At 47.7% G+C, this 144179-nt stretch overlaps 2 protein-coding genes across 2 annotated transcripts; one reads left to right on the top strand and one right to left on the bottom strand.

Annotated features, from left to right (window-relative positions):
• Positions 1-86377: 86377 nt before the first annotated feature.
• On the bottom strand, positions 86378-143282 carry LOC119390941 (myeloid leukemia factor 1). The gene is made up of 6 exons (XM_037658656.1): positions 143066-143282; positions 132718-132844; positions 131096-131224; positions 108359-108518; positions 90956-91070; positions 86378-86647 (listed from the first exon to the last, which is right to left on the bottom strand). Exons 1-6 carry the CDS (start codon positions 143116-143118, stop codon positions 86572-86574), a joined length of 660 nt encoding a protein of 219 aa, XP_037514584.1. The 5' UTR covers positions 143119-143282; the 3' UTR covers positions 86378-86571.
• On the top strand, positions 127023-128541 carry LOC119390940 (tigger transposable element-derived protein 4-like). Its single transcript, XM_037658655.2, has 2 exons — positions 127023-127672; positions 128276-128541. Exons 1-2 carry the CDS (start codon positions 127023-127025, stop codon positions 128490-128492), a joined length of 867 nt encoding a protein of 288 aa, XP_037514583.1. The 3' UTR covers positions 128493-128541.
• Positions 143283-144179: the final 897 nt, after the last annotated feature.

Here is a 144179-nt window from a genome sequence, read left to right as displayed (position 1 = left end):
CACTTCGTTGACAGAGGTTGAGGCTGTCATGAACTTTCGCCCCCTCTCTCATGTTCACACAGAGCCCAATGAGCCCGAACCACTCTGTCCAGCGTCGTTTCTCACGGGAAGGCGATTGACTGCACTGCCCGCATTGCTGCCACGAGAAATCGGAGACTTTTCCTGTATGAACTTCAAACAAATGACTTCGAGAAGAGACAGGTTCCTGGCGGGTTTCTGGCGCCGCTGGGCAAGAGAGTACTTGCACGAGCTACAGGCGATCCGCACGAAGCGGAACCAACTCTTCAAACAAATAAGCATCGGCGACGTGGTGCTACTGAAAGAGACCGCCCAGCCAAGACAGCGGTGGAAAATGGGACAACAGAAAGGGGACTCACTGGCAGAGACGGCAGAGTGAGGGCCTTTGAAGTGCGTATGCCCGGCGGATCGACTCATCGTAGGCCGATTGCGCTGCTTTACCCGTTGGAACTAACGACTTAACGAAGAAAATTACCTTGTCGTTGCGGCGGGGAGTGTGTCGCTGACAGTTCCTTTTGGTGTTCCGAGTGCTGGGAAGAGCCACGCGTCTAGCATACGGCCCCCGGGTCCGTGGCCTTGGAACACTGAAAGCGCGCCTGACTGAATGGGCTACTGTTCTCCCCTCCGAAGTGGGCCGTAAAACGGGGGGACAAGTGCACCAGTGTCAGTGATTGTTTTTGTGTGTGTGTGTTTGGGGCGCAAGGAGGAGAGCCCAGCGGAGTCGGGAGGCAGCAGTCGCCAGCGAATCATTTGAGCTGCGTGGACGTTTCCCATTTTGGTGCATCAATAAAAAAGTTCGTTTTGTTTTAATCACCGGCTCTGTTTCACGTTTGGATGTTTCACGACTAGAGCTAACGAGTCGTAGAGACACTACACCAAGTGTGAAATACATCAATGCATTTTCATTGATTTGATGAATACGTATATGCAGTACTTATTTTGCATAAGGGCAGTGTAAAAGATGCTAGCTTGGCCATTCGAGATTTCGTTCACAATGTGACCCCCGACTCTTAAGCTCAAACGTGCGGTGAACTCATCCCTTATTACGTCCCACCACCACCAACACTATCACGCGTGCCTGAAAATAATTTTATTGCCGAAAAAGCTACCAGCAACTAATCGTTCGTCCATCACTGTAACAAGCCAGCATGCTGACCACGGCTCAAGCTCTTCATCTTCAACAGCTTCCATCATGCTTGAGTTTTGTGCGTGACATGTGCGACATTGTGAGCGCATTGCCCGAAGACAGAGCAAAGCTACTGAGTGTCGTATCTGCTGTGGACGAAACCGTAGTCGGTAAAGACACGATCATAGCGTCCACGCAGTTCTTACGGCCGGCGCGCGGCTTACACCTGGAGTCGAAACGAAACTGCTGAGCGCGGCATCTGCTGCTGAATAAACCTGCGTCGCTAATGCGTAATCATGACGGCGAATACGCAGTTCTAAAGGCACGCGGCGAAAACGAAGCTACTACTGGGCGCAGCTTCGACTGAAGTCGCTATCAAATCGATTACAGATAACCCTTTGCAGTTGGTGTATGTCGAGCGAAATCGGAAACGAAACAAGTTTGCCACAGCAGCTGAAGCCTTTCTCACCAGCAACGCGGTTGTGATAAGATTGGGGATGGCGACCACGACTTTCTCAAGGTCCGTGGTGGTTTCAGTTGGTCGCGAACGGCGTTTTCGCTCTTTTACGTCGCACATTTGCGGCGCTTCTTGCTCCGCGCTACGAGTATCGTCTGGATTAACCGGGTTGCGGCCAAATATGACCGAATTAACGACAGTTTCTTGTAGTTAAAGGGAAGCTGAAGAGGCATTAGAATTCGATAAAACTTCGTAGTTTGCAAGGACCGACATTTTTCTCGACGATGTCGCAATTTTATTGCGATAGCAAATACATGGACACTCATGGCTGGTTTTTTTCCGTCGGCGTCACGTCACGTCCCGTATATATATATATTGTGATGACGAAGAGTGGCAACGGGCTTGGGCGCATGCTCGGGTAGCGCGAGGAAGAGGAGGACGAAGCCAGAGAATAGAACAGCCGGCCCACGAACGGGCGTTGTCTCCTGTTTCTCTCTTTACAATGGCGCAGTCGCGAAACACAGAGCCATCAGAAGACGTTAATCCGCCTGCCTCTATCACCCTTCGAAGCGGGCGAGTGCTTTCGGACTCGCAGCCACTACATTCCGGGGAAGGCGTCCAGGCCTCCACGGCGGCTCAACCACAGGGTGGCGACTCCGAAATGACCCGTTTCTTGGACGCGTTGACGCAACGCCTCACCAACATCGCAAGCAGTTCCACTACCGCCATTGGATGCGCCGCACCTGGGCCGCTACCCGAGACTGCTATTCCAGAATTTCACGGGTTTCAGCACGATCCGACCACCTGGGTCTCGACCGTCGACTCTGTCGCCACGAAATACTCTTGGCCAGAGTCTACGAAGAAATCCGTCGCGGAAGGGCGCCTTCGAGGAGCTGCACAAGCCTGGCATCGTCTTCAGGGAAGCAAGTACGCCTCATGGACTACTTGGTGTGCGGCCCTCACGTCCACATTTGCACCGCTTCCGGGCGCCTATGACACTCGCTTCATGGAGATGCGGTCGCGCCGGCAAGCCCGAACTGAAGACATTGCCGCATACATCTGCGACAAATTATGCCTCCTGCAAGCTTGCGATATTGCCTGGCCCTCTCCGGCCGCCAGACAGTATGTCATCGATGGCATGTACGATTCGACGCATGCGGCCATACTGTCTGTGCAGACAGTCCATCAAAGCATCGATGCTTTTATCCGACAGGCAGCAGAGTTGCAGGAAACTGCAAGACGCCGCGCTCCTGCAGTCTCCCCACAGGAACCCGCTACCACGCGGCGCGGATGCTTTTCCTGCGGGCGCTTGGGGCATGGATACAAGGACTGCCCACAAACGCCACGCCAAGCCATCCAGTTCCAAGCGCGGCCACTTCCCACTGTTCGGGTCCGCGTCGATGGCATCGGTGAACTCATGGCACTCGTGGATACTGGAGCCCAACGAACGGCGCTGCTTCGCCGACACGCCCCAGTCACCCTCCAGCCTTGGACCGAGCCGCCCCTACGGGGCCTCGGCGGCAGCGTACTCCCTGTAGGTGCGGTGGACGTGCAGCTACACACCGAAGACGGGAGCAAGTAACTTTGCGCCGTTCCCGTCTTCGATGACCTACCCGCTGACATGGTTCTGGGAGCGGACTACATCATGTCAGGTCAAGTGCAGCTCACCATAGATGGCGACGGCGTCCACATCCGTGGATTGACCCCGAGTACTTCTCCGGATAATAGCTCCCAAGGTGAGCCAGCAACGCTGCACTCAATCTCAGCCATGCTCGAAAGGCACACATCACTTTTTGCTGATAGTACTGCGCAGATCCCTGGCACTAGCTTATTAGAACATCGTATACCGACTGACAATCATCCGCCGGTGTCTGTGCCGTTACGGCGATATGCAGAAAGAGAGCGGGCCGTCATTGCCGAACAAATAGAAGAAATGCTAGCCGCTAATGTAATCAGGCCGTCTTCTAGTCCATGGGCTGCGCCTGTCGTTTTAGTCCGCAAAAAGAACGGTAGCCTACGATTCTGCGTGGACTATAGGGAGCTAAATAAGCACACCATACCCGACTCATACCCGCTGCCGCGTATTGACGACGCTATTGACACCATACGAAATTCAAGATTCTTTTCATCTCTGGATTTGAAAGCGGGGTATTGGCAAATCAACGTCGCCGAAGAGGATAAGTGCAAGACGGCTTTCCGTACGCCTTCTGGCTTGTACGAGTTTAACCGTATGCCTTTCGGGTTGCGAACCGCCCCAAGCACGTTCCAGCGGGCCATGAATACAGTACTGGGTTCGCTGAAAGACCAAGCCTGCGTTGTGTACCTCGACGACATCCTTGTTATCGGTGTAACTGAAGAAGAGCACCTACGAAATCTCGACGAAGTTCTGAAGAGGCTGCATGACGCTGGATTCCGCCTTAACCGGGAGAAATGTCAGTTTGGCATGACGACAATATCCTATCTCGGGTATACCATATCTCAGGACGGCGTGCAGCCCCTTCCTGAAAGAATTCAAGCTGTGACCAACTATCCCGTGCCAACCTGTATTAAACAGCTGCAGGTATTCCTGGGAATCGCGTCGTACTTGCGCAAGTTTGTCCCCAACTTTGCGTCAACAGCTGCACCGCTCACGGACCTGTTAAGGAAGGGAACACAATTTCAGTGGGGACCATCGCAGGACGACGCCTTCCGGACCCTTAAACATCAATTGACCCATAGCCCTGTTCTCTGCCACTTCAATGAAGAATGGACTACAGAGGTACACACCGATGCAAGTCAAACTGGTATAGGGGCCGTTCTTATACAGCGTGACCCGCACGGACGTGAGCACGTCGTCGCCTACGCCAGCCGCAAACTGTCTGACGCGGAGCGCCATTACCACTCCAATGAACTCGAGTGCCTGGCTGTCGTCTGGAGCGTTGACGAGAAGTTCCGGCACTACCTGTTTGGCCGACAATTCACTATTGTAACGGATAATTCCGCTGTGGCGTGGATGTTCGCTAAACAGCACCTCAAACACAAGTTTGCGCGGTGGATAGTTCGGCTGCAAGATTGCACTTACAACATCCGTCACCGCGCAGGAGCACAAAACCAGGTTGCGGATGCCTTATCGCGAAACCCAACCGAGGAACGCTCCCTGCAAAACCGCGAAGACTGAATCATGTTCTCCCAGGAAGAAGTTTCGAATGCCCAACGCGCCGACAAAGATTTAGACACCATTATGAATTCCCTATCAGACACGGGCTGCAACGCCAAATTTGCTTTACGCGACGGCACGCTGTATCGTCGTCGTTGGGTCGAGAAGCAAGACGAACGCCACCTTTTGGTCATTCCTACCTCCTTACGTTCGGGTATTCTGCGTGCCATCCACGACACACCCGAAGGAGGCCACATAGGCTACCGAGCAACATTGCGCAAAGCACAAGAGCGCTTTTGGTGGCCGAGAATGGACAGGAGCGTGCGTTCGTACGTTGCAAGCTGTAAAGTGTGCCAACAACACAAACGGCGTCCGGGCTGTCAACCTGGATTACTAACACCGATTACGCCTCCGGAGACAATTTTTCACACTGTGGGAATAGACCACATCGGGCCTTTTCCAACGTCGGCAGCAGGCAACAGATATATTATAGTCGCGGTGGACTACTTGTCAAGGTTTATAGAGGTCGCTGCCGTGCCTTCCCTTGCCGCCAGTTGCGTCATAAACTTTCTGCGGGACCACTTCGAATGGAGACACGGCCTCCCTAAGAAACTCATCTCCGACAGGTCGACCACTTTCCGCAGTCGTGAGCTCCGTACCTACCTCCGGCAAGCGGGGGTTGAGCATCATTTCGCGGCAGCCTACCATCCACAAGCGAACGGCCTGACAGAGAGGTCGAACCAGACGCTACAAGCTCGACTGGCACCGTATTGTACGAGCAACAAGCCCGGTGAGGCCGACTGGGACGAGCATCTCAAAGCAGCTGCATACGCAGTTAACACGGCGTTGCAAAGTTCAGCCGGAACCTCTCCCTACGAAATTGTCTACGGTCAACTACCAAAACTTGGCGCTACACTCTCCTTGGACACGCCTGTACAACCTGGACGTTCGGCTGCACGAGGGACACTTTGCCGCAAAATACGAACCGAGGCGCGCAAGAAGATAATGCATGCCCAACAGGAGCAAAAGCGACATTACGACCGCCGCCACCGTCGGGCACCGCCATACCGTATCGGCGATGAGGTGTGGGTGCAACGAGGTACACCGTCCCCTGCGAAGAAACTATGCGCGAAGTTTGAAGGGCCCTTTATTATTACGCAACAACTGGGCGAGAACACTTGGCGAGTGCGGTCCTCGGATTCTGACTCGCGCGCAGACAAAAGGAGGCGCAACAATTTTGCCGTGCATGTGTCGCGTATTAAGAATTGTGTCCGTAGAGACGTCTGAAGTGCCGAAATCTGCTTTTCTTTCAGAGGTGCACCTTTCGCAGCGTGGCCGAGTGTGATGACGAAGAGTGGCAACGGGCTTGGGCGCATGCTCGGGTAGCGCGAGGAAGAGGAGGACGAAGCCAGAGAATAGAACAGCCGGCCCACGAACGGGCGTTGTCTCCTGTTTCTCTCTTTACAATATATATATAAAGGCCACAAAGAAAAGTATTTCTTAAAAGACTTTCCGACGCGCGGAATCGAACGCGCGATCTCTCGCTCCGCAGCGCGCGGCGTTAGACGGCTCGGCCACGAAGAGTATCGTCTGTCAACATGCTAACGGCGAGCTATATATATACACCATTTGCTTCAACATGCTTGCTTGCTCACCAGCGAGATGGCGCGAAATGCGCGCTTTAATGGTTATGGCCCCGCTCGTAGCGTTGCGCGCGCGCATCCGTGCACTTCGCCCTACAGGGCGTGGTCGCCTGCGTGAGCGCTTATGTTGGGGAAGGAGGCGGGGGTTTGTATTTCTTGTGCTTTCACCGCGATGTCCGCGCTGAAATACAGAGCGCGCGAAGGTGACTTCGCTCGCTGCAGCGGCTGCATTTGCGAAATGAGCACGCTGTTCAAACAGAAAGAAGTGACAACTGTGACACTTGATAGTTCGCGCTCGTCCTGTGTGTGTGGTTTTGGTGCGTCCTTTGCGCTTGAGCGACGCGCTGGAAATTTCCAGCTGCTTTCCGTTCTTCGCGTTACATTCCAATTTGTTGCTATCTCATTCATTGCTTCGCCGTTGCGGCGAAACTGTGACTATTTTTCCGCGGTTGTTGCAGCAGTAGCTTTACAATACACGAACGAAAAGGATTTCTTGCTCCGCCCACGCGAGCGTGCCGATAAATGTGGACGTGGAGACATACGTCATCTGTGGTTACTTTGGCGGAGCCGTGCTGCACTCCGACGGTAGGTTCGACAGATGCCGCTCACTGATCCGTACAGCGAGAGCGGTGTTTATGTGGCGAAGGCTCAAGTTAGTGAAGCCTAAAGTTCGGCAGCTGGATTAATATATCTGGAATAACGACAAACAGCCAATCGCTATACGTGTACAAACATCCCTCGTATCTTCAAATGTGGCCTCCGTGATGAACACGTGACGTGCCGCTGCCGGAGCTAATTGAGGAGGCCACGCTTCAGCAGCCCTACTATTGCAGATAACGCGGTATACCGAGGATGACGTCACCGCGTTCGCTCAGCACCTCAGGCAGCCCTGAGGCCACAGCCTCTGTTTTTTGCCAGAAAGTGCTATTTGCGTCCACTTTTCAGAACTATCACAACACTTTTTCGTATTCAGCAGGTATGAAACTGTCTTACACGCTCCAAACATCATTTTTAAGTGCTTCAGCTTCCCTTTAAACAATACATATACTTGCCGGGACCAGAGGAAACGTCCGAATTATCCGAATTACGAGCTTCTACTGTATTCATTATTTTGTATAGAATCTGAACGAGGCGTGAATCATGTCATTTGTGTCGTGCATGTCATGAGAATTCATGACATGTCATGTTATGCTTGTCATACATGAACGTCAAATAATTATATTAATTGATTGAGTTTTGCGTACCAAACCAATGATAACATTATGACGAACGCCATAGCGAGTGATCCAGATTAATTTTGACCACTTGAGATGCTTTAATGTGCACCTGAATGTAATGCGGCATTTATACCTAAATCTGAGCACTGTTGTGATCGGACTGCGTTCCCCGAAAGGGGGGAAAAAGGCACGACGAGGACAGGAGTGCAGGTGCCATCCGCGGCGGCTGCGCCTGCATGTCAGCCCCGCCGAGCGAACTTTTCCATGGCGTTCCTGTGCGGTCGCCATGTGGCCGCTCCTCGCGACTACAGTGGAATGCAGCGCTCGTTGGGCAAAACAGGGCGAGCAAGGTCGACGAGGCCGGCAGGTGGTCACCCCACCTCGGGGCTACCTTGGAATGCAGCGCTCATTGAGGGAAAAACAGGGCGAGCAAGGTCAACGAAGCCGGCATGTGGTCAGCGGGACGTCCCCCGAGCTGCCCCGACGCCGATTGGGCTAAACCGTACGCGCTCCTTGGCCTCCTACAATCAGGAGGCCAGCTTTGTTGGCTCGGAGTCGTCAGTCACCTTTGGAAGATGTCTCTTTAAACATCCTCACTTGTGCATTTTGTAAATACTGTCGTTCTTCTTGTTAACTCCGTCGTCCTGAATGTCAGGCCCAGACTCCCAATACTTCGTCGTGGCATAAATGTACTCCCACCAGGTCCCCCAGTCGCAACAGTACACATGTATCCTTTCATTTAGCCTCCATGGAAGTACGGCCGCCGTGGCCGAGACTTGAACCTGCGCATCTACATCAACTTCATGTGGTGGACATTTTCTTATATAGCAAATTTATGAAAGGAACGCTATAGCGTAACAACGGCACGTTGTCATGTGTACCGCTACGCACGTGGCATGAGTTCGCATGCAGACAAAATTAGTGTTAAGGTATACAAACAGAGCATTAGCGAGCTCATCTTCATGGTTCGCTACCAGTACCATACTAGCAAAAACTTGCCCAGAGTTAGTAGAAATGCGCATTGCAAAATAGCATGCAGAAATAAAGTCCGACTGAACATGTTTCTGCATGTTCATAGCGCTGTTTCTTTGCCTTGTATTCCACTGAAACAACTGTGCCCCATCAGTTTTCGTCAACGTAGGATCTATGATACCTTGAACTGTGTACGGTAACAATAAGCAGAGTTACGTCCGTCCAAACAGGTTGTAGGTGGAAGGCAGGCTTTACACAGTGCTTAAAGTGGCAGCAAACCTATACTTGTGCTTTGAAGAGAGCGAGAGATGCCTTTGCAGCAATGGGTGGCATTAGACACAGTTTTGGAATTGTTGTTCATTACTGGCGGTAAGTAAACTTATTCGTCGTAACATCAGAATCAGTTTGTGCCGTGTGCTTCAGGTGTTGTCTACAACATCCCAGTGACTTGCGGGCTTTGTTACATTGGACAGACGAGACGCTGCCTAAACACCCGTCTAAGAGAGCATAAAAATAATCTAAGTACCAATTATGGCTCACATTTAGCTGCCCACTGTAAAGGTTGCAAATGCACGCCTCTTTTTCATAAAACTACTGTTATATGTAGGCACAGGGATGATGCGGCGCGTGAGGTTATGGAAGAATTTTTCATTAAGAATGCTGGGGAGAGTTGCATCAGCTCTCCTTCAGTGGCGCTGTCGCGAACCGAAATTAGTTTTTTGGAAGCGTGGTAGATAGATGCTCTTGGCTTTTGTGAATTTTTTTGTTTTTTATTTTGTTTTTGTTGGCTTTTTTGTTGCTGACTATCTGGTATTAAGACGGAAGTCTGTTTACCTATCGTTGTTCCTTGGTTCTTCTGCTTTTTGTTGCCTTTGCGCATGTTAGCATGCTCCGCACGTGGCGGCGATTGCACAGATCATTTGAGTCACCTTCTGTATGTTTTCTTTTTCTTTTCCTTGGTTCTTCTAATAAACCTAGAGTTTATGCACGGTCTCCGAGATGTGCACCCAAAAGCGGATCTCTGGGGGTTCCGTTCGTGGCGTTGAAGCATATTACGTCCCTCAATAATAACAATAATCAATCATTCAATCAGTCAATCATTTGTTTAACGTGCCCAGGAGCAACCGTAAGGTCTCTGTGGAGGCGCACGCAAAAATAAAACAATAAAAATAAACAATACAATACAGTCTTCATAAATAAAAAGAGCAAAAACGCGTAGACAATGAGAAATGAACACAAAAGGGGAGGAGTAAAATAAGACAACAGGATAAATATCGAAAGGGAATGAAAAATTAGATAGCATATATACAACTATGCGGAAACGCGGAGAAGAGAAGACTTTGTACATTGTGCCATACTATGTCAAGACAGTGCAAAGCTCGGATAAACACAATGACTGTGAACTATGAAAAACGTCAAGATCAAGAAAATTAACATTATAGATAATTTGTATTCTAATAATAATAATAATACTATCTTGAGTTTTAAGTTCCAAAATTACGATATGATTATGAGAGACGCCGTAGAGGAGAGCTCCGGAAATTTTGATCATCTGGCGTTCCTTTACCATCTCCTGACATCGCACAGCACCCGGGCCTCTAGCATTTCGCTTGCATCGAAATGCGAACGCCGTGGCCGGAATTGAACCCGCGATCTTCGGGTCAGCAGCCGAGCACTATAACCACTGCTCCACCACGGCGGACATTCCGTCCCTCTCATTTGCGTGAAGAGTTGTGAAAGCTTCGTGACGTCAAAATGACGTTACGATCGAAAGAATAACTGGGTACCGGGTTGCGCTCCTCGCCGAACTCCAGTCAATCAGTGGCAGCCAAAATGGAGAGACCACTAGGGGGCCACACCGAGAATAACTCCTCAGATAGAAGTGTTCACTGGCATGCTGCGAATTGTGAGAAGAGCCTGGAGCACGAGGGGGGAGCGGCGTCGGAGGAGGTTGGCTTGTGGACGCGAGGCGCGCGTGCTCGTCATCTTTTTTCCCATGTACCCACCACAAATAGGAAACTAAACAGGAGCATGATGGAAATTGTGACACGAACCCGAGGCAGTAGCGGCTTCATATAGGACGTAGGCGTGTGGACGCTAGGCGCGCTCCCTCCAATTTTTTTTTCCCAAGGTGTAGGCGCAAGGTTGAAGATCATTCTGTTCCCCTCACTTGTGCCGGGAGTTGTGAAAGTTTCGTGACGTCAAAAATTAGAAGAACTGGAAACAGAGGGCGCGCTGCTCGCCGAGCTCCCGCCAATCAACGGCGGCTCAAATGAACAGTCCATTACATGATCACCACTTCTTGCGCTCCCTCAGGGATGTGTTGTATTTTATGTCGAGATTTCCCGTTCATATTAAAAAAAAAGAAGACAAACGGCGGCGCGCCGCAATTATAGCGCGGCGGCGGCGTGCTCCCTCTCGGGATTTCGGCGGCGGCGCGAGCGGCGTGAGCAAAAACAGGCGGCGGCGGCGGCGCGGCGCGGCGGCGCACACCTCCAAGTGAGAACACCGTTCAGCCTTATACGTTTAGACACAATCCGTGAAAGAAGCTTCGTTTATTTCAAACACCTCAATTCAGTTGACGCAAACACTGTCAGTATCGTAGCTATCTTCCACGTACTAAGGGGAACGAAGAACTAAACAAACTCATGGTGTGCGTGTGGCGCGTGCCACGGTTTCTGTAACGATCCACACAAATTTTAAAACCTTCCCAACCCACTGGAAAAAGCCACTCACTTTTTCGCCACTTAACATACATTGGCCATGAGCCACGGTAGATGAAAAATGAAGAACATCCGTTGCTTCAAGGTATAGTCAGAAACAAATAAAATATAATTGAAAATAAAAATAAAAAATAAATGTAAAATTATATTTCAAAAATGAGTGAATCCGTCGTATCATTATCATAGATTTTTATGGTCAGATTATCAATACAGCTGTCTCGTCTGACCGCGCATTCGCACAATACTTGCTGTATATCCTTTCTATATATTTTTTTCTAATTTGTTCTTTTATCATTATGCATACTTGAATGACGTATATAAATTTTCAGATGCCCAGTTCCTGGCCGATCACTCAAAGTGGGTATGAGCCAAATTGAAGAGACATGACCTTCATCATCATCGTGATCAGAAGAAGAAGATCCATGAGCGGCATCACAAGGCCCAGCAGTTGGCGATGCGGCCTCCACGCTCGCCAGCGCGTGAAAACATGCACGTTCCAGATCTCCCAGTGCCTGACACGCTCCAAGTCAAGAAACCGGACAAGCCCACCACAACCATCAACATGCCCTCAGGCCGACCGGGACAGCTACCGCAAATTCAAGAGCAGTCACTGCCCGAATGCGCGGACGGTCACCGTGTGCTGGTTGAGATCCAGGAATCTAATGCGACCAACGCGACTAAAAACACCGTAGAATTGCCCATGCATTCTACTCCCCTCTCTGAGACAAAACCACAACTAGTGGGGCCCATAAACCTGACCTTATTGCGGAGCCCTACAACAATGGACGCCCCCGATATGGCAGCGCCGTACATTCCGCCTTGCGCGCGTGATGGGAGTGCATCGACGCGAAGCGGACGCACTTCTTCAAGCCTGCGCAGACATGTCCGACTACAGAGCACACGGTACAAAACCGTCACAGAAGAAGGATCGAACGGTTCTCGCTCGCCTGCTCTTGGGGTTTAGGCCAAGGATTAAGTAGCTGTTTTTGGTTTTTTTTCTTGTCCTTTCATTATTTCTCATAGTGCAATAGTTGTTTTATAAGTGTTTTTTGTGCAGATCAGACCAGACAGGATGCCTTTTTCTTCGCCTGGGCCAGGGACTTTCCTCTGGTCTGCTTCTATTCCTCCGCAGGAGTTACCAGTAGAACTTTTCTTGCGCAACGGCATCTCATCCGTTCCAGTGGCTCTAGTCCCTACCAATGACGGCTTCATTCGGATGAAGAACCCGAAAGCCATTCAGACGGAACTGCGGTCGGCAACGGCCCATTTCCAGTGCATAACAGAGGTCCGCCAGTTCGGCAGAGGGGGTATACTCTGCTTTTCCCCAGACCAGTCCTGTGTGCAAGATCTTCTAAAGTGCACGATGTTTGCATCCAACCCGGTGAGCGCGTTCATACCGCCACACTTAGCATGCACCAGAGGTCTAGTCCGTGGCGTTGATGCCAACATGACACCATCTGAAGTACTAGAATTGTTTTCTCCAGCAGGTGTTATTTCAGTGTACCGATGCGGACGTGTGGTTGACAAGAACAAAATACCAACGGAGTCCGTCATAGTGACATTTGCAGGGTCAGTGCGGCCATCAGAAATTAAGGCATGGCCTCTAATTTACAGAGTCGAACCTCTTTCCCCTCGCCCTCTCCAATGCGTAAAGTGCTGGCGTTATGGGCACACCATAAAAGGTTGCAGGTCCGCTGTCAGGTGTAGAGTATGTGGGGAGGATCATAATGCTAGTGAGTGTCAAAGCAAGGAAGAAAGGTGTTGCCTATGTAACGAACGTCATGCTGCAGATTGTTCAAGCTGTTCTGCAAAGGCACGTGAGCTGCAAGTTCTCGAGATAACTGAACGAAGACGCTGTTCTCGTAAGGAAGCAATAGCTGAAATACAGGCACGCACACAAGGTTATGCTGGTGTTACAGCCCGCCATATTCCATCAATGGAAGCGTCTCTCTCCGTTTCAATGGCGGAAGCTATCGAGAAGGCAATGGAAAAGGCAATGGAAAAGGCAATGGAACGTCTCGCTGGGAACCTTTGTGAGTCATTAGCCCAAATACTAACGAACCAGATGGCCCAAATATTAGGCTCAGCGGATAATTTGAGCCTCACACCTCAAAATAGTGAGCGTTCAGGACCTTCAAAGGAGGCAGTCTCTGATGTCTCCTCTCAAGGTGTTCAGTCTGTAGGTGCATCTGCTGAAGCCAGACCGTATCAAAGGGAGATTATCGGAGATGACGGGCAGGACTCAGATGAGATGGAGACGGATCCCCGATCGCTAAAGCGCCCTCGATCCCCTTTAGCTAAAAAAGGTACTACACCAATCAACTCAAAGACTAAAAAGTACCAGAAAGATACCCTGTCTAAAGCCGATTTTCTAAAAGAAAGTATCTTAAGCAAGGCAGTAGCCGAGTCCATCTTAGCGAAACCATAGGGTCACTTAAAATTCTTCACTGGAATTGCCGATCCATTCACTCAGCTGTAACTGATTTGATATATTTGGCATCGAAATTCACTCCAGATATCATTGCTCTACAAGAAACCTGGCTTTCAATGAATCAGTCTTTTCGATTAAATAGATTCAGATCTTTCCGGCTAGATCGCCCTTCGAAAGGCGGAGGTCTGGCATTTTTTATCAATAATAGAATAAGTCTCAAGGCGAAAATTGCATATAAGCATATGTCACCTGAAAGCGAAATTTTTGCTCTGGAAATAACGTTGCCAGGATGCCAGCCCCTCTTGTTAGTCAATGCGTACTTCCCTACAGGTGTGCAAGAAACTCGATGCTTGGACGCCGCAGTAACATCTATTTGTAAGGATAAAATTGTGGTGGGCGATTTTAACTCGCACCATACGTGCTGGGGTTTTCGCACTGATCGGTGTGGTAAACGATTGTGGGAGTGGACAGCAGATAACAATCTGCGTTGCCTGAATTCGCGAACGCCTACATTTATTAGTCATCGATCTCGCTCAGCCTTGGATGTAAGCTTTGTGAGTTCGTCACTCACTAGTGTATCATGGACAGCCTTGGAGTGTGCTACCAACAGCGATCACTTGCCAGTGATGTTTGAGATTGTTTGCACAATAACACCGTCATGTTCTCAGACTCGAGTATTTATTAATTATAGCAAATTTAAAAAAGATCTAGAAACTGCTTTGACCACCCATACTGAAGAACGAGAAGACACAAAAGCTATGAGACTAAGTGCATTGATAAAAAGAGCGTACAAAAAGGCAGAATTTGTTGTCGAAACTGTAAAGAGTACCGCCCATAGTCCTTGGTGGAATTCAGACTGTGCACGTGATTTCCGACGACGACAGGCAGCTTGGAAAAAACTTCTGTATAACCAGTGCCCCCAAAATTGGTCTGATTACAAGTTTTACGCTGCAAATTTTAAACGCACAGTTTCTTTAGCTAAAGAGGAATATGATAGGAAACACTATGATTACCTGTCAAAACCTAAGAATAAAAATGCGCTGTTTAGATTTATGAGATTACGTAAAATTCTGCCATCTCCAACTAACATAGATTATGAAATTATGTCGTCAGAGGAAATGAAGAAATCTTTGGAAGTTATAGGTAGAGGACTGGAGTGTCGATTTACATCAACTAAGCCGTACAGTTTGCAAATACCAGCGTTAATGACAGATTTTGCCAAAGTTACATTGGAAGAATTGGCTCAGGTGATTCAAGATTTGCCCTCGTCAGCTCCAGGTCCGGACGGAATTACAGTTAATATGATAAAAATACTATTCAAATTGTCACCATGTGACCTACTAAACACTGTGAATTATTCGTTAAATTACACCTGGATTCCGTACGATTGGAAACTAGCTAAAATAATTCCGATAGAAAAACGACCAGGATTAGGCTATAACATAGAAAATATACGACCTATTTCTCTTACATCGAATATGGTAAAACTCATAGAAAGGGTGTTACATAAAAGAATTACAGTCTGGCTGGCAGAAAACGTAGTACTAAATCCAAATCAAATTGGTTTTCGAGCAGAGTGCTCAATATGGTGCGCACACGCAGATTTAGAAAGCCGCATTCAACTTGCTCGAAAAAGAAGGCAACACGCTGCTCTAGTGACACTAGATATAGCCAAAGCATATGACAGTGTGGAACATTCAGTATTATTAGACATCTTACAGAGCCACAATCTACCACAATATATGATTGCATGGCTGAGGGAATTTTTGAAGGCTAGAGAATTTTATTGTTTTAAGGATGGAAGCGCATCGTCAAAGTTTAAACAGACTCGCGGAGTCCCCCAAGGAGCAGTCTTGTCTCCTGTATTATTTAACATATTAATGAGCTCAATCCCCACTTGCCAGGACATGCAAACATATATTTATGCAGACGATATTGCATTCTTCGCGGCAGATAGTGACATTCATTCTTTATATCAAAAATTGCAGACATATATAAATATGCTAGAGATATGGCTAGAGGCAATTTGCATGACCTTAAATGTAAATAAAAGCGCACTGTTAATATTTCCATTAACAGACCCCATTTCAATTACAATATGTTATAAACAAGAGCCCATTCCACAGGTTGAGTCGCTTAAATATTTGGGGATAATTTATAATGGCAAGCTAAACTGGACTCCTCACATAGAAAGTATTGCATCTAAGGCACAAAGTGCCTTAGGCATACTGCGCAGACTGAGCAGCAGACGATATGGATTACGTAGGGACACAATGGTGATGATATATAAAATGTACATGCGTCCAATATTAGAATTTGGGTGTGTATTGTTCTCAGGTGGCCCTGCTTACAAAATTAAGCCTTTGATTCTGCTGGAGCGAGAAGCCTTGCGATTATGTCTAGGGCTCCCTAGGTTTGTAGCTAACAATGTTATGTACCAGGAAGCTAGATTGCCAACATTGCCTTGTCGATTCCGCATCCTAACGGTGCAGGCATTTTTAAAATTTTATAGCTATCCATTAAGACGATCTGAATATGCTTTTATAAAAAACCAAGACTCCTTTTTTCTTGCTCATTGGCCACGTTTTCATACACCACAGATTATTTTTGTTCAGAAGCAGCTAGACCGGATAAACGTGAAAATTCGAGATGTGCCTGCAGCAAATGTGTCCAATCAGAATCTAAAGATAGAATATGATGATATTTTCCCCCCTAAACCTAAATTTCAACCATACAGGGTATTAAATAGCCGGCTACAAGATTACCTTGCACACGTGGAAACAAATAATGTAGTAGCCACAGACGCTTCAGTAATAGACGAAAAGGCAGGAGTAGGCATTTACTCCCCTTCGCTTGGTTGGTCATTTTCATTAAGACTACCGGACTTCACCCCCATTTTTGAAGCTGAACTCTTGGCAATTATTCTAGCCCTGCGTAAATTAGATTTGAACGCCCATAGCGCAATAATAATAACAGACTCCATGTCAGTATGCACGTCCCTTACAGCTTCATCAAAATCAACTGCCCTAAAGACGTTCCTGACGCTAATTCCTCCACAGCTGAAGCTCTTAAAATTATTATGGGTGCCTGGCCACTCTGGATTAGAATTAAATGAAATGGCCGACTCACTAGCGCGAGCTGCATTGAATGGCCCAGTTGTTCCTGTCCTTCCTGTAGTGGCCAGTATAACTGCGATTAGATATAGAAAATTTTCACTTCGTGCAGACGCCATAGAATCAATAACAGCTAGGACAGAATTTAGTCATTTAAAATTTCCGTGGAAGATCCAATGGTGTCCTACTAGACAATTGGAAGTATTAGTAACTAGACTACGATGTCGTGTGCCCCCGTTAAATCTATATTCACACAGGGCTGGTCTGGCGGTATCGCCCCTATGTCACTTTTGTTTAGAAATAGAATCAATAGAGCACTACTTTTTATCATGTCGCAGATACAGATTACTCAGAAAAAGACTTCTTGATAGCCCATTCGCTAACCTGGGGCTGCAATTCACAATTGACAATGTTCTTACCTTCGGTGCTTCAACTCTGGGCTTCAGCCACAGAAATGCGTTTGATGCCGTGTGTAGCTACCTTCAAGAAACAAAACGAATACGGCTTTAAATTTCCGCTTGTATAAGTATTATTATAACAAAAAAAAAAGTTTTGATATTATTTTCATTATTATTGTGCTTCTTCTTCTTATTATTTTTATTCTAATTCCTATTCGGAACAATGATTAAAGTGTCTGATCTGTATGTTTAAAAAACTATTATTGCACTCTTTCATTGATGCGTACGTGTTTTTTTTTTTGTATATGCATTGCTATTATTTATTTATTTATTCTTTTTATTGGCATCAGCATTCAATACTCAAAATATTATTTAAAAAAAAAAATTTTTTTGTAAGACAACTTCTTGGCCAATCCCCCTGAGTGGGTATGAGCCATGCAGTAGAGGCTACTACTACTACTACATCAACGGTGGAAAGATCGATGACGAAGTTGATGGAAACTTTATTTGTGAGCCTAACCGAATCATTGGCACAAGTAGTGAATACTCAATTGACACAAATCTTGCAGGGCGGTAATCGATATGCTGACAATCCTTTACTACCTTCTCCAGGTGAGATTACTGAGGTTTCATCTGAACCAGGCCCTTCGAAACCAAAGCCAAGCATCTCGAACACAGGCCGTAAACTAATTGTACCTACTGAACACGAGGTAGATTGGAGCTCTGACTCCGGATCCCATGATTCGATGTCGGAAAAAATGGACCTTGATTCAAGAAAAATGAAAAGACGTGCTTCCCCTGAAGCACAGGGGTCTTCACAGAACTCCAAAGCAAAGAGTAAGAAGTACCAGAAGGAAACCTCATCAAAAAAGGATTTCTTGAAGGATAGCATTTTGGAGAAAGCAGTGAGTGCTGCTGGTATTTTACCAAAATAGGCAGTCTAAAAGTATTACAGTGGAATTGCCATTCTATTTTTCAGCAACTACCGACTTATTCCATCTTTGTGATCATTATTCCCCCGATGTTATTGTTTTACAAGAAACTTGGCTTTCAGAGGAAAAGTGCTTTAAAATTAAAAATTACCGCACATTTAGATTAGACCGGCCCTCTCGCGGTGGCGGTTTGGCAATTTTTATATCCTCCAAAATTGCTCATAGAGCGAAAATTATATATCAGTTAATGACTTCAGATAGCGAGGTTCTAGCATTAGACATTACTATTCCGGGATACCTCCCATTTTCGTTAATTAATTCATATTTTCCAGCGGGTGTTCAAAATTCTGCCGTTCTAGATACCGTAGTTTCAAATTGCCGCAAAGATATTATATTAGTGGGGGACTTCAATTCTCACCATATTTCGTGGGGTTTTAAAACTGACTTGAATGGGAAGCGTCTGTCGGATTGGGCTAATAAGAATAACTTGATGTGTATCAACACCAGAACTCCCACGTTTGTGTATAATCAGTCTTATTCTGTGCTTGACCTGACTTTTTCTAGTGTTAATTTGTCCATCTCAACATGGTCTGCTATTAATTCTGGCACAAGTAGCGACCATATGCCTATATTTTTTGAGATGGTATGCCCAGTAACTTCCATGATTCGACCATCGGTTACACATGTAAATTTCAGTGCATTTGGAAAATTACTACGAGCGGCTATATCTAACCGAGCAGATGATAGGGAACCAGACGCTATCAGATTAAGTGACATCCTAAAAGAATCGTTGAATAAGTCCAAATTCACTATACACAGCTCCAAAAGCGCTTCGACCAACCCTTGGTGGCATGCGGACTGTTCGCGGGCGTATAGATTAAGAAAAGCTGCATGGAAAAAATTACTTTTCAACCAGTGCCCTCGGAACTGGAGTGACTATAAGTATGCCGCCGCGAGTTTTAAAAGAACCGTTGCCATTGCGAAGGACAAATTTGACAGTGAACGTTCTGAGTTTCTCTCAAAGACAGCAAACAGAAAAGCACTATTTCGCTTTCTGAGAACCAAGAAAGTTCTTCCAGTACTGAAAACCGTAGAATCTGTAGTATCAACACCAAGTGAACTGAAGTCCTTTCTCGAAGACATCGCTCAGGGCCTAGAGAGTCGCTTTACGACTGTTCTCTTATACCAACCCCAGACCCCTAAGAGGGGTGAGGATTTTGAGCAGGTCACAGTTGCTGAGCTAGTAAATGTGGTAAGAACGCTGCCTAATTCCGCTCCAGGTCCTGATGGTATCACGACGTCGGTAATAAAAGCAGTACATAAGATATACCCCCTTGGCCTACTCGAAATTGTGAATCACTCAATTAGAAATTCTTGGATCCCAGCTGATTGGAGAGTTGCAAAAGTTATTCCGTTATTAAAAAAGCAAGGCGCGGGGTTTACCTTAGATAATATCAGGCCTATAGCACTCACATCAAATCTAGTAAAACTCGTCGAGAGAATTTTACATAGCCGGGTAGATCGCTGGATGTCGGAAAAAATGACACTAAGCCCATGTCAAATTGGTTTCAGGCGTGGTGGTTCCATTTGGTGTGCACATGTTGATCTAGAAAGTAGAATACAGCTTGCTCGATATCAGAAACAATATTCAGCTTTAGTAACCTTAGATATCACCAAAGCCTATGACAGTGTGGAGCATGTGAAACTGATAAATTCGCTTCAGAACTTAGGACTGCCAGAATACTTTGTGGCATGGGTCTATGCTTTCTTGAGGGATAGAGAATTTTATTGCTCGCAATCTGGTGTCAGTTCTTCAAAATATAAGCAAACGAGAGGCCTCCCGCAGGGTTCAGTGTTATCACCCTTATTATTTAATATTCTACTATGTTCTATTCCCATACAGCAGAACGTGCAGGTGTATGTGTATGCCGATGATATCGCATTTTTCGCTACGTCAGCAGACATTCACACTCTTTACCAAACCCTGCAGAAATATATGAATAGCCTGGAAACGTGGCTAGAGGGTATTAATTTATCGCTAAATATTAATAAAAGTGCAATTGTTGTTTTCGCACAAAATTTACCAGTGCAAATTTCATTACTTTACCGACAAGCCGTGATACCTCAGGTCGAGTCAATTATGTATTTAGGAGTAACCTATACCGACAAACTTGACTGGAGACCCCATATAGAAAACATGGCTACTAAGGGAGCACGCGCAGTAGGGATGCTGCGTAGGCTCAGCAATAAACGTGCCGGTTTGCGCAGAGACGTGCTCGTCATGATTTATTGCATGTACATTCGACCAATTCTAGAATTCGGCTGCGTTTTGTTTTCTGGCTCTCCGGCTTATAAAGTTCGACCATTGGTTTTGTTAGAACGTGAATCATTACGATTATGTCTGGGGCTACCAAAATTTGTTGCAAACAATATTCTATACGAAGAATCACGCCTGCCGTCTCTTATCAAAAGATTTCATATTTTAACAGTACGTACATTCCTAAAAATCTATGCTTCTCCACAGAGGAGGTCACAGTATGTCTTCATTAACCAGCAAGCCTCATTTTTTAACCACCAATGGTCTAGATTACGTTGCCCCCAGGTCATTTTTACACAGAGACTTTTGGACCCATTAAAAGTTCACCTCTGGGAAGTACAGATACTCAGCACTGTAGAAACAATTAGGATTGAATTTGATGATATATATCCCAAGAACGCAAAAAATTTACCATATAAATATCTAAATTGCATTTTGGAAGATCATCTGGCCACTTTAGAAACTAACACTGTGATAGCGACTGATGCGTCCGTTTGTGAAGAGAAGGCAGGTGTGGGAATTGTATCATTCTCTCTAGACTGGTCATTCTCGATTCGGTTACCGGACTTCACCCCTATTTACCAGGCTGAATTGCTGGCAATAGTCCTAGCATTGAGTAAATTGCCCCAGTGTCTATCAGCAGTGGTTGTACTAACAGACTGCCTCTCTGTCTGTTCTGCGTTAAGTGCACCTAATTTATCGAGTACCATACAGACGTTCTATTCGATGATTCCCAGGCATGTACGGCTGGTTCGATTAGTGTGGGTACCAGGCCATAGAGGGCTAGCACTCAATGAATATGCGGATGCACTGGCAATATCATCCCATGATGGCCCTATTTTGTCTGTATTGCCCACGTCAGCGTATGTCACAGCAGCGAGATTTGAAAAGCGTACCACGGCCAATAACTTCGATAAATCTCCTTTGTTTTCATCAGATTTCCCACAGCTAAAGTTTCCTTGGAAGAGCAGATGGTGTTCATCTAGGAAGGAAGAAATACAAATTACAAGGCTACGCTGTCGAGTCCCACCACTGAACTTTTACCTTCACAGGTCGGGTCTCGCTCAGTCACCGTTATGCCTCCACTGTAATGAGAGGGAATCTCTGGAGCACTTCTTTTTGACGTGCCGAAGATTTAAAACACAAAGAAAAAGACTACTAGAAGAACCCCTGCGGAAGTTGGGCTTGAATTTGTCACTTCCGGTGATTCTTTCATTTGGGGCAACCATATTTGGTTTTAGCCACAGGAGCGTTTTCAACGCTGTCTCTAATTTTTTACGAGAATCCAAAAGAATTGAATGTTGAGTGTAGCCTCAGTTGTCTTATATGCAACTGTATATATATATATATTTTTTATTGTTCTTGTTGTTGTTTCTATATAGGCGTTTTTTTTTTCTTCTTTTTTCTCTTCTTTAAATCTTGCGAGTTTATATGTAAAGGCTAAACATTTCATTTCAGCTTTTTCCTTCACGAAGTGAATTAGTTTCCTAAGCAAAGCACCGTCCGCTTCATGGCCTATCCCCCGCAGTGGGTTGAGCCAAAGTACTGAGGAACCAACCAACCAACCAACCAACCCGCGTGATTCTCGTGCAACCGTCCACTGCCCATCACCTTGGACCTGGCTGTTTCAGCTCTCTGAACACCAGAGTGGACCCCTGCTACCACATGGTCGCTTCTCTCCTCAGCAAGCATCTTGCCTATCACTGTAAGCTTCGTGACCTTTAAAGTCGTTTTTTCCCCTCCTTTGACGTCGGTTACCTCGATCCCACTGGGCGTGGCTGTTAGGCCGCTTCAATTACGCCGCGCGGGGAAAGCCACTGTGGGGCTTGCGTTCTCTTGCACCAGCACCGTATGAGCTCGCGACATTCATGCAGTACCTGCGTGTAACGTCCAAGCCTTCCGAGGGCGCGGCGCAAAAGAAAGGCTTCGATCGAAACATTGCATTTAGTTCTGGCAAGACCCCTTGACCGTCTAGGCAATTGTCGAAATTCCGCATCTCGTGCCAACCTCACTCCTCACGGGCGTGCGCTGTTGTGGCAGCTACTAGAATTTAAACTTTTTTAGCACGCACAAAAGCGCGCACATACCAACTTGCCCAGTTATCTGTCTTACTGAGCTACTAGAAAGTTTTAGTGCTGGGGACCCCAAGCCACCTGCGTACGCACGTTCTTGCGTTCCTTTGTACTCCCAGCCGCATCCACGGAGAATACAAGAGCGCAAGGGCTTACGTACGCAGCTGGATTGCGGTCCCCGGCACTAAAACTCTCTATTGAGTCATCTGTAGCCGTACTACGATGTACTAATTTAGTTTGGTCCGCAAGGTGCACATATGTTTATACAAGCTGACACGGCTGAGATTAACGAGTCGTAGCGAATATTGAAGTAAAAAAATATTACACCATCTCCCGATAAACGGGACCATGAGGCGATGCGAAGCCGGAGCACTTGCACGATCGCGTTCCGTTGGCGTTCGTTGGGCATGCTACCGACCTCGGATCGTTGTTAACGCTGTTATTCGGGCTGCGCGTGCTGCTTGGCTCGCGCCGCCGCTTTCGCGGCGCGCTCGCGGTAGCGTGCAGCATCGGGAGCAGCCTCTCGTTGTTGACGTTTACACGCGGCTTCCCGTTCTCGAAGGTCGGGTTCCGCCGCTCGCTTTGTACGTTTATGTTGAACGTCACGGTCCCGAACCTCAGGTTCTGCTGCTCGACGTTCAAGTTCCAACGCTGCTCTACGTGCTCGAAGCTCAGAATCCGCGGCTCGACGTTGACCCTGCCAAGCTGCTTCGCGCTGACGAAGTTCAGGGTCTGCCGCTTGCTTCAAGCGTTTGCGTTCAGCGTCGCATGCCCTTCGCTTCGCACCTTTGTCTTGAGTGGACGTAATTGGGCTGATGGTGACGCGTGCTTGCGTCAGCCCGCTCACTGACGGGACTGTTGCTTCCATCACACTTCATCAGAAGCACCAACGGAGTCAAGCGGAGTCAACCAAAGCAAGCGCTGCACTGAACGCGCGCTACCCGCTCAGAGGAAGAGAGTAGCGCATGCGCCGCGAAAGCAGAAGCGAGAACGCAGGAGAAGCGCAAGAAGGTGCTGGTAGAGAAGTGGAGAGAGTAACGCGCAGCTGTTGGAGAGAGGGAAGGTGGTGAGTTGCGCATGCGTAGTGTGAGTGCGGACCACTACGCCGCGGAAGCGCAGGAGAGTTGCGCATGCACAGTGTGAGTGCGGACTAGCACGCCGCGGGACATACCCCCGAGGAAGAGATGCTTAGCATCTAAAATAATTCCTGCGCGGTTTCCCATCCTGCATCATATTGCCCCAGCAACAGAAATATTGTATATCGATAGTTCACCAGCAAAAAAAAAATTAACTGTTCCACAGCTTGGCTTACAATCCTTGGATACCCTGGCTTTGTTAGTATGTATGTATGTATGTATGTATGTATGTATGTATGTATGTATGTATGTATGTATGTATGTATGTATGTATGTATGTATGTATGTATGTATGTATGTATGTATGTATGCAGGTGGGTACGTATGAGGTACTTTGCATGATAAAAAACTTATTGGCTTTTATGTTGAGTACTGATACTAGGCACGTAATAAGTTACGTCCTGAAGTATATCGCCGAAAGCTCAATGTGTTTGCTCTTTTTCTTTCACTCATGGCGCGCACAGCGTGCACGCCTCCTTGGTCGGTACTCCTTGACTGTTCACAGGCTTCGATCAAGCAGTACTGCCCGGCCATGGGTATGTTCGAGCTGGTCGTGTCATTTCGGAAAATTCGGTGTTTGCGGAAGACGATTTAACGCATCTAACGACCCGTTATGTTATTTATTGCAGGCGACTTTTCTGAGGCGTCAGCCATGGAGTCTGGTAGGTTTGCTCTTAGAACGCACGACGTTTGTCATTTATTCTTGTTAATCTGCACATTTCACTTAGGGTGTCGGCATGTTGTTTGACACAACGCAGTGCCAATGTTTCCTAACAGGGGCGTAGCCAAGGGGGGGTTGAAACCCCCCCCCCCCCCCGAAATTTTTCAGTTTTGCTTGCGTATATATACACGCACACATACAAACACACGCACAAACCTACATAATGTATGGTTGAACCCCCCCCCCCCCGAAAAAAATTTCTGGCTACGCCCCTGTTTCCTAACCACGCTAGTTCGTTTATTTAGCGCGCATACTAATAATCAAAGCTTGCACGGACACTGAAACAGTCGTTGGTTAATTAGCTAGCTTCGGCCGATGACGAGCGCTGATAGACATAAAAACGTGCAAACATTGTTCAAAGTACGTTTCTACGCTGGTAATGGCCGTAGACATTTCGGTGAACATGCGCGTAATCATTAAACACCTACCATGGTGTCATCCACGCGATAAAAATGAAGGGCGTAAAAAACGAAGAAAATCACTTAGAGTGTAAAAAATCCCTAATGTAAAATTCGACAAGGCTATTTGGGCACCTTCATTTTTGTGATAAATATAGGTAAAAACTTGCTTATATTTATTAATCGACGGCCTGGCTTCTCCTTAAAGTAACGCGTTTCGCCCTGGAACCTCAACAAACCTTCTGCTTTCCGCGTGTTTCCCTCCGCCCTACAATGTCTGGGCGCACTAATAGCCTCACTTCATCCCTGAGGTTCGCTCTCCCATACCTCACCTTCACCCTCTGGCGAAAATTGATTAATTAACGAACACAATGCGCTTGGTGCAGAACTTTTTCTCTGAAATCGTTTTTGCGCCTTCCTTTTAGGTTTTACAGACGGTTTGTCTACATTTCAGACGTCAGGTAAGAAATGCTTTAAGAGCAAGCTCTTTTTTTTTTCTCGGCGCGAATTCTGAGCGCAGCAGTACATATGGTTGTACGTGGCCTAAATTTTAGGACTTGTTGAAATTGCTAAGGCAGTGCACAGATCTCGCCGGTGCTGGAGGAATAGAATAGAGCTCGATGCCTTAACATTCGCGCAAGCTGCACACTTTTCTGAAACGCACGCCGGATTGGCAAATCAACGAGATCGGTTGAATTGCCGAGCGTAATACTGTGCAGCCAACTCCTATTCATTCTGCCTAATTGTTTCCTATGCCACTCCAATATCGGAATCACAGATGTCCTTACCTGCTCGGTGCACGCAATTAAAACGTCGCTTTGTTAGGCACCTGCCAGCATTCATGGCCACGATCAGAATATAATAGCAGGATTTTGTGGTCTACGCTACCTAATAAGAAACGTTGTTCCTTTGGTGAGCTATGATGTAGAATCGGCGCGCATGACGCGCTGGAGCTTACTGCAGCGACGTTTTAGACTGGTATGGTAGACTGTTGTAATTTATTGAAATATCGCGCTGTCAAAAAATGCGATTCACGTTAAGATTACGTTTGTTTTATTCTGACGACTGTTGAAATTGTGCCTGAGAAAAGAAAATCTTCGTGAATATTCTTATTTGCGTGTCATTGAGTTGTATATTTCCTGTCATTGGCGTAATTATTTTTTATTGAAATAGATTCGCAGATCTAATAATACGCCCGAGTACCGCTGGCATGTCAACATTCTAGCCTCTCAGGCTATCGCATATACGTCGTTCGGGAGGTTGCCGTTCAACAGGACGCGTATGGTGCTGCTGCCCTATTGTGCTGTTTATCGGGGACATCATGCATTAAGAGCATGGAGGTAACCGACGCCACAATGTTTCAGTATATCTGTCGTTTCGCTGGCCACGATGCCCGTTGACCCAGTGTAGAACAATACGGTCACCGTCCGTCTGCTGATCGAAAGGCAGATAGATGCACGATGCATTCGTGGCACGTTTAGAAACGCAATTCTAAGTTCACTTTCTGCCTGCTTTTTCGCTTTCAGTCGTCAGTGGCACATCCAGTAAGTAGTTGCCGGTGTTTCTATCAAGCGCACTTTGCTCGAAGTTCAGAAGAAAACGGGCAATCATGAACGTCGAAAATGATTTGTTGTGGTCGAACACTAAGGGCCTAAACTTAGGTGCAATATTTAGACATGGCTAATGATTTTAAGTGAGGGTGGCTTTTTTTCCGCGACAATGGTTGACGAGAATCCTACCAACACAAAGGCGTGGTTTCAATGCATAGCATAGGGATGTAATGTTAACATTCAAGACCTTATTGATACCGCTACTTGTGAGAATGCATAAAATGCGTAGTAATTACATTCTCGTGCTTTCCAGCGGATCAAACGTAAGTCAGTATGCATGCTATTCAAGCATTGCTATGCATGCCTGGTATATTCTTAGTTAGCTTTGTGAATGAAATAGCGATATCAAATATACATTATCATCAACGTTGAGAAATACGTCATAGATTCTGACTGCACCAGCACAAATCCCGAAACAGATTCGATGGTGAACCTTAGCAGTGAGTGCTCTCGCTGCAGTTACGTAGAACGAAATTTGTGAAATTGTGAAGTTGATGCAGGAGCCTTCAAATATCATTGAAGTGAAAAAATTCTACATGCAGGGCGCACACGAATCTAGTACAGTGATAACTTCAATAGCTTTTCAAATATGGAGTATCTTTATTTCTTTTTGCGCTTTCTACCGAACGCATGCTAAATCTACTCCGATATCGGTTGAGGTGTTCTTTCAGGGCAAGGGAAGCGACATATAGTAGTAGAGTGTGTATCCATGATATACGTGTGCCATGTGTGTATTTAATTAAGCAGCAAAAAACACGGAGGACGTCTGAGCTTCGCTTTCGAGAGTTGAGTGTGATAGAGTAATCAGACCGTGTTCGTATCGCCTTCCCAATCACTAGCCTCGCTTCGCTTCTCGGTAAATATCTAAACCGCGCCGCAAGGAAAGTCAACGCCTTGTGGGTCCAATATCAATGCATAGACTGAAACGGAACACGCGAACACGGCGCAGCGATGCCGTTTCAACGCGCTCGTGGGCCCTTTGCGCCATCTCGCGGGTGGTGTGCCAAGCCACTGAAGACCCTCCGAGATGTCCTAACAGCCAACGCTAAATGGGGTATATAATTCGCTCGCTGTTAGTATGCTAGGGCGTGTATGCGTGTTGGCGCACTGGTTAAAAGGCATCGCGCCATGGAGCAAGGGGTCGTAGCCGCGGTCGCACTCGAAAGGAAGATTTTTTACTACTGATTTATTTGCATCTACCTCGAATTTTCGCGCACGGTCATTTCGGAATTCGCGCACGGTAGACCATATGTGGTGAAAGATAGAATATCAATTGGTGTGGCCGTTTATGGACACATGGAGGCATCGGATGATGTCGATAGATGAAAAGCGGTCGTACCATGGTGTCGCTGGAAACGGTGTTCTCTTATAGCTCTGGACGTAAGAGGCTCGGTTTTTGGTGATCGGCTAATTGACGACTACACTGTCCGTGTTAGCGTTATCTTGTGTAGTTTGCGGTGTAAACACAAATTTTACTGTTCGTATTTTTCAGGGACGATTCCGACGCGAAAAAGACCATCCTTGCCGTCTGCGCCATCTGCTGCCTGCTTTTGCTCGTCGGGCTTGTCGTGTTCCTGTTGGCGGGATCAGATGACCGTGAGTCGATAAGTGTTAAAACTCATACACACGATCCCTTTTGGTGCACATAGGCATACGAGGCATACGACGGTGGTGTAATGTTTGTATTTTGGTAAGTCGTCTCTGCAGCTCCAAATATATTCTCCCGAACTTCTGGCTCTATAGAGCCAGCACTTCTGGAGAAGATAGAGCTTCGAAGAGACGAAAAGTCCAGCCAAAGGCGGACATTACAGCGGAGGTACGACAGTACGACCGCAATACGCCGCACGTTATCTTGACGTTTCCTTTTCGTGTGCAGTTGAGGAAGTGGATGAAGAGGAGGACGTCCTTAAAGCAGGGAAATATCCAAGCCGTCGTGGCGGTCCCTCAAGCCCACCTGGTGAGTATTTGTCGTTTTGAAAATTGGCAGGCAGTTCGCCATTAAGAGGAGGACGCCACAGCTCTTGTTGTGCCCACTGCTTACGCGTTCATTCCCAACTGCCTACTAGTGGCCTTCGCGTGCAACAACAAAAACAGAGAAAACGAACATAATTAGTTCAGATACATGCCTTAGTAAAGCTGCGTAGGACTTTTATATTTCCTGTGCAATTTTGTATCAAAAGATGGCGCGATGGATTTGCAAGCATTTGGTTTCTGTTGCCATTTAACTGAAAATGCTTGGAAAAATCGGCCGAGTTCCACTTTTCACTCTTTATTTAGACCATGAATGCTACATACGTTACACAAAGGAGGATGTGCTGTAACGAGAATAGCGTGCTTTAAGTTTTCATAGGCGTCTATTTCTAAAAAAAAATTCGGCAGATCCCACGTACCGTGGGAGTCGATGTTATGCGAAGCATGCGGCGGGTAGGTGACTGTGGCGTAACTTTTTTTACTGAGCGACACGTTACAAAATGACGCTAAAGATTTGTATAAATTTTATACGCACACTTATATGTGTTGAGGAGCCGCATATGTGTTATATAACCAGTTGTTTACGGTTGGGTCACGCTGCCAATGGCGATTGGGTATTACCAACACCAGAAGCGGTAAGGTGATGTGTAGTGCTTATACGTGTCCCGAGTACGCACGCACGTTTCACGAACCAGCGTGCATGTGTGCAAGAAGTTCTTGACAGTTCTTGAACAAGGGCGTCATCACCGTGATCAGTGAGCACCAGCAGCTGGTCATGACACGTTATAGGATCCGGTCGTGATTGTGGTGACGAGGAGTAACGTTGTGTGGTATAGTATAGAGCTGCTGGAATTCGTGAATGCCTCGGTCATTTCGTCGACAAATTGTCTGTCGACAGAGCCGGCGACATGTCGGAACCTGAAGCCACCCTTCGCGTTGGTGAGGTATACTCCGTCGAGGCTGGTAGGCCTGGATAGTGCTAGGTAGACCAACATCAGTGGATGGTGTTTATCGTATTTGTAGACTACCTGGGCGTATGTGGCCTACGTAGCCTAGTCTACAAAGCGGCTGTCAATCAATCTGGCATCATCATCGATCAGCACGAGGCCATCGCCCAGCCTCGAAAGAAATGAAGAGGACACTGCGTCATTCTGGCTGACTAAGTGCACTTTACGGTGCAGTGATGTGGATATTATATGTAACTTTCGATAATGTATTCATCCGGGGTCGAGCAACGCTTCAATATAGCTTGCTGAATCATAGGAATACAAACATAATGCTTATTAAACTGCTATAAAAGCGGAGCCAACACTCGAACTACAGACGTTAATCTGATATGATGCCTGTATCGTAGGAGTAGACATCGTAGGAGTATCATGTAGTGTTTAATGCTTTCTTGTAAAATTAGATAGCCAGCAGCACAACCACAAATGACGTTGCACCGATATTACGCCTGCATAGGCTGTTTTTCCAAAGCAATTTATAGACCTGGCGTGGCTCAGTGGTAGAATACCTGATTGCAACGCAGAATGCTTGGGTTCGATTCCTGCTGGAATCCTAATTTTCATTCTTTGCATTCGTTGAGTCAACGCTGCCTGTGTTGGTTTTCCTTAACGCTCTAGCATTTAAGTTAACAATGTCTGTTCTCGCCGCTCCTGGGTAGATATAAACTATCACCTGTGGCACATACCCGTACACCGCGGCCCGTGGTAAACGGGTATGTACCACACGTGTCTAATGGAAAGGGTTTGACGACGTACGCGACAAGATTTTAACGTTATTCATGTCATGACCCGGCAGTCATATTCGTCAAATTCTCTTACCCTCCCATGCAAATTTTGGTCTACACCAAATTAAGGAGGCGATCATGAGAGCACCCAGACGTAGGCGGCTAGATAGATAGATAGATAGATAGATAGATAGATACGTAGATAGAAACGCTCAAAGTGCCAGAGGTTCGCTAAGAAATGCTTCGCATTTAATACGAAGCCTTGCTTAGCCAAACGAAGCCATTTCAGCAGTTTCTATCTAAATAAGTATCTATCTACCTATCGATCTACCTAGCCGCCTACCTCTGGGCGTCCTCCTGGTCGTCTCCGTAACTTTTAATGTCAGCACGGCAGGGGATCAGTGCATGAAGAACATGGTTCGGTTGTCATGACAGAAAGAACGCAAAATTCCTGTCGCCTACGTCATAATACCCTTTGCATCAGTCACGTGTGGCACATATCCGCATACCACAGTCTGTGTTATGCGGGTATGCGCCACAGGTGATTCACAGTCTCAGTCACCACAGTAACAGCAAACACCCATCGAAAATTCCGGCATATCCCATACATTCCTAGAATCCATATCATGATTCCTCACCGCTTTTGTGTGTGTGCATCACGGGATTCCAATATGTCGTCCACAGCAAGCGGCTTCATTGCTGATGTGGTGGCGGGGCCATATACATAAGCACATGGCGATGCGTAGGCCGCATCACACTACCCACACAGAAAAGCCGCCGAATCGGCGACGTCTGTGTTGCACACATCAATACAATAACAAGCACATTGTGCTCGCCATCTACTTGAGCCCAGAAGCGCAAGATCAGATCGTCCAGCGGTTCTTATGAATGTAGCTTATTGATTACACAAGAGCGGGGTCAGTGCTCCCTTGAGTAACTCTGCCAAGAGGGCCATGCCTCTCATCATTGCTGGTGATTTCAACATTCATTTTTCAAAACCCAACAATGCCTGGCTCAATCACTACATCAAATACGTTTTCGATGTGGTGGGGCATCCCAAGACTTCGTTCCTTCGCCCAAGACAGGAGGCATCAATGACCATTTCTTCCTAAGAGGCATTCACCTTTTCAGCAGCTGTACGTTTTCCACGTTTTCAACAGCCTCATACTTCACGAGACATAGACTCCTCGTCACCGTAATCCCAAACGGATCCGATAACAAGTCTTGTCCAGCTGCTGGTGCTCACTGATTACGGTGATGATGACCTTGTTCAAGAACTGCCAAGAACTCCTTCCACTCAAGCACACGGCTTCGTGAAACGTGGGTGCGTTCATAACGGACAACTGTAAACACTACATATCAGTTTACCGCTACTGGTGTTGGTAACAGCCATATTGTTGTTGCTGTTGGCATCGTTACGCAACTGTAAACTGTTTATATAACATATATGCGACTATTCACATGTGTGTGCGCAAAACATTTGTAGATGTCTTTAGCGCCATTTCGTTAAATTACGCCACAGTCACCTTCCCGCGGCATGCTGCGCATAACATCGATAACCACGCCACGTGAGATCTGCCGAATTTTTTGTCCGAATAAGTCTTCTTACTCTTACAGGAACACCGCCAACGACAGTTCAGCCTATCCTTCCCCTACCTCCTGTGCCGCAGCCTCCAACGGGAACAATTACGCCAAGTCCGTCGACGAGGCGGCCTGTGCCTCTTAAAACGCGCCCGACGCCTCCTACAACGCGGCCTACGCCTACTACCACGCCGCCTACGCTTACTACAAGGCGTCCTACGCCTACTACGACGCGGCCTACACCCACTACAAGGAGGCCTACACCTACTACCAGGCGGCCGACAACTACCACAAAGCGGACCACAACTACCACAAAACGGCCGACTACTACTACTACAAGGCGACCGACAACTACCACAAAGCGGCCCACTACTACAAGGCGCAAGACAACTACTACAAAGCGGCCGACAACTACCACGAAGCGGCCCACTACTACAAGGCGCAAGACCACTACTACAAAGCGGCCGACAACTACCACGAAGCGGCCGACTACTACTACTACAAGGCGGCCGACAACTACAACAAAGCGGACCACAACTACTACTACTACGACTACTACGACTACTACTACGACTACAACTACGACTACTACGACTAGTACTACGACTACAACTACGACTACTACAACTACTACTACTACGACTACTACTACGACTACTACTACGACTACTACTACGACTACTACTACTACAAAGCGACCTACGACAACAACTCAATCAATGCCAACGATAGCAACCCCAGATTGTTGTAAGTCAGAGATTACGCTTTGCACTGTTAGCACTATCTACGATGCTCCTATAGGCACTTTAAGCTATGATGATGCTAGCTGCCGCGGTTGCTTGACGGCTAAGATTGACTTGAGCGTTACCAATTAGCGCAAAGAGCACAAATGAGAAGGTGGCGTACACAGACAAGACTAGGCACAGAGACGCGATGTGGCATGCGTAGGTTGAAGGGTTTAAAAGGGCAGCGGTGATTAGAGCTGGCGTTTATTGAGCGAAATCTTTTTCGTGCTGCATTGCTTTTTTCGCATGCTGTGAATTCTATTTCTTTTTGTATGAGCAAATCCTGAAATGAAGTTAGCGCTGCGTCCCATCATACTTCTTCACCTTGACGTGTGTATTTTTTCCGCTAATTGGTCATGCCTGAAATAAAGTCGCACCAAATAGCTGAATTTGCATTTATAATACGTCTCGGATGTCGTGCTACTGCTAGGGCAGAGAATGTGGGTTGGATTTGCGGCAGCAGCAACCGAAAATCGATGACGATGTAATTCGAAAACACCGTTTTCCTGAGATTTATGTGCTCCCTAAAAAGCTTCATGTGGTAAAAAAAATAGTTCGAGGTCCCCAACTGAGGCATGCCGGAATATGTAATAAAAAATCGCGTTCCTATTTCCTTAGTATACATGCGCTATTTTATTCGCTATTATTGCGATAGCAATTATATGGACAGTCTCGGCTGGATTTTGCCGTCGCCGTCGCCGTCGCCGCCGTCATGCACCGTATATGTATAAGTATGTATATATATACAAAAGCCCCAAAGAAAAATAATTCAGAAAAATGCTTCCGAAGTGCGGAATCGAACCAGGGACCTCTTCCTCCGGAGCGAGTGGCGCTAGCCACTACGCCACGAAACGCAGATCCTCCACGTAGGTAACGGCGAGCGTTATATACACACCCTTTACCGCCGGACGGACTCAGAGACGGCTGCGCTTATAAGCGTTTCTTCATTACCAGCGAGATGGCGTTAGGAGCGCGACAGGCGCATTTAAAAGTCGTCGGCGAGCTCGCTCGCTTCTTCTTATACTTGCGCAGGGAGAACCTTGCCCTTCCGCTGTCTGCTCGCGCGGTTTTCTTGTGCTGAGGGGAAGAGGGATGTTCCACGCTTTCACCGTGATGTCCGCGCTCATGTTACGGAGCGTACGAAAGCCACTCGAGCTCAAGGGACGCCGCTAAACGAACAAAGAGAAGATGAGCGCGAACTATCAAGTGTCACAGCTCGACACATGAAGCACGCTAGTTTCCTTCGCTGCTTCGGCCGCCTTTGCAACAGGAGCGCTGTTCAAACTGAGAGTATCCATTGGCGAGCCTCACTTCATATAGCATTAATTTCTTGCTATCGCATTCATTGCTTCGGCCTTGCGGCGAAACTGTGACTTTTTTGCTCTGAACCATTGAGCAGCAGCTATCAGGCCAAAGGTGTTTGTAAAGTTCGGTAGCTAATAAACCAGATCTGTAGCGCCATTATCAGATCGCTTTTGTTGGGCATGCTTCCAACGCAAATGGCTTCCAGGGTGCGTCCGCAGAACCGCTGTGGACACCCAACAAAAAAAGTCACAGTTTCGCCGCAAGGGCGAAGCAATGAATGCGATAGCAAGGAACTAATGCTATACGAAGTGAGGCTCGCCAATGGATACTCTCAGTTTGAACAGCGCTTCTGTTGCAAAGGCGGCCGAAGCAGCGAAGGAAACTAGCGTGCTTCAAGTGTCGAGCTGTGACACTTGATAGTTCGCGCTCATCTTCTGTTTGTTCGTTTAGCGGCGTCCCTGAGCTCGAGTGACATTCGTACGCGCCGTAACATGAGCGCGGACATCATGGTGAAAGCGTGAAACATTCCTCTACCCGCGCCACGAGAAAACCGCGCGAGCAGACAGCGTAAGGGCAAGCTTCTCCCATGCGCAAATATAAGAAGCGAGCGAGCTCGCCGACGACTTTTAAATGTGCCCGTCGGGCTCCTAGCGCCACCTCGCTGGTAATGAAGAAACGCTTATTATCGCCTTCTGTCTCTGAGTCCGTCCAGCGCTAAATGGTGTGTATATAACGCTCGCCGTTAGCTACGTGGAGGATCTGCGTTTCGTGGCGTAGTGGATAGCGCCGCTCGCTGCAGAGCAAGAGGTCCCTGGTTCGATTCCGCGCTTCGGAAGCATTTTTCTGAGTTATTTTTCTTTGGGGCCTTTATATATATATACATACTTATACATATACGGTGCATGACGGCGGCGACGGCGACGGCAAAATCCAGCCGAGACTGTCCATATAATTGCTATCGCAATAATATTATTAGCCAGACGAAGCTAACAACGGTTACGCAGAGCTTCAGTGCTAGATATTAGGAAGGTGATCCGCTTTCAATACGGCATTCACTTGATGAAGCACAGAAAATCTTCGCCGTCGCCATCACATGAAAGCGGGAATTTTATCTATGGTGAAATACGTTCCTCCGGTATGGAATCATCGCGGCGCTGTATGATTATATTAACGCCGATGCGATAAAGTCAAGAGCCGCGCGAATAGCGCCGTAGCACAAGCTGTAGAAACATGTTGGCGAAATATGAACCGACAGGAGATAGTTTTACTTTGAATGAAAATGTCGCCCGGTCCGATATGCATCTGCCTAAGGCGACTCGAAGGCGAAAGCCATCTTCTCAAACGACTGTATACTCTTGATTCCCTCCTGTGTGTATTCATCATGGCGTCGTTGTGACGTCAGGACGACATCATTACGACGGAATGTACTGTGATGACGAATATGACGTCAACACATAACACCGTAGCTTGGTCAAAGGTGGGCCTATCGCGGAGGTGGCGCGAAACCACGTAAGGCGCAGAAAGCTTTCGCAGTGGGGAGGACTAGGACCAATACAATGACTGAGAAGAAAAAGATGGCTTTCGCCTTCGAGTAGTCTTAGGGGAGTGCATGAAGGGCCCCGTTAGTTTTTTTAACGCGCTCCGACCTACTTCCGCGCGAATTTGCAGAGGCGCTTTTTCGTCCCGGTTGTGCGAGGTCAGTAGATCTCCGAGGATACCTCCAGCATAACATACCTCAAGCTCTCGCCTTAAAGAGGACGATCCGTTTGCGTTCGAACCTGCACACTATACTTGAATTTTATCGTATTTTCCAAGGAAGCTGCTCCCGCAATCAGCTGATAAATTGGTGACTAGTGCAACTTTCATAAATTGTTTGCTGAAGTGGTATGCTTAAAGATTTCAAGTACCGTTTTCAATATGGCGCCCGTTCTCTGAAAACACATACACACAGCGTTGTTGAGGCGCGCGCTCTAGTTAGTAGCTGCGTAGTTATCTGCCTTATGTTGCTTTCTGATTTGCTATGCGGCTTTTTCAACTCGTTCAGTCTTACACGGACGTAGTCTGCGAATTTCAGTTTCTCGTGTCAGTCCTAGGGTGCATAACTCCAACCTTCACGTATGTTAGTGGTGTTGGTATTTGCATATATGCTTGTATACATAGACCTATAAATTGAAAGAGAAAGTCGCTGGAGAAGTGGTGCTTGAACCCCTCCCCCCGCCCTCCGATTTTGCTCCGCGAACATTTCGCCGTATATGTGTGAGGAACATTTCCATTTAAATATTACTCCGTAATATTCGGGCGAACACGACTGTAGCAGTCAGCCATTACAATGCGCCAGTACATGTCCAAAGCTGCTTGTTTTTATAGGTACACAGTAAAGCGCGTGCGCACAATAGGCTGTTGACTGTGGTTGGCGCAGCGACGGGGCAGGCTTATTCTCACTGCGCAAGGACGTTTTATTTGCTGGCCTTAAAACGACACTCTGCTTAAAGCACTTTCGTGGCACGCTCTTCGGAAGGCTGTAGGTTCGAACGCTGTTCGCACGCTCGCCCCGACGAATATCTTAACGGCCACAACTAATCCTCTCGCCTGTCGACTGGCGTATCTTCAGCGGACAACTCTTCAGTAAGGAAGCCTCCGCCTCTGCCACTGAAGGTGCTGCAGTACAGGGTGGCTATTCTCGGACTGTCGATCTACCAGACTGTCCACTTCAGCCGCCGTTGATTGGCCGGCCCTTGACGAGCAGCGCGGCCCCTGTTTTCGGTTCTTCTTAAGAAATGTCATTACGATGTCACGGAGCTTTCACAACTGTCGGCACAAATGAAAGGATAGGATTGCGTTTCATTGCGGCGAATGCAGCCTTGTAGAATGCACTCCTGGCAGCGAGAATCTCGGAGGCCGTGTATTACCTCAGATTATGTGCTTTCGTTAGCCCTCGAATTAGGTTTATCGCCCCCCCCCCCTCCGAGAGTCACCACCGCGATTACGTCATGGCTTGCCGCTTGTTGATGTAACTGAATGCGCTCTGATGACGTCACACCCGATTGGACAGGTGGAGTTCCAGATTAGCTGCCCAGGGCCCCGAGACCCGATACATTTCACCGTGTGCTTATTTTCGGTAGACAAATTTTCCTGCAAATGCCACTCGAGATGTAGTTGGAAAAGAAGATATTGATGAGCAAACACACAAAAAACACGGACTCAGGAGACTCGGACGAGCGCAAACTTTCAACTAACTTAATTTTTCGTCGTTTCAAAAAATATATACGCCATCAATCACGTGGTCACAACGCTTATCGCGTTTCCACTGTCAAATCACAACAAGACACGCAAGAATCTCTTTTCACCACGCAATAGAAAACAGAAGACTGGCTAACACACGCGGTTCCTCTAGCTGAGATAAAAAAAAGGCTTCCAAAAGTTTCCGTGCGGCGCTAACTTGGCTTCGGCGTATATTTTTGACACGACGTATGGCCTATATTTTTTGACACGACGAAAAATAAAGTTAGTTGAAAGTTTGCGCTCGTCCGAGTCTCCTGAGTCCGTGTTTTTTGTGTGTTTGCGCATCAATATTTTCTCTTCCAAGTATGTACCAACTCGCCCAACAGCAAGTTTTATCGAGATGTAGTGCTGCATCTGAAAGGCTATTATCGCAGTTTACGCTGTTTAGTTCGGCCCTAACCCACCCGACGCTCTCCTTGTTTGCAGTCCGGGTCACCGAGCTGATCTGCACCGTCGGCGCAACCGTGACCAAGGAAACGATAGCACTGGACAAGATGTGCCACTACGTCTACTACACCAGTGTAGTAGTTAAAAAAGGGAATCTGCATGCCGTCGAGAACAGTCGAAGCTGGGAAGTTTCCAAGAATGCCTTTGCGACGTTCACGATGACTGAGGGTGGCATCGGATTTGATGTCCGGTTAGTGATTAACAGTCATCTGTAAGGCGTTAAGGTATACCCTCGCTGTTTCCCGAGAACATCAAAAGCGTTCTTGCTTACAACCAAAAATGCAGTCATAAAGCTTCCATCTAAGAACTACTTGTAAGCTTTCAATTTAGGTACAAGGATGATTTTTTTTAATTCAAGCACCACGTGTTGTTAATTTTGCCTCATTGCGAATCAAAATGATGTTCTCAAATAAGTTAGTTTTTTGTTTTAAAGTTTTCAAACTTCAGTGTTCGGTAAATATTTTTATCGTCAAATATGCCTTTTTTAATATAAGCACTTTTTATTCAGGTATTTACACATAGCGCATTACACCTAGCGCAGATTATCTAGCTGTTGATGGAGACGTGCGAAGAGGCTGTTATGTCAGAAATCCTCGCGACCTTGTCTATTAATGCTCAGGAACGTGAATGTCGGTGACCTGGACGCAACACTAGCAGATAATTCACTGAAGGACCTGGCTTCGAGAAAGGTGAAGCACTACGGCGTTCTCAACGTGCTCGACACGGTTACGAAGGTCAAGGGAGTCTTCTCAAAAGCGAAAGGCCTTCTCAGAGTAAGTGCAGCATTAATCTCGCCAGCATATCAACTAGAACACATGACGCGGCGTTTCCGTGGATGCATTGCACGAATGGGCAGCGTTCTTTGGGCAGCTGCCCTTGTACATTGCTAAGCACGACAGCTACTGCAATCTAACAGAATAGGTGGTACACAAGAAAGTTCAAAAACGCATCCCATCCAGCAAGATCACAGCTAGCTTCCGTTAAGCCACTTTCATTCGACTAAGTGCGTTTCATAGTTCTGGTTTCCTCTTACTATCTCAAATATTCCTCCAAGTCTCCGATTCAGTTCCTCTTGTATCCTCCATTACGATATCATCTGAGGCTGCGGTGTTCGAGTAGCGGAATACTGGGATCTCACTGCTATGGTCGACGTCCCTGACGTATGGATGGGTGACTTCTTATACGTGCTTAATTGGCATTAAGACATAGCGTTCTTCGGCCTATCCCTCTGGGTTCGATGAACCTGACCATAGCTTTCCGAACCATGCGCGTACATATGTAATGTTTATTATGATAATACAGCGGATAGCTCACACTGCAAGCCCACTGTGCGAAAGGTAATAACGCAACAGAATGCCAAGAAACAAGAGATACAGGAAGGAGCGTCACATTCTCGTTGTTTTCTGTACCTCTTGCTTATTCGCCTTGCGCTGCGTAAACAGCTAGCCCAACAACATCCTTTATTAAGCTTAAAGCGCAATTGACGTGGCCCGACATGACGCGCACGCAGGGCGTTTTTCCAAAGCAGTTTGAAGATCTGACGTCTCTGCGGTAGGGACTTCACGCATAGTACCTGGTTTTAATTCGGGCTAGAGTTGCATCTACCGGGACTGTTCACTCACTGAAAACGCCGCCGTCATTGTCGCTGAATTTTCCAGAACACGGTCTCCTTGGCGCTGTCGCCTTAAAATTTCCAGTGTCTGTTATCGCCGTTCCTAGGTTCGTGACTGTCAATCACCCGTGGCGCATATCCTCATACCAGTGCACGTGGTATACGGATACGCGTCGAACGTGACTCAAGGTAAGGGTTTCATGACATGCGTGGTGGGAACATGACGTTATTTCAGTCATGACCTGAGTGCACTTAGGTCATGCACACATGCCCTCCTATGCCAATTCTCGTATAGGCTAAGTGCTGTGAGGCGTAAAAAAACTGAAACTTGGGCTAGTTGGTTGCAGCAGCTTGCTGGGAAATTTGAAATGCTACTTGAATGCATATTCAGCTCTAGGCGAAGTGGGAAAAAAATCACAGCATATCCACGGAGTGAATGATGATGAGTGGGCGAAGCTGCGGAGGTTCATCGGTAAACCGTGAATCTTCCGTGAATTCTGCCCAGTACATCATCACCGACGTGAGATCGGGCGCGTTTATACTAAAGGTTCGATGAGTTATGACGACTTGCAGCGCACTTTAATTTTACATGTACGCTGTGAATTTTCATTGTTTAGAAAACCATTGCTTAGAAAACATCTGGCGTCTTTCGTTAAGCAGCTGGCGTCTTTTCGTTTTGCTTTAGAAACATCTGGCGTTCTTTCGTTTTGCTTTTACAAAACATCTGGCGTCTTTTGTTGGTTTATTTCATCAATCAACGGCGTTTTGAACAAAATTTTTATTGTTTAATCACGCACAGGAGAAATCTCACCAGGCACTACCTTGGAGGTAAAGAATGGCTGCTAATGGGAATGAGAGACAGAAGAAGTCGGCTTTTAGCTAACGCTGCGAATTTTTTATTCTTCAACAACGCACAGGAAAAATCTCCCACCGGCACCACCTTGCAGGTCAAAGCGTAAGACTGGTTACATACTACGCTACGAGAGACGAACGGGTGCCGCTATAAGGAGCTTCGCCCCTAAAAAAAGACATGCAAACACCGAAAGAAAAAGGGACAGTAACAGGTTGTTCTTACTGCCCATTTTATTACGATAGCAATTGTATGGAAACTCTCGGCTGGACTTTGCCGTCGATGTCGCCGTTGCCTTCAGCGTAACGTCCAGGACATGTATACAAAAATAAATCAGAAGAAAAAAGTTTGCGAAGAGCGCCACCGCAGCGCACTGCTTTAAACAACTCGGCCACAAGCCACCGGCTGTATTGCACAAACCCGGCGAGCTATTTATTACACCATTTAACGCTGACGGCACGCAGAGCTCGGAGGTGTTTCAGTATGTGCAGCATAACCCGCTAGATTGGCCGAAGGGCACGCTTCAAAGCGACACTCGTACATTTTCCTTCAGACGCGCACTAAAGAGTGGCCCATTTCTGTACCCACTGACGATGTGGAACGGCGAGTAAACGATGCGTGGAACGCCACCGCGCGGCAGGAGACTCGGAGGGGTCACTCTACGCGCGAGGAAATGTAGGAGCGTTGGGTTCTAGCGCGCTGCTCAAACACGAAGAAGTAACAACCGTAACAGTTAGTTCGCGCTCGTCCTGTCTGTACCTGAGAGGGCTTTTCTAGTGTTCTTCCTTGTGTTTGGAGCAGTGCGCCACAAATTTTCAGCTGTGACTTTTGTTAGTTCTCGGTTGTACTGTGTGTGTTCTTTTCGCCAGTCCTTTGCGCTCGAGCGGGGAAGTATCGAGCTGCTTGCCGTTCTTCGTGTGACATTCTAATTTGTTGCTATCGCATTCATTGCTTCGCCGTTGCGGCGAAACTGACTTTTTCATTCCCCGTTGACGTGCTTCTTTTTTCCTGTTTCGCCTAAGCGCTCAATATGCATCACTTCATGGTGGATGGTGGTATCAACTTTATTTGACTAAGAGTCAACTGACGCCTCAGGGTGGCTCCACGCGGGAAGCGACTCTTTCGGCCCAGGAAACGATGTTTCTCCCGGTCGGGAGTTCTGATAAGTTCATCCCATGTTAATTTTGAGGGAGCTGGTAGGAGCGATTTTGGAGGGGGGAAACCCCCGCATCCCCACAAGATGTGATCTTGAGTAGCTAGTACATTTTGAGTACAATTTTGACAGTTTGGTTCGAATTCTCCGTTCGTGATAATGGTGGAGTAGCAAAATTTTGGTGTCTCGACGCTAAGTTTGACGGCCCTCAAGTATTGTCTGCCCCTTTCCCCTTATTCAGCGCTGTCTGTTCGTGTCTCTTCTCTGTGTAGGCGACCACGGAAACTCATTAGGCGGACAAGATAGATAGATAGATAGATAGATAGATAGACAGATAGATAGATAGATAGATAGATAGATAGATAGATAGATAGATAGATAGATAGATAGATAGATAGATAGATAGATAGATAGATAGATAGATAGATAGATAGATAGATAGATAGATAGATAGATAGATAGATAGATAGATAGATAGATAGATAGATAGATAGATAGATAGATAGATAGATAGATAGATAGATAGATAGATAGATAGATAGATAGATAGATAGAAATGGTCAACAGCTTGCTTCGCTAAGAAATAGTAAGAATATCTGGTGTTTTACGTCCCAAAACCACGATTAGAAATGATACGCATCTGCAGCGTCGAGTGTATTCAATGTTGGACAGAATTGGAGCATACCAATTCGAGGCAACTTCGATCAGAATCGGAGGCATTGAAAGATTTCTGCATCTGACGTGCTGCTGCAGTGTCTCCGGGATGGGCCCACCTTTGACCAAGCATTAATGTAATGTGCCGTCAGCTTGTGTGACGTCATAGTGACATCATAATTACGCCACGATTACGTCGCAAACTGAACCGTGTTGACGACGTCCCAGGCCGAAGTCGTCGCATGATGATTTCTCGCATCACTCGTGTTGACGCCGACGACGGTCAGTTTTCACGTCTCATAAAGGTGCTAACACTTTCGCCTTAAAAACGGTCGTGGTTGCGCGTGGCTGAAGCAAGTTTCTCGAGCCATATTGCCGCCTTTATTGGCTTAAGAAAGGACGAGACGCTCCAGGTTATCGTATTGTATTGGCTGGGTGACCGAATTCGCTTTACGACCCCGGTGCACCTCTTTCAAAGAAGCGGATGCCAGAAAAACCGCTTTTGTTGTAGAAACTACCGAATCTACGACTGCACCGCAAGACAGCACCAAGACGCTGCTGCGGGTGCAAGTCTTCTCGTCGTATTTCGCCACGTTGTCAAATGGCGCCGTCGGTCTACTGTGACTGGCCCACGGGGCTGCTGCGACCTCTGATTGGCTCAAAATGCCCCCGTTACGAAATTGGACAAGATGGCGGAATTTCACAGTGTACAGAATTGCAGCCCCGCTATGCGCACGCGAGGCCCGTGAAGCGAAGCGCGCATAGAACGCGCCAAAAACGTCGGCGCCAACTCACCTGCGAGAACTTGGCGCCATCGCGCGGGCAATCCGCAAACGTTATTCTGCGGCACCTTCACGCCTAAGAGACGCTGGCATGACCTTCGCTGAGATTTAAGGTCAGATGAAAGGCCTAGACGTGTCTGCCTAATAAGCTAGGTTTAACCGAAAGAAAGGTGTGCATTATTGTGGATGTAATTTTGCCGCTCTAGTTTTTCGTCTTCTAGTGATTTTTAAGAAGCTGATCCCGCCCTTTTAATTTTGTTTTTGTAATGCATTCTTCCAGACATTGAAGACCTTTCAAGACAACGACAACACCAGAAAGACGGTAATAGCCATCGGATTGTACGATTATGCAGGAAGAAACGCATATGCTACCCTCCGAGAAATGTTTGCCGACGCCGTTAAGTGAGTGTGAAAACTCTCTTTAAACTGCCAATTCTTCTTTTCTATTTTTCTAACGTTAGCCGAAAAATTGCAGTCGCAGCATGTGAAACAGCTTTTTCGCGCCCAACGCGAGCGCGCTTACACCAGGTGATCAGGGGAACGAAGTGGAGACGACGCGACGCGGATAAATACATCGTGAATCATTTTCACCTAAGGGGCTCCGTAGCCTCCACAGCGCTTAAACAAGCTTCTGAGACGGAGTATAAGTAGATAATTATGGTCGCGTGCCGATTTTTGCTCAATTAAATGCTCTTATTTCTCAGTTTACCTGAAGCGACAAGACTTTATTTTTATTTTGAAAGGAGCAGTCGTATCTCGAAGAGTGATATTGTAATCATCGGCGAAGAACGGTTTCTTGCAAGGCGTCAGTTTTCTGTCAGCTGTGAATGCGTGAATGTTTTCTTGCACGACACAGTGTGCTCCTGAAACGGGTGCTCAGCCCTAATAAGAGTCACCTCGTTAACGTTTTTGGCTGCGCGTGCGCGTGACAGATCTTGTTCACCAAGCTCTATCTTATCCATGATTCGTGAAAGATTCCTATGATGTGTCACTCAACCGCAGTCAGAGGGTGGCGGACACTGTCGTCGCCTACACCTCGGTGGGATGGATCGAGAGTGAACGGGACTGCTTAGCCCAACCGCCGGTCTACTATGACAGACCCTCATTACACAACGGTGGCCATGCCGCAGATTTCGTGAGTACCATGCATCATTGAAAAATGCGGTCGTGAGCTCAATAAAAAATAGCACCAATGTGTCTTTGAGGAATTAAAAAGAATTACGAAGCAAACTGCAACTGCGATGCAACACACGCAGTTGCACTGTCAAATAAAGGTTTCACAAGCAAAGCTGAGGTCCTTTAGACAGGCTACCGCACGTTTTGACAGCACCTGGTCGTAGGTGGTATAACTGGCAGCAATGTCACGTGATGTGTTCTACTTGCCTGTTCAGACTGTCGTGCCAGAGGTGAGGCGCTTTTGATTAGGATAGATCTACCAAACAGTCTGTGGCGCCTTACGCCTGTTGAGCCGTATGCCTTAAAAAAAAAAGAAACGTTTATCCGCGCAAGGTTATGGTTACATAAGGCCAACGCGATAAGGTCGCATAAACTTTACTCGTTCAGCCGATGGGTCACCCTTTTGACAAACTTTCTTACCTTTTATGGAACGGTAGGCAAGATGGTATCTTTGCATCGTGTCTTGTGGCCCCTTGTTTTCTTCGACACCAGCCAAGGTGGTCTAGCTGTTATGGAGCTTGACTGATGATCCGAAGGTCGCATTTTTGATAGACACGAAAATACTTGAAGGCCGGGTGCTCACATATAGGTGCACGTTGAAGGAACCCAGATGGTCGAAATTTTCGGAGCCCTCCACTACGGCGTCACTCATAGTCAAATCGTGGTTTTTGGACATGAAACCCCAACAATTATTATTATTACTTATCTTCATCCGCGTTGGTCGCGCTGTTAGCCACAACGATACAGCGATGTGCCTGGACTTCATGAGGCTTCCTTGTAGCACAAATAAAAGTTAGGGCACATGCAGGCACACGAATGGACACACAAACCGCTAACTTCCAACAATGGTTTATTTTCCGAAAGGCGGGTGCACTTATGTACACGGCCTCACGCGTCACAGCCACGTAATGATTGTGAACAAAGCGAAAAGATCGCGATGTATCAAGGGAAGCACAGATATTCGAATTATTTGTCCAACAGTGCTAACCACAGTTTGGATGCACATTTCCGAGGGCAGAAATGAGTTCAATTTCTATTATACAAGTCTTGCTGTTTCACATATGCTACTTTCTGTTAATATAGAAAACCAACAGGTAATGATGCCAAGGAAGTTATCGGGGACTGTTTTAGGAGTATTGTGACAATGGTGGCGGTCGTCCTCCCGTCGACCTATGGGGTATTTATGTGCGTGCAAACTCTGAAGCCCGCATCGTATCCCATGTCCTGTGTTCCACTTTGTGCGTGCGCGTTAGTCGCACTATTACACACTTGGACTTTTCGAAGGTCCTTAGCTACCACAAACGTCTAATCATGACCATGGGCGTTAGTCGTCAGGATGGTGTACCACCAGGCAACCATGGTGGTGCATCCACATCAAGCGCTTCTGCAGATGCAAAACGCTTATAGACCCTGTGGAAGCTCTCATATATCATTGTACAATAAATCAACTACTTCTGTGAAGACAATTTTCACATTAGCGTTATATCAATTCCTATGACGGATGGGTAAACCATCTTGTTATTTTATTGCGATAGCACTAATATCGACCCTCTCGGCTGGTTTTTGCCGTTGGCGTCGGCGCCACCGCCATGTCCCGTATATGTATATGTATGTGTGTGTATGTATGTAATAGCCACAAAAAATAATTCAGACAAATACCTTCCGATGCGCGGAATCAAATGGACGACCTGTCGTTCCGCAGCGGGCGGCGTTAGACGGCTAGGCCACGAAGAGTACGTCGTTCAGCATGCTAACGGCGAGCTATTTATATACACCAATCACATCAGCGTGCTTTCTTGGTCACCAGTGAGATGGCGCGAGGGGCGCGCTTTAAAGGTCGTCGCCCCGCTCGTTGCGATACGCGCACGCTTCCTGCCACGGGAAGCGCACTTTGCTCTACAGAACCTGGTTGCCTTTACACGCGTATCTGGTGAGGCGGGAGGTATGTGTTTCTTGTGCTTTCACCGCGACGTCCGCGCTAAAATTACAGAGCCTACGAAGGTCACTTCGATCGCTGCAGCGGCCGCGTTTGTGAAAATAGCGCGCTGTTCAAACAGAAAGAAGTAACAACTGCGACACCTGTTCGTCGCGTTCGTCCTCTGTATACCAGTGCTTTCAGTTCGCGCGTCTTACTTTGCGTTTGAGCAGCGCGCTTTAACTGTTGAGCTGTGAAAATTGATAGTTCGCACTCGTCCTGTGTATGTTCTCTTCGTGCATGCTCTGCGCTTGAGCGACGCGCTGTAAATTTCGAGGAGCTTTCCGTTCTTCGCGTTGCATTCCACTTTGTAGCTAACTCATTGATTGCTTCGCAACTAACGTCGGTATACACGTTCTTTTAGTCTTTGTAAATTCTTTGTGCAGAAAATGGTTGTCAAAATGATGGAGAGGCGCTACAAGTACAAGGACGACGGCATTAAGATGGGCTTCTCCTTCGAGCTGGCCGTACTTAATTACACGTTAAGGAAACACGCCACTGATTTGAAGGGCATCATTAACGCACCTTGCAACCGGTTGTCACTCACCAGCTTCGACCGTCAAGTAAGTGGATGCTTCGCTTTCCTCCCCTATAAGCCGAGTAATTTAAACCGGCTGCTTACCGGTCAGAAAACCAGTTCGCATTGCGCTTATGCCATTTGATTTGATTTGATTAGATAAGGAATGAAAGTGGCTATCTACGTAATCAGTTGTTTTGATGTCTACAGAGGCAGAGAGAACATTTTCTTGACCAGGCTCCTTGTAATTCAGCCCGCTTGATGACCGGTTTGTGTCTCCAGTTTGCAACTCGCCTCCCTCCTCGACTCGTTTCCACTATACTCTCGCTCCTCCTTTACCTTCTCACCCTCACATCGCTCGTTTGTGCCATTAGGATGGCTGATAATCGCTACAGAACAGTCTTCATTCACTTGAAAGCCTACCCAAGTCAACCGAACGTTCATCGAACACTAGGGGTGGGCGCCGTTAAAGGTTTTTAAGTGGAATATAAACGTCGCACATCGTCTTTTTCATTGCTCTTTCTTGTTTCTCGCTCTGTGGTATCTGGTTTACGGAGTACAATTGGAGTTTTCTTGATTTTTTAGCCTTGCCGCACCAAATTGTCCACAGATGTGCTTCGTGTCGCCTATAACCCAAAGAACAACGACGTCCTGCTGGCTGAGGACCGTGAAACCCTCAGATTGAAGGTGAGTGCCACTTTGTGTCAGCGAGTTTAGGATATACGACAGCAGCGCCAGGCACACTTTTTGCGAGAAGCAGCTAAACTGAGCCCGGCAGTGCATTTTTCATGTGGCCATGTATTACAACATCCCGGAGAGCTAAAGTGGCTGCACCCAAGCCGCCTTCACTGAGAAGGCGCATAGAGAGAGAGATGCTTCAGCACGTCCATGTGTTCCTCGAATGTCTAAAGTTCTTAATATAAGAGCTACGTCGGGCCCCCTGGTCCATGACCGGTGCCTATAGTGGCCTGTCCACCTCAGTGGTACAGTTGTTACGGTGCTTGTCTGCTGACCCGAAAGACGCGGGTTCGATCCGTTCCGCGGCACTCGCATTTCGATGCACGACGTATGATAGTTGCCCTTGTACTGTGGAATGTCTGTCCCCGTTGTAGAACCCCACGCGGTCGAAATTAGTGGATCCGTCCACTAAGGCATCTCTCATAGCCCGTGTCATCTTGGGAACTGAATAGCCCGTGTCATCTTGGAAACAAGGCGGAGCATGTTCAGACATCGTTTTTAAGTTGGCCTTAAAAATTGTCCGTTTAAAAGTCTCTGCGTGCATTCTCAAGCCCTCTTGAAAATTACGTCCACAGCCATAACTAGACAAACACCTCGCGTTTACACCTTGCGTTGTTTGACTCGCGATGGGGCCCGGTGCAGTAGATGTGTGGCACAGTAATAAACACATCGACTGCCGTTACTGTATTTCTCTGGAGTTAGTAAGTTACTTCAAGCCAGTATATGCGTATTTACAAATGTTATGCTATACTCTCTGTAGTCGATTGCACTGTTGAATTGCAGGGAGTTGTGTTTTGTGGGATGAGCATTGCCTGTCTGCCCCTGTATTAGCTTGAAATCGTACAGATTAGGGCATCCCACCAATGGGAAGGCGGTCATACCAAGCCTGAGAATTTGTTATCAAATGACTTGAAAGGGAAGCGAGTGGTGTATCTAATCGACTCAGCTGCGTAACGCTCTACATGACTTAAAGGCGAGTGAACTGTGTATCGTTAAAGGTGGGTTGCGTAACAGTCTCTGTGACCTAAGGGGGCCGCGGAGATCAAATAGCGAAAATCCGCAAAAAGAAATCGATTTTCCGGAAACACTCGTTTTGGCATCTGTGGCCTCTTTTTCCTCAGTATCTAAACGATTACACTGAAAACACACTCTACGTTCCGGAAAAAATAATTTTGTGAGTGAGGTCCGTGAAAAAGAAGCCAAAAATCGCGCTAAAACGGTGCAATTCACGGCGTCGTATCTCGTCTTTCCTGCCATCTAGCGCCGCCATCTTGTCAAAGCTCAAGCGTGCGTCTTTCCGTTCCAGCCCTTCTCGCTTACGCTCACCGCAGAGAAAGAGCGCGAAAAAATCTGTGGTCGTTCAAACGAACCTTGAAATGTACGCGGCGCTCCTATTGGCGGAGCGCGCGTCATCGTTGAGGCGCCCTTTTCTATTAGTGTGTTGCCAAGGCGACGGCCGCTGTGTTTACGGGCGGAGAGCCCGCTGCTTGATCACTGCGCGGCCTTAAGCACGTCAATCGCCGCTTCGAAAGGTGACGCGCGTAAGGGAGGCAAGGTTTCGTACGGAGGAAAACGGGGGACGGTATCGCATGGATCGGGCGAGCCAGTATTCGGGCGTACAGACTGGGTGTCGGCACGTCGTGTCATTCCTTGCCGGGAGCGTAATAAAGCGACAGCGATGTAGTACATCAAGCCATAGCGCTTTATCATCAAAACGCTTACTACTTATCAGATGACGCGCGAGCACGTGCCGCTTTACCGGCTTTACTTCGATGACGAACTGCCGGCCCTTCCTCTCGCGCCGCTCCTCTGAGAACCGAGCTTTGCGCGCGCGCGTTCCTGGTCCCGTTTGAGTGAAACGAGAACGCTCTTCCGCTAGTGGGGACAGTCGAGAAGGCGTCGGCTCTGCGGCGCGGGTGCGGTTCGTTGTGCAAGGAAATCGATATTTAGGCGTTAGTATTCGACAGGGGTGATCGTAAAAAAGCTTCATCAAACTAATACACCACTGTTTAGGCTGCCTGAGACACGTTCCGCAGCCGCAAAAGTAGCGATACAGTCCAACATGCCCAACGTTTACATGCAGCCTGGTGCACTTGCGTTCCAGGGGCCTGCACAAAAGCGTCTGCGGTAAATAGTAGAGGGTAATAAAAGGTCCTAAAGATTGCCTCCTTGCAAGGACACCAATTAGTATTGTCCTGGCACACTTTAGCATAGGGTCAACTGCAACGAAAACTTTTTTGTCCATTTTCTCAAAAGTGTTTTGTGCCTGCCACTTCGCTTGTGGAAAGCATAGCACAACCATGGCTAGACCGATATTTATGCTGTTTCTTTTATTGTAATTCATTCCTCCTCTCTATTTCTCGTCTTTCTATTCCCCTTCCCCGACCGCCCAGTGTAGGGTAGCCAACCGGAAGTGTTTCTGGTTAACCTCCCTGCCTTCTCCTTTTTCTGTTTCCATTGACTCTGCGGTCCTTCAGCAAAACCTTGGAGTTTTCGTTCGGGGTTTCAATATTTTCTTATTTCATAATTAATGAATGACATGATTAGCTAAGACACAGGCATCTGCATGTAATGTTCAGCATAAAATTATTAGGGCTGTAAAAAAACCTGACAGTTTTTAAGTGCAAACGATTTGTGAGCAAAGATACAATCTAGTTCCAGCCTCCTAGCATGTTTCATCACTGTGCCAGGCTTTCCGTGAGCAAGGACCTTGTGAACATTCATTAAAAAAAAACAGTAACGATATCTTTATCGAAATTTACATTTGTCTTTTGAAGATGATTTGTAGCGTGTGTGCGAAATTTCATCAACCTAGGCCACGAAACTAAAAAGTTAAAACGCTCTCCGCGTCCCCCCTTAACGGCAAGCGCGTTTTGTGTATTAATCGGGAGGGTAGGAGGTGCTGCGTAACGCTCTAAAGGACTGACAAGGCAACCGAGCTGTGGATCTTACTCGGGTGGGCTGGGTAATCTTTTGGGGTCGGCTGCGTAACGCTCTGAAGGATTTAGAAGGTGACAGTCTAGTGTATCTTAATCAGGACGGCTGCCTGAAGCTCTAAGCGACGTGAAAAGCAAGCGAGTTGTCTGCTTTATCGGGCAGGCTGCGTAATGCTCTAAGGGACTTCAAGAGCAAGCGAGTTGCCAATCTTGTCGGTTGGGTTGCGTAGCGTATTTTAATCGTATTTGTAGCTACGGGTTGCGTAGCGTATTTTAATCGTAACTGTAGCGTATTTTAGTCCGGTGGGCTGCGTAACTTTCTGTCTCTCGTCGCGCGCGCAGATCAGACCTATTCAAGGAGGCAGAAGCCCACTGCGGTACTTCATGTCGGTTCTGGTGCTGAACACTCACCTAGATGTCCCCAGAAAAGACCGCCCGTGCCGGGATGACAGGCAGGACCCATTCCATCGACTGCGCGAGATCAAGAGTATTTTCTACATCCCGTCAATTGTGGAGACGGTTCCTAGAGAGGACTGTTCACTGGAGCCGCCGTGAAGTTGTTGCACGAGCTTTGTTGTTAAATATATAGAAAAATTTCCATCGCTGAGTGGCTGGGAGGTGGCTAACCACTGATCTCCACTAGGTTTAGTGAATGGCGCTTTGCTGCTGCAACGGCCGGGCGCGCGCACAACCACCGGAAGTTTAAAAGCGCGTCCCGGAAGTGGGTCTTCTGCTGCGCTTCTCAGCTGCCAATTAGCGTTCATTTTGGCTTGTGTTCACACCTCATTGCATTTTTGAAGACGTAATTTTCTTCCAGACCACAAATACTATATGCTACAGAAATATGCGACGCGAATATTTATCAGAATTTAGCAGAGAAAAGGAAGGAAAAGGTCTCTTGTGTCTTGGCTTTAGCGGACAAGGCGCAGCTCGAATTGGATTCACGCTGGCGAGCGGACACATGGGTGTCTTACAATAAATTAACAGTCGTAAAATCACTTAGCCGAAAATCAACCAGCGCTCAAGAAAAGAAAAGCGAGTTCGATATCAACGCGAAAGACGCTGACCGGCACAGAAGTTTCCGTTATGGGACCGCTGCATGCTGAAAATAAAAATAACCTGCAGTGAGTGCGCTGCTTGCTCCTGTTATAACTTTTTTAAAAACGAATACATTGGAACCCTTCGCAGTACTGTAAGAAAAAGTATGCAAATATATTCGTTACCAGGGCGTGGTGAAAGTGTTACCTAGGGCAAGTCTTGCTGGATGATTAATAATTTCTGGGGTGCTAGGAGCCTAAATTACGATATAATAATGATTCACGCTTAGAGAAGGGCTCCGAATAATGTCGACCACCTGGCATTCTCTCACATGCACTGATATCGCACTGCACACGGACCTCTAGCATTTCGCCTCCATCGAATGCGACTGCCGAGGCTTTGATCGAACCCACGTATTTCGGATCGGCAGCCCAGCACCGTAGCCACAGAGCCACCACGGGGACAGTTCTGCTAGAGTGTACTAGAATATTTATTCTAGTACACTCTAGTTCTGCTCTAGAGGAAAAACTTATGGCTTGATGAACACATACATTGCTAGTTTTGAGGGACAATAACCCAATATGCACATTGGTGCTTATTGGAAACCGACATTTTCTACTTTGATTCGACAAGTGGTTACAGCTTTTATCGACAATTTTAGCAAATGCTGTACCGTTTACGGCACAACAAGCAGGCATTTTAATGCGAACGATACCGGTCCAAACATTGCAGCAGCTACGCATGCACAGCGGCTTTTTGCCGAACTTCCGGGACAAGTGCTCTAACTTCCGGTTACCGTGCGCTGGAGAGCTCGAAGCGCCATCCAGCAAACCTAGTGGAGATCGGTGCGGCTAAAGATACACCCGCTGAAATTGATCGCAATAAATAAAGGCTGCGGTGGTGGTTTCCCACTCGCGTGCTTCTCCTTGGATACAACGTACGGATAGGACATTCCCTGCGCATGCGCATTATGGCACAATATTGCTCGTGGGTGGTTTGTATGTATTATCACGCTTCTTCGGAGAACAGGAAGCACATTATACAGCGTTCCTGAACGTGATGGAGACTGCACGTTAACTTTCTATTTTTTTTAAGGCCGAGGTAATGATCAACCGGCACCGCAGTGCTTTCAGGTTTAAATGCATCGCAGCTTTCAGCAATAGGCTGTGAAGTCCTGGTCAACTTCATCGTCTTCTAGGCGACTTCCCAAGGCTCAATGTTGAATAAAAAAACGCCAGGCCTGAGCGGAAAGCGCAGCACAGTTACAGCGAAAGCTGGAAGAGCGGCATTTCTAGAGCCCGTTATAAACTCTCTTGTGGCTACTAATACAAGTACATTAACAACGTACCCACTACGCCACAAATCATAATTTTTGGGAAGTTCGGAAGCACCCACCACGATATTATTCGTTATTCTGCGGAGAAGCGAGGTACCATCTGTGAGGCATTATGTGCAATTTGTTATTCCGGTGGTTGATGACGATGAAGAATTATGGCTGAGCCCTTTGTAATGAGTTGGAAGCGTTAAACGACCCACTAGTTACGTAATTCATATTGTGTGACGCCCGGTCGTTATTTAACTGTCCCACCACGCTTTATAACATACGTTAACCGGAGAAACGGAGAGCGAGAGAGAGAAGGAATTAACTTTATTGAGAGCCTGATGAAGTGGATCATGGGAGCCTTATGGGCTTCCTTGGCAACCAATAGAAGTGCGCTTGCCAGGAACCCACTACGCTATAAATCATCAATTTTTGTGAAGTAGGGAAGCAGCCACTATGCAATTTTTCGTCATTCTGCGGAGAACCGTGGTACTCGCTAAACACCTGTAAGGCATTATGTGCACTTTGTTGATGCTGTGGCTGATGACTATGAAGAATTATCGCAGAGGCCTCTGTAATGGGTTGGAAGCACTCAACAACCCACTCGTTGCGCAATTTGCATTGTGTGACGCCCGGTTACAAAATTCGCGTTTGTGTGACGCCTGGTTGTTATTTTACTCTTTTACCACACTACATTACATATGTTAATGTGGTTCCTTCCCGACATGACGCCTGTATAGGGTCTTTTTGCAACGCAGTTTCAAGCACCGGCATGGCCCCGAGGTAGAACACTGGGCTCCCACGCAGAGGGCCCAGGTCCGAACCTCGTTCCATTCTGGAAATTTTTTCTTTTTCCTTTTTTTCTTATTTCGTGCGATAGTGGTTACGGACACCGGCGGCGGCGGACAACTACGGCGCCAAAAACGGCCGTTGAAATGATCTCATAACAGCTTTCGCTGGAAAACGGTCAACAATATTGTGTTGTCTTCGCTATGGCATCGTTTGTTTCCAAAGAACGGCCGACAATCAAAGTAGCTGCGTAAGTAGATGGCTGTTCAGTGTTATTCCAACGTATTGGTGCTCGAGGAAATACTTGACCTGTACATGTGGCTGCAGCCTTTGAACTTATTAACCTAATCAAATGCGCAAAGTGAACGCCGCGGCATCGGCGGCGTCAACACGAGTGATGGGAAAAATTAACATCATGTGAAGGCCTCACCCCACGATGTCATGACGTCACCTGTCGCGTAAATTAGCATCACGTGACATCGCATGATGACGTCACCACGCGACAGCATCGCGTGGTGAAACGTGGGCTGATCACTAAGGCACTGCGAGACAGCGCTATGAGTAGAGAGCTTTCGTCGTCGGGTGGAGGGGGAGGGATTCCATGCTATTGACGCGGAAGAAGATGGCTTTCACCTTCGAGTCATCTTAGGCAAATGGATAATTGCCCATGCGCATTTTGCAATTCATCACTGTATGCTCAGAGCCGACTAAGAGCGGTCTCCCCAGAAGAGGAGGATGTTATATGCGATAGTGTCCGAATGCCTCAGTGCCAGGCACATTCGCCCTGTAATTTAACGTCGAAGCTGTTCAGTAACTCATTCCTTGTCCGATGAACCAACAAACTACCATAAACGGGTATGTGCCACATAAATAGGGTAAATCCCGCTACTCACCATTGGTACAATAAAAATGAAGCCAACAGTTAGCCAAACAACAAGTAGCTACCAAAGGACTGCGGCGAGCCGTAGAACCCGAGTACGTACGACGAGGGAATACTAGGTAACGGGAAAGGCAACGGCGGCTGCGGGAAGACCCCGAAGCGATGAAAGGCCTACGCCAACGACGACGTGCCCGTAGATCCATGACTGGTGCGAAAGCTTGTTTCAGCGCGAGTTTCTTTTTCTGGAGTTTGGACAACCGTGTAGTGTCTGTGACTGTCCAGGGTTTAACTCGAACCTCTCTGCGCTGAGAATCAACACGTAGAAACGACCTAGCAACGACGTAGAAGCGACATAGAAACAACCTTCGTCACCTAGATAAGGCCTACAAACAGGCTTGAAACAACCACATTAGTCTTCAGAATAGTCCAGTTTCGCTTTTTCAAGCCTCACACTGTAGGCTTCGCCGATTATTTAGTTTTTCTTTTTGCTCGTAATTTGTGAAAATGTTGACATGCACTCGTCTAGGTCGAGCGAGAGGGAATCAAGTGTGGTCGAAAAGTGCGGAAGCGGCGCAAGTTTGTCGGAGTGCTGATTCGTACTAGCAGGTAGGACGAGCGTGCAGACACGCTGTCATTTGACATTCAAGCTTAGCCCCGCAATGAGTTCGACCGTTCTAATTTTCCATGGCTGCTTCGACGCCGGAGTAGGCCTGCCCGAATGCCATTAGTGCAGTGGGAGATTTCATCTGTGAATTAAATTTTCTTGCCTAGGAAAAAGCGCACTGCTTTCATGTCGGCATTTCGACAATGTCTGGTCCACCAGACGAAATGAAACGTTAGTGAAAATATACAGGGACAAACGAACGAACGTTGTATATATATATATATATATATATATATATATATATATATATATATATATATATATATATATATATATATATATATATATATATCATCCTTATCATCCTCGTGCATTGGAATTTGCCAGTAACCGGAGCGCAGGTCAAGGCTTGAATAATATTCCGCTCCTTGCAACGAATCTAAGGCATCATCAATGCGAGGCAAGGGATATACGTCTTTTCTGGTTATTTTGTTCAAGGCATGGTAATCAACGCAGAATCGCACCGAGCCGTCTTTCTTGCGCACAAGAACGACAGGTGAGGACCAAGGGCTTGCGGAGGGGCGGATAATATTTTGCTTGAGCATATCGGTAACGTGCTTGTCGATGATCTCGCGTTCGCTAGTAGATACACTGTATGGTCGGTGGCGGACAATTGAAGTTCCATCAGTGTGTATGCGATGAGCTGTCACCGAAGTCTGTCCTAGAATAGGGGAATGTATTGATTGAATAACTTTATTATAAACAGTCCTGAAGCTCGGTTTTTTAGGCCGAGGCGGGCCGCGTCCACGTCGGCACCACCAGTCCGAGACGGGTGGCGGCGTCGCGGGCCTTCTGGACAGCCCTTAATTGATCGTCCAGTTCGTCGCTCTTGATGAGCCGCATCCACTTCTCCCATTCCCGGTCGGGATCGGCGAGAGAGGCGGGGCATCCCGCCATCACGTGTCTGATTGCCATGACGCCATTACATGCATCGCACACTGTCCTTAATTCCAGCTCCGGATAAATTTTATTTACGTTGTACGGTGTCGGGTAGGTACCCGTCTGCAGTAACCGCAGACTGACCGCCTGTGGTCTATTTAATTTTAGGTGTGGCAACGGAAAATGCCTACGCTCCATGTAGTAGTGTTTTGTAATTTCGTTGTACGACAGCAGTGAATCTTTTGTGTCCCCCGAATGGTCATAGACGTCACCTCGAGTTTGACCGGCACAGCATGTCAGTCCTCGTGCCCGGTCGTTGGCGACCTCGTTGAGGTTCACTCGGGTTTCGTCCACTTGTCCCATATGCGCAGGAAACCATCTGATGGCTGTTTCTGGGATTTCTCCTTCTCCTAAGATCTTTCTTACGCATTTGGCTACTAGGCCTTTCTCAAAGCTTTTCCCCGCCGTTTTTGAGTCGCTATATACGTGCGTCCATTTGTTACTCCTGACCGCCAGGGCTATCGCGGCCTGTTCTGCGACAAACGATTCCTTACTGAGTACGGTTATCGCGTCCTGCACCTCTCCTTTAATGTCTACGACTACTGCCGTGTATGCTTTTCTACCTCTGACCCATGCCGCGTCAACAATCGCCGCCTGTGTTCCCACGCTCTCAATTTCTTTAAGAAGGGCTTGCGCCCTCGCCTTTCTCCTGTTTACGTTATGTACTGGATGCATGTTCCTTGGGAGAGGGGTGGTTCTGATCGCATCTCTCTGCTCGCAATTAAGCTCCACCTCGACCTCCTCCGGCTCACGCATTCTATTCGGGTCTAGTCCTATTGCAGCGAGTATTTTTTTACCCGCGCGCGTCTTGTTTAATCTAGCGAGTTGCGTTACCTGTTGTGCCTCCGCAATCTCCTCCATGGTGTTATGGACTCCTAGATCTGCTAGTTGCTTGTTCGGCGTGCTAATGGGCAACCCGAGAGCGAACTTCGTTAGCTTTCTGAGTAAAGCGTTTAACTTGTTGCGGTCCGTGACCGCCCAGTTTACTAGACCTCCCACATATCTAAAGTGGCAAAGGGCGAAGGCATGGACCAGCCGTAGCGCGCTGTCCTCTCCTATGCCACTGTGTCTGTTGGTTATTCGCTTTAAAAGTCTCACGACCTGTGCCGTTTTCTCCGAGATTTTCTGTATGGTAGTAGAGTTACAACCCTTGTCGTCAATGTAATAGCCCAGTATTTTGAGCTCCTCGACTTGCCTTATTGCAGATCCGTCTTGGCATGTTAGTGTTATCTTGGGTTCGTTATCGGGGTCGTACCCTTTGGGTCTTCTACCCCTACCTCGCTTTAAGATTAGTAACTCCGACTTTGCAGCCCAACACCTCAGGCCCATTCCGCTTAGGCTGTCCTCGACCACTCGAACGCATTCCTGCATTCTCGTCTCGGTTTCTCCCATGCTCCCTTGAGCACTCCAGATGGTTACGTCGTCCGCGTATATCGCGAAACCCACCCCCTCAATCCTTTCTAGTTCCTTAGCAACTCTGGTCATGGCCAGATTGAAAAGCACTGGAGACAGCACTGCTCCTTGCGGAGTGCCTCTGTTCCCCAGTTCGTGTTCGTCTTTCGACCTCAGTTCTCCCAGCTTGAGGCTGGCTTTTCTGTCTCCCAGGAAGGATTTGACCACATTAAAGAGCCTTTCTCCGAGTCCCATATCTGACAAGGCTTCGAGTATGGCTTTGTGCGTCACCCTATCAAAGGCTTTCTCGACGTCCAGCCCCAAGATCACTCTCGTGTGCTTTGGGCTGACCTGCAGGACCTGATGCTTGATTAAAAGCATGGCATCCTCGGTTGACAACCCAGGACGGAATCCTATCATATTGTAAGGCAACTTGTCGCTTTGTTCCAAGTGCCTCGTGAGTCTGTTGAGAATCATGTGTTCCATCGTTTTGCCTAGACACGAGGTAAGGGAGATGGGACGGAGGTTGTCGAGCCCCAGCGGTTTACCCAGTTTGGGTATGAGAACCGTGGAGGCCTTCCTCCACTCGTCCGCGTATTTCCCTTCCTTCCACAGTTCGTTGAAATGATCTGTCAGGAAATTAAGGGATTCCTCGTCCAAGTTCTTGAGAAGTTTATTTGTGATGCCGTCTGGCCCTGCTGCTGACTTACTGTAGAGGTCGTGCAAAGCCGACCTCACGTCTCCCTTCGTAAATTCTTTGTCCATTTCCTCGCACAGTTCCCCCTTGTATTTTATTTCGTCATCTCTTTCACCGTCTTGTGCCAGTGGCAAATACTTCTCTGCCAATCGTTTCATGATTTCATCCTGCGGTTTATCTTTGCTTTCTTGGTGTACCAATTTACTGATCATCGTGCGTTTGCCGGATTTGGTATCGCCATCTTTTAACAGATGCCTCAACAGATTCCAGCTACCTCCGCGTTTGATCTTACCTTCTGCAATGTTACATACCTCGTCCCACTGCTGTCTTGCTAGTGCTTTAGAGTGTTCTTCGATTTGTATGTTTAGTTCCGCTATCTTCTTTCTTAGCCTTCTGTTAAGCCTCTGCGTTTTCCATTTTTTGAGGATGGATTGCTTGGCTTCTATCATGTGTGCTAGTTTACTGTCCATGCTTTCTATTTCTTCGTTCGCTGTGATCTCCTTCGTAGCTTTCTTGAGATCTTGTCCGAGTTGGTCAATCCAACTCTTATAAGATCTCGCGTCCATCTCGTCGTGATCCGTCCTTTCCGCTCTGATCTTTCTGAGAAGGTCCCAATCGGTGTACTTGAAGACTCTCGTCTTCTCCCTCGGGGCACCTATTCCTATCCGTACGATGTAATGGTCGCTACCCAGGTCCATGCCCGAGTTTTCCCACGTAGCCTCTGTGGCATTGTGTACGAAGGTCAGGTCGGGCGTGGTGTCTCGGCAAGAGGACGTTCCGCAGCGCGTGGGGTATGCCGGATCTGTAATCAGGCATAACCCCAAGTCTACCGCTAGGTTCCACAGGTCTTCGCCCTTCTTCATATACCACGTATATCCCCACGTGTGGTGTGCCGCGTTAAAGTCCCCACAGATGACGAGTGGGGAAGTGCTCGCTAGTTTTAGCGTTTTATTGAAAATCGCTCTACAGCTCTGTTTTTTGTCTTTTGGACTGCTGTAAACGTTAAGGCAGAAAATGCTATGCGCCTTACCACTCTGTCTCTTGAGTACGATCTCGGTCAAAACGTACTCAATCTTACTTGTTCCCAATTTTAAATCGTGTTCTACGAACGGTAGCTTTTTGTCTACGAGGGTTACGACTCCCCTGCCGCCATTGTCTTCTATTTTACCCACCGTTTTGTACCCGGTAAAGTTTATTTTCTTCGTTAGGGTTTCCTGCAGCATAATGACTTTTGGTTTGTCCCCGATCGTCCTTAACAATTGTTGTAGCGTATCCTTTTTATTGAGGATGCTGCGACAATTCCATTGCCACACTTCGAACCTTTGTGTGTTGGCCATGATTATCCAACGGGTTGGCCTTACTGACTCCGGTTAGCGTTCTCTTTAGCACTGCTCCTCTAGAGGATTCGTGCCCCGTTCTCGACTCTTCCGAGTCCGAAATTAAAATGTCTTTGTCTTCCTCGTATGCTCCTTCTATTTTCTTTAATCTTTTCTCGGCGTTACTGCACCACTTCCACAGTTTTTCTACCTTGAAACTATTTTTCGTTTGCTCTTGGAAGGCTTGCTGGAACTGTTGCATTTGCTCTTGCATTTGTTGCATTTGTAACTGCACTTGTTGTATGGCCTCAAACATCGTTTGATTAATGTCACTAGTCGCCCTCTTTTTTGCCGGGGGGGAATTGTCTAACTCTCCCGGCGCGTCTTCCTGACTGACCGGCTTCGGGACCGGTGCTTCGACGTGATTTTGCTTTTTCTCTATCTGTTCAGACCAGTCATCTTGTTTTTTCTTAATCGATGCGACTTCCACTTGCAAATTCTTAAAGGCTGTAATTAACCATCAGTATTCGTAGCCACCACAGAGAGAGGTTGCGTGTCCACGCCGCAAACGACAACAGAGCCTTCAGGAAGCAGAATCGGCTCATTTGTGACGTTGAGTACAGCGAGACAGGCGGTGCCGTTGGTGAAGCGAAGAAGACTCGACGCTAGTGCAATTCCCTTGGAGAGACAACGGGCTGATGGAGCAACTAGAACATCACCGTGGTCAATTATATCTGATGCAACCGTGAATACTTGTTCGTGGCCAGGTGGCACCAGGGAATCGTGGACGGTTCGTAAACGGTGGCGTGACCAAGATTCCTCGTCGGTATCATCAGTCTCTCGCATGTGTACGAGGCGTTGTCGACAAGAGATGAAGGCGGAAGCACCAGAAAGAAAGTCCCATCCCAAAATTAGCATATAAGCACAGGAAGTCAATACGGCGAATTGAATATGGTGCCGGATCCCATCAATAATAACACGAACGGTGCACTGTGCTGACGGCCGTATCGTAAAGTCATTTGCGCTACGCAAGGAAGTGCCAGTATAAGGTGTAGTAACCTGACGTAGACGACGACACAAATCCGCATGAATAACAGAAATAGCAGCTCCCGTGTCCACCAATGCTTGAATAGGCACCCCTTCAGCATACACTAATAACAAATTGGCCGGGCCCTCTGGAGGTTTTGGTGTTTGTCCGAGCGATGCAGCTTTCCCTCCAAAAACTGCACCACTTAGTTTTCCGAGCGGTATTCAGAGGCATGGGTGACCGGCTGTAGAGGCGATGTTGAGCGGCGCAAAGGAGAAGGGGAACGGCGTCGTCCTGGACGGTGTGTTCGAGGTGCGTCGGGAGGAGAGGACGGGGAGAAGGAACGTGTTGGAGCGCGGCGCTCGTACTGGTTAGGAGAGGACGTCGAATCCCTTTCGTAAACATCGTAGCCGCGGCGTTCGTCCTGCTGGCGCTTGCGACAAAACCGTGAGATGTGGCCTCGAATGCCACAATAATAACATATTGGGCGAGATGAGCGCCAGGGGGTGTAAGATGCAGGAGCAGGTGGGACAGGTGAACGGGGTGCAAATGCTGCTAAGTTGGTCTGAGCAGGCACAGGATGCACGCGCTGAACCAAGGCAGGTTGCATGGCCACGATTTGCGCATACGTCGCGGGCGGAGTTGGTGGCGTCGGAGTGTCAGGCGTGATAGCGCAAGCCATGGAGGACAGCTTCTCTTTGATGATGTCGCGCAGACTAAAAGCCGAGGAGTGAGGCTGAGGGGCGGGCGGACAGGACAGTCCTTGCGCTTGAAGCTCTTCGCGAATCAGAGTGCGAATCAGCGTACGCAAATCCGCATCCGAAGAAGGTCGGCTGTCACAGGCGTCTGGGTGCAAACGGATGGCTTGTAGTTCGTCAAGATGCTGGCAAGTCGTGATGACATCCTCGACGGTGTTGGGGTTTTTGACGGCCAGAGCGTTGAACGCGACGTGGCCTGTCCCTTTGAGGATGTGTCGAACACGATCAGCCTCCGTCATAGCCGAGTCCACGCGGCGGCAAAGGGCAAAGACGTCTTCGATGTACGGAGTGTACGTCTCCCCTGGGTGTTGTACGCGGCCGTCGAGCTTTCTCTTCGAGACTTCAGAATGAATGTTGGGTGTCCCAAAAATTCTCCGGATTTGTTGAGGGAAGGTAGGCCAATCAGCGAAGATGTCCTCGTGGTTAAAAAAACACGTTTTCGCTACGTCGGACAGATAGAATGCGACGTGGCGAAGTTTTTGAGGATTGTCCCAGTTATACACACTTGTCATGACGTACTCCTTCAGCCATACTTCGACATCGTCGCATGGGAGACCGGAGAAGATAGGTGGGTCCCGCTGCCGGGCGGTGACGGTATATGCGGGGGCGGGTGGCTGGGCGGGGATGCCGGATGGACCGGGCAGCGTGTCTTGGGCCATGACAGCGGATAGGCGGAGCAAGCGGCGACCCGAACGAAGCTCCAGGGGAACTCGACGCCGTAGAGGACTTGGGGATCTAAAGCAGCCTCCACCACTCTGAAAGACCGCAGCACAGTCGTGGTCTCGACGCCTTTTATTCAGCAGAGCCGCCTGACCAACGCTCAGAACGAAGATGACGCTCACAGTGATGATGATTACATACAGGTGAAGAGAATGAAGGAAGCATGTTGTGAATATTGTGCTCACAATATATATATATATATATATATATATATATATGTGTGTGTGTGTGTGTGTGTGTGTGTGTGTGTGTGTGTGTGTGTGTGTGTGTGTGTGTGTGTGTGTGTGTGTGTGTGTGTGTGTGTGTGTGTGTGTGTGTGTGTGTGTGTGTGTGTGTGTGTGTGTGTACACACATTCACACACAGCTTTGGACATAGAAAATGTCCAAAGAAACATACTACAGAATTTGGGTTTCGACAGCGCGGAAGCGAACGAGCGCTCTCTCGCTCCGTAGCGCGTGGCGTTAGGTGGCTATGCCACGAGGCGTAAGTCTTCCAGCCTGCTAACGGCGAGCTATTTATATACACCATTTACAATTCAGCGCGCTTTCTTGGTCACCAGCGAGATGGCGCGAAGGGCGCGAGGGGCACCCTTTAAAGATCATCGCCCCGCACGTTGCGATGCGCGCGCTGCTTCTCCACGCCACGTACACTTTTCCCAAACTGCAAGTCAAAACTAGACAAATTGGGCGTTTTAAGGGCCACAATCCTCCTTAATACTACCTGCATCTAGACAGTACTCCCTTAGGGTGTAATGAGGTGGATGTAATAAGGTTCTGCGTCCTCAATTTTACTTCGTTACAAAATTATGTGGGAGAAAATAGGTAAATTCACTATCTGACGCCATTCGTCAAATGGAGTTCACGAACAAAAAACTCCCATCTCACGTCTCTGGCGTGTTTTTTTTTTTCTATTTTCTCCGAAGCTTTTATAATGCCTTCAGTGCTGACGGGCACGTTCGCCGCTGTGCGGGGGGGGGGGGGGGGATAAGTGAAAGGTAGAAAGAAATAAAGAAACTAAATAGATTGCGCTTGTCGTATTCGTAGACTACATGGGCGTATGTGGCCTACGTAGCCTAGTCTACAAAGCGGCTGTCAATCAATCTGGCATCATCCTCGGTCAGCCTGAGGCCATCGCCCAGCCTCGTAAGAAATGAAGAGGACACTGCGTCGTTCTGGCGGACTAAGTGCACCTTACGGTGCGATGATGTGAATATATCATATGTAACTTTCGTTAATGTATTGCTCTGGGGTCGAGCAGTGCTTCAATATAGCTTGCTGAATCATAGGAATACAAATGTAATGTTTATTAGACTGCTATAAAAGCGGAGCCAACACTGGAACCACAGACGTTAATCTGATATGACGCCTGTATCGTAGGAGTACACATCGTAGGAGTATCATGTAGTGTTTATTGCTTTCTTGCAAAATAAAATCGCCAGCACCATAACTACAACTGACGTTGCACCGACAATACACCTGCATAGGCTGTTTTTCCATACCAGTTTATAAACCTGGCGTGGCTCCGTGGTAGAATATCTGATTGCCACGCAGAATGCTTGGGTTCGATTCCTGCTACGATCCTAATTTTCATTCTTTCCATTCGTCGGGTCAAAGCTGCCGATGTCGGTTTTTCTTAACGCCCTCGCAGTTAAGTTACCATCTTCTGTTCTCGCCATTCCTGGATAGATATAAGCTGTCAATCACCTGTGACGCATACCCGTACACCGCGGTCCGTGGTAAACGGGTATGTGCCACACGTGTCTGGCGGAACGGGTTTGACGACGTACGCGACAGGATTTTCACGTTATTCATGTCATGACCCGACAGTCATATTCATCAAATCTCCTTACCCTCTCATGCCAATTTTGGTCTACGCGAAGTTGAGGAGGCGATCATGAGAGGACCCAGACGTAGGCGGCTAGATAGATAGATAGATAGATAGATAGATAGATAGATAGATACGTAGATAGAAACGCTCCAAGTGCCAAAGGTTCGCCAAGAAATGCTTCGCATTTAAAATGATTACTAAGCAATGCCTCACTTTTCGCAATTTGAACTCAAGGTATTTAACACCAACAAAGTTCATATGCTGTACATCGCGATTAGGTTCGATCCGCCGGCAGGATTTTTTTCCTGGGACATTTTTGTGCCTCAATTGAAAATGCATGTGGTGATTTTTTAAAAGTAAACTGTAGCGCAACGATCAATTATTCGCAATTTTCACTCCAGTGGCATATACACTAGGACAACCTTTCTAAGTGTTTGCAATTTGGTGTGATTACGCCGGTGGATTTTTTTCCCAAGAGTTTTTCTCATTCTATACTGTGGGAAAGCAGCCCTACAGGGGTAAAAAATCGCCTGTCGCTAAAATGACGGCAAAGTGCGTGTTGATCGCATTAAAAGTCGGGAAAAGTGAGCAGATGTGATGCAAATTGTCGCTCTGATGTACAGAAAATTAGTAATAGTAATAAATAAGAATTAGGCAGATCCCACGCATTGTGGTAATCGGTTTCATGCGAAGCAGTCAGCGAGTACTTCTATGCTGTACTTTATGGCTTTTAGCCAAGCGTTACGAGGTGGATCGACGTGTTTTTGTAAGTGTAGAAGCTGTGTGCACATCGAGGCCTTACCAGGCACGTCGACAACACTGGCGTTTAAAGTGTAACTTATGGTGCAACGTAACGTTAGCCCTCACGTTAGAGTACATACGTCAGCATTGTCGAAACTATGTGCCCTTTATGGTGCAATCATGTGAATATCATACGTGACTTTCGTAAATGCGTTCCTCCGGGGTCGATCAATGCATCAATACAGCTTTCTGAATCATAGAAATACAAATGTAATGTTTATTCGACTGCTATAAAAGCGGAGCCAACACTGGAACCACAGGCGTTCATCTGATATGACGCCTGTATCGCAGGAGTACATGTGTAGTGTTTATTGCTTTCTTGCAAAATTAGATAGCCAGCACCATAACCACAACTGTCGTTGCACCTGCGTTACGCCTGCATAGGCTGATTTTCCAAACCAGTTTATAGACCTGGCGTGGCTCTGTGGCAGAATACCTGATTGCCACTCAGAATGCTTGCGCGTTCGATTCCTGCTGAGATCCTAATATTCTTTCTTTCCATTCGTCGGTTCAACGCTGCCGATGTCGGTTTTATTGCGATAGCAATTATATGGACAGTCTCGGCTGGTTTTTGTCCGTCCCCGTCGCCGCCGTAATGCGCCGTATATATATATAAGCCCTAAAGAAAAATAATTAAGGAAAGTGCTTCCGAAGCGCGGAATCGAACCAGGGACCTCCCGCTCCGCAGCGCGTGGCGCTAACCACTACGCTACGAAACGCAGATCATCCAGATAGCTAACGGCGAGCGTTATATACACACCCTTTTCCGCTGGACGGACTCAGAGACGGCAGGCGCTTATAAGCGTTTCTTAATTACCAGCGAGATGGCGCGAGGAGCGCAACGGGCACATTCAAAAGTCGTCGGCCAGCTCGCTCGCTTCTTCTAATATTTGCGCACGGAGAACCTTGCCTTTCCGCTGTCTGCTCTTTATATACACCAATTACTTCAGCATGCTTTCTTACTCACCAGCGAGATGGCGCGATGTGCGCGCTGGTCTTTAAAGGTCGTCGCCCCGCTCCTACGAACGCCGATGCTCTTTGCCCTACAGGGCGTGGTCGCATTCCTGCGCTTAGCTCAAGGAAAGAAGGGGGGTGGAGCGGATGGTTGTATGTCTTGTGCTTTCCCCGCGATGTACGCGCTAAGTCACAGAGCGTACGAAGGTCACTTCGCTCGCTGCAGCGGCCACGTTTGCGTAAGGAGTGCGCTGTTCAAACAGAAATAAGTAACAACTGCGTCATTTAGTTCGCGCTCGTCCTGTGTGTACCTGTTCGTTCGTTTCGTGCGTACTGCTTTATGTTTCAGCTGTGTTCTTCAAGTATCGAGCTGTGACGCATGATAGTTCGCGCTCGTCCTGTGTGCGTTCTTTTCGTGCGTCCTTTGGGCTCGAGCGATGCGCTGGCAATTTCGAGCTGCTTTCCGTTCTTCGCGTTACATTCCAATTTGTTGCTGTCGCATTCATTGCTTCGCCGTTGCGGCGAAACTGTGACTTTTTTCTTAACGCTCTCACATTTAAGTTCCCAATGTCTGTTCTCCCCGTTCCTTGGTAGATATAAACTGTCAATTACCTGTGGCGCATACCCGCACACCGCGGCCGGTTGTAAACGGGTATTTGTCACACGTATCTTGAGGAATGGGTTGGACGACGTACGCGACAGGATTTTCACGTTATTCATATCATAAACCGACAGTCATATTCGTCACATCCCCTTACCCTCCCATGCCAATTTAGGTCTACACCAAGTTAAGGAGGCGATCATGAGAGCACCCAGACGTAGGCGGCTAGATAGATAAATAGATACGTAGATAGAAACACTCAAAGTGCCAAAGGTTCGCTAAGAAATGCTTCGCATTTAATAATAACGAATCGAACAATTTCTGTTAAACTTATGGGGCCAGATGTCAGTGTAGAAGCACATGTATAGTATAGATGGTATTTCAATTTATAGGGTTCATATAATAGACTTATACTGTTTATTGTTATGATTAATTAGCAATGCAGGTTAATTATCATTATTTGATTGTATGCAATATAGTGTTCAGTGGTGTCTAACGAAAAGTATGCGAGATGTCAATATAGCTTTTAAGTGCAAGGCAATTCTTAGCGAACCTCAGCGACTTTGAGCGTATCTATCTATCTATCTATCTATCTATCTATCTATCTATCTATCTATCTATCTATCTATCTATCTATCTATCTATCTATCTATCTATCTATCTATCTATCTGTCTGTCTGTCTGTCTGTCTGTCTGTCTGTCTGTCTGTCTGTCTGTCTGTCTGTCTGTCTGTCTATCTATCTATCTATCTATCTATCTATCTATCTATCTATCTATCTATCTATCTGTCTGTCTGTCTGTCTGTCTGTCTGTCTGTCTGTCTGTCTGTCTGTCTGTCTGTCTGTCTGTCTGTCTGTCTGTCTGTCTGTCTGTCTGTCTGTCTGTCTAGCCGCCTACGACTTTCTGCTCTCGTGGCCGTTTGCCTAATGAGACGTATACCAAAATTGCCATGGCATAACATGACTGTATGACAAACATAAATGACAGCCCATGTGATGAAAATCATGACATGCATGTCATAAACGGCATGATTTATTTTGCCACGGTATTGGCGCTCTTGCAGCCGTTTCTTAACTTGATATAAACTAAAATGTGTGTACCATGACAACAGTGTATGTCAAATATAACTGACAAGTCTTAAGGTGCAAATCATGACAGGCATGTCATGTAAGGCATGATATGTAATGTCATGGTCTCGGGACGCTCGCGGCCGTTTAACTTGATGGATATGAAACAAAAGTGGTATTCCGTGAGGTGACTGTATCGCAAACATAAATGACAGGTGGTAACATGAAAATCATGACATGCATGTCACGTGCGCGATGACTTACGTGCCACGCTCATGGTGAGCTCGCGGTCGTTTCGCGCGCTTGATATACACCAAAACTGGTGTCGCACGATGTGACTCTATGACGAACGTATATGCCAGATGGCAACATGAAACAAATGACATGCATATCATGTGCGCCATGACTTACGTGCTACGCTCATGGGGAGCTCGTGGCCATTTCGCTCGCTTGATATACACCAAAAGTGGTGCTGTGTGACGTGACTCTATGACGAATATTTATTGCAGGTGAGAATAAGAAAATAATGACTTGCATGTCATGTGCGCCATGACTTACGTGCTACGCTCATGAGGAGCTTATGGCCATTTCGCTCGCTGGATATACACCAAAATTGTTGTTGCGCGATGGGACTATATAACGAACATTTATGACAGGTGGGAATAAGAATATAATGGCCCGCATGCCATGCATAGCGTGATTTACACGTCATGCTCATGCTGAGCTCGCGGTCGCTTCGCTCGCTTGATATACACCAAAATGGGTGTTGCGCGATGTGACTGTATGACGAACATATATGACAGGTGGTAACATGAAAATAATGGCATGCATGTCATGCTTAGCATAATTTACATGCTGTGCTCGCGGCCTTTTCATTCACTGGCTATATACCAAAATTGATATGGCGTGACAGAAATGTATAACGAACATAGATGACCGGTCCTAACATCCTAATTATGATATGCATGTCATTTACGACATGACGTACATGCAAAATCATGGTGCGTTCTCGGCCATTTTGCCAGTACACACCAAAATTAGTATCGCGCAGCGTGACTGTATGGCGAACATAAATGACAAGTAATAACATAAAAATCATGAGATGTATGTCATGTACAGCATGATTAAGATGCCATGCTCATGGTGCGCTCTAGGCCGTTTCGCTTGCTTAATAGGTGCCAAAAATGGTATGGCGCGACACGACTCTATGACGAACATAATTGGACAAGTGACAACATAAAAATCATGACATGTATGCCACTTACGGCATGACATGCTTCGCTCATGGTGCGCTCGCGGCCGTTTCACAAGATCGATATATAGCAAAGTTGGTATTGCGTGACGTGACTGTATGATGAACATAAATGAGAAATAAAAATTAAGAGATGTCTGTCATGCGTTAAAGACTTTTATGTCAGACTTCTATTACAGGCGAGCTGTAAATGGCATACCTGCTTTATTTTTGAAGTCCGTTCGCGTCCGTCCACTAACAGAAAAAGAAAGACACTTGACCTCCGCCAAGCGATCAATGACGTCAAGTAATGACGTCTTCACTTGATGTCATCACGACGTCACAGATCGCAAAATTTTGCGGCGTCACACGACGACGTCAATACATGATGCCACATGATGTCACTAACTGACATCGTCGATTGGTCAACGGTTGGCCGATCCTGGAGACAGTGGGACCGATGTAACAGGTGGCCACTTCGCGGAAGCTGTACGGAAAGTTTAAGTAGAGCGGTACGCGTATTCGCGCGCGTTTCGCCGCGTCAGTGGTTGGCACGGTCTTGCGTGGTATGAGTCCACCGTTCATTGTGAGCACGCCCGAGTAGCAGCAGTTATGAGGAACGCCGACGGCAGCAGAGGCGGGGATATGCCCGTCAGCTCCGCCGGTCATCCACCTTCAGAGAGTGAAATAGCTGCAACTTTTTTACATTCGCCTAATTATGTGATGAATGGACGGACACGCAGTTCTCTCGTTGATACTTAGTTGATAATTATTCGTGCAGGTAGTAGTACTTAAGCCTCTGTTTTGACAAATACAAAGGGGAAGAATTTTTCAGCGAATAAGGTGCGCTGTTGCCTTATACGGCAACAGCGCACCTTATATTCAATGCCATGTAATATATTACATGGCACTGAATTAGATAGCATTATTATTGCAATTACATTTATCTTTCGGCAATGAGAAATACAAATTTAAATCAACCCTACTGCTAATACTACTGCAACAAAATGTGTTGAATTAAAATTAGAGCCGCGCAATAAATTTCCGAAATATTTGTTTAGTAAGTACTCAACAGAACAACTAGAAAGATTACAGCTGAACAATTTTGTCAGCAACAGCCCGGTCATTTATCGGAGCATTCTTGGTCTACCCCTTCCCTTTATTGCAGCAATATTGTTCGTTGTTTGTCAAATAACGACAACCACCCTATAATGTGAACAAAAAACATTAGCTCGGAACTTTAGAAAGCGCATATTGTGAATAACTGCACTTAGTCTTTAGCTTATATCACTTTATGTTGTTCTAGGCAAGCTGCACGCGAACAAAACTGCTGGATTACATTTCGTACAATTAGACTTCTACATATGAAGATTTGAAATTGTTGAACATTTTGTCGGGATTTGCAGTTGTCCGCAACGCGAGCTGTGTGGTGGATGGTGTGCGGTTTTAGGAAAAACCTTTCGAACACAACATTCTACAGCCGATTAAAAAAATAAACGCAAGAACATCCGAAATATATGTAGATCGCAAAAACGATGTAGCTTAGGAATGAATTTGCATCAGCTTCAGTTGTGGCAGACCTGACGTTTTGAAACCTGTTTGGACCTTTCTTCAAGATTGCTAGATGCTGAACTGAATTCTTTCACCCAGCCAGGCAGATCTTTGTCAAAGGTGTTTACATATATGCTTAGTGTTAAGCTGTTTATTGGACGGCACTCGGCGACAACGCGCTATGGCGACAATCGAGGCAAAAGCACGGGCTCCGAGCGCGAGCGGCGTTTAGAAGAGGACGACCCACTAGGAGCCGCTGGAGAGCGCTACCGTTAAACAGTACCATTTGCTTCGCCACATTAGGAAGAGCGCGTAGCACCATGCACAGACAAAATAGAAACATGTAGTAGCTACTGACATTTGTTATATGCACCACATAGAAAAATAAAATTGGAAAGAAAGTCAATACTTCTGCGGAACACCATTTCGTTTATTTGGTGACATACGAAATACAGACGTGAAAACAAGATATGCGCACTTTCCTGTCAACTCAACAATTAGTATTAAGGTCCCGCTACTTCAGATGTTTCGCTATGCACTGTTATACATCTTTTTGAAACCTAGAAAATCAGTATAGCATGAGATTTCGAAATAAAAATTTGCATGTATGAGATGAAAGAACGCCTCATCAAGCAATAGGAAACTCCCATTTAGTATAGCGACAACAACAACTTTCTTCAAGTGGGATTCATGAGAGTGCAATATTGTCTAAGGTGGTGTAGCGTGAAGTGGGACAAGGCACGCATCGACAATGAAGACTTGTACTGCTTCGCGTTACACCACTTGAACGGAAATTGGAAACCATTTAACTCACACGGCTACTCTTCCAAGTACAGTAACAGCTCGTTAATTCGGTTTTAACGGGAGTGAAGAAACGCCCTAGTTAACCTAACGCTGAATTATCCAAAATATCACGAGAAAAATAATCACATGTCTGTTACATCAACACAGTTTCATGTTCTTGGTGAATACGCAAATCCTGTACTTGTTCTGCGTAGGAAAAGTGTAAAAGCCGCAATTTTTTGGTTTGTGCGACTTCATTCTCAATGCGAACACGACGGCAGGCTTCCGCGTTAAGTTTGCCCGGAACGTGCTCTGTACCCCTCCTTGATCACATACCGCAAACACCACCGCGCGCCCGTGATGATAGTCCATTCACAAGTGAAATGGCCGGCAACCGATTGCTCGTCCGTCACGATGTAACAAACACAATTTCTGCCCACATGCTGATCGCGGCTGAAAGGCCTTCATCTTCAACAGCCTACGCCATGTTTTCTTTCTTCACATTTACCTTACATTTACTACTTACGACATCCCCTATACTTTCCTTGGCATTATTGTCTGTTAGGGCTCATTAATATTGTGCATAACAAAGAAAAACGAGCCCTTAAAATTAACACTTCTTTCCTTCATTCATAGCGAGGGTCTCGTTCTGGCAGACTTGATGCTGTCAGGTAGTATGCGAGGGATTATTGGTCAGCTGCCAGCTCGTAATAAGTTCACGTGCTACGTGACGCCAACAGGCAGAAAAAGAGTGTTCCACACTCGCTGTCATGGCTACTGGGGGCGCTGACTGACGCTCCCACGTTTAAATGTACATATATACCCTATAAAGTGGACGGGGAGATGGCCGCCGCGGTAGCTCAATTGGTAGAGCATCGCACGCGTTATTCGAAGGTCGCAGGATCGGTCCCTGCCCACGGTAAGTTATCTTTCCGTCCACTTTTCTTTCTTCACATTTACCTTACATTTACTACTAACAACATCCCCTATTTTCCTTAGCATTATTGTCTGTTAGGGCTCATTAATATTGTGTATAACAAAGAAAAACGAGCCCTTAAAATTAACACTTCTTTCCTTCTTACGCCATGTTTGTGTTTTGTGACATTGCGCGCGGAATGCATCAAGCTAGAACGAAACTGCTGAGTGCCGGATCCACATGTGGACAAAAGCGTGCTCACTGACTGATATATAAAGTAATTGTTGGGGTTTATCGTCGCAAGACAGCGGTGTGATTATGAGGGACGCCGTAGTGGAGGGCTCGGGAAATTTTGACCACCTCGGGTTCTTTACTGCACCTAAATGTAAGTACACGGGTATCAAGCATTTTCGCCTCCATCGAAGATTCGGCTATCTTGTGGACATAGCGTTCCGGACAGCACCGCCTCGTTTAAGTTGTTTACCCTAGCAAAAATTCCCAATAGAAAAACCAATAGCCTATTGGTTTATGAAACACCTATTGGTCTACTGGTTCTTATTGGTCTATTGGTTCTTATAGGTCTATTGGTTCTGTATAGGTCTATTTGTTTTGTATTTGCATATTTGAACTATATTAGCCTATTGGTAATGTATTAGTTTTGTATCTGTCTATTTGCCATTCATTAGCCCATCACAAATGGTCTTGCATAAATGCGTCGTTGGTGTCAGTTTTCATGCAGAAGGCCCACAATGTGGCAGCGCCCCTGCAATGATAATCACAGTGGATGAATGAGGCATATGTTCAAATATATTCTCATAATCAAAACTACAAGTGCTTCTTCTGGCCCTTGATGATGTTGGCGATCTTGCGGGCGACTATTTTGCCAAGGCAACTATGTCTTGTGTCAATTTCTTCTGGACTGCCTCATCCGCACTCGAGGAAGTGCCTGAAAGATTCTGTAAATAAACAGAGCCATGAAATCAGAAAACAGTAACACATATTTAATTAGAGTTTATACCTTTGAAGCAATGTATAGAAAGTAGGCGGCACAGTGAGAAATTATCTAGACCTTCATTCGCTGCACATGTTCACAATGTTGCAGGAGCTGAACTATAGCAAAAAACTGAGTGAAATATTACACACCCAACTGTGGCTTATTGCGTGAAAGAAAACACTATATCGGCAAAATTTTGCGGCAAAAAAGGAAGGAAAAGAAAGGGGCAAATTTTTTTTTTTTAATTAAGCAGCGCCTTATCCCGTTTACACGCTTGCGTCCTGTGTTTTTGAGCTGTACCCAAGAATGAACTGCAAACTCGTCCTTAAATTACAGCAAACTCAATAATCACTTACTATCTGTGACGTGCTCTTTTTCACGATGGTGGTGCGACTATCATACCTAGAGCATGCCACTAAATCTCAACTTAAAGATGGCATGAAATAAATTAAGCTAGGGTAGATTCACGATGAGGCAACAGTAATATGTAAGACTGTAGTAAAGGCAGCCTAGATTCCATATCATTGCAAGCCCAACACAGCAGTAAGGCTACAATGAGTTGGATATAACACACGTGCTGCATGTTACGTGCTTATGCAATTAAGCCAACAACATTAATAAATCGCACCAGTGTAGTACATATGCTATGGACATTTTGTATAATGAATTATCATGTGGCCTTCATGTGGTTCTTGTGACATTATGTCGAACAAGTATGATAAGCCGATTGGCGCGCACTACAACACACAAACCGCATCGACTAGAGCGTTTTACTATGAGGCGATAAACGCGTTTTCGGCTCAACATGCACGTTGTAAATACTTACAAAGGGCTTGCGAGACTCCAACTACACTCACGAGCGCCTGTCCTTTACCTCTAATCTATGCTACGTTTTTTGTGCATACTGACAAACACAAAAACAAACTGCAATAATATATGCGCTCAATCATTCAACTTCTATTAGAGCGTGTGCACTCGCAATCGAGGCATCGCTGGTCTCGCTGTCATCAAATACCGGACACAAAGGACGAGGGACTTGTTATCCCGACCTTTCGGCTTCGTCCCAAGTTTGGATACAAAAAGAAAGGTGATATCAAATAAATACTAAATAGGAGTAAATACCATGCCCACTCAACTCACCAAACAATCGGAGCACATGGGCCTTGAAGTATAACCCTGCCGCTCGTCTTGCCATTATTCTTGGTGCCACTTTGTAGAGTCGAAATCAGTCGAAATCCAAGACATTTATGGCTCAGAACGTCTCCATCTGGTGCACGCTGAACACAGTCTTCACGTTATCGTCGCGGAAGCACACTAAAGCAAACACCGTGTAAGCAGGCTTACGTAAAGCATCGAGATCACACAAAACGCGCGCTAAGGCAGGCAACAGCCACAGAACGTTTTGGCTTAGCTTGGCCGCAGGCTGGGCTTGTCTTCGTATCGGCCGAGCGCGGATGGCGCGCCAAACGCACGGTCGGTCGCGTTTGCAGATCCACAATTCTTTCTCCTGTATCTTTACAGCACTACTTATATTGCTTAGCATAAATAGTTATAAACTTTACATATTATCCAAAGCTTCTCTTAAAGCTTAGCACATGGCTTAGCCTGCTTAACCAAGGAACGTGTAAAAAAAAATGTTCACACATGCAGCGTCGCCACGCCGCGCACCGTCTCACTTTTTTTTTTTTTTTGTCACCTGGCTGGTTCTATGCCGGTTGTGATCTCATGGCGGTTTCTTTATTATTATTCTGTGGTGTCTGTGTTGTCGATTCCTTCGCAAGTTCTTCTTTAGCGTGTTTTACTCACGACCTCCTCTTATAGAGGAGGTCGTACGCACGGCAGGTACGGAGACACCGTACCGCCGGCCGTGGTCGACACGCAGCCTTGCTAACTGCACACGGTGTCTCACGGTGTACGATTAAGCTCAATCGGGATCAGGCTTATCAAAAGTGAATTGATCCCGTCTGCAGCTTGCGTATAATAGCCAATCATGATCAAGAAATTTGATCGGGATCGGGTCCGACGCGCTCAATCAGTCATAAGATATTATGAACAGCTACCAATAGGCGCTAGCTGTTTGAACAATAAAACTCCTGTTGGCCTTATACATCGTCTGTTAGTACATTAAGAAAGCAATAGAAGTACTTATTTGACCAATACAACTTCTATTGGTCCAATAAGACACCAATAGGCAGCGCCTATTTGACCAATAACTTCTATTGGTCCAATAAGGCACCAAAAGGCAGCCCCTATTTGACCAATACAACATCTATTGGTCCAATAAGACACCAATAGGCAGCACCTATATGACCAATACAACTTCTATTGGTCCAATAAGACACCAAGAGGTGATGGCTGTTGGTATCTATTGGTACCAATAGAAGTCTTATACAACCAATACAGCTCCAATAGATGTCCTATAGAACCAATAGCGATTTTCTATTGGACCAATAGAAAATCCTATTGGTATTTTTGCTAGGGTATGGATGCTGCTTTCGCTTTTTGGCTCGGTACTTTTGCATACTTTTGCGGCGCTCCGCGGATCGTCCAAATGAACCGGGTTGCAGCCAAATCTGGCCGCGTTAACGCGAATTGGATGCCATTAAACAATGCATATGCTTGCCGGGAACAGGAAACGCGTCCGAATTAACAGATTTTTCGCATTAACAAAGATTGAATTAAGGAGCTCATACTGTAATATTATTTTTTAATTGTGACTATGGAGAAGACAACAGTGAAAATGGTAAAACATGAATTTTTACTGGGCGAGCAAAATACAGCAAAAAGGAAACGCTCACAGTACGACAGCGGCGATCACGATTGTCGGTCGACGATATTGTCAGAAGGAGCCCCGCTCCCATATGACGGGTGTGACTTGTAACTCGTTGTTTAGCAGGCCAAATACACTTTGTATGCCGCTACATTAGAAAAAAAAATAAAGTGGTTTTGAAAGATTGTAGAAATAGTTATAATACTATGTTGCACTAACAGTCAGAGCTGTTGCGCAACAGCAGCAAAATTCTCTTAAGTGAAACGCTTTGTGCAGCTGGCATAGCAAAACGAAAAGGATTGCACCTTCTGCGTATGAAAGGAGCGCGCCAAATATAATGAAGCACCGAGCCAGAAGTTCCTACCTATTAGAATAAGGCCGCGGTGTATCTGCGAAACCAGGATTTCAGACAAATACCTCCAGCATACGAGTGAGTAATTTGCGGCAAAGAAAAAAAAGTGAAGCGTTAGCACTGGCAGGTGACCTTTTTAACGGATTCAGAGAACGGGACAGACGAAACGTGAAGAGGTCATTCCTATTAGAGGTGTGCACGGGCTCCGGGTTGCCCGAAAGCCTGAGCCCAACCCGGCCCGCGGGCCGGGCTCGGGCGGGCCGACGTATTTTCACCTCGGGCCAGGGCCGGGCTCGGGCTACTTGGAGTTTTATCGGGCCGGGCTCGGGCCCGGCGCAAAGCCCGACTCAAGCCCGAAACATAGAGAATGAGCGGGAATTGTTTTCCAGCACGCATACAGCGCCTTTTCAGCTTTTCCTTTCCACTGCAGTTGTTCAGCGAGTGGAGCGACAGTGGTGAGAACGTAGCAGTTACAAAAGATGAGCTCTCCGATTATCTCTCTATGGAATCGCCCTCCTGTCCAACTGAAGTTTTAGTCTTCTGGAAAAAACAAGCAGCAGAGATATGCCAAGCTTGCCAGGCTGGCAAAAAAGATATTAGCAATTCCGGCGACGAGTGCAAGCAGCGCACGTAACTTCAGTTCGGCGGGCTACATAATGCAAAAGCGCCGCACATCGTTGAAGCCGGAATCGGTGGACCGCTTGCTGTTTTTGCACGACAATTTGTAATCTGCGCAATAGAGACTGTTCGTCGTGTGTCGTTTGATCATACTTTATATGCTCAATAAAATCCCAGATTACCGGAAAACGATGTTTTGTTTTCACAGCGAACCTTCAAAAAGCCGGGCCCTGGCCGGGCCGGGCCCGGGACTGTGTTTTCGTACGTCGGGCCGGGCGGGCTCGCAGCCCTTTGCCGTCGGGCTCGGACGGGCCTTCGACAAAGTCAGCGGGCCCGGGCCGGGCTCGGGCTCGGAAATACGACCCGTGCACAGCTCTAATTCCTATGTCATGCACTCTTAAGATCGTTACTCACTAACTAGTAAAAAACAAACCACTTTCACGTTTGTCGGTGTTCATGATTACCTTTCAACTACTGTATCATTCTTCCACACCCTGTTGTGCTTGTTTAACGTCGATGGCGCCGTGTTGTTTGTGGCAGCCACACTTCGATAAAACTAAGTAAAAATTTATTTAGTACTACTTCAGTTTTTTTCCAGACATTTATACCTTCCTCTAATGATTTACTTTTACTTTGAGGTAATGAAGAAGCAATCACTTTAGCGATTTATCGAACGAAATTTGGAAACAAATGTATCAGAAATGTCTTCTTCGTACCCGAGTTCGCCTCGGTTTAACAGTGGTTACGGTGCTCGGCCGCTGACCCGAAGGTCGCGGGTTTCATCCCGGCCGCGGCGGTCGCATTTCGATGGAGGCGAAATGGTAGAGGCCCGTGTACTGTGCGATGTCAGTGCACGTTAAAGAACACCAGATGGTCAAAATTTCCGCAGCCCTCCACGAAGGCGGCCCTCATAATCATATCGTGGTTTTGGGTCGTAAAACCCCAGATATTATTACATTACATTGTTCGTACCCAAACATAATGGTTCACACTGACTTTACAAGAAACTCAAGAAGGAACACGTTGACGCAATGAGTCACATCTACCGCAGTGCAGGATCTAAGAAGTAAACACAATAAACAAATGATCCAATGAAAACATTGCGGGCGCAGTTTTCGCGGCCCGGCATCTCACGCGGAAGGGTGTGAGCTGCCTTGCGCAGTATGTTTAGAAAAATTGTCAATTTTTTGCCAGTCAAGCAAGCAGCTCGTCGCCTTCGAGATAACGGTGACACCCCCCCCCCCGAAATTTTGGTGAAGTACGCGTTTTTACCAAAAATAAATAATGAAAATAGGTATTTTTCTCAAATAGTCAAGGTTTTCCGCAAGTGCACCCCCCCCCCCCCCGAAAAAAATTCCTGGCTACGGGCCTGGGTGACACACAGCGCTGTCCTTTCTGCGTATTGAGGTGAAGCGACAGTCTCAGAGTGCGCGTACTGCTTCATTTTAATTATCTTTTATTAACGCGATAGCGCTAAAGAGCTCATTTCAGAGAAATTCCGTCGTCGGTGTCGGTGTAGGCGTCGTTGGTTGTGAGCGAAAAATTATCACCTTGTGCGTGACCGAAAAATCGAGAAAGATGCAAATAAAGTAAATAATAAAAATTCCCGGGTCCGAGTGAGGACCGAACCCAGGCCGTTTGCGTGGCAAGCAGGTATTCCACCGCACAGCCACGCGTCTGCTTGGAAATACAGTTAAAGGGGTCATGAAGCACCCCTTGGGCTTGTTGAAAAAACACAACCTGCGGAAAGCTGACACGGCTATGAACTGCTCTGCAAAACATTACGGTCGTGCGCGCCACGTAAAGGCCACAAGCGGAGCGCGAAGTTGTCGTTTCCTCAGGTGCCCTCGTTTCAAACAGAGGCCGGTTCTAACTCTCGTCGGTGGGCGGGGCGTCTGCACGTTGACGTCGCGGAGACATAGCATGCTTATTGGCCGATAGCCGGATGAGATGCGCTTCTTGCCACGGGGTGCCGCCACTTGTCCTCGCCGCACTCTTCAGTCTGTTAACTTTACACGGTAGCCGCACTCGCGCGTGCGAATCACAGCGGGAGAGCGATCGCGTTTCATGACGCGCGCTGACGTAACTTCTTACCCCCGTGCCATCCCTCCCTGTCAAGCTTCCAGTGCGCTCGTCGGCACGAGAAAAGAGAGAAAGCGCTGAGAGCGTGCGCCAAACCCCCGTAACTCCGCTCATTCTTGACGGATTCGAGAAATTTTTGCGGCAATCGATTCGGGAGGCAATAAACTCCGATACTAAGGTCATTAGATCATTACTGGGAAAAGTGGTTCATGACCCCTTTAAAATAACTTCCTCTGCTTGGAAATGCAGTGAGAATAACCTTTATGCTTTACAAACACAGGCGTCCTGTACACAAGCTTCACATTACAACATGTAATATCGCAGTAATATTGCGTGGTACAAGCCTACATTGCCATCGGGCGTCAGAACATGTGATTATTATAACGACGTCGTGGTTTAAAGCTGGCCACCCATTACAAAAGGCACAAACGTCACTGCGTATTTCCTTAGACCACGTAGTGGGTGCATAGCAATTAAGTTCTAAAAGATTTCACGCGCATAATTCCTCGTTGTTTAAACCATACTACCCATTACACAGAATGCAGCCACATGCGAAAGCTTCACTGACACAAGCCACTTACAGCTTTATCGATTATATTGTAATAATCCACAATTTAAACTTCTTGAGTAACATCACACATTAAAAGAGTATGCACTATAAGTACGCACTAGGGAAAGGATATTGCTATCGCATTCAACTCTTAAAGGCGAAGCTCTAGGGTCGCCCAATTTTTTTAGTGCAGCATTACTGCATACGTCGTGGTGGAACTTTTGAATTCTTTAATGTCGATATCTGACTTGGTGCTGTTCAAGGGAATTAAACCGCTGGTGTCCAGAAACGCCGCATGTGAAAAGTGGCAATTCTTTCAGCTTATACTAAGCAGACCACAGGCGGAAGCCTATGCTCCGGCAGGACATTATTAGGTTGCATGGTTCGTTGCACATTCATGCGTGAAGCATTTTGCACTTCGGCCGGTGTTGCATTCCATCTCCACCTGGTCTTTCCATCTGACTTCTGGCACCATCTGCGTTCTCACCGCAGGACGTTGTATTTTTTAAATCACGCAAGTTACGTAGTGCCGTCTCACTGATGCGAGGCGATTGACAGTATTGTGTGACTTGGATAATAGTAATGAGGGATAACGGCAGTTGGGGACACCGAACAATTCGATGATTTATAATTTACTGTGCCCCTCACTAGAATTGGTAGACGCAAAATTCATGAGAACTAACAGACAATGATGCCAAGGAAAGTATATGGGATGATATTAGTAGTAAATGTACGTAGCTTAGTTAAATGTTATCGTCTGAACCTTTCAGTTGAAACTCGCCTCGTTTTACTTGCATAGAGTATTCGTCAGTGCTTTTGCAGTGCATCAATCCCATAACATTGTATGTGGGAAGTCGCACGGCCTCGCGAGCAATCATAAACTGGCCAGCGCTGCGCCGCTTGCTTTGTACGTTTGTTGATAGTTGGCAGCACACTGCAAGCGATTTGCTTGTTGACCGGTTTGAGAGCAAAATCGCAAAATGTTCTCCGCGCCTAGACCACCCAGACGTCTCTCTAAATGTACACATGGTGACGCGGAGTGGTCGAAGTCCTTCGGCGGAGGAAATTTTTCAGATTGTTTTCATGAGTGATGTTGAAAGAAACCATCTTGACGACGAGGATTTCTCACCGGACACAGAAGGCTGTGAAAGCACCGAGAGTGACAGCGACGAGGAACGATCAGCTGCTAACTCACGAGGAACGAGTTGCCCTTCATGTCCCCTCGTGCGTCAATGTTTTTTCACGCTCGTAAGTCAATTTGATTGATCCTCCAGGGAGATCAAAATAAACGCACAGTTTTTCTTGTGCATTCCATGTAGCGCAATTATTATGGACATCATGAACCGCGGCAAGCCGCGAACACGTTCGAGCTCGAACAGCGAAGCGAAATGGTTAGAGCGATGAAACATGCAGTCACAGCCACAATCCACGCCTCTCGGCTAACTTCTCCTGTACTTCACCGGTAGCTTCCGAACGGCATTGCTGTTCGACGAATTTTCGCAATTCGACGTTGCGAAAAGCATACGTATGTATTCTTTTCGATATTCATGTTTCGACCGTTCTGATCGAACCTGCAACACCCGAGTGCAGTGAATTGCGCACGGCTAGAGTCTGAGCATGGCTGTGACACAAGCGCTACTCAATGGATATAAATGCTTGTGTTCCATTGAAGAAATGGCTCCCTGTTCCTGTCTGCGCAAGTAATGACGACGGCATATCATGTTTGCAAACCACCACCACGTTAAACATTCGGTCCTGCGCAGCAGCGATAACGCTACTCGCTAGCGGCCTCTTATTGCGGCAAATCCGCCAGGCAGGCTCGGTACATGCTACCTTGGAATGCCGTCCAGTTCATTCGTCAATTCTATTTCATGCATTTTTCTGTAGCACGCATAGGATTTCCCAAAGCACCGTTCAGGCACGGTAACGAAGCTGAAATATAACCTTTCACACCGCGGCAAATAATTAGGTGGCGAGCTTCCGTTGTTTGGGAAAGTATTTTGGTCTCATACACATTTCAGTGCAGCTCATGACTTCGTCCGGTGAAAGTTGCACGGGCTGTATGTCCGCACGTCCTATCTGTTCCTAGGATAACAAACGGGTTCACCTACCTTTAAAAGGTAGCATATACAGTAACTCTAGGTTCAACCTCCTCCAAGCGCCATCTTTAATCGTACAGCGCGCCACTTATAGTTCGTGGGCACTGCGTATAGCATACCATGTGCGTAATTAAATTAACTATTTCAGACGTGTTCTACAAGGACATTGAGAAACGAAAAAAAGAGTCGCTTAAACTGATTCGCACGTCTTTCTTACAATCCTTCAGTGAAGATGCTCATTAAACAAGTAAGCGCTTGCACACAATTTCTGCCTTTATTTCTGCTGCCCATTGAGCTGCGAAAAAAAAAAAAAAGCTCATTCGTAAACTGACGCCAACAAAAATCAGAGGCATCGAGTCTGGGTCTGTATACTCTGAAACTCACGACCGTCATTACCACCTCACGAGTTTGTATTATTATATAAAAATTAGTTCTTTTACATTACGAAAACAGCAGCAATGAAAGGACATCTCTGCTTTTTTTTTAAAGAAACTTGTGGCGGCTGACGACAATGCGATCGGGACGAAATATATTGAAGAGGATGAGAGAAAGGGCAGGACGCCCTTTCGACATTTAGCCTTTTTTCAAGTACAGCCAAGCGACCTGTGCACATGCATTCAGCAAAAATTCCCAATAAAAAACCAATAGCCTATTGGGTTATTGACACCTATTGGTCTATTGGTTCTATAGGTCTATTGGAACTGTATTTGGCTATTGGTCTATTGGTTCTATATCAGCCTACTGGACCTATATTGGTGTATTGGTTCTCTATTAGCCAATTGGAATTATATTGGCCTATTGGTTCTGTATTTGCCTGCTGGCATTGTATTAGTTTTGTATTTGCCCACTTCTCAGCCCCATTAGAATTAGTCTTGCGCAAGTGTTTTATGGGTGTCTTGTCGGCAGAAGGCCCACACTGTGGCAGCGCCCCTGCAATGATAATCACAGTGGATGAATGAGGCATATGTTAAAATATATTCTCAAAATCAAAACTACAAGTGCTTCTTCTGGCCCTTGATGATGTTGGCGATCTTGCGGGCGACTATATTGCCAAGGCAACTATGTCTTGTGTTAATTTCTTCTGGACTGCCTCATCCGCACTCGAGGAAGTGCCTGAAAGATTCTGTAAATAAACAGAGCCATGAAATCAGAAAACAGTAACACATGTTTAATTAAAGTTTACCTTCGAAGCAACGTATAGAAAGTAGGCGGCACAGTGAGAAATTATCTAGACCTTAATTCATTGCACATGTTCACAATGTTGCAGGAGCTGAACTATAGCAAAAAACTGAGTGAAATATTACACACCCAACTGTGGCTTATTGCGTGGAAGAAAACAGTATATCGACAAAATTTTGCGGCAAGAAAGGAAGGAAAAGAAAGGGGCAAAATTTTTTTAAAAAATTAAGCAGCACCTTATCCCGTTTACACGCTTGCGTCCTGTGTTTTTTGAGCTGTACCCAAGAATGAACTGTGACGTGCTATCTGTGACGTGCTCTTTTTCACGATGGTGGTGCGACTATCATACCTAGAGCATGCCACTGAATCTCAACTTAAAGATGGCATGAAATAAATTAAGCTAGGGTAGATTCACGATGAGGCAACGGTAATATGTAAGACAGTAGTAAAGGCAGCCTAGATTCCATATCGTTGCAAGCCCAACACAGCAGTCAGGCTGCAATGAGTTGGATATAACACACGTGCTGAATGTTACGTGCTTATGCAATTAAGCCAACAACATTAATAAACCCACTCCTGCGATAGCCCTAATTGAGCTGCAGTATGTAAAAATAAAAAAATATGAATTAAAAAATCGCACCAGTGCAGTACATATGCTATGCACATTTTGTATAATGAATTATCATGTGGCCTGTGGTTCTTGTGACATTATGTCGAACAAGTATGATAAGCCGATTGGCGCGCACTACAACACACAAACCGCATCTAGAGCGTTTTACTATGAGGCGATAAACGCGTTTTCGGCTTAACACGCACGTTGTAAATACTTACAAAGGGCTTGCGAGACTCCAACTACACTCACGAGCAGGGTACCTGTCCTTTACCTCTAATCTATGCTACGTTTTTTGTGCATACTGACAAACACAAAAACAAACTGCAATAATATATGCGCTCAATCATTCAACTTCTGAGAGCGTGTGGACTTGCAATCGAGGCGTCGCTGGTCTCGCTGTCATCAAATACCGGAGACAAAGGACGAGGGACTTGTTTTCCCGACCTTTCAGCTTCGTCCCAAGTTTGAATACAAAAAAAAGGTGATATCAAATAAATACTAAATAGGAGTAACTACCATGCCCACTCAACTCACCAAACAATCGGAGCACATGGGCCTTGTTGCTCGTCTTGCCATTATTCTTGGTGCCACTTTGTAGAGTCGAAATCGGTCGAAATCCAAGACATTTATGGCTCAGAACGTCTCCATCTGGTGCACGCTGAACACAGTCTTCACGTTATCGTCGCGGAAGCACACTAAATCGTGTAAGCAGGCTTACGTGAAGCATCGAGATCACACAAAGCGCGCGCTAGGGCGACAGACACAACGTTTTGGCTTAGCTTGGCCGCAGGCTGGGCTTGGCTTGTCTTCGTATCGGCCGAGCGCGGATGGCGCGCCAAACGCACGGTCGGTCGCGTTACAGTGGCTAGTCGCGTTTGCAGATCCACAATTCTTTCTCCTGTATCTTTACAGCGCTACTTATATTGCTTAGCATAAATAGTTATAAACTTTACATATTATCCAAAGCTTATCTTAAAGCTTAGCACATGGCTTAGCCTGCTTAACCAAGGAACGTGTAAAAAAAAATGTTCACACATGTAGCGTCGCCACGCCGCGCACCGTCTCAATTTTTTTTTTGTTTGTCACCTGGCTGGTTCTATGCCGGTTGTGATCTCATGGCGGTTTCTTTATTATTATTCTGTGGTGTCTGTGTTGTCGATTCCTTCGCAAGTGTACCGCACGGCATGTACGGAAACACCGTACCGCCGTGGTCGACACGCAGCCTTTTTATATAACTCTTTTAGTCGCGTGAGTTGCTAACTGCGCACGGTGTCTCACGGTGTACGATTAAGCTCAATCGGGATCAGACTTATCAAAAGTGAATTGATCCCGTCTGCAGCTTGCGTATAATATAGCCAATCATGATCAAGAAATTTGATCGGGATCGGGTCCGACGCGCTCAATCAGTCATAAGATGTTATAAACAGCTACCAATAGGCGGTAGATGTTTGAACAATAAAACTCCTGTTGGCCTTATACATCTTCTCTTAGTACATTAAGAAACCAATAGGAGTACTTATTTGACCAATACAACTCCTATTGGCCCAATAAGTCACCGATAGGCAGCACCGATTTGACCAATACAACTCCTATTGGTCCAATAAGACACCAAAAGGCAGCCCCTATTTGACCAATACAACCTCTATTGGTCCAATAAGACACCAATAGGTGGTGGCTATTGGTGTCTATTGGTACCCATAAAAGTCTTATACAACCAATACAGCTCCAATAGGTGTCCTATAGAACCAATAGCGATTTCCTATTGGACTAATAGGAAATCCTATTGGCATTTTTGCTAGGGTTGTAAAATAACTACTTACTCACAATCGACCAGCCGACTGACCGCTCGATGTACAAGTTGCGCTTATCACTCGGTGATTGCGGTTCGCGCTCGGACGGGATAGTCGATATCATACTATCATTTTTATTTCTTTGTATTGTTGTTTGTCTGCCGCGCGGCATTCGTCATCGCGCCAATTTTAACGCGATAGCGTTAAAGAGCTTGTTCCGCAGAAATTCCGGTGTCGGTGTCGTTGGTTGTGAGTGAAAAATCAGTCTTTTATAAAACAAATAATAAAAAATCTTAGGTTCGAATGAGACTCGAACCCAGGCCGTCTGCGTGGCAAGCAAGTGTTCTACCACAGAGCCACTCCATTGCTTGGAACTGCACTGAAATCAACTTTAATTCTTCACAAACGTACGCGTCCTGTGTACAGGTGTCACAGTACGAGATTTAATATCTCAGTAAACCGGGGTACAAGCGTGTGTTGCCATCGGGCGTCACACTATGTGAACTGCGTAACGAGTTGGTGGATTAAAGCCGGCCACCCATTACACAAGGCACACACATTACTGCGCGTATTCCCTCACGAACACGTAGTGGGTGCATGGGAACTTCGAAAAGTATCATGCGCGTAATTGCTGCTGGTTTAAATCATGCCACCCATTACAAAGGGCATACACATTAGTGCGCGCATTCTCTTACACACACGTAGTGGGTACACTGTGTGGAGATAGGTTTGCACTAGGCTTACCTACGAGCGCGACCGTGCAGGGACGCGACGTTCTCCACTGCCGCTGCGTGCGACGACGCTGCGGCCGGGTTCGTCGTTTTCTCCGACACGGCGCAGAAACCACGCACGAGGCAGGGTAACAGCAACAACGGGTTTATTAACCCAAGATGCAGCACAGTACGACACTCACAGGCTTGCAGGCCGTAAGGGGAACTCCGCAAGACCGAACGAGTACGCTTGCCAGCGGCGCTAAGACTACCACACAAAGGGCAGCGGTCGAGCACACGAACGAGAAGCCGCCTGCTAGAGCAGCGCGTCAACCTCCCGTGCTAGCCTGAGAGCATCTGACGCGGGCAAGCCCGCGCCAGACAGAAGCGAGCTCAAGGGGGAAGGGGGTTGTCACTGGCGGCCAATGAGGAACGGCGTTGCACAGTGACGTAAGCTAGCTTGGTGGCGTGAGCATGTCGAGGCATGCCCGGACGCGTGCCCGCGCGCCGGGAGGCTGACGCATGGCTTGCACCAGACAGAGGCCTGGCGCTGCCGCCGCGGTCGCCATACCGCCGATTAACGGCGGTTCCCGGCGCTCGAGCCGCGCGGGGCCAACACGCGCGCTAGCTGGGGAACGAGGCGCCAAAGGGAAGGGCGCGCTCGATTCCCACAACTGTTGTCATAAAAGTGCTGTTGAAGAGGGCGGAAACTTTTACCTTTACTATAGGTATGTTGAGTGTGTGTGTGTGTGTGCGTGTGAGACCGGGCGACTGAACATAATGACAAGCGAAACAGAGCACGATGAGGATGGGGCCGGATATTGCTATCGCGTTCAACTCTTGAAGGCGAAGCTTAAGCGTCCCCCAATTTTAAACGTTGAAGGTCGATACACCACGTGGTGTGAAGAAGTATGAACTAAAAGCGATGTCCCGAATTACTGGGTATGCATCGTGCTCTATTTTGCTTGTCATTATGTTCAGTCGCCAGGTCTCACACACACACATGCACTCGACATACCATGTGTGAACATGTGCGATTCCCCAAAATGCACTGCCGAGGCAGTGCATTTGTATTTGTACTCCCCTGTGACAGAGCAGAAAAAAGGTGCTCACTCTCTCCAGTGGAAAGGTCCCTTTCCCCAGACCACCACAACCGTTGCTGCTTGGTACTCCATGTCATGTTGCTATCACGTCACTCGTGTTCGTGTCGTGACTTGGGAGGTTTTCCAACACTTGGTGGAAATTTTTGAAATCGTCAAAATGTTCACTAGAAAGTATGTAAAAATCAATTACTGGGGACGATATTGTGCATATGCCAGCCATTATCAGGGTAAACGGCCTCACACAAAATAACCGACATATCACGACAGATGTTGGTGTCTACACTCCTTATCTGACACTACATCTTCCAGTGGGAACACACAGAGAACACCATGCAAAAAAAAGACCACAACTTTATTAGCTCCTGTGCCAGTTACAACCAGTGTAATCTGCATGCTAACAATCTTTATGGTAGCTCACCAATGGCTGCATGGATTATAATGCAGGGGGAGAATACTAATAATGCTTTCTGGGTTGAGAGGAAGGTCTGCTCTCGTGAATGCCCACAGCACCCCATGGAGGCCGCTTTACATGCTGGTCTCATGGCGCGGTCGCTGCTTGGACTTGGCCCTCCGCTTAGGCCGATGCTGTGGCTGCTGGGAACTGCAACGACAGCAGCGATCAGAATAATCGCCCACACTGGCGAAACAAACAATGTTATACACAGCCCATAATAAGGATCAAGCATTTAGCAGGTTTCTTCATTACACTGCAGTAATCCTACACCAGAATAGCTCAACTACTAATGCTTACTTAGAAAGCAAGCTGACAAATGATCCAGGTTCATCAAGATTCTCATAATTTCAAGTGAAACCTATAGAGCCACATGTTTTTTTGAAATTATATTTTGGACTAGCCACATCACGCTCACAAACAAAAGATACAGGACTGCATCCATACTTCTTTACATTTTCCCAGTGAATATTCTTTAATGGTAAAATCTGTCACAATGTTATCATTCAATGCATAGAGCTTCTCACAATACAGTAGACTCCTGTTAAACGAAAACTGAAGGGACCAGGAAAATATGTTTCATTTAACAGGAGTTTCGTTTACTGAGAGATGAAAAGGGGTGCAGAATTCAAGAAAAATACCAATGATGTTAGAGGCAGTTGTTCCATTTAAGCAGCAATTTCATTTAAGAGAGTTTCGTTTATTGAGAGTCTACTGTAATACCTAGAGGGGAATCTGGCGCTAGTGTCTATGCGGGCTCCTTGAGCGGCGCTTCAACCACCATGGGAATGATGGGAAGTACAGGCTTCAGATTTGCTTCGGATGGATTAGGTTCTTGAGATTCGCGACGCTTGTTTGCAGAGTCTAAAACAAAGCGATATAAAGTTATTTCCAATTAAAACTTGCTTCATTATTTTGTACGTAAAACTTATTGCAAAAAGTTTGCGTGACCGTGAGATGGGACTGAAACCTGGACAAATTCAACCACCAGGGTATGCATTGCTCTGCAATGGTGTTCCAGATTTGGCGTCACAATATAATGAATTATCTTCTTTACAACATTTAAAACAAACACGCCTGTCTTTCCCTGGAAAGTACGCATTATCTATTTATGGAAATAACAGTACCGTATTGAGTGAGAAACATTTAACGTATCATGCCAGATGCGTCTGTCCAAGTGGCCTGCCCCCAACGCATCTCTCGTTTTGTTGTGAAGTGAAATCAGAGGAGCATGATGGTGTGTCTACTTAGTTTCGCCGTCGTTTTGCAGTCAATTTGAAAGAGTTTTGACACGCTTATCACAAAACGTCAACTCCATGCAATTTCCTGCACAGGCATGGGACGCTACATCTATGTGCAGCAATGAGTGCACGACGCTTTGCTAAAACTGCCAAATACAACCTGTAAAGCTGCAACGTGGCAGCAAACCAAGATATCTAGTGGTCTTCAGCCTCTTTGAACAACAAAGGCAGTGCTTGAGTGCTTTGCAATGCACCCCACTGCCCAGGCCTCGCAAAGAACGAAACTGAAACTGTAGAAAAAAATCCGTAGACGGTTCGCTAGCTAACGAAATCCAATCTGAAGCCTGTACTTCCCATCATTCCCATGGTGTTCGCAGCGCCAGTTTCCTCTCTAGGTTATTGTATGAAACTCTGATTCAATGCAACATGTGCCTTAGTTGATTGAAGTTTCTTAAATTCACCACCGATTATAGTGAAATAATCTTGTTTGTGATTGGACTACCTGCATGATAAGAATAGTCCTGTATATTGTGGAACATATATGAGCATCAGCGATTTTGCCAGAATGCACGACTACTTATGTATGATCATCTGACATGTTTGAGCCATACTTTAGATTGTGATGGCTGCTGACTGCGCTCGCAGTCTTTGGGCCTGAAAACGCAAATAACCCTCGAGGCACAAGTGCACCCTAACACGTTGACTGCGGTGTGGTAGCGGCCTGTGTTCCTCCTACGCGACCACGATGGTATGAGCATGCATCTGCTTGCCAATGCGATAACTTGATCACACTTGAATGCAGAGGTAAGACTGTTGTTGCAAGAGGTCACCAGAAGAATACTTTTCTGGTGTTATGCCGTGACCCACAACACACCGAATGAAAACTTTTTTCATGCTGTGTGCAGCGTGACCCACCGGTGACCCACACTCGAGAACTCTCCATCATGTGCTGCCGTCTAAAGGGACTGTCTACCACTTAAAAAATTTTTTTTGATTGTGGTGAAAATGCGAAGATTGTCACATCGGCGATAATGCGCATGCTATTGTCCAATAAAAAACTATATCCTTAATTTGGCTCTGAAAGTCGTGAAAGTATCACTGCTAGCATCATCCGACAGCAATCTGGTTCAATCTATTCGTAGGAGCAAAAAACTATCGCAGGTAGGCTTATTTTGCTTGAAAAGAAATATGTATAACTTCAATATTGTATTTTATGCACTTTTGGCAGCTTTCCTTTGCATCAGAGAGTAATTTTTGCTTTTTTTCTCACGCGTTCAAAGAGGCGCCCAAGGGTGCTGCCTGCGACGCGTTTGCCTGCCTCCTTACAGCAGAGAAATGCGAGCCACGCGAGCACACTGCCTGGCTCCGCTTATAAGAAAACGAAAAAAAAAACTTCTTGCATGAAGAGCAGCGTGACTGACTTGAGGGAATTTTTGAACCATGCCCGTGAGTCCTCTTTTGTGTAAAAGTGCATACCAGTATTCATCGAGGTTCTACACTCAAGAAGACTGTGCCTTCGGGTTCCGCTTCACCAAGGCATCCGCGTTGGCTGTCATGTTGCATATGCAACATAGAACACCTAAACTGAACTGAAAAACAGCAGGGACCTTCTGTGAAGCATGTCTCATGTTCGTTTTAGTTGCATGTTTGGCATGAGTTGAACCACTACAGTTCATTTCACAATGCCGGCGTACCAGGGCTGCTGGAACAGACCAAGCTTTCCCACTCGATTGCTGTGGTTTTTCAGGTTGACTAAACAAGCTGGAGAGACTGTGATATTAATACTTTACTTGACAGCTTGCGTGCTCTAAACAATTTGTTTTATAATTAAACAAAACCTAATGAAGCCTGTAAAAACTGCATGTGGTTCCAGTTTTCGACTTTCACCAGCACTACAATCGTCATTGCGTCCACCAACCAGTGTTGTGCACGTCCCTACAGCAATGGAAGAAGACCGAACACAGATAAAAAAATTCCGTTTTAAAAATTTCTACCAACTTTCCAGAGAAACTGCTGCAAGGTTGCACACATCAGACGGTACGCTTTCTATTAAAAAATTCCGTTTTAAAAATTTCTACCAACTTTCCAGAGAAACTGCTGGAAGGTTGCACACATCAGACGGTACGCTTTCTATTAATTGCGATACAAAACAGAAAAACGATGAAGGACGGTAGACAGTCCCTTAAGGTTTGAAAATGCAACTAATACATATATTTTTATTGCATTTGACGTGGGACTGCGGTGTTGTTTATAAGGAGCTGACTGATGGCCTATTTCTCTATTGTGTTGCTCGCCGCCATTTTGCCGTGGTTTTGAACTACGTTTCACTCAAATAAGTACATGCATTCTTGCTGCTGCTCACCAACATTTCATCGACTGATGGATCATCATGCCTTTTACAGACGCAAGAAAAGCACAATGTAAACGTGTGCTTGTGTTTGCTAGTGCCAGTCACTTTGCATTTCAGCATAGCTTTATGTGAAAAAGCCAAAAAATAGCTCCGTATCTTTCAAATAAACGTGCCAAATGCCAGCCGTGAAGGTAGCAGCGCCATCTCTTTGGAGCGAATGAAACAGGCACAGGCGCGTGGGGTACTGGCGCCTGGACAATATGCTGAATGGGCCACTGGTGGGTCACTCCTCACGTAAAACAAGACCTCAATAAAGCGTGCCACAGCAAATGTGTTAAAGAGTTTAATCTACCAGGCACTCTTATGAACGTATGATGTTTGAAGCGGCCCTCAAACACTTTTGGAATTTGGTCAGAAAATCCTGCCAATTGGTAGATGAGGCTTCTGCAAACATGTGAGCCAAACATAGCGCAGCACGAGGCATAAAATTTACGGTTAAATTACAATGTCAGCTAGAAATTGCTCACCCTTCTCTTGACAAATGATGCCATAAGCGTAACTGGACTGATGACATCAGTTTGGCTTACAGTCATTGGCCGACTTGAGCACTGCGAGCTGCATAATTAGTGCAGCCTCGATTCCAGTCACACTCAACAGTGCTGGGATTACACTATAGAATCACACCAGCACGCTTGTGATGACAATGAAAGTGAGCAGCTTAGAAAACAAGAAAAGAAAGTGGTCATGCACTGCAGTCAGGCTGACATCATCTCTGCTTGATAAAGGGCTGTCATTGAATAAACTGTGCGTAGTTGTTATGTACCTGGCTGAATGTTGTGCCTGCATGGCAGCAGTGCAAGAGCTCACCTGGTGGAAGGAAGGGCTGGCAGGGCTCGACTGGGCAGTGCAGCGTACATGGAGTGCGGCCGACTCATGCACTGTGCCCGCTGCTGCCACTCGCGGCTGAAGCCCTCGGCTTCCTCTGCACAATAGCAAGGTTGATCTCTCAGTAAAACCAAAATACAAATAGAGATTGACAGTCACCTCGAAGAAACACCATCGACTGACTGGGAGACCGGATGGCAACTTAGATAGATCAAGAATATTTCAGTGGAATGGATTTAATGTAACTAAACAGCACTAAGAAACACTTCAGTCCGTAGGTAGATTCCCGAGGCAAGGTGTGGGGCCAGGCTAGGCTGTAACACACAGTCATGTGAGCAAACAGGGTGTGAAAAGAAATTACTCAAGCAAGTGCTGACTCCCAACTAAATGTTATATTCATAAATACACACATGTGCATGTAACTGTATGCGCTGTTCCACACACTATACAGAGCATGTACCCATTTCAGAGGGGGTATTCGAGGACTTTCAACACCCCACCAAAGCAGTGTGCAGAGCAGCATCCAATGTAGACCTTCTTTACTGTATTGCAAAATTTCAGAAACTCTACGGATAGCTTCACTGCCTTAGAGACACAAAGATAGCTGCTGGAAATATCCGACCTTGCTGGGACTTTCCTGTACTGGGTGATGTTTACAAGTTCTCTAGCTTCGCTTTTTGAAGTACTTGACAGACAAACAAACAATGGCACGAATCAAATGAATGTCATGCGCTGCTTGCGCAACAAATCGAGAGAGAGCAAGAAAAGTGCAGCAGGAAGTTTAACGAAAAAGTTCTCGCCAGAAAAAAAAACAAGACATCAGACAGGAAGGTAGTGTCAAGAGAGAAAGACTATCTCCCACTGGAGTTTTACATTCCACACATGCACTTGATTGTGCAGTCAATGTGATTTGCAACAACCGGATCACCCATAGCTTTCAACAGCCCCACAACTACGCACTTCATTTGGAAATAATCCCAATTGAAAAAATATCATACAGGTGTGCACATAAGGGCTAGTGGAAGCTATGGGTGATCTGGGAGCTCGCATGTTGCAGATCAGCAAAAGGACCTGTAATGTGTAGAACCTGAACAGGGGCGTAGCCAAAAATTTTTTTCGGGGGGTGGTTTCAACCGTACTTTATGTGTGCTCGTGCGTGCATGTGTATGTGTGCGTGCATATATACGCAAGCAAAATTGAAAATTTTCTGGGGGGTGTTTGAACCCCCCCGATATGTTCACCAGACCCCCTTGACTGCGCCCCTGAACCTGGACATTTCCAACATGGGTAAATGGGATTATTGTTTGTATGGAACAGCAGTAATACCCGCTGGAAATTCCATGCAAAAGGATAGCACAATGCTATTGGGTAAATCAAAATATGTTCACCACCACTTACGATACCAATGCTGCAAGTGAACTTCTCCAAACTGTACCACTGGAAACATTCACGCTGACAAAACAGCGCTGTTTTTGCACATGCTGCCAAATAAAACACTGAATCAGAGGGGCAATCAGTGCATGCCACCAAGGATAAATGAGCAAGTGTATGAAATTATGAAGCAAGGACCTCGCTTGTGCTCCACAATAACAAGCTTAGTATCCTTCATTGCAACAAAGGCATGTAGTGCAGCAATGCATAAAAACAGCAATAAAAGCAGTCATGCAGTGAAGCACACTACCTGCGCCTTACATCTCTAATACTGAATTACAATGCATCAAGCTATCCTCTCCATATACAATACATACAAGTTTGATTGTACAGTAGAACCCCGCTGATACGTTTTTGAAGGGACCGTAGGAAATAAACATAAGAGACGGGAAACGTAAGAGCCAAAAAACAGGAAAAACGACAAAATATTTAGTGGTACAGAATTTTATTTCAATGCTTTCGAGCAGCACGAAATTTGGAGCGCTCAGCCGCGATCTAGTTGATGGATAGAAACGCGGAGCTGGGGACGGCCTCATCCACAGAAATGTAATCAACGTATGTGATTTTTTTAACACCAACAGCTGTAGGTATGAAAGAACTAAGCACACGCAATCACGACCAGCGCGGCGAGTCCGACCGCGAACCGCGCGCACGACCATGCGAGCTCCAACTAGCTCGAACTCCTCCCGTCCTCCGACAAGCACTCTACCAGGGACTGCAAATTAACTGCTTACAAATCCCTCGTCAGGCCGTTACTAGAGTACGCCTCGGTGGTATGGTCGCCCTACACTGCAGTTGACATTAATAAGCTTGAGGCCATACAAAAGAAAGCAATACGGTTCATTTTTCGCAGATATGACCGCGATTTTTCTCCTTCTGCTCACGCATGCGCTTTGTCGTTAGAACCTTTGGCTCATCGACGCATGCTTGAGCGTATCGCACTGCTTCATCAGATTGTACACGGCCACAGTCGCATCCAAGCGCCGATACATTTCAGTCATTCCACTAGGCGTGCCACGCGCCGATCCCACCCACTTAATATTATTCCTTTTCAGCCATTTGTAAATTGCTTTAAATACTCTTTTTTTCCAAGCGTTGTCGAAATTTGGAACAGCCTAGATGGCTTCTTGCGGGAAAGGCCAAATGAACAGTTTGTGGAAGAATTGCCGAACCACATTTTGTGATGCTTTAATGATGCCTTATTGTACGTCGAGTATCATGCATTGTAACTTGTGTCCCCTCTTCTGCTTTGTATGATTCAATGTTTTGTATGCTTGTAGTTTTATTTACTTATGTACCCACTCCTGCTATGTCTCGTTCTATCGAGATAGCAGTATTTGTAAATAAATAAATAAATAAATAAATAACGATGATGATGATGATATGTGGTGTTTAGTGGCGCAAGGGCCAATTGATGGCCAAAGAGCGCCAGTTCATGAGACAAAGGATGTGAGCAATGGTTGCGGTAAGTAGCTGTAAAGGGGCCTTAAAATTCCTCGCGCTAAAGGCGGGTAAAACATATATGTATATATTAAAATCATGACAGTGACGTGAAGTATGTCTAGTGGAATGAATGGCAAGTGGTCGCAAGAATAAGACTATGAAGATATGACATCAGCACGAATGCCTCGTCAATGCCCTTGAGTCCAAGGGCCGCGAGGCAAGTGCTGTCTTTAACGTATTCACCGCAGCAGCGACCTCTGTTTAGAGGCCGTGCTACGGATCACCTTGATATATGACATGAAAACTCTGTACGTCGTTTAAAAAAGCAGACAGTGACTGATATGTAAAAAGCGGGTCCCTACCGATGAACATTGAAGGATGAAATGGAAATTGCTGCCGGTAGGGTAATAAAAAGTGCTTTTTTCTGATAGCATCGAGTTCCTTGCACTGAATGAGGACGCGAAGGACAGTGAGTGGCTGACCACATCTATCACACAAAGGTGGCTCGCCACTGGACAGAAGGTGTGTGTGTGTACTGTATGTGTGACCGATCCTAAGTCGGCAGAGTGTAACTTCTGTGTGGCGTGATTTTGATACTGGCGGCCAGTTACCGAGATGCGGTTTGACAACGTGTAGCTTATTTCGTGTATGCATATCCCATGTGGTCTGCCAAAAGGCTCTGAGCTTTCTTTTCAGGAAGTGTTTTAGGTCTAGTGGGGGAATAGCTAAGGATGTATTGTGACTGTTTTCGTGGGCGGATGCTGCTAGCTGGTCCGCCAACACGTTGCCTTGAATCTCGCGGTGCCCTGGCACCCAGCACACTACGACATGTTGTTCGAGTGCGTATATCGTGCTCAAAAGAGAATACAGCGAGACAAAGACGGGGTTTTTGTGTCTTTTCAGAGTTTTTAAGGCTTTTACCACGCTTAGAGAATCTGTGTAAATCACTGCCTTTTGTAGTTTTAATTGTTGGATGTGTTTAACGGCCGCAAGTATCGCGTAAGCTTCTGCCGTGAAGATACTTGATTCAGGGTGTAGAATACCGGAATCCGTAAAGGATGGCCCGACGGCTGCGTAAGACACAGAAATATTGGACTTTGAGGCGTCTGTAAAGAATTCTGCACAAGTGTATTTGTGTTGTAGTTCAAGGAAGTATGTACGAATATGTGCAATAGGCGCGTGTTTCGTTACTTCCATGAAAGAAAGATCGCAGTCTATAAGCTGCCACCGCCACGGCGGTAGTTGTGCAGCGGGAACCAATAGACAGTGTTCGGATAGTGGCACACCCGTTTCCTGAGCTAAGCCCCTCACACGAAGTGAGTAGGGCTGTCGCACCGAGGGACGGTGGTCGAAAAGGGCAGAACTAGATAAATCATTTATTGTGGGGTGTGAGGGGTGTTCCTTGTCTGCGTTCACTTTGAGATAGTATAGAAACGACATGTAAGATCGCTGCAGGTGGAGCGACCACTCGTTCGATTCGACGTAGAGGCTTTCCACGGGGCTGGTGCGAAAAGCACCCGTAGAAATACGAATGCCCGAGTGGTGGACAGGGTCAAGCATCTTCAACGCGCTTGCTGTCGCAGACTGATATATTATCGCCCCATAATCTAGGCGCGTGCGTATGAGACTTTTATAAAGATTCATCAGACACTTCTTGTCACAACCCCACGAAGTGCGTGACAGTACCTTTAGAATGTTCATGGTTTTTATGCACTTGTTCTTTATATACTTTATGTGTGATATGAAGCTTAGTTTCGTGTCTAGAATTACGCCGAGAAATTTATGCTCCGTTTTCACAGGTAACCGCTGACCATGCAGATCAACGTCTGGATCGGGATGTAGGCCTCTCATTCTTGAGAATAATACGCAAGTACTTTTTTGCGGGTTAAGGCTGAACCCGTTCTCGTCTGCCCATTTGGTTACCTTGTTTAAACCAAGTTGCACCTGCCGCTCGCACATTGAAAGGTTGCAAGATTTATAACCGATCTGCACGTCGTCAACATATGTGCAATAAAACATATTCCGTGGAATACACAGACGTAGGGAATTCATTTTTATAATAAAAAGTGTGCAACTCAGAACACCACCTTGCGGCACTCCAGTTTCCTGGACAAATATTCGGGACAAGACATTACCCACTCGAACACGGAACGTGCGATTGGACAAATAGCTTTCGATTATGGTCAACATCTTTCCTCGGACACCTAAGTGGGATAGGTCTCTTAATATTCCAAATCGCCATGTGGTGTCGTAGGCCTTTTCCATATCGAGGAACACCAAAAGGAAGAATTGCTTGTGAACAAAAGCATCGCGAATTTGTGCCTCGATACGGATAAGGTGGTCAGAGGTAGATCTACCCTCTCGAAAACCGCACTGGTATGGGTCAAGTGATTTGTTTGCTTCGAGGAAATGTATAAGTCGGCGGTTTATCATCTTTTCAAAAAGTTTACACAGGCAGCTTGTTAGTGCAATGGGCCTGTAGCTCGCAACGGAGGATGGGTCCTTGCCCTGTTTTAAAATAGGAATAATAATGGCTTCTTTCCAGGCCGAGGGGATCTCACCGGAAAACCAAACAGCATTATATAGGGAAAGGAGGGTTTTTTGTGTTTCAAATGGCAGGTGTTTCAACATTTCATACACAACACGGTCGGAGCCTGGGGCGGAATTATTGCAGCAATTAAGCGATGCTTGTAGCTCAGCTATGCAGAAAGGTTCATTGTATGCTTCGTGTTTTGTGGATTTACGCTCTAGTTTCTCTTTTTCGATTCTTGTTTTGTATCGTTGGAAAGCTTCCGTGTAATGTGACGAGCTCGACACCTGTTCGAAGTGTGCACCTAGGAAGTTCGCCTGGTCTTCCAAGCTGTCACCTTGTGTGTTTACTAGGGGAAGTGAATGTGCTTGTCGGCCTGCTACCCTACTAACCATATTCCAGACTTTAGCCTCCTGTGTATATGAGTTAATTCCCGATAAAAATTTCTGCCAACTTTGTCTTCTTGCCTGTCGGCGAGTTCTCCTGCCTTGTGACTTTATGTTTTTAAAACTGTCCAGATTCTCGGCTGTCGGCGAGTCCCGAAGCAGCGTCCATGCTTTATTTTGTTTTTTGCGCGCGTTTCGACACTCGGTGTTCCACCATGGCACACGTCGTTTGCCGGGCAGTCCAGCTGTTTGTGGGATACATTTCGTTGCGGCATCAATCAAAAAAGCTGTAAAGTAGTCGACAGCTTCATCTATGCTTAAAGCACGCATGTTGGTCCAACTTAAGAGAGCCATTTTACGAAACTGTTCCCAATCGGCTTTGTCAATTTGCCATTTGGGAACCTGTGGAGGACATACATTGACTATTGGGGTGCTCAGAACTATAGGAAAATGGTCACTTCCATAGGGATTATTAATGACTTTCCATGTTAGAAGGGGCAGAAGTGATGGAGATGTGATGCTGAGGTCTATGGACGAGTAGGTATTGTTCGCAAGGCTATAGTATGTTGGCTCTTTTTTATTCAAGAGACACGTGCCGGAAGAGAAAAGGAACTGTTCAATTAGACGACCTCGCGCATCGCAGCGGGAGTCACCCCATAGACAGCTATGCGCATTAAAGTCCCCAAGTACAAGGTAAGGTTCAGGGAGCTCATCTATTAAAGACTGAAATTCATGTTTTTGCAGTTGGTAATGTGGAGGTATATAGAGAGAGCAAATGGTGACGAGTTTGTTCAAAAGAACCGCTCGAACAGCCACTGCCTCAAGGGAAGTTCGAAGTGGTAAATGTGTGCATGCTACTCCTTGATTAACTATAACGGCTACACCCCCGGATGGCGCGAGTGCATCATCCCGGTCCTTCCGGAAAATAATGTAGCTGCGTAGAAAGTTCGTGTGTTTGGATTTTAAGTGTGTTTCTTGTACACACAGCACCTTTGGTGTATGTTTGTGTAAGAGTTCTTGGACATCGTCGAGATTTCTAAGCAGTCCTCTCACGTTCCATTGTATAATTTGTGCTTCCATATTGGATGTCAGGTAGTGCTGTGTGTACGAGAAGAAGTGGGTGTTGTTTAGGTCGAGATTTAGAGCTCAAGTAGCAGGGCCGTCGTCGGGCCCCATTATCGGCTTTTTGGTTTTCTTAGCGCGCTCCAGGGAGCTACGCCGCTCTTTCGGTACCAGAGGCACCGGAGTTGTGTCCATTGCCTCGTTTGAGGCACTGGACGCCCGCGTATGCGAGCTGCTGGCTTGTTTGTCCGACCTCGCCTGGCGAGGCGTGGTCGTGAGACCCGACGACCCTGGAGTCGCCGGCATCTCTGGCTTGGCAGGTGGGGACTTCGCCTGGTGTGACGAAGTCTTGGACGCCACCGAGCCGGAGGGCGATGTGCTCTCCTTGGCCTCTACGGTGCCGGAGCTTGTAGTGGCCGCCGGTGTGGTCAGATTCAGAGTAGGCGGGGCAGCCTTCGCTGCTCCCACCATAGGGGCGGGTGGCGTTTGCCTCGGCACGCTGCGAGTGGTCCGGGCAAACGCGATAGGCCGTTGTGGTGCTGCCCCCCGTCGCACCACTTCGGCAAAAGACGTTCTTGCTGGAAATGACGATGAAACTCGCTGTCGTGCTTCGCGGAACGTTATGTTTTCTTTTACTTTGATCGTGAGTATTTCTTTCTCTTTCTTCCAGGCCGGGCAGGCCCTGGAGTACGCAGGGTGATCACCTTCACAGTTCGCGCAGTGAGTCCCATCGCCAGCGCAGTCATCAACAGAATGACCCGTCGTTCCGCATTTTGCACAGGTGAGCTGCCCTCGGCAGCTTTGAGACGCGTGACCAAATCTTTGACATTTAAAGCATCGCCGCGGGTTTGGTATGAAAGGTCGTACAGCAAGCTTGACGTAGCCGGTTTCTATGGCCTCGGGTAGTGTGCTGGAGGCAAAAGTAAGTATCAAATGCTTGGTCAGTATTTCGGTGTTGTCGCGCCTTATCTTGATCCTTTGGACTTGAGTGACATTTGAATCTTTCCATCCATCTAATAGTTCTTCCTCGCTGAGGCCAATCAGGTCCTCATCGGAGACTACACCTTTGACAGTGTTCATGGTCCGGTGCGCGCTCACAGAGACGGGGATGTTTCCAAACGCGACCAGATGTGACAGATTAATGTACTGTTCCTTGTCTTTTAATTCGAGGAGTAGGTCCCCGCTTGCCATCCTTGTGGCCTTATAACCCGTTCCTATGGTGTCTTTCAAGCACTTAGCAACAAGAAAAGGTGAAATGGCTCTAGCTTTTTCGGATGATTGTTCACAGTGAATTACGTGGTATTTCGGAAAAGTGTCGTTGTTTTTGGGCCAAAAGAATTCAGATGCATCGGTGCGTACCCTTTTTGGGGCACGATCGGTGGAAGAGGGGTTCAAGGGTCCCATGGAAAAAGTCGCTTGTTCGGCAACGGCGCCTACCACCCACCACGGAGCCCAACAGGGGGACGTGGCAGAACATGTGAAAAGTCTGCGCAACGCCAGCAGTACGCCGTCACTATAACCTAATATGGTCTACCCAAGGTTGGGAGCCACACACGGTTAACCCTTGCCGCCAGGAAAAATCGGAAGTAACGAGAAGGGAGAAGTAGACAGGAAAGTTTAAAAGTGAGAGAAAAAGACGAAGATGAGGCGAGAGAGAGAGACAGGAAAAGGCGACTGCCGGTTTCCCCTGGGTGGGTCAGCCCAGGGGTGCCGTCTACGTGAAGCCGGGGCCAAAGGGGTGTGTTGCCTCTGCCGGGGGGCCTTAAAGGTCCAATCACCCGGCGTCGGCTCAACCCCCAGGATCCCCTTTTCCCCGGACACGGCAATGCCACGCACGGCTAGGCGTGGGAGGGGGTCGAAACCCCCCCGTTAGCTCGGGTCCGTGGTGTCGCTACACACCAAACGCCTGCTTGCGCAGACGCCCCTGCGGGGATAAATAAATAACGATGATGATGAGTCTACGCCAACGCGATGGCAGAAGTGAATCCCAATCTCGAAGGCCTTGCTTTCGCAAGCAATTACGTCATAGACGCCATGTTTGTGCAATACAAATCTCAAAGGCTATGCTTTTGTCAATAGTAAATGCCAATCTCGAAGGCCTTGCTTTCGCGAGCAATTACGTCATAGACGCCATCTTTGCAGTAAGAATCTCGAAGGCCATGCTTTTGTTTGCATCAATTGAAAGATCCTGTTGCTTGCGCCTCTCATGCGGCTAATATTACGGTCAAACCAGGCCAAGCTGTGTGAAAATGCACCATGGCCGCTCTCTTCGGTAGTCACTCGGTCGGCTCCGAGCGCACTTCGCGACGTATCATACGGGAACGGTCCGACAGTTACGACGTAACAGCGGGGTTCCCAGTACATTGTATCCTATGGGAGCTATGCCGGGACCGGCGGAAAACGACGTAACAGCCGGGAAAACGCAGCAGTGAGGAACGTAACAGCGGGGTTCTACTGTATCAATGTCTCCAAAATGAGGAGTTTGCAAGTTTTAGACTGACCCAACACAGATAGCTGGTCAGGCAATTTGGAAACCTCTTTCATGAGGTATCACTCCGAAAGCTCAAAGGTTTTCACTTTTCAAAAAAAGGAAAAAAAATAATTCCAGTACTTTCAAAGGCCTCAATGAAATACTTTTAAATTTTAAGGTGTTTTCAAGGGTTTCAAGGAAACCCTGTTTGTCAATGAGTGCCACTTTTTAGTGTTTAAGATCAGTGTCCCACTCACCAAACGCAGTCAAGCATGATTTTTAATTGCCTTGCCCTAAACGTAAGGTGATTGCAGTAACACATACATATTTCCAATTGAAGTCTATGCAGGATCTGTGTGCACGAATCATTCAAATCACACAAACCATGCACAAGTGCAGCATATTTTGCAATGCCACGCTTTTTTCCGTGGTGTCACCACACAGGCAGAGACTCTCGCCCCATGGTGAGAGCAAAAAGAAAAGATTTCACAAAACTCCTGGAAACTGGCCAAGAAATGAGAGCATGCAACAGAGCTTCAGATGACCAGCACTGTGAGGAATCTGAACTCAATACCAAAGCTCACCAGAGACCATTCATGTGTAACACTGCCAGACAGCAAGGCCTGCAGTAAACATTTTATTTCGATTACAAAAATTTGATGCTGGTGCAGCTGAATTACAAGTGGGATGCTCTTCTTTGAACGCAGCAAGGGGTTTTTGCCACAATGCACACATAATACACACATTCACATGCCACAAAATACAGTCAACATGTTGAAATGAACAATTGAAATAGTAAACCACCAGTGACTGATTTGAACAGGTGTGGTAATACGGTTAAGGATTGGAGATGCCAAAATAAGTTGTTTCCCATGACAATCTTAGTGATCCGTATACACAAGGCATTCTGTGGATCAGCTTATGCAACACGAGTCAGATGTGCACTTGCACAACCAACCCAATTCTCTTATTATGGTCATGATAGTAGTCATAACAATTATGACCTGAAACTCGTTTGAATTCTCAACACACCAAATTACAGTAGAACCCCACTGATACATTCTTGATGGAATTCTAAGTAAATACAAGAGCCAAAAAACAGGAAAAATAAAAAAAAAGTTGTATTGGTGACCTGCATAGAACTCTGTTCCAATGCATACACATGAAAGAAATCATGCGATGTTGCCTGGTGCCTTCAGTCAAGCCCAATGAGCAGAAAAAGTTTTCGGAACACCTGCAGTGGAATATCCTTTTAATAAATCCAGTGCCATCATGGCTGACACCTAGCAGGTGGTCATTTTTAGTGACACATTTAAGAGCCAGTTGCTGGACGCGTTGACGTCTCCAAGCTACCATGCCTAGCAGTAGACAACTGAACGCGTCGCATACGAGGAAGTACCCCCAAAGCGATCGTCCAAGGATGTGGCCTTTCTTGCCCAGGCTTCCTAAACTTTGTCAATGGTGCACACGGTGGCATACTCTGCCACAATATAGTCAAAGGACAAACCTGCAGAGGTGTGAATGGCATCAATGCACGTGATTCTGTTGGTACTGTGGTGTAAAGTGTTTCTAACTGTGCTCATATATCACTAACAACTTATCTATGTTATCTATCTATGGTGTTCATATGTTGGCCGTGTATAAAAGATGTGTAAATAAAGTGACAAGGGCCTGCCTGGAAGCTCGGCTGTACACTCAGTTGATGGTGTCGGAAGCAGGCGTGTGCTTCTAGCGCAATGGTTGAAGGGATAGCAGTCGCTGGTGCGGTCAAAGCGGTCACCCGGGCACAGCATAAATACTGGTGACAAGAAGATGGATGGTACGTTGCCAAGTGCAACGGCAAATGCTCCAGCTCCTGTGCTTGCATCGGCAAACCTCAGGCCTCCGCCGCCCTCCAATTTGAGCAACCCAGCACACAGGAAACATTAGGCTCATCCAATTCAAGACTACCTCTACACTTCGGGCCTGAACAATGTCGTTGAAGAAGTGCGTGTCTGCACACTGGTGTACACTATGGGTTCACAGCACATATCAGAGGCTCATATGACAGATTTCAAGCGAATCACTGGCAAGTTCAACTTCGTCCATCTGGCGAACGAGCTGTACTAAAGCGCTAGGTTTCACCACCAGGTACAGGCGAGTCGGCGAACACTTTCTACACTGCACTGTGGGTCATGGTGCGACAGTGCAACTACCCTTCCACCACTGCTGACTGCATCAGTGCGTAGTGGCACTTGCCAGAGCTATTGCAGGCGGAAATGGCGGCTAAGCACGCAAGCCCATGATTGTGTAAATTTAACGTTAAAAGCGATCGTGGCATGGCATCAAAACTGAGATTACTAATGTGTTTTGTTTTTCTTTTCCGCGCTTTTTCATTGAACCCCAAATAGACGCCATCGCAACAAGAAAGATCACTACAACTACAAAGCACGACAAGGCGCTGGCTGCCATTTCGTCTCTGAATTTCTTACTTGCACGGGTCGGATGTCCATATGAAAGACTTCTCTCTCTTCCCTCTTCATGATTCAGTATGTTTGCAAGCTGCCTCTTTCCGCACATGCGGTAGGCTCCTTATTGTTGTTGAAGTGGTGAAAGTAATCCCCTGCGTTGAACTGATGTCACTCTGCAGCCTTGTAGTCAGTTGGGCGGCTCACTGAACAACCTACGTAGGGGCAACCGTGCTTCACAGCTCTTGTCTTTCCAGAAATTCCCTTCTCATAATGAAAGGAGGGAGTGACAGTCATTGTAAGGAACAGCAGACAAAGCCTCGTTTAACGCAGTAGCGCCCGCTCAAGTTCTGACAAGTCAGGCGTCAGGCACCACATTGGTTACTATGGCAACAACGTCAACAAACATTGGAAAGGACAAGCAACAATGGTGTGCAAGCTTCCCCTACATAGAAGATTTCAGCTCATTTCATTAGGGTGCTCGAAAGTCACAGGGTGAGTGAAATGTGGTCATGTGACCTCGCGATAACAGAGTTGAGAGGAGGCATTTTTTCCCCCTGTATTTTGTATTTTCTAGACCGAATAACTTTGGACTGCGTGCTGCTATCGCTGGCGTCCCTGCTGCACCAACTGGGTGGTTGAATAGTTTTTTAGGGCCCCTTTAAGCGCACCATGAAGCATACCCATCCCTTTGTGCCCTGTCGAAAAATCTGAGCTCGACATGATGGAAGCACAAGGCATAATTAGGCAGATTACGAAGCCAACGCCATAGAGTTTCCCACAATAATACCTAGAGAGACATCTGGTACCACCGTCTATGCAAATTCCCCAAGGGGCGCGGTGCCGCAATGGGAATGATGATACAGTGGAACTTCGATTATATGTCCCCCGGTCCTGCGACGACCCGCGTTTTACGACGAATTGGCTTGTTCCCGGCAAAACCCCCATAGAAATAATGTATTAAAAACCTCAATTGTACGACACAATTTTACGCTGGCCCCGCCTCGTACGACGCTTCGCTGGACTGTCCGAGAAAAAAAAAAGACCTACGATGACGCGGGCTGGCACGCAAACACACTGCGGCCGGGCGAAAAAAGTCGGGAAACCGAGGAACCGAGTTCGTATCCGCGCTGCCACCACAGGGCCTCTTCAATTTTTCGACACGCGGTCGGCCATAGCTAGCCAGAGCCAACGTTGGCCGGAGCCAGCCGGAGCGCATTCGTTTTGTCGCATTGCACTGCGCACTTCCGTTGTCGCCTTTTTTTTTTTCTCTCTCTTCTTTTGGGTGGTTTTGTAGTGACCGTTGTGAGCAGATAACATGGCAGATAATTTCGAGCTCGCTTTCTAGTATGCGATAACTTTCACTAGATTTCGTGTCGTTATACCGGACGTGTTGAACGGCGACTGTTGAGCCAATGTTTGCGACAGCCGCGGGAACCGGAACTCGCCGCTGTCTAGCTACCAGAGGGCTGGGGCGTTTTAGCCGCTCGCGATTGGTCGAAGCTTGCAAATCGAATAGGCCTACTGCCGTGCTGCCATTCAGCCATTCCTTCACGTGTTTGCCTCATCGGTTGGTTGTGCTGTGCCGCAGCTGCTATGTCCACGTGCAAAATTTTCTGTGTTCGGACAATGGTGTGCAAGGAAGCTTTCGAATTCTTGGTAGCGAGTGCTGCGTCTCGCAATGTCACAGAACCGAAAACCGCTGACGCTCGGAGAAAAGCTTCGCATAATCGAGGAGGCAGAGAAGCGGAACGGAGCAACAAAGGCCAGCATTGCCCGCGACCTGAACATTCCCGAGTCGTCGCTGAAAACGATCCTCGCGAAGAAGGACAGCATCCTACTAAATGCGGCAAAGTTCGGCCTGAACAGGAAGGCCGCGAAAGATGGCAAATATGCTGCCATGGAGAAGGCCCTCGTTGAGTGGTTGCGTCAGGCCCGCAGTTCAGGAATCGCCGTGGATGGCGCAATTTTGAAGGAGAAGTCTGAGACAGTTGCATTGCACTGCGGCATTGACGACTTTAAAGCCTCCAATGGCTGGTTGGATCGCTTTAAAAAACGCAGTGGAGTTGTGTACAGCCGCTGCTGTGGAGAGAGTGCGTCACTCAGCTCCGACACTGTAGAAAAGTGGACTGCATTGCTGCCGGAATTGATACGGGTATACAAGCAGTCCGACGTGTTCAACGCGGACGAAACTGGATTATTTTATAATATGCAGCCAGAACAGACATTGGCATTCAAAGGAGAGAGCTGTCACGGGGGTAAGCGAAGCAAAGAGCGTCTTACCGTATTGCTTTGCGCTAATGAAGACAGCTCTGAAAAGCTTCCTGCCCTCGTGATCGGCAAGTTTGAGAAGCCGCGATGCTTCAAGAATTTGAAAAGGCTGCCGTGCCAGTACACATTCAACCGGAAAGCCTGGATGACGGCTGCTATGTTTTCTACATATCTGCAGCAGCTGGACTCCAAAATGGGGGCTAAGAACAGAAAGATTCTTCTTCTGCTTGACAATGCGCTATGCCATCCATCAGATATGTCGCATTTGAGAAATGTGAAAGTTGTATTTCTGCCCCCCAATTGCACTAGCCAGCTGCAGCCACTTGACGCTGGCGTCATCAAGTGCATGAAACAGAAATATCGGAAGTTTCTGGTGCAGCGTCGGCTGGCGGGCATGGAACGCAAGCAGTTGGATAAGAAGCTTTCTGTGCTTGATGCAATGCACTACATTGCTAGTGCATGGGACGCAGTCACGCCAGAAACTATCGCCAACTCCTTCAGGCACTGCGGCTTTAATAGAAGTGGTGCTTGTTCTACCAGTGAAGCTGCACTGCCTGTTGACGATGAACCAGAGTTCGGCAGCCTGGAGCTGCCTGGATCTTTCGCGGACTATGTTGGTGCCGACGACGACGTTGCAGTGTGCAGTGAAGTGTCGCTGGATGACATTATCGAAACTGTGTGTCCCGACACTGCGGGAACTTCCGACGAGGAAGAGATGGACGATGCTGCAGAGGCTAGCGTGTCCGTTCCGACTTACGCAGACGTGTTGTGCTACGTCGACCACATTCGGCGGTTTGCTTGCGCACGCGATGAGATCGGCGACTTGCTGCCAGATGTTGCAGCTATCGAAAGAAAGCTGATGCGTCGTGGCTGGGCAAACTCTCAGAAGAAAATCACAGATTTTTTTAAAAGGTGAAAAATAAAGGTTCGTTCACACCTCCGATAAAATGCGTGGTTGTCATTTTTTCAATTAATTTAATCTACGTTCCTCGGAGCAGCGTAGGTTTGTGCCGCGGACTTTCTTAGGCATTATGTGCCCGCTGTTGTGGGACAAAAATGACCGTCACTGCCTATATTCTCGGTTTTTCGATTATACGACGCCCGGATTATACGACGATTTTGCGCGGTCCCCTGAAAGTCGTATAATCGAAGTTCCACTGTATATGCATCTGCGAGGCTTGTGTTGGTTGGCATTGAGCGAGGCTTGGCCTAAAATGTGGATACGGCTGCATAAAGATTTTCTAAAATAAAAGTTTCATAAACGGATTCCATAAATCCGTTTTACATTTCAAAAGAAACATTTTACTGACCTGCAGGGTATAAGCAAATGGCGAAAGGAAGAAACAGACAACAAACTGCCGCAGAGTAATTGCTGACCTTGTCTGCCTTGAAACTCTAGCGGCCGTTCGCCCCATTTTACGTTGCATAAAACTGCACATCGAAGTAGAAGTTCTCAAAGTTAAATAAAGCTTGTTTCTGCATAATGCTAAGAAATAACTCATTTCGGGTTCCTCCAGTGCAAAACTAATGCACAGAATGGTTCTAGCCAGACGCAGCTCAGAGGTGTCCGGCCTGTTCGTGAACGATGCCAATTCAAGTCCGACATATACCAGCATTCCCATGCATACAACAGCATCGTAGTGCCAGTATTCCCTCTATGTAATAGTAGGAAACTCTGGCCAACGCGATGGTTTGCCAGTCTGGTGGTGGTGCAAAAGAACTCTGGCAGCTACCGCTTGTGCGTGGACTTGACGAAACTGCACAAGCACGCCCTCTGGGAGCAACAAGTCTTACTGTGGAACGCATACTGAGGCTCCTTGGAGAGGCAAAGGTCTCATCTAAGTTGGATGCGACGTCTAGTTTTCACTGGGTCAAGCTGCCAGAGATCAGCCAGGAACTTACAACGTTCGTAACACCTTTCAGCAGGTACTGTTTCTGCAGCCTACCTTTCGGCATTATGTCTGCCCCAGAGTACATTTTCAGCGCCGGATGTACCGCATTCTGAAGGGGCAGCAAGGCATGATCAACATGATCGATGATGTCCTGGTGTTCGGCCGCAACCGAGAGGAGCACAACAAAAGGCTTTCCGAGGTGTTGGACCGGCTACGCCGGGCAGGGCTGACTGAATAAGGAAAAGTGAAAGTTTGGCAGGTCAAGTGCCGAGTTTTGGGGCACCGTGGTTTTGTCAGACGGTACCTCGCCAGACCCAGCTAAATTTGAAGCCGTTCAGAAGATGGAACTGCCCGTGGATGTCGGAGGTGTTCGAAGGTTCATGTGAATAGTGAATCATGTCACCAGATCCTGCCACATCTGTTGGATACGTTACGTTCGATTTGAGAACTCCTGTGCAACCAGAAAGTCTGGTTGCGGGGGCTTCACCAGCAAGCGGCTTTCGAAAGAGTAAAGGCGATGCTTTCTTCGGAAACTTGCATGGCCTGCTATCAAAATCACCTAACAGTGATATCCGCGGATGCAAGACCAGCCAAAGCATGAAAGACTGACTGTGGCCTTTGCTTCACGCTCCCTCACGAAGACCGAGCAGAGGCACAGCCAGACGGAAAAAGAGGCCTTAGCTGTCAAAAGGGTCATGCAGCACCCGAAGCTCTGGCAAGCACCAGCTTCGGTGCTGGCACTTGCCAGAGCCATCAACCAAAGTTTAGTGTTGGCTGATAAGCTATGCCCCAATTCACTAGTGCCACCGGACTGGCGGCTGGTCCGGTCCGCGTGCCAGCGTTGTGATCACCGTGCTTCATTGTCGCGAGTGCTCCTCGTTCACAGCAGCGTTCAAGAGGGCTGCCAATGCCATTCTCCATGCCAAATGAAAACGAACAACAGTTATTCTGTGTGTGCGATTTTTGGGGTGGTCAACCTATCTTCAAGTTGACAAACTTGTGTAAATACAGTATGTCATAGATGCCATGTGCTTTTGCTTGCTGGAACTGGAAGCACATTATGGGTGTCGCTTGCGCCACTCGTGTGGCTAATCTTGCGGTCAAGCCTGGCCAAGCTGCGTGAAAAGTCTGCTCTCTTCCGCGGATGCTCGGAGGGCACTCCGTGACATATCGTACAGTTGCGACGTAACAGAGGGGTTCCCAATACACTCAATCGTATAGGAGCTATGCCGGGACCGTCAGAAAATGACATGACAGCCGGAAAACTGTAGCAATGAGGGAATGTAGCAGCGGGGTTGTACTGTATTCTCCCAAACATTTTGCCCCAAGCAAATATTGCAGCCTCAAGTCTGCGTCGATCTTTAGGGAAAAAAGTGCCATTATTATGAGATTAAATAGATCTTGTTCACTGCACAGCTTATTGTCTGAAAGTGCAGCCGTGGCTTAAACTCACCCTCATCCAGGTTGACATATTCCACACTTTGGTCCTCCTCTCCCGTCAGGCGATTGCGCTTGCGTCCCACAATGTGTGCACGGTCATCCAGATGGTGGCCAATGGTCAGTTCCTGCAGCCCTGACCGACTGTCCTGCAGTGATCGGCGGGTTTCCTTCACCTGAAAGTTGGGGATGATCAGAAGTGTTGTAGTTCGGGCGAGTTGGTCACCCATGAACTTGGCTTGTATTAGCGCCTACCCGTCTGTCGTGTAGTGTCTACTTCTTATTTGTACCGCGCTAATACAAGCTAAGTTCAGGGATGATGCTTTGCGGTCAGCACATGCGATCTACATTCCAGCCTTTACACTGCTAATGATGTGAGCAACTCAACTACGACAGTTGACCGCTACTGGTCAACTGTTAAACTTGTGATGTTTTCGGCAAGACCTCATTTACTTCAGCCAGAACTCCTTTCCTCGAATATACCTTCGTTAGAATGACGGGGCACGTACATGGCACAGGCTTCTGACAGGGACAAACGTTACCCGCCTAACATGGTAAGTCCAACTTTCTTGATCCCGCAATGTGTTACACTGGCATGCTACTTTGCAATAAAGTAAAAAGTTTGGCGAGGTGGTTTACGCACGTTTGAAAAATGCGAAGGATAATAGAGAAGGACGCATAATTTGCCTATACTACAAAGAAGGTGCAATAAATGCCCTTTTGATGGTTTGCATTCGTGTGCACTGTCTCTCTTTTGTTCTTGGTGTGCAAGAAGAGACCACACACTTGTTAGGCCTCTTGCTCCACACCATCTCCAAAGCTTGGAAACAACACAGCTCACTTGAAACAGCCATCTCGGCTCGCTCACTGAAGCCTACAGCAAGTTAGAGCAAGTTAGGGTACGCTGGCTGTCTATGCGTTCAGCTGTGCAACATGCTACGGCAGGGCTGTCCAGAAGAGGAAACGCATGGCCCCGCTCGACCTCCAGCATGCACAAGGACAATAAGCACCCTCAGAGCACCAACTGCATGCGTGTGGCACAACAGGCTGTTATCGCACTGGACTGGACATCACAGTGACAGGCCATCGGAGAATTTTCGCTCAAAGCCCTCCTACAATTGCAAATGCAATCAATAGCTAGGAGGAAGCATTGTGTGGAACAGGTGGACTCTGCAAACCAACTGCTCCCTCTCTCTGGAGCCTATTTTCAGGGCCAGCCTGGGAGTGCACTCTACCCTGGCACACCAAGCCTCATGGAATTACTAGGCCTTTGTCATTGCTGGGGTGAGAGACCTTTCGGTACAACAAAGCTACGAAAATGAAATTAGAGCAAGGCAACTAGAAGCTACCACTTCAAGCTGAAGAAAGTAGATTGCTTGGGAAGGCGCTAACAAATAACCCCAACTGCAACTGGAAGGCCACCAAATAATGCCAACTGCAACCTTCGCATTAAGTCATGGTCCACAACGATACCTATCTTGTGAGTTTCACAATCCAGTGAAAGAGCTTTATCACACAATCTGTGTGATAAAGCTCCTAGTCCACTGTGTCACTCACAGAGCTGCCGACTTGAGTTCTGCTAGTCGTACCCGGTGCCTTTCATGCCAACTATTTGGACTTCCCAGGTACGTTGTTTAGAGAAAAACCTGTACTACTCCAGCGTCGCAAGGTCATTCATCGCGTCACAATGACCTTGAGCCACCGGAGTGTAAGCACAATGCAAGACGTGTCCTGTTGCCCTGGGCAAAATAAGAGCCGCACGGCTCGAGGCACGAGCCATAAAAATGCTCTTGGCTCTCGGATGCTCCACATCGGACACTAGAGCCGAAGCTGCTGCTCTTTTCTCCACGCGCCTCTGTCCCTAAAAGTTGAGCGACATAATCCACTGCTGAGAGGCGTCGCAGCTGCACTCGCTCGGAGCCTCAACACTGCAGTGACTAGGTGAAGGTTTAATGGCTACTTTGCCAGTGCTTGTTCATACAGTTTCGCATTGATGACGCACCGGTTGGGCAGTTTGTGGGTGGGCTTCAGTGAAAGTGACAGGCTGAATCCAATCATCCAGTAGACATGGCAAGACAGCAGGCTGCGAAGTCTCAAGCAAAGGCAAAGTTGCCTGCTGAAACCCCAGAGCAAAGGGAGGTCAGATTAGCATGTTATGAAGAAGCTTACCAAGTGCAGAAGCCTGCCAAGGTCAAAATAGTGCAGCCACTGCCTGTGTGCAGTCCTTGCAAAAGGAAGCCAAACATACCTTTCGTTTGTGATAACTAGGTTTACAAGAGTTAAACATCAGCCAATTCTTTTAACTCCTTGGAAGTATTCATTTGGGTTTTCTCTCTGTGTGGAGGGAACAACCTGTAGACATCTTCGTAATGCTATTGTGGGATGCGGAGTCGGTGAAGGACGGATCCCAACATAAAACAAAACGATGTTTATTAACGCAGTAGCAGCAGCAGGGCAAGCATGCCGATGCTGCGCTTCGGAAGGTTAGAGAAACAAACATGCAACCAAGCTTGATAGCTTGGGTTATATAGCCAGTAGTGGTGACGTAAGCCTCCGGTGACGCTGTCCCTTATCTGAAGCGTGGTGTAGCATGCAGCCGTGTCACGCCGGCCTAGATAGTGACGAGGCGGAGGCTGCGCCGGTTTGTGCGCACTGTGTCGCCACATCACCCCCCCGCGGAGTGCAGAGCCCTCAGGGTCTGTAGAAATCTGGGAGGCGTACCAGACGTCCAGAGCGTGTCGTGACCGGAGCGGGCTGCGACGTCGGTGGCTGTGGATAGATGCCTGTGGTTGGAGTGGCGCTGTCCGGCTCGTTCGAAGCGATGTATGCGGGCTTGAGCCGGTCAATGGAGACGCGGACGTCGTTTCCGTTCAGGCGCAGAGTGAAGTTCTTGTTGTCGCGATGGACGACCAGGTAGGGTCCGCTGTAGGGTGGCTGGAAAGGCCTGCGGACGGTGTCGTCGCGGAGGAAAGCGTGCGTGCACGAAGCTAACTCCTTGAACACGAAAGGTGTAGGCTTGCAGTGGTGGGCTGCAGGTGACGGGCGTAAGGCGGCGATGGTGCGTCGGAGCCGGGCGACGAAGTCGGTGGGGTCTGACGTCGTAGTGCTCGATGGCAGTGCGGCGAGGAATTCACCTGGGAGACGGAGTGGTTCCCCGTAGACGAGCTCTGCTGGTGTAGCGTGGATGTCCGGCTTGAAGGTGGCGCGAAGACCGAGGATGACGGCTGGGATGGCCTCGAGCCAGGTTGAGTCCGGGTGGCACATAATGGCGGCTTTGAACTGTCGGTGGAAACGCTCAATCATTCCGTTGGCACAGGGGTGGTAACTGGTGGTCCTCAAGCGTTCGAAACCGATGGTCAGCCCGAGGAGCCTGAAAAGGTGCGACTCGAACTGTCGTCCTTGGTCGGTGGTTACGCGGCGGGGGGCGCCGAAACGAGCAATCCAGCCGGTGAAGAAGGCCGAGGCGACGTCTTCCGCGGTGATTCCCTCGAGGGGCCATGCCTCGGGCCATCGAGTGTACCGATCGATGGCGGTGAGGCAGTAGCGGTAGGGGCCAGCCGGGGGAAAGGGTCCTATGATGTCGAGGTGGACGTGCTCAAACCGACCAGAGGGCTGAGGGAATGTTCCGAGTGGTGACGTGACGTGCCTGGTGACTTTAGCGCGTTGACATTGAATGCAGGAGCGCGCCCAGGTGCGACAATCCCGCTGCATGGAGGGCCAGACGTAGCGGTCAGCCACGAGGCGTGTCGAGGCGCGTATGCCGGGATGGCTGAGGTTGTGGAGCTGGTTGAAAAGACCACGGCGATGGGACAGAGGTACATAGGGCCTGGTTCGTCCTGTCGACATGATGATGATATGTGGTGTTTAATGGCGCAAGGGCCAATTGATGGCCAAAGAGCGCCAGTTCATGAGACAAGGATGTGAACAATGGTTGCGGTAAGTAGCTGTACAGGGGCCTTAAAATTCCTCGCGCTAAAGGCGGGTAAAACATATATATATATATTAAAATCATGAGAGTGACGTGAAATATGTGCAGTGGAACTAATGACAAGTGGTCGCAAGAATAAAACTATGAAGATATGACATCAGCACCACTGCCTCGTCAATGCCCTTGAGTCCAAGGGCCGCGAGGCAAGTGCTATCTTTAACGTATTCACCGCAGCAGCGACCTCTGTTTAGAGGCCGTGCTACGGATCACCTTGATATATGACATGAAAACTCTGTACATCGTTTAAAAATGCAGACAATGACTGGTATGTAAAAAGCGGGTCCCTACCGATGAACATTGAAGGATGAAGTGGAAATTGCTGTTGGTAGGGAAATGAAAAGTGCTTTTTTCTGATAGCGTCGAGTTCCTTGCACTGGATAAGGATGTGAAGGACAGTGAGTGGCTGGCCACATCTATCACACAAAGGTGGCTCGCCACCGGACAGAAGGTGTGTGTGTGTGTACTGTATGTGTGACCAATCCTAAGTCTGCAGAGTGTAACTTCTGTGTGGCGTGATTTCGATACTGGCGGCCAATTACCCAGATGCGGTTTGACAACGTGTAGCTTATTTCGTGTATGCGTATCCCATGTGGTCTGCCAAAAGGATCTGAGCTTTCTTTTCAGGAAGTGTTTTAGGTCTAATGGGGGAATAGCTAAGGATGTGTTGTGACTGTTTTCGTGGGCAGATGCTGCTAGCTGGTCCGCTAACACGTTGCCTTGAATCTCGCGGTGCCCTGGCACCCAGCACACTACGACATGTTGTTCAAGTGCGTAGATCGTGCTTAAAAGAGAATACAGCGAGACAAAGATGGGGTTTTTGTGTCTTTTCAGAGTTTTTAAAGCTTTTACCACGCTTAGAGAATCTGTGTAAATAACTGCCTTTTGTAGTTTTAATTGATGAATGTGTTTAACGGCCGCAAGTATCGCGTAAGCTTCTGCCGTGAAGATACTTGATTCAGGGTGTAGAATACCGGAATCCGTAAAGGATGGCCCAACGGCTGCGTAAGACACAGAAGTATCGGACTTTGAGGCGTCTGTAAAGAATTCTGCACAAGTGTATTTGTGTTGTAGTTCTAGGAAGTATGTACGGATATGTGCAATAGGCGCGTGTTTCGTTACTTCCATGAAGGAAAGATCGCAGTCTATAAGCTGCCACCGCGACGGCGGCAGTTGTGCAGCGGGAGCCAATAGATAGTGTTCGAAAAGTGGCACACCCGTTTCCTCAGCTAAGCCCCTCACACGAAGTGAGTAGGGCTGTCGCACCGAGGGACGGTGGTCGAAAAGGGCAGAACTAGATAAATCATTTATTGTGGGGTGTGAGGGGTGTTCCTTGTCTGCGTTCACTTTGAGATAGTATAGAAACGACATGTAGGATCGCTGCAGGTGGAGCGACCACTCGTTCGATTCGACGTAGAGGCTTTCCACGGGGCTGGTGCGAAAAGCACCCGTAGAAAGACGAATACCCGAGTGGTGGACAGGGTCAAGCATCTTCAACGCGCTTGCTGTCGCAGACTGATATATTATCGCCCCATAATCTAGGCGCGTGCGTGTGAGGCTTTTATAAAGATTCATCAGACACTTCTTGTCACTACCCCACGTAGTGCGTGACAATACCTTTAAAATATTCATGGTTTTTAAGCACTTGTTTTTTATATACTTTATGTGTGATATGAAGTTTAGTTTCGTGTCTAGAATTACGCCGAGGAATTTATACTCCGTTTTCACAGGTAGCCGCTGACCATGCAGCTCAATGTCCGGATCGGGATGGAGGCCTCTCTTTCTTGAGAATAATACGCAAGTACTTTTTTGCGGGTTAAGGCTGAACCCGTTCTCGTCTGCCCATTTGGTTACCTTGTTCAAACCAAGTTGCACCTGCCGCTCGCACATTGAAAGGTTGCCAGATTTAAATCCGATCTGCACATCGTCCACATAAGTGCAATAAAACATATTCCATGGAATACACAGACGTAGGGAATTCATTTTTATAATAAACAGTGTGCAACTCAGGACACCACCTTGCGGCACTCCAGTTTCCTGGACAAATATTCGGGACAAGACATTACCCACTCGAACACGGAACGTGCGATTGGACAAATAGCTTTCGATTATGGTCAACATCTTTCCTCGGACACCTAAGTGGGATAGGTCTCTTAATATTCCAAAGCGCCATGTGGTGTCGTAGGCCTTTTCCATATCGAGGAACACCGAAAGGAAGAATTGCTTGTGAACAAAAGCGTCGCGAATTTGTGCCTCGATACGGATAAGGTGGTCAGAGGTAGATCTACCCTCTCGAAAACCGCACTGGTATGGGTCAAGTGATTTGTTTGCTTCGAGGAAATGTATCAGTCGGCGGTTTATCATCTTTTCAAAAAGTTTACACAGGCAGCTTGTCAGTGCAATGGGCCTGTAGCTCGCAACGGAGGATGGGTCCTTGCCCTGTTTTAGAATCGGAATTATGATGGCTTCTTTCCAGGCCGAGGGGATCTCGCCGGAAAACCAAACAGCATTGTACAGGGAAAGGAGGGTTTTTTGGGTTTCAGAAGGCAGGTGTTTCAACATTTCATATACAACACGGTCGGAACCTGGGGCGGATTTATTGCATGAGTTCAGCGATGTCTGTAGCTCAGCTAACCCGAAAGGTTCATTGTATGCTTCCTCGTGTTTTGTGGATTTGCGCTCTAGTTTCTGTTGTTCGATTTTTGCTTTGTGTCGTTGGAAAGGTTCCGTGTAGTGTGACGAGCTGGACACCTGTTCGAAGTGTGCACCTAGGAAGTTCGCCTGTCTTCCAAGCTGTCACCTTGTGTGTTTACTAGGGGAAGTGAATGCGCTTGTCGGCCTGCTACCCTACTAACCATGTTCCAGACTTTAGCCTCCTGTGTATATGAGTTAATTCCCGATAAAAATTCCTGCCAACTTTGTCTTCTTGCCTGTCGGCGAGTTCTCCTGCCTTGTGACTTTATGCTTTTAAAACTGTCCAGATTCTCGGCTGTCGGCGAGTCCCGAAGCAGCCTCCATGCTTTATTTTGTTTTTTGCGCGCGTTTCGACACTCATTGTTCCACCATGGCACACGTCGTTTGCCGGGCAGTCCAGCTGTTTGTGGGATACACTTCATTGCGGCATCAATCAAAAAAGCTGTAAAGTAGTCTACAGCTTCATCTATGCTTAAAGCACGCATGTTGGTCCAACTTAAGAGAGCCATTTTACGAAACTGTTCCCAATCGGCTTTGTCGATTTGCCATTTGGGAACCTGTGGAGGACATTCGTTAACTATTGGGGTGCTCAGAACTATAGGAAAATGGTCACTTCCATAGGGATTATTAATGACTTTCCATGTTAGAAGGGGCAGAAGTGATGGAGATGTGATGCTGAGGTCTATGGACGAGTAGGTATTGTTCGCAAGGCTATAGTATGTTGGCTCTTTTTTATTCAAGAGACACGTGCCAGAAGAGAAAAGGAACTGTTCAATTAGACGACCTCGCGCATCGCAGCGGGAGTCACCCCATAGACAGCTATGCGCATTAAAGTCCCCAAGTACAAGGTAAGGTTCAGGGAGCTCATCTATTAAAGACTGAAATTCATGTTTTTGCAGTTGGTAATGTGGAGGTATATATAGAGAGCAAATGGTGACGAGTTTGTTCAAAAGAACCGCTCGAACAGCCACTGCCTCAAGGGAAGTTCGAAGTGGTAAATGTGTGCATGCTACTCCTTGATTAACTATAACCGCTACACCTCCGGATGGCGCGATGGCATCATCCCGGTCCTTCCGGAAAATAATGTAGCTGCGTAGAAAGTTCGTGTGTTTGGATTTTAAGTGTGTTTCTTGTACACACAGCACCTTTGGTGTATGTTTGTGTAAGAGTTCTTGGATATCGTCGAGATTTCTCAGCAGTCCTCTCACGTTCCATTGTATAATTTGTGCTTCCATATTGGATGTCAGGTAGTGCTGTGTGTACGAGAAGGAAGTGGGTGTTGTTTAGGCCGAAATTTAGAGCTCAAGCAGCAGGGCCGTCGTCGGGCCCCATTATCGGCTTTTTGGTTTTCTTAGCGCGCTCCAGGGAGCTACGCCGCTCTTTCGGTACCAGAGGCACCGGCGTTGTGTCCATTGCCTCGTTTGAGGCACTGGACGCCCGCGTATGCGAGCTGCTGGCTTGTTTGTCCGACCTCGCCTGGCGAGGCGTGGTCGTGAGACCCGACGACCCTGGAGTCGCCGGGATCTCTGGCTTGGCAGGTGGGGACTTCGCCTGGTGTGACGAAGTCTTGGACGCCACCGAGCCGGAGGGCGATGTGCTCTCCTTGGCCTCTACGGTGCCGGAGCTTGTAGTGGCCGCCGGTGTGGTCAGATTCAGAGTAGGCGGGGCAGCCTTCGCTGCTCCCACCATGGGGGCGGGTGGCGTTTGCCTGGGCACGCTGCGAGTGGTCCGGGCAAACGCGATAGGCCGTTGTGGTGCTGCCCCCCGTCGCACCACTTCGGCAAAAGATGTTCTTGCTGGAAATGATGATGAAACTCGCTGTCGTGCTTCGCGGAACGTTACGTTTTCTTTTACTTTTATCGTGAGTATTTCTTTCTCTTTCTTCCAGGCCGGGCAGGCCCTGGAGTACGCAGGGTGATCACCTTCACAGTTCGCGCAGTGAGTCCCATCACCAGCGCAGTCATCAACAGAATGACCCGTCGTTCCGCATTTTGCACAGGTGAGCTGCCCTCGGCAACTTTGAGACGCGTGACCAAATCTTTGACATTTAAAGCATCGCCGCGGGTTTGGTATAAAAGGTCGTACAGCAAGCTTGACGTAGCCGGTTTCAATGTTTTCGGGTAGTGTGCTGGAGGCAAAAGTAAGTATCAAATGCTTGGTCAGTATTTCGGTGTTGTCGCGCCTTATCTTGATCCTTTGGACATGAGTGACATTTGAATCTTTCCATCCATCTAATAGTTCTTCCTCGCTGAGGCCAATCAGGTCCTCATCGGACACTACACCTTTGACAGTGTTCATGGTCCTGTGCGCGCTCACAGAGACGGGGATGTTTCCAAACGCGACTAGATGTGACAAATTAAGGTACTGTTCCTTGTCTTTTAATTCGAGGAGTAGGTCCCCGCTTGCCATCCTTGTGGCCTTATAACCCGTTCCTATGGTGTCTTTCAAGCACTTAGCAACAAGAAAAGGTGAAATGGCTCTAGCTTTTTCAGATGATTGTTCACAGTGAACCACGTGGTATTTCGGAAAATTGTCGTTGTTTTTGGGCCAAAAGAATTGAGATGCATCGGTGCGTACCCTTTTTGGGGCACGATCGGTGGAAGAGGGGTTCGAGGGTCCCATGGAAAAAGTCGCTTGTTCGGCAACGGCGCCTACCACCCACCACGGAGCCCAACAGGGGGACGTGGCAGAACATGCGAAAAGTCTGCGCAACACCAGCAGTACGCCGTCACTATAACCTAATATGGTCTACCCAAGGTTGGGAGCCACACACGGTTAACCCTTGCCGCCAGGAAAAATCGGAAGTAACGAGAAGGGAGAAGTAGACAGGAAAGTTTAAAAGTGAGAGAAAAAGACGAAGATGAGGCGAGAGAGAGAGACAGGAAAAGGCGACTGCCGGTTTCCCCTGGGTGGGTCAGCCCAGGGGTGCCGTCTACGTGAAGCCGGGGCCAAAGGGGTGTGTTGCCTCTGCCGGGGGGCCTTAAAGGTCCAATCACCCGGCGTCGGCTCAACCCCCAGGATCCCCTTTTCCCCGGACACGGCAATGCCACGCACGGCTAGGCGTGGGAGGGGGTCGAAACCCCCCCGTTAGCTCGGGTCCGTGGTGTCGCTACACACCAAACGCCTGCTCTCGCAGACGCCCCTGCGGGGGGTTCGTCCTGTCGACATGTCGCAACAGATTGTGGTTGTCGACCCTGGGATGGGGACTTGTTGCAGCTGAAGTGAGGACGTGCCCTTGAGAAGTTCCTTCAGTTCGGTGTCCGTAGTCTGAGCCTCGGCGAGGACGTCTGCTGTTATCTGCACAGAGCTGATGGCTGCTACACGTGAAAGCGCGTCGGCGACCACGTTGTCTTTCCCGCTGACATGTTGGATGTCGGTGGTGAACTGTGCAATGAACGAGAGTTGGTTCTGCTGTACAGGCGGGAGTTTGTCGCGACGTTGAGAGAAGGCGTAGGTAAGAGGCTTGTGGTCTGTGTAGATGGTGCAGCTCTGTGCTTCGAGAATGTGGCGAAAGTGTTGCACTGCTTCGTATATCGCCAGAAGTTCTCTGTAGTAGGCTGGCAACATTGTCGGGGCGGTGGTCGTGGTTTCCTCAGTGGAACTGGCGGTTGAAGGGGTCGTTTTCCGAGCTTCGAGCTTCTTGGAGAAGAACGCCAAGGGATGCCAGGTGTTTTCCACGCGTTGCATGAGGGCGGCGCCGATGGCGAAGCTAGATGCATCCGTGAACAGTCCCAAGGGAGCGTCTGGCACGGGATGGGTGAGGAGCGTGGCGGTGCAGAGGGCGGCTTTGCAATCTTCGAAAGTTCTCGCTAACGTCGGTGTCCACGTGATGGGTTGGTTTCCTCGTAGGCCGGCCAAAGCATCATGGAGGGGAGCCTGGTAGTCGGCAGCGTGTGGCAAGAAACGCCTGTAGAAGTTCAGCATGCCAAGGAAACGGCGAAGGTCTTTAGCGGTGGTGGGTTGAGGGTAACTTTGCAGGTCTGAGATGCGCTGGGGCAAGGGCCGAGTTCCCTCAGATGAAACTTCGTGGCCGAGGAAGCGGACGACGGAAGCGCCTAGCGTGCTTTTTTTGGATATTGACGAGTAGACCGTGGTCGTCGAGGCGTTGGAACAGCAGACGAAGGTGCCTGTGGTGCTCTTCGGCGTCGCGGGAAAATACCAGTATGTCGTCAAGGTAAACGAAGCAGAAGTCGAGGCCGCGGACGACTTCGTCGATGAAGCGCTGAAAGGTTTGTCCAGCGTTCCTCAGGCCGAAGCTCATGAAGGGAAACTCGAACAAGCCAAAGGGAGTGATGATTGCCGTTTTCGGGACGTCATCCGGATTGACGGGTATCTGTGTGTACGCCTTCACCAAGTCTAGCACGGAGAACACGTGGCAGCCATAGATGCGATGGGCGAAGTCCTGTATGTGGTGGATGGGGTACCTGTCCGGGATGGTGCGCGCGTTGAGGGCACGGTAGTCTCCGCAGGGCCGCCAGCCTTCGGTCTTCTTCAGAACAAGGTGGAGTGGTGAGGCCCATGGACTGTCAGAGCGGCGGGCGATTCCTTCGCGGAGCATGGCCTCGAACTCTGCTTTGGCTATGCGCATGCGGTCCGGGGCAAGGCGACGGGCGCGGCAGAAAACCGGGGGGCCTGAAGTGGTCCGGATGTAGTGCACGGTGGTGTGCTGCACTCTGTGTGGCAGTCCGCTGGGACGCGTCAATCCGGGAAAATCGGCGAGGATGGCGTGGTACGGCGAATGATTGTCAACACTGAGTACCTTGATGCTTGGCTGTTGGGCGGTCGTTCGCTGGCCTGGTGTGGAATGTCCCGTTGTCGCGTCGATGAGGAGGTCGTTGCGGCAGTCCGGAAGGAGGTTGTAGTGGGCCAGAAAGTCTGAGCCGATGATGGGCTCGGCGACGTCGGCGATGACAAAATTCCAGCGAAGGTCACGGCGTATGTTTCTGAGCTGGATGTGCAGGCAGAGCGAGCCGTACGTCTTGATTGTAGAGCGGTTTGCCGCGCTGAGCTCGAAAGACGTAGGCGGACGAGGACCTTGAAGATGGGATCGCGGGTAGCAGCAAATGTCGGAACCGCTGTCGACAAGGAACCGCTGCTTCGTGATTTGGTCGGTGACGAAGATGCGACGGCCTCCGGGTTGGCAGCTTGCGGCCGTCTCTACGAGCTGCCGTTGGCGTTTTCCGCATGCCCAGCGGAACAGGGTGGTCGACATTGCCGGGCTCTGTCCCCGAAGCGTCGGTGGTAGTAGCACGGGCCGTTGTTGTCGGGTTGCCGCGACGAACTGGTGTTAAGGTCGCGGCTTTGCGAGTGGCGGCGCTGGTGCATCGGAAGACGTTCACCCAAGCGTTGTTGAATGGAGTTGAGCTGTCGATCGATGTCGTCGATGCGGCGTGCAAGCTCCGCGGTGTTCAGCGGTGCGGCGACAGCCTGGATGGTGGGCGACAACTGCGGCAAGGAGACCTCGATGACGCGATCAGCCATCTCCGCAAGTTCGTCGAGGGGTAGCCTAACCTGGGCCTGCAGAATTGCCTGGGCGTGCGGCGGGAGTCGTTGGAGCCAAAGCACTCGCAGGAAGGAATCCTGCACTTGCAAGCTTCCCGCGAGCGCACGCATGTGGCGCAGGAGCTGCGAAGGTTTGCGCTCAGCAAGCTCTGTGGACTGAAGGTGGCGCACCTTCTGTTCATCCGAGAGCGACAGGCGGCGGATGAGTTCAGTCTTCAGGTGTTCGTAGTGGTTGGCCGTTGGTGGGTTGGCGAGAATATCCCGGACCTCGTTGGCATAACGTGCGTCGAGGTGGGCGACGACGTAATCGTAGCGGGTGCGGTCTTGCGTGATGCGCGCCAGGGAGAACTGGGCCTCGACCTGGGCGAACCAGACTTCGGGCGAGTCCGCCCAAAACGGCGGAAGCTTGACGGCGACATGCCAGGCGTCGTATGAGGCAGCGTGCGGGATGCCTTCTGCGGGAGCTCTGACGTCCTCAGCGGAGCCGGCAGGCACGGCCTCTGTTGTGGAGGCGCTGCGGGAAGGCTGCTGTTGCTGGGTCTGCAGTGCCTGTTGAAGTTGTTGCACTTGCTGGCGCAGAGCGGTGAGAGCTTCCGGGTTGGCCATGGCGGTGCGGTTTGTTCGGTTTCCGGGTCACCAGATGTGGGATGCGGAGTCGGTGAAGGACGGATCCCAACATAAAACAAAACGATGTTTATTAACGCAGTAGCAGCAGCAGGGCAAGCATGCCGATGCTGCGCTTCGGAAGGTTAGAGAAACAAACATGCAACCAAGCTTGGTAGCTTGGGTTATATAGCCAGTAGTGGTGACGTAAGCCTCCGGTGACGCTGTCCCTTATCTGAAGCGTGGTGTAGCATGCAGCCGTGTCACGCCGGCCTAGATAGTGACGAGGCGGAGGCTGCGCCGGTTTGTGCGCACTGTGTCGCCACACTATCATTGTAATGTGCAGAGCACTTCACATGGCCCAAGTCAGGAGCCATGAGGATCTGTCTCCCGGTTGGACTGCCTGCACACCGCTTGCTGCCTCAGTGAAACCAATAAATGTAAGGACTACGACTCACCATGCCAGCAGCCTTCACGTTGATTGAGACCTTAAAAGTGTGGTAGGGACTTCACTAAGGATTTATAGTCGGATACAAATTAAGAAGTCCGGAGAGGTACCCCCCACACGATCGAAGCATGACAGCTGATCACCTCTGCGACTAAAGATATAGTTCCGCTCATGCACTCGGCAGTGTTCTCAGAAGGTGTGGTCCCCAGCCGTTAGGCTCACGTCAGTCTCGCCCATTGGTGCAGGCTTGTGTGCATCTGCCTTTGAGGAGGAAATACCGCAAACTTCTAAAGTTGTCTCAAAAAACACGTTGGGCAGCTAGTTGGCGATACATTCTTAAAATATAGCAGTGCTGCTTTTGACGAGGACAGAACAAGGAAGCGCACGACATGACGGGCGCTGACTCCAACTATTTCTCTTATTGAAACCACACGCATTGCGTTTTATAGCAAATGAAGGCAACGAGTGCATGTGCGATCATAAGTAGGCTTTATGCAAAACTATGAACTTTTGTTGAGTATTCTATATTAACGGGCAGCACGCAAGGAGACAGATGTGCGACAAAAAATGCTGCCTGTCCTTACTCCTGCTTAGGATTTCCTCAAGCGTGGGTTGACTGTTGATAATTTTATCTCTTTTAAAACCTTATACAGTCGAACCCGGGTATATCGAACTCGCCAAAAAACGTTTATTAGTTCAATATATGGCATAATTCGATATAGGCCCGCTATAGAATTTGATGACACAAAGGCACATACCTATAAGAAAAGTACTCCCTACTCTGGAACAAAATAGTCCTGGATTTTCTTCTGTTTCAACGACTTCGCTGCCTGCGACAGCACGCATGCCTCGACGTTGTCCAACGAGTCGGAGCAGCCTTCCATATTCACGCAATAGCGCCGGACCAACGCAAGTGCACTAATCACTTCGGAGGATGTAGGCAACGGGGCATCGTCAATTTCCTTATTGCTGTCGCTTTGGCTTGTGGTCGGCACGACGTCTGCAACGTAGTCCTCATCTTGTAGCTGGCCTATGATGGCGACGTCATCGTCCGCACTGACGAACTCGTCGAATGTCGATCCGTACGTGGCTGCGACGTCAGACTTCTCACCGCGCTCGACTAGATTTATGACTTCGAGTTTCGCGGCGAACGGCAAAGTCTGCCTATTTGCAGAAGCCATCACGACAGCGCGCCAAGAAAGTTCACAGAGCGCTAACAGGCAACACCACCAGCACGGACCACGCTGAATGAGGACTCGAGGAAAAGAGGCAGCAGCAGGCACGCAAGCATAAAGAAAAAATGGTGCTCACTCGTACCGCCTCCATGCCTCGGAGAAAGCACGACGGCCTCTGATTGGCTGTAAGCGCTGCAAGCAGGCCAGGATCATTTTTTGCAGGGGGGTGTTCGCCTGTGCACAGCCGGGTCTAAACCACTTTTAGATGTGAAGCATCTTATGGCGTGACCACCCTTACTGCGCATGCGCAAGCCCTCTCCACTTCCCTTCTCCCTTTCCCCCCTCCCATTCCCCTGTCCAAATCATAGAGTTTCCTACAATACTTACTAGAGGGAACTCTGGCGCTAGTGTCTATGGGAGCTACAATGCATGGCGCTTCAGCCAGCATGGGAATGATGGGTAGTACACGGATTTGTCTAAACTTCGTTCTTTCGGCTCCGTTTGGCTCCGCGTCGCCTGCATCCGCTTTGTCGCAAAACAAAGTTCAGCAAAAGTCAGCAGTTCCACTTCACCACTTTAACTTTTTTAGGCTCACTAATTCAAATCTTGTCACGGAGTTCAGAACGATCCATTCTTTTATCCGAAAGAAAACCAAAACACAGTAATAAACAAAGCCAGAAGTGCGTTCGAAGCCCGAAAGTACGAAGACTAGGCAAATCCGTGTACTACCCATCATTCCCATGGTGGCTGAACGATCGCAGCGCCAGAGTTCCCTCTAGTTAATTTTAGGAAACTCTATGCTCCAAATCACCTCTCCCCTTCCCTCTCCCCCTCTCCACTTCCCCTCTCCCCTCCCCCTCTCCACATCACCGCTCCCCTTCCCTTTCCCTTTCCACTCCCCGTCTCCTTTCCCCCTCTCCCATTTCCCCCTCACCACTCCACCTCTAAAACGCGGGCTCTACATGCCGAAACACTGCTTCGCATCGCCTCATGGTCCCCTTTAGCGGGAGATGGTGTGATTTTTTTCTAGGGTGGCGCCGGCAGTTTTCCCCGCCACCGCGAGGGAAAGCCAACTTGCTGGGGCACTTCTGAAGCACATGGAGTTTGATATATCCGTTGTCATTGCTATTTTCGTTCGATGGAACAGTAACTTTTGCTATATATTCTCAATGTAAATATACCGTGTTTAGAAATTGTTCGATATACGGGATAATTTGATATAAACGGGTTCGATATAGTCGGGCTCGACTGTATCAACACAACTTTTATCGAATTTGACAACTGACAGTTCATACAGTGCCAGCGCATTTGCATAGGATCATGTGTTGCACTAGTTTTATGCAACATTTTTTAGCATCAATTGACAATACTCTAGCATGAAAAACTGTTATAACGATCTTTAGATAAGTCAACAATTTTTTAGTAAAAACAAAGGCATTTCTGTCCACTACAAAGAAATCGTGATGGACATTTTACAGAAGCTTGAACACGGCAAAGGGCACACATTCACGTATGAGCTTCCTAAAGAAAATACAGTTAAACCTGAATATAATGAAATTGACAAATTCCCCAAAAGCCTTGTTACAAACATGTCTTCGTTATATGCAGTTTCAGCATGAAAATTCAGAAAAGAAACACACGAATTAAACAAAAGGGGAAATGAAGGCAGAGCTCACCCAAAACATTTATTTAGTGGCAAAAAAGCTACGTTATTTTGCTCTATTGCTTGCTTGTGTGGGATGCTCTATTGCTTGCTTGTGAAGGTTCCAACACCACTCTCAAGAGAGTGGTGTCGGAACCTTGGTGCCTAGCTGCACTGACACTAACGCCAAATGTGCATGTATGGTACAGCAAGTGTAACGCTGTTGTAAACGTACTGCATGCTTTTATTAGGCAACGCCACAAACTCACTGCACCACCACCTGCTGCCACCTTGTCATACCAGACCACTACAGCGTTGCAAAGACACGAAGTGCACCTCGCTTGCAAGAACCTAGTGGCTGTTGCCTTGACGCAACAAGCTATTCACCACACCCATGAACAGTATGGAGTGGAACAGCAGGAAGAACACTCGCACGACAAGCAAGAAGCCCCACAGTGATGGCGTGATCTGAGTAGGCAACACGATGCACACAACCAGCCAGGGATGATCGGCTACGCGCAGCAGTAGAGCATTTCAATAAAACGGTGTCAGTTTTTTCTCAGTAGCAAACCGCGGTTTACACTTGCACACATGTACCACAGAAAGCTGATATGCGCCTGTTCAAAGATCAGGCTTGCGAATGTGGTTGTGACAGTCTGGGCAGACGTTGGATGAGTGTGTGGCGACTTCTAGGTAACTGGTTCCTGCTGGTCTCTAGCTCCTGGTCGAAAAGGTGAGACAGGTCTAGGGTGACGTGCCGCCAGGGAAGTGCGGGAGTTGACAGTACCATTGGTTTGGCAAGCTGGATTCTAGTCTCGTACACACCACATAGACTCTGGCTAGTGCAACCCACTGGTTAACACCTTGGCTACCCTCATAGAGGAAGCTCATTATATCTTGATGCAATTGAGATCGTACAACAGGGCTTTTTTCACCCATGAGAGTGAGACTATCACATATAGCGAAGTTGCCGCGGTGTTCATAATAGTGAGTCATTTTCGAAGGCAATGAATGTCATCTAAGCCAGCCTTTGGTGTAGTAAGACTTCAGTGCTGCGCATTACCCATCAGATTCTTGATTCGCTCAGAAGTCTACCAGGCACACTGCCACAGCTGAACGAGGAAGAGCTTTCACGACTCATGACACAAATACCTCGAGGCTGTTCACACAGGCAGGAAATGTGGAGCATTCAGGATCTCTAGACAAAGTGTTGGCTGTAGCTAGGAGTTTGCCTTGAACGTGCTTTACTGCGTAATGGCTGCGCATGAGCCCAATGCAAAATCATTGCACTCAAGGGAATACCAATTCCAAGAATGCACAGGCCCATCACATTGCCCACACTCGCCTCACTGATTCTTGGGGCTTCCAAGAAGTCCTGTTAACACAGGCACCACAGAGACATGCAGCATTTACGTGGTTCCTTCCCGCTCCTGCGGTTAAAATTTAGCCATCTGAGCTTTTCAGCAAAACTGTCGCAACATTCAGGTCCTTACCAAATCCTACACCATGAGTTTGCTCTCAAAGAGCCAGGTTTGCCACCTTTATAGCCAAGAACAGATGCGCACGCCTCCCACTTGTGGGGGTGCTATTACCCCCTGTAAAGCTGTTTGCGCGTCATGGCCTACGTGCGTTTAGCGGATTAGCCGCAGTTAGCTTTAACGGCTGTTGAGCGAGGGGTGGCGCTGCGATTGTGCGGTACAAGGTTGGCGCGGCAGTGCCAGAAGAGCCGCCTGGCGAAAGAGAGGTTAGGCTGGCGGACAGAAAACAGCAGCGAGCCTTTTTGGGGTTTGGTAGCGTGTGTGAATGGATGTCTCCCGCGGTGAGTCCGTGGTGGACACCACGGCTCGTTTCCCAAGGATGCCTCATGGTGTGTCGAACGTCGGTGACGCTGCACTCACGGTATGTTGTGTTTGTTATGTTTCCTGTGTATTGTCTATTGGCATTGTATAAGGTTACTTAACGTGTACTAGTTGTATATAAGATTCGACAGGTGAGCTTGCCGTGACGTAAAAGCAGGTTAGTACTGGTTGTGTATCTGATTCGACAGGCGAGCTCGCCGTGATGTAAGAGCAGGTTAGTACTACAGTGCAGTCCACTTATAACGATACCACATATAACGATGGGTTGAGTTGTGTGTCATTTTATGCATTAAGTCTATGAGGAAAAAAACCATATATAACGATATGTTATTGGCAGCATATCTGATATAACGATCAAAATTTGCCGTCTGGGTGGCATTTTCTGTGTACAATAATTGTTACATTTGTGTTTCCAAGCTCCCCTGAAACGAACGATGCAGAGACGGGGAGAAATGACCTACATGAGTTCGTATCTGCTGCCATTTCAATGCTGCGTGTCCCGCCTGCGCAGCCCACGCGCCGAGTGCCATCACAAGCTTGCGCAGTGCGCTACAAGATGGCACTAGCCGCTTCACGTTGGCGTGCCTCGCCACTCGCGCGTGGCTCACAATCGCACCGAAAGGAGAGGGAGAAGAAAAGAAAAAAAAAAAGGTGAAAAGCAAGTTGGCGCGATGGTGCCGCCCATCCCGTCCTTCACTCAGTCTCTATGCGAGCGGCGGCTGAAGCAGCCGAAGCAAGTAGCACCTCACGAAATCAGCGGACATCCTTAAAGATGGCGCTGGTCAAGCGCAAAGCTGTGTCACTTGACACAAAGCTGCAAATATTGCAGGATTCTCAGCGTGGCTTCAAGGTGAGCGCCCTCATGAAGAAGTATGAGCTTGCCCAGTCGACAATATCCACCATTTTGAAAATTGGGAGCACAGCGATTGCCAAGGCAGGAACAAGCGGCCACGCCGACCAGCAGAAAATGGTTAGGGAGCCTCTGTATGCCAACGTCGAAGAGGCGCTGTACAATTGGCTTCTGACCACTCGTGCCTGTAATGTGCCCATCAGTGGGCCAATACTTGCTGCAAAGGCTAAAAATTTCGCCTTTCTTCTCGGACGGCCAGATATTGAGCCTGGAGGAGGCTGGATACAGCGTTTTAAAGATCGACACGGCACTGTTTATAAAAACTTGGTAGGAGAAGCGGCGTCGTTGGATTCCCAGGCAAAACAGGAGTGGCTACTGGAAAAGCTGCCCGGCGTCCTGGAGCGCTATGTGGACAAGGACGTGTACAACTGCGATGAGACCGCTCTTTTTTTCCAAATGACGCCGCCAAAAACGCACGCACTAAAAGGCGACCCATGCCCCGGCGGGAAGCACTCCAAGCTGAGGGTGACAGTGTTGCTGTGCGCCAACATGGACGGGAGCCACCGCCTGAAGCCCTTCATGATCGGGCGATCAAAGATACCGACATGCTTTAAAAACCAGCACATCCCGGTCCGCTATCACGGCAACAAGAAGGCGTGGATGACCCGTCAACTGTTTGAGGAATGGCTGCTCGAGGTGGATGGGATAATAGAAGGTCAAGGCAGAAAAGTGGTGTTGCTACTCGACAACTGTAGCACACACGCCGTCAGCCCCAAGCTAATATCTATCGAACTGATGTTTCCGCCTCCCAATACGACGGCAGGCATGCAGCCGTTGGATGCCGGTATCATTGCTAACTTTAAAGCCTTGTATCGGCGGCGCGTGCTGGAGTGGCTGATATTCGTCATTGACCGCTTAGCTCCTGGCACATTGGCCGACGCAGAGTTGAAGATCAGTTTTCTGAAGGCCGTGCGCTTTGTGTATGGGGCTTGGTACGAGGTGAAATGGTCCACGATCAGCCACTGTTTCAAGAAGGCGGGCTTCGTGTGCCAGGACGAAAATTCCCCGTGTGCTGATAGCATGACCGACACAGCTGAAGCCGCCGAACTGGCCGAGCTCTGGGCACACGTTGCTGGTTGTGACACAGGTGCTGTATCGACGGACGAGTTTCTGATGGTAGATTGTGCTGCATCATCCTGCGAAGAAGTCACAGACGAGGCGATCGCCGGGAATGTGTTATCGCGGCAGAGGACAGCGTTGAGCGACGACAGTAGCGACAGTGACAACGAGGCTGGCAGTGGCACTTTGGCCCCGACCTCCATGTCCACGGAAAGTGCACTGTCGTCGATTGACTCGTTGATTGATTTCATGCACTCTAAAGGACTGCCGTAAGTGTTCGCATAACAGCTGGAATCCATGCACGCCGAAGTCGTGAAGCTGCGACTGCTGCGACTGCCGCGAAAGCAGGCGAAAATGTCAGACTATTTAGGTGCGCCTAAAGCTTGACACTCTCGTTGGAGCGTGAAATAAAGCTTTGTTTTTGACATCCTGCTTTCTAGAACATCTATTCTTTAGTGCAAGTGGTAAATTCGGGATCGGAGCTACAAAGGTACGTTCCGCGGTGTTTGTTCTTTTTGTTTTTTTTTTTTTTACGGCAGTCCAGATATAGCGATCACCGGTTATAACGATCATATTTTTCGTTTTTCTCGATATCGTTATAAGTGGACTGCACTGTAGTTGTGTATCTCATTCAACAGGCGAGCTCGCCGTGATGTAAAACCAGGTTAATAAAGGTACACACATGGTTGTTGCACGACTGCGTGAACTGTCTCCATGTGTTCCGAGAGCGGCGTTCTTTTCAGCCCCCATACACTTAGCCCTACATGAATGCTTTTGCCTAGAAATGCTGTATTTACTCAAACATAACGCTAATTTTTTTCCCAGATTTTTGCAACCTGAAGTCAACCCTCACGTTACAATCGAATACCGAAACTCAATTTTTCTAAATAGTACAATGATGCACCCAATTCTAGACAACTACAGTTCTCGCTATTTCACTATTTATGTTGGCAACATGCGCACGCCAAATGCCATTTAGATCCACTATAAGCTAATAACCAATTTTTTTGTTTCCGTTCTGTGACAGCATGCACTTCGCGTTTGGTCTTGCATCATCGTGCGTGGCGGTCTCGGTGGCTTTGGTTGCCCTTGGGTGTTTTGACTCCCCTTTGGCTCCCCTTGCGATGGAGATGTGTCGTGCTCAGTACGATGCCCGTTTTAAGAGGCATGCTGTTTTGATAGCTGAAGAAATCAATTCAGCTGCTGCCCGAAGCCTCAAAGTGAGTGAGGCAACCATCTGCGAGTGGGGGCTCCAGCAGGAACTCCTTCCAAGGTGCAAGCACGGCCACAAAGGTTTCCGTGGACCTCTTCACTGTCACCACTTTGAACTAGAGCAGCGTGTTGCTGATTTCATCACAGAACAGTGCAATCGCCTGATGGCAGTTATGATGGCAGTGATGGCAATCGCCTGATGACTGAAAGCGAGTGATGTTGCTCGGCAGATGGGCATCCTGCGAATGGAGTTTGACACGTCACGCGGGCTCGTGCGAAATACCCTGTTTTGAGATAGGTAATGCTACGTTTTGAGACAGCACTTGAAAAATAAGTGCACTTTTTCATGTCTACATTGGCCTCACATTACACTTGCGGTCTTGTCTTTTTTTTTTTTGCTGGACGCAACAAAAAGTCACCCCTCGCATTACTTTCTTGGTTTTGAGTGCAAATCAGCACAACCAACAGGAGGGGGGCAGAAGAGAGGAAAAAAATCTGAAATCAATTTGAAAAAAGTAGTGTAGCGGGTGAATGTGAAAGTGCTTTTTTCGGCCCCACAAAAACTGAGCAGTCTGTGTAAAATGATTGTCCCAGCGCGCAGACCCAATCATGGGTGTACTACAAACCATGCAAATAAATTTAGAGATTGTCTTTGTAACGTAGTTTATCAGCTGCCCTTGTCACGTGGAAAATATTACATTCGTCAGACGGGTCGTTCTTTAAGTGAAATGTTGAAAGAACATCTGTACAATGTTGATCAGTCAAAGCAAGGGTGGCTGTCCGCTCACTGTAGCACGTGTGGGTGTAGACCAAGATATTCAGATTGTAGCATTGTCGCCAAATGCAGAGATCGCATCACACGCAAAATCGTTGAGGCAGGCAAGATTTTTTCTATAAAGGATGATTGCGTAAGTACCCCCTCTGTCGCTCTCGCTGATAAAGAAAAGATGTATTTAGGTTTGTCCACGTGATGAATTGTAACATCATTGTGTTCCATGCATGGCTGTTGTAACAATGTGTAACTATATAAAAGAGAAGGCATTCCAAAGAAATAAACTGTTGGAAGTTCAGCGCTCTGTATCCTCTCTTCTGTTTCCTCCGGTCGGTTGCGCTGATTTGCACTCATAATCATGTTGTACTAACACGGCCAATCCTACAGTTTTCTTGGTTTCATTTTTTCTTCATCGCAAAATGAAAAGTCGCCCCTCGCGTTACAAACGTGGTCGTGTTACAGTCGAGTAAGTACGGTAATAGCTAGCACTGGGACGGCACTCCAACCCTGGCACTGTAGTGTCACAATGAAAAAGACCAGGAGTAGCAGACAAGACGATGAGAAAGGAGTGTGGCTGCTGCTAGCACGCTCGACACCATATTTGCACTTGTCAGCTTGTGCCTTCTGCATTCACCTTTGCATAATTTAAACCACACTTGTGCCTGCTTCCACCTCACAAGAACGTGTATACCTTGCCTCAGTCTTGAGCCCCCGTAAAAATCATGACACCTGCTTATGGCCTAATTAGCAGCGCATTCTGAACTGCCATTTTCACTCCCTGAAAAAAGTGAAGATAGGGATTTTTTGCAGACATGCTGACCTCAAATACAGATCCTTCCCACAGAATACGAGTTCAGTCAAGTTGGAAGTGTGCTAGGCATGCACAACTCACCCCTCCCGGGGCCACGCGAGTCGACTGGCTGGCCTGGTAGACCTGCGGTCGCCCGTTCTCATCAGTCGTCATCGTCATCACCGAGGATGACGAGAAGCTGTGGCAATTCGGGTCTTGAGAGAGGCAGTCCTGTAAACAAACATCAGAGTTACGAGCCCACAAAAGCAATTCATCACATTACCCATAACAGCAAAAAGTAATTACAATATCTTTATTACTGACAAGCCTAGATTCTGTGTATCATCTGCAAACAGATGGTCTTAACGAGCGTTTTCATCCAACTCATGTTCAACCTGATCACGAAAACTATGACAGCATGCTTTCTTTCCTCATGTTCACCTATAAAGCTGCCGTTCAATACAAACAAATTCATTGTGATCATCAGCACTGCAGGGCAAAGGCCTCTCCCACGTTGCGACAATCAACCTGGTCTGGTGCTGGGTGCGGCCATATTACGTCCACCACATTCTTAATCTCATCTGCCCACCTAGCCTCCTCCTTGCCCCTGACACACTTGCCTCCCCTCGGAATCCAGTTTCTTAATGACCAGCCATTATCCTGACTTCTTGCTACGTGCCATGCCCAATTCTTAACACACCTTTGTTCCCTGAAGCACTGTGCCCTCTTCCGTACCTTACTAAAGTTACATCAGTCACTTTAAACCTCCATGGCTCGCTGTGTCATCCTCACTTGAAGTTTAACCCTTTTCGTAAGCTTCAAGGTTTGTGCCCCAAAGGAAAGCACTGGTAAGATGCAGGTGTTGTATAGCTTTCTCTTGAGGGATACTGGTAAAATACCATTTATGATCTGACAATGCCTGCCAAATGCACTGCACTCCTTTGTTAATTCGAATTAATATTCAAGCAGAAGCAAAGATGAAAATTTGGAAGGCTCACATTGCAAAGGAGAGTATATTTCACCGGAGAGACTGCCACGCACGGATGGCGAAAGCTCCAGAGACAGTGAGGAAGAAGTTGAACTTACATCGACTCAGATTAACAAAAAGAATAGGGCACTGGGTGAACAAGGATATCAAGATACTCTGTGAAGAAGAACACATCTTACCTGCGCGTTGATACAGAAAAAAATCAACTGCTTTCAAATTTTTTCATGCCCCTTGAAAGCCCTCGAGAGTTCAATGCAGGGTCTCCTATTTTCAACTCCTCATTCCTGACTGCAACAAACGAGGCAGTAATAAAATTCTTATAAAATGTATATGTATTGTTGTAAGCTTTTTCCAGGTATTACTTTGAACGAAAACTGTCTGAAAATATAATTATCGGTTGCGGGCACTGCGCAGACTGTATGTCTGAGTCTTTATTTCAGACTTGCATACAAACAAAACATGTGGGAAACAAAAAGAGTTAAGGGGGAAGAGGCTGACGCATCGTCAAGGGCACATGTCATTGCCACTGCACACGTTCTATGCGCATACTTTCAGAGGCTATAAAAAGCAGGCATGAATTCAACCTGCAGGTTCAATTCATGCCTGCTTCTAAAGATGGCACAGTACAGCTCATCAATTCCTAACGGCCTAGACAAAACCTTTAGAATGTCTTACAATGTTGGCCAAATCAAGAACAAACACGAGACACAAGTTCAGTGGATCCTGGAGCACTCACAATAGTGGAGAACATGTCGGTCGGGAAGAGCCCGAGGCTGGCCGAACGCCGTGTGCCCCCGAGTCCCGGGAAGGCTCCGAGCATGGGGCCCAGCATGGCCTCCATCTGCCTCATGCCTTCAAATGGACTGCACAAAAAGAGAAAGGCTCATTTGCAGCGCTGGCATGGTGCCACAGAAAGCGATGCCCGTAGTTCAGAAAATTAGCTTCATTAGTGCAATGACCATGCAAATGTTTTCCACTACATAAGGTATTGGTTGTCTGTTTTCCATGATCGCTAAACTGCGCTAAGTTTAACGGGTACACAAAGTTAGGGAGGACACACAGAACGAAGAAGACACAACTATCAAATGGACATATAGCAAAGACAAGAAAAAATAAGAGCACAAGCAAAAGAGTGCAAAGAAGTAATAAAAAGTGGGGGAGGGGAGCATAACAAGGGTAGACTGTTCTCTGAAGTTACGCACAGGGTGACGTCATAAACCAGCGATGACTTCAAATGCTCCTTAGGGTGGCCTTTGCTACATGCTGCTTCTGATAAAGTCAAAGATGCACCAACATTTCATTTCATTACCTTAAGGACACAGGGTAGGCCCAATACTTCGCATGCATCTCAAGGCTTCTCCAAGACCCATTTTCTTGGAAACAACTATATGTAAAGCGTTTGAGTTTGTTTCATTCCATTTGTCGGCGCCTCTTCTTGCAATGCATTGCAAATGAGTTCTGCAGAATCCCGCAAAGTGGTGCAAAGGTTAAGAAAGAGAAAATGGACAACCACCCGCTTGTAGCATTTCCTTGTGGCTACAAACGGGTGGTTGTCTATTTTCCTTTTCTTAACCCTTCCGGCACCTTCAGCAGAACTCATTTGCAATATGTGTCCATGTGCTTCAAGTTCTCGATGAATTCACCTTGGCACTGCCAATCTGCCTTTTACACGACGTCCCAGTTCATGCGCTCTCCCCTAGCAGGAAAGTCGCAAGACGTTTCTTCATCTCGGAGGCTTTGCTTCTGGCAATACCGGTTGTCTCGGCCCCTACCACACCCCAGTCAAAAAGGCAGAGGGCAGCACGGGAAAATGAAAAAGGCGGATTGCTAGCTTCCTGGTTAGCTCAACTGGTAGAGCGACCACCCCGGAAAGGCATTGGTCCCGGATTCGAACCTCTGACCTAGGACGAATTTTTAGGGAACTAAAAAGCTTTCCGAGAAATCTGTATGGATTTCCTTGCAGCTTCTGTCAAATAGCGTCAGTCAGACGACACGGCAACGTAGGCAGGGGGTGGTATCGGCAATGCATCTTTATTGCCATCACGAAACCAAACACAAGACTGAGGAACAACTGGAATAACATTGCTATATATGTACATCTGCCCCCGGCAGATGGCGCTCTTCAATACAGGGTTGCTTCAACAGGCTACACAATATGCTGACTATGGCGGCTAGCGTCAATACACAACATCCCTCCCCCCTTAGTTCGGACAGCTCAACAGCAAGCCAACACGAGCACAAAGTCGAAGGCGTTGGGATATTTCCCGGGAATGCTGCGAGCGGCACGGGCCTGGCGGTTCTACACTCTCCTCTGGTGGTGCTGGCTGAGGTGTTGCTACATTGTCCGAGGGCAGCATGGCTGTTGGTGGCTCTTCAGGCTCACTGTGGCCTTCTGTCTCACTCCTACTCATTTCGCCACATGAAGGGCTTGACACGGGCCGGACTTCAGGATGTCCTGCAGGTACAGTCTCTGTTACCCTAATCGGAGAAGTGCTCCGACAATGAAGCTGGTACAAGTGCCAGCGATACACGCAGCCGTCCAGTAGAACAACTTCATACGAGATCAGGCCAGTTGCTCTGGAGATCACGGCAGAGATCCATGGTGGGCGCTGTCTGTAGTTCCGTGCAAAGACAGGGTCCTCAGCCTGGAAGATGCATGGTGCAAGCATAGCTTCTGTGAATCTGGGAGACCTTTCAGGGGCCCGCTCTGGGTGCAGCCGGTCTAGCATGGTAGACAGTCGGCGGCACATCAGCAACTCGGACGGGGAGCGTCCCGTGGCAGTGTGTGGAGTTACGTGCTGCTTAAGAGTGAAATCTGCCAGGCGCCGTGCCCAGCTCCCTTGGATTATTCGAGATAGTGCGTCCTTGGTAGTTCGTACCATCCTCTCAGCCTGCCCATTCATAGATGGATGGAACGGCGCAGACGTTGCATACCCACGAAATTCTGCGGATGCAAATTGGGGCCCATTGTCCGATACCAGGGTATCTGGCAGGCCATGTGTTGCGAACAACTTCCGTAAGGCAATAATTACAGCACTTGATGTCATTGATGGCATTGGGATGACCTCGAGCCATTTGGAATAAGAATCCACCACAATTAAGAAGGTCTGTCCTTGGAAGGGACCAGCAAAGTCCATGTGCAAGGCCTGACCATAGAGTCCGGGTCTTCTCCCATGGGTGAACCGGTGCCTGGAGCATCTCCGGCCGTGTTTCCTGGCAGGGAAGACACCGACGGGCCCATTCTTCAATGGCCATGTGCATTCCCGGCCACCATACATAGCTGCAGGCAAGCGCCTTCATTCTGACGATGCCGGGATGACCAGCGTGCAAGGCTTCAAGGACACAAACACTCAACCTCTGCGGAATCACCACACGGTCGCCCCCACAATAAACATCCCTTGTTGGAGGACAGTTCATGTTGTCCGGACACAAATGATGTGAACTGGGAACTCAGAGTACACCTTGGCCACCCCTCCCCCCACCCAGTTGAGCACACGGGAGAGAACGTCCTCCTTGGCAGAGTACTGAGCCACATCATCTGCATGGACAGGAGATTCTGGAAGTTCATCCAGAAGCATGACTACCTCTGCTGCAGAAGGGTTGTCCTGGAGCTGGTGCATTAGGGGAAGTCTGCTGAGACCATCTGCGTGGCTCATTTGTTTCCCTGGCTGGTTGAGGGGAGTATGCTGGTATCCGTTCAGAAAGATGGACCATCGCAGCATTCGTGGCGACAGCATCTGTGGAGTTTGCCAGTCCGACGTGAACAGCCCGAGGAGCGGCTTATGGTCTGTGTAGATCTGGAATGGGCGGCCAAACACATAGTCATGGAACTTCTTTACTCCTGTAACCACAGCCAGTGCCTCCTTATCAATCTGGGCGTAATTCCGCTCGGCAGATGATAAAGTCCTTGAATAAAAAGCGATCGGTGCTTTTATGTCACCTGGCATTTTGTGGCTGAATACCGCTCCTATTTCATACGGAGATGCATCACAGGCAAGGATGATGAGCTTCTTCTCGTCAAAATGTGTTAATGCCTGGTTTGACACCAGCAGTTTCTTCACATGGTCGAACGCTATCTGTTGCAGGGTTCTCCACACCCAGGGCATATGTGGCAGGAATGCATGACAAAAATTGAGAAGACCCAGGAAGGCCTGCAGCTAGGCTTTGTTCGAAGGCGGTGGTCGGAAACCTAAAAATTCCACTTGAGTCACTCCTAGCTGGCATTTTTCTTTCTTGACCTTAAGCCCTGCATCTTGGAACCGCTGGAGGACCTCTCAAAGGTGACTGGGCACTTCCTGGTGTGAGGATCCCAAAATGAGGACATCAAAATATGGAATGACACCTGGTAGTCCCCACAGGAGGTTTGCCATTGAGCTCTGGAAAATGCCAGGTGCGACACTGCCACCGAATTGTAGTTGGCAAACACGGAAAGCACCCCAATGAGTCACAATGGTCTGTGCATTCGCAGATTCATTAGTCACAGGCAGCTGATGGTAGGCCTGCGTCAAGTCTAGCTTTGCAAAAACAGCTCCACCAGCCAGAGAGGGATGCCAGCAGGTGGCTGACCGCTGGCACGGGATACGAGTGCTGCTGCAAGGCTTTGTTGATTGTGCACTTGCACAGATGCAGGCGTCTCCATTTGCCTTCGGTGGCATAACAAAGGAGGTTTCCCGACATGTGTGATCAACCGGCTCCAGAATTCCCTGTTGTACCAGTTTGTCCAGTTCGGCATAAATTTTTGGTCAAACTGCAAAAGGAACCCTCCTTGCTTTTAGGCGGATAGGTACAACATCGGGGTTAATTGCAAATTGCACAGACGGTCCCTTGTAACAGCCCAGTGTCCCATCAAACACAGAGGCAAAGTCTTTGAATATGCCATCAAGTGATGATGGCAGTTGGTCAATGTGTTGCACTCCTGCAATATCAATCCTGAGTGCGGGAAACCAATTAAGTCCGAGAAGACTTGGGCACTTCCCCTTGACAAGGAAAAGGCACAGCTGGCCGTCAAAATCTTTCAACTGCACTCGCACGGTACCAATCCCCCGTACAGTGATGTGGTTAGCTTGACAGTCTCTCATGATGTCAAGTGGCTGTAGGTTTGAGACACACCTCTTTGCAAAAATACGTCAGGCTGTGGCGTCGGAAATGATCGAATAGGTTGATCCCGAGTCCACCTCCATCTGGCAATGTGCGCCTTCAATTCTGACGTCCACGTGTACCTTCTTGGCAGAATGAGACACTGCATTGATAGCAGTCACCGCCAAGTCATCGCAGTACGCCATGTTTGTGTGAGGGGCGTTCTTGGAACGCTGCGTCCGGCTGTTGGCTTTGGAATGTCGACATGGGCCAGACTGCCACCGGGACCGGCAGACTTTAGCAATGTGCCCTGTTTTTCCGCATTCCCTGCATTGGACAGTACGGAATCGACACAGGCTGCTTTCGTGTGGGCCTCCACAGCTGGCGCAGGAGCCACTTGACAGTCTCTCAACGGCCCGTTGCTGCTCGGGGCCTGCACGAAGCCGGAGAACGTCTTCACTGGCGCCTTGCTCACCGTCATCACCTGTCGTCGTCCTGTGGTGCAATGGCTCGAAGCGCGGCACGCTTGTGCTTAGGGGTGAGGTAAAGCTTCCTTTCCGGGTACTGGCCTCAGCTGCGACTGCTTCCTGGACAGCACTGGTAAGAGACACCTCTTTTTCTGCCAGTAGTCGCCGCTTCACCATGTCATTCTGTAGTCCGAACATGAATCGGTCCCTTAGCGCGGTGTCGAGGTCACTGAAGTTGCAGTGTTGTGCCATGGTTTGAAGGGCAGTGAGGTTTTTACTTTTGAGGCGGCAGACTCGCTCAATGCCTGGTCGCAGCGATGGAATTCATAACACCGGGCCAGCTCTGGTGGTTTTCGCACAAGGCGGTCCCGCAGGCCTGCGAGAATGACGTATCCTTTAAGTTGCCCGGCGCCTCGGCCAGCTGAAAGGTGGCGGGACCGCATTGGCTGAGAAATTTCACCTTCTTCATCTTCTTGGCAGCGTCCGCGATGCTCTGTGCCTCCAAAAAGAATTCGAAGCGTTGCGCGTAGTCTTCCTATTCTTCCGGGTGGGTGACGTCGAAGGCCTCGATACCGTCATCGTGACAAGTAGGCACCGGAGCCACCGGGGCTAGTTTTCTTTTGCCGTCGACTTTCCGTCACATCCCATCTTCGTTGCCAGTGTTAAATAGCGTCGGTCGGAAGACGTGGCAACCTAGGCACGGGGCAGTATTGGCAATGCATCTTTATTGCCATCATGAAACCAAACAAGACTGAAGAACAGTGATACCAACTTCAGACAACATTTGATCCCTAGACTGACCCCCGAAAATTCCCTAGATTACAAGAAATATCCCCAGGTCGCTTTTTTAATGTCATTATTCAGGCTAATTCACTTTTAACAAAGCGTTAAGATAGTGCGTTCTGAGTCCCAATTCTTCCAAATCTTGTTAAAAGGTAAAAAGCATGATATTAACAATCACGGAAGGTCTTTCTTCTACATGTTCTGTGGAGCTGCACTTAAAGGGCTTGCAGTTGGCGCCAGTTGCTACAGAGACAGATTTATCTGCCAAGTTCACTTTGCGTGCTCATTGAAGACACAGATGTGATCGTTCGAGTCAACTGCACGCCTTTAGCCCCTTTCTTGTACTTGCAGCTTGAGGTGGCGGTCAATTTCTAGTTTTCCACATTTTGCAATCAGTGTTGCATGATTTGGAGTAGATGTACATGGGCCCTTTTTCACGACTGACAGCTACACCTACTTTGGATCAGCTTCCTGTTTGGCCAAATTTTTTCGTCCCTTTTTTTTGCTCTCATGAAAACGGCATGACAGAATGACTGAAAACACCCGAGCAGCCTTCTCGTCTCTTTTAGATGCGAAGCATCTTATGGCGGAGTTCAATCTGGTGGTGGTGGTGTGTGGCGTGACTGCCCTTACTGCGCATGTGCAAACCCTCTCCACACACCCCCTCTCCCCTTCTCTCGCACGCCTCACTCTCTCCTGCGCTACGCCGCAATGACCGCCAGCGCATACGCGTCCCCTCCCCCTTTCTCTCCTCAGTCCCCCCCCCCCCCCTCTCGCACACCTGCCGACCATGTTCCCTGCTAGGCCTGTGAGAATTAATGGCCAGGCTAGAGGGAAGACACAATGCGCGTAGCGTTCCTTTTCGCGTTCCACGACACAAGGTCGGCATGCCCAACGAACGCCAACGGAACGCGATCGTGCAAGTGCTCCAGCTTCGCATCGTTTCATGGTCCCCTTTAGAGGGAAATGGTGTAATTTTTTCATCACGCCATTTTCATAATAATGAATCCGTACCAGCTCACCCACTTTTCAGCCATACTTTCGCTCCGTTTTTCTCTAAGCCTCTTGGTTCGGTAGTTATTTGACGTAGAGACCTTGCACGGCGAAGACACGCAGTGAACGTAAACTTGGCACGTGTTTGTGTGCACTACTACAAGACAAAATTTCTCTTTGTTTCACACATCACCAATCGCTCAGGGCGCTCATGATGATATGTGCGTGCATGCTAAACACTAACGACGACAAAGTCTCATTTCAACCAATATTCAGCATATAACAACTCGCATTACAGAACTGCTATCGCCATCACTCAGCCCAGCAGAACACCAAAGCTCTCTTAATGAAAAAGCAGGAAACAGCCAAAATTATCCTTTTTTATAGCCTTTCTATTTGAAAAAGCGCGATTACTCAGTAACACCTGTCAGGGCTGCATAATGTAGCGTTTCCAGAGTTTTACAAAAATCCCTAGATTCAACAGAAAGACGCTGAAATCCCTGAAAGAGATAGAAAATCCTTGGATCTAGGGATAAATCCCTAGGGTTGGCATCACTGCTGAGGAACAACTGGAATAACATTACTATATATGTACATATGCCTCCGGCAGAAGGCGCTCTTCAATACAGGGTTGCTGCAATACAGAGAAGGTGTTTCGTTATTTGTATAGGAAGAGTCTGGACACACAGTGGAGAAAAGAACTAGGAGGCTCACTAGTAAATATACGGCTGGTAGTGTAAGCAATATGTCAACAAAGAGCGTTAAGCAAAAAGTCAGAGAGGCGGAGAGGATTTACTGGACGGCAGCTATGGAGAAAAAACCGGCTCTGAGTAACTACCGAAAGGGCAAAAATGAAATAAGGAGGGAGATATTTTATGATAACTCAAGGGGAAGCGCTTGACTGTTTTAAGCGAGATCGGGTTGCCTTAGAACGCGTAGTTATAAAGCGAGATTCAGTAAAGAAGAAGAACAATGCACGTGCTGCGGGGAAGATAAGGAAACGACGGAGCATGTTCTCATTCAATGTGGAGATATCCACCCAGGTGTACGTTTGGGCCCGAGCCTAAATGAAGCCTGGGGTTTTAGGGACAACAATGGAAAGCTGAACACACCTGCGATTGAAATAAGTAAGAGACGGTTAGAGTATTGGTGGCAGAAAATTAGAAAGAAAGGACAAAAATAAAAAAAGGAAAAAATAAGGACATTCTGCCATAAAGGGCAGAGAATTTACGTTTTTTTTTCTGTAGTAAGATAAATTTAATTGAAGTAGAGGCATTAGCGAACATTACAAATAAAAGAAAAAAAGGAATTTTTTTTTTTTTTTGTAGAGTCTGGTGGCATACTTGTCACTGCCCTGTTATAAAGGGGACGCTCATAGCATCCATCCATCCAACCATGCTTGAAAAGGCTACGCAATACACCGACTACAGCGGCTAGCGTCAATACACAACACTTCGTGCTACGAACTGGTGGTTCTCTATTTTCCCTTTTTTATCTCTTCTTGCAATTTAGCTAGAATTACAATTGCATTTAAAGTGCTGACATTTTTGCAATTTTTTTAGAAAAGCAAGTAAATTTTGTCATTATGAATATTTTTAAAATAAAACTGCCAAAAAAAATGAAGACTATTGCACATACGTACAACATTCTAGTTCAGTAGCTTCGCAAAGTTCTTTGCTTTATTCTGGTATAAAATCATCCTTCTGTTTTTTCAAGCTGTTTTGATAATGGGGCAAATTTAACAAAAAAAAATGATTTCGAGATGCTGAGAGATAGAGGAAAAACAAGTTCATTTTATGTTTTGTTCAAAAAGAATATGTACTGAATAATTTAATTAATAGCTACTTGCCATACAGTCATCACAGGAATGAGCTTTTTCGCTTCTTGTTCTCTGGGTTCCCTGGTTTCCCTGGTTTGTTTTGTCTTATCTTCCGTCTCTCTATTGGCCAAATACTGTCGACAGCAGTCGATCTCACCCAACCATATCACAGCATCGTGCCTCGGTGATACACCAAACATCCTTGAGAACTTTTGCTTGGGCCGTGCAGCATCCCACAGACTGCCCATGATGAATCCTTCTGGACAGATTCTATTCAACCAATATCCATCTTCACGGCCATACAGACTCCGAAGGTAATAAGTGAGTGACCCCATCTGGCTGCACTCTTCTGTTGATGCGAGTGCAGTTTTCAGATGGTGATGGAAATGCTTTGCCATGTCATTCCTAATGATGTAGTAGACTGTTGTTCTGAAGTACTGATAAGACCTGTGATGCTGGCAAAAAAACTGAGATTCGAACTGCCTGTCACAGTGCAGCCTTATAAAAGGTCCACTGAAGCAAGCAACCCAGTAGTGCAAAAAAGTGTGCTGATGTCCACAACAGGTATGGCCTTGCACGCAAATCTCTCGATGTGCATCAACAAATAGGTATGTCCTTGTCTTACTTATGAATCCCTATGCCAAAGAATGTGGGCTGTGGAGCAAGTTAATGGAGATTTAATGCGCTATAAGGCCGTCAGTGGATATGCAGTGCGTTTTTATATCTTTTTTAACTGAAAAGCGCAAATAAATATTATAATCTCATTTTTGCACTTCATGTGGGAGCTAGCAATGTGCAACTCAACACCGTTTCGCACAGGCACTCGACCGCTTTCTGTCGATGGTGCTGTGCAGAACGTGAGCCGTGTTCTCTCTAACAGTAGACCGACCTATGCATGGTCAAAGCGTGTGTCATGAGGCACAAATGTTGTCATCAAAGTGACAGAATGGTAATAGATTTTGGTGCACTGGCATGACGTGCAACTTCTTGTCTGTTGACAAACACCCCTTTAATACCTAGCATGACAAACCTTGCCACGAGCAACTTTTGGGTAGCTTTGATTCCTGGCTGAAATAGCTTGTGTGTAGATATGGCGATGTGGATTACGAGGGGGCGAGAGCTGCCTGAAGACGTGTAGTGACAAATCTGGTCATCTAAGCCGGGAATCTGAATTCATGGCAGCTGGAGAGCAGTTCTTCAAATCTCTCTGGTTATGCTGGGGTGTCGCCAGGGTATTGAAGCGAATTCCTCCCGGGGCGTAGACAGCACTTATGATGTTTCGTGAAAGGGCGTCTGCGCAGGCAGTGTCGCTCCCCTCTTCGCACGGTGGCAGATGTCTACGGTGAACTCCCAGTTGGAGAGCGTGCTAGTGTAGGTCACGCCTGCAAGTGCCGCTCAGCAAGTGACAGCTTCCTCGGGGGAAATGCAGTCCGGTGGCATGTGCCACCGCCGAGTTGTTGCAACACCGCGACAGCTGACTCCGCGCGTCAGCGAAACACGGGAAAGGGTTGTATCGGCCGCGTTTGCGGTGCGACCGTGAGGCCGCCACGCGAAGCTCGATACCAGCATCCCATTTCCGCGCACAAGCTAGAAGACGAAAACCGCCCACCCTCTTGTTTCTACAAGCTTGTGCGCACAAAACGCGTGCAGTTGCGGGTCCACTCGCTGCATCCCAAGAAAGCACACGTCATCGGGCCCAAGGTTACGCTGGTTCTTTCGCTCTTCGAGTAACCACGCAACGAGCGCGTTGTGTTTGTTAGATCAGAATCCCCGACGCTGGCTCCCGCAGTCGTGTGCCAGGCGAAAGAGCGATGATACCACTGCAGTGAAGACCACTGTCCGCGTCGAATAGCATGCACGGACGGATTCATGGCAGTACTCGAACGGGAGACGCCTCTTTCACGGCGGGGCTTTGTGCAGCCGCCAATAAGAAAGATTGGACTCACCCGAAGAAGGGGTCGCTCTCCAAATCCCTCATGAGCGATCCGAAGAGGGCCATCCTGCTCGACGAGAGCTAGATAAACCGCAGGCACCCACCAAGCCTAACACAGCGACGACGAAAGCGAAATGAAAGTACACGCATGTAAATCACATAGAGAAGGGAAACTGCACCTTCCCCAATAGAACAAAAGTAAGCGGCGGCGTAGTGAACTGCAATAAGGCAAACAGAGATGGCGCTGCCGTAGAGTTAATATTATCATCATCATCATATTATTATTATATGATTAGCCGAGAGTTTCTTTTTCTGTCGAACCGTCGCGATTGCTTAAATATTTTTTCATATATTTTCAGAACACTAGGGTTATGAAGTTTGTTAATCATTTAAGTAGCCACCTCAAATATTTTTCACATATCGTAACAAGACCGCAGAAGCACCATCGTTATTTGCAGCAGCAAAAATTAATTTTCATGGAGGGAGTTTAGGCTCATAGGTTTGGCTTGCTCGGCAATTGTTTGAACGACGGCATGGCTTATTTATTTTGTTCTTGACCTTGCAGTGTTCACATACAGTGGGGCAGTGGGGAATACAGCCTTCGATTGTTCTGTTGTTGTGCACCGATGTGTTTCGTGAATGAACAATAGTGATGGGTCGACGACTACAGTGCACGTATGAGCATTCGGTGTCGACGCAGTCAGCGCCGAAGAGTTCTTTCAAAGCATGCAGGAAATGTTGACGGATATTAGTGTACTGCGGTCTATGCTATTCGTCCATCCATGACTGATTGCAGTATTGGCTGTGTAGTGGATCCTTTGTTGCGTGCACTGTTGTCACCCGCTTTTTGCTTGCGCCAAATGCATCACATTTAAGTGCACATCGTAGAGATTCGCCTTCTTCGCGACTGCTGCGCGTCACAGATTTGTGTTTCGTTCTGTTTTGTGACGCGAATCGAAGGCACTTATCGTCAGAAGTATTTCCCAATGCAGAACACCGGCCCTTGGCGGTTTCTTGAAACTTCGTATTCCCAGAAAAAAAAAAAAAAAACATCATGACACGGTGGGAATGGGACGAAGCTGTGCCATTTTTATTTCCCCTCTCTGGCCAGTGTGAATTGATGAGAT

This window comes from Rhipicephalus sanguineus, chromosome 4 (genome assembly GCF_013339695.2).
Source record: "Rhipicephalus sanguineus isolate Rsan-2018 chromosome 4, BIME_Rsan_1.4, whole genome shotgun sequence".
In the NCBI taxonomy this organism is placed as follows: domain Eukaryota; kingdom Metazoa; phylum Arthropoda; class Arachnida; order Ixodida; family Ixodidae; genus Rhipicephalus; species Rhipicephalus sanguineus.
This window is presented reverse-complemented; position numbering and strand designations above follow the sequence as displayed.

Bases quoted from the DNA above. Each gene is read 5' to 3' on its own strand.
- LOC119390940 (XM_037658655.2), top strand. From the start codon at position 127,023: ATGGCGCTGGTCAAGCGCAAAGCTGTGTCACTTGACACAAAGCTGCAA. The intron at 127,673-128,275 runs GCCCTTCATGAT...CGAGTTTCTGAT, and splicing joins GACGGGAGCCACCGCCTGAA to GGTAGATTGTGCTGCATCAT.
- LOC119390941 (XM_037658656.1), bottom strand. From the start codon at position 143,118: ATGGCCCTCTTCGGATCGCTCATGAGGGATTTGGAGAGCGACCCCTTC. The intron at 108,519-131,095 runs GTGAGTTGTGCA...CCCAACTTTCAG, and splicing joins CTCGCGTGGCCCCGGGAGGG to GTGAAGGAAACCCGCCGATC. The intron at 91,071-108,358 runs GTGAGTTTAAGC...GCTATTGTGCAG, and splicing joins ATATGTCAACCTGGATGAGG to AGGAAGCCGAGGGCTTCAGC.